General features: G+C 46.4%; 8 protein-coding genes across 14 annotated transcripts in view; 4 read left to right on the top strand and 4 right to left on the bottom strand.

Moving 5' to 3' along the window:
• Positions 1–5,317, bottom strand: part of rsph4a (radial spoke head component 4A) — a 16,149-nt gene extending 10,832 nt beyond the window's left edge. Inside the window, exon 1 of the mRNA XM_052044031.1 lies at positions 4,647–5,317. Coding sequence (XP_051899991.1) covers positions 4,647–4,846 — 200 coding nt within the window. The 5' untranslated portion in view covers positions 4,847–5,317. The remainder of the gene's footprint in view (positions 1–4,646) is intronic.
• A 3,383-nt stretch (positions 5,318–8,700) lies between these two features.
• Positions 8,701–53,620, bottom strand: sympk (symplekin). Its single transcript, XM_052044257.1, has 26 exons — positions 53,399–53,620; positions 50,652–50,717; positions 48,299–48,352; positions 47,011–47,084; positions 46,782–46,908; positions 44,883–45,132; positions 43,153–43,323; positions 40,701–40,940; positions 37,506–37,657; positions 36,240–36,390; positions 34,609–34,828; positions 31,835–31,985; positions 29,617–29,852; positions 27,239–27,320; positions 27,028–27,141; positions 25,533–25,680; positions 24,358–24,518; positions 22,422–22,530; positions 21,679–21,779; positions 21,010–21,100; positions 20,081–20,188; positions 17,472–17,659; positions 16,866–17,042; positions 14,203–14,292; positions 11,564–12,250; positions 8,701–9,897 (listed from the first exon to the last, which is right to left on the bottom strand). The coding sequence occupies exons 1-26, from the start codon at positions 53,576–53,578 to the stop codon at positions 9,598–9,600; spliced, it is 4,428 nt and encodes a 1,475-aa protein (XP_051900217.1). The 5' UTR covers positions 53,579–53,620; the 3' UTR covers positions 8,701–9,597.
• A 3,710-nt stretch (positions 53,621–57,330) lies between these two features.
• On the top strand, positions 57,331–59,619 carry gemin7 (gem (nuclear organelle) associated protein 7). The gene is made up of 2 exons (XM_052044297.1): positions 57,331–57,462; positions 58,963–59,619. Exon 2 carries the CDS (start codon positions 58,975–58,977, stop codon positions 59,353–59,355), a length of 381 nt encoding a protein of 126 aa, XP_051900257.1. The 5' UTR covers positions 57,331–57,462; positions 58,963–58,974; the 3' UTR covers positions 59,356–59,619.
• A 6,329-nt stretch (positions 59,620–65,948) lies between these two features.
• yif1b (Yip1 interacting factor homolog B (S. cerevisiae)) lies at positions 65,949–78,293 on the top strand. Of its 2 annotated transcripts, none has more exons than XM_052044282.1 (8): positions 65,949–66,090; positions 71,905–72,125; positions 72,862–72,966; positions 73,723–73,801; positions 75,342–75,399; positions 76,338–76,493; positions 76,680–76,773; positions 77,591–78,293. In XM_052044282.1, exons 1-8 carry the CDS (start codon positions 66,060–66,062, stop codon positions 77,744–77,746), a joined length of 900 nt encoding a protein of 299 aa, XP_051900242.1. In that variant the 5' UTR covers positions 65,949–66,059; the 3' UTR covers positions 77,747–78,293. The 2 variants fall into 2 exon arrangements, with proteins under 2 accessions (XP_051900242.1, XP_051900241.1); XM_052044281.1 differs by having other exon boundaries at positions 65,988–66,099.
• An 870-nt stretch (positions 78,294–79,163) lies between these two features.
• actmap (actin maturation protease) lies at positions 79,164–97,836 on the bottom strand. The gene is made up of 7 exons (XM_052044276.1): positions 97,789–97,836; positions 95,219–95,608; positions 90,059–90,127; positions 89,021–89,145; positions 86,046–86,175; positions 82,471–82,541; positions 79,164–80,016 (listed from the first exon to the last, which is right to left on the bottom strand). Exons 2-7 carry the CDS (start codon positions 95,470–95,472, stop codon positions 79,658–79,660), a joined length of 1,008 nt encoding a protein of 335 aa, XP_051900236.1. The 5' UTR covers positions 95,473–95,608; positions 97,789–97,836; the 3' UTR covers positions 79,164–79,657.
• snrpa (small nuclear ribonucleoprotein polypeptide A) lies at positions 97,372–107,054 on the top strand. 5 transcript variants are annotated; one of them, XM_052044283.1, is made up of 7 exons: positions 97,372–97,448; positions 100,807–100,893; positions 101,553–101,725; positions 102,279–102,446; positions 103,883–104,056; positions 105,587–105,675; positions 106,895–107,054. In XM_052044283.1, the coding sequence occupies exons 2-7, from the start codon at positions 100,821–100,823 to the stop codon at positions 107,052–107,054; spliced, it is 837 nt and encodes a 278-aa protein (XP_051900243.1). In that variant the 5' UTR covers positions 97,372–97,448; positions 100,807–100,820. The 5 variants fall into 5 exon arrangements, with proteins under 5 accessions (XP_051900243.1, XP_051900244.1, XP_051900247.1 ...); XM_052044284.1 differs by lacking the exon at positions 97,372–97,448 and adding an exon at positions 97,581–97,658; XM_052044287.1 differs by lacking the exon at positions 97,372–97,448 and adding an exon at positions 98,289–98,333.
• On the top strand, positions 106,932–117,440 carry LOC127586378 (melanoma-derived growth regulatory protein-like). 2 transcript variants are annotated; one of them, XM_052044296.1, is made up of 4 exons: positions 106,932–107,075; positions 115,262–115,395; positions 115,766–115,876; positions 117,274–117,440. In XM_052044296.1, exons 1-4 carry the CDS (start codon positions 107,051–107,053, stop codon positions 117,292–117,294), a joined length of 291 nt encoding a protein of 96 aa, XP_051900256.1. In that variant the 5' UTR covers positions 106,932–107,050; the 3' UTR covers positions 117,295–117,440. The 2 variants fall into 2 exon arrangements, with proteins under 2 accessions (XP_051900256.1, XP_051900255.1); XM_052044295.1 differs by lacking the exon at positions 106,932–107,075 and adding an exon at positions 110,167–113,874.
• A 3,722-nt stretch (positions 117,441–121,162) lies between these two features.
• Positions 121,163–136,783, bottom strand: cipcb (CLOCK-interacting pacemaker b). The gene is made up of 4 exons (XM_052044271.1): positions 136,621–136,783; positions 129,847–130,071; positions 127,003–127,160; positions 121,163–125,035 (listed from the first exon to the last, which is right to left on the bottom strand). Exons 2-4 carry the CDS (start codon positions 130,040–130,042, stop codon positions 124,076–124,078), a joined length of 1,314 nt encoding a protein of 437 aa, XP_051900231.1. The 5' UTR covers positions 130,043–130,071; positions 136,621–136,783; the 3' UTR covers positions 121,163–124,075.
• Positions 136,784–142,022: the final 5,239 nt, after the last annotated feature.

Raw genomic sequence — 142,022 nt, 5'->3', positions numbered from 1 at the left:
GTGTGGCCTAACCAGAGTTTTGTAAAGCTGCAATAGTTCAGAAAATCTGTTGGTCTGTCACCACCAAAGTCCCGAGCATGCTGGATTAAAGGAGTTTTAATCTATTTCTCTGTGCAAAACAGGGCATGCTATTTGTTATAGTAAAAAATAGCTTTGTAGATAAAAGACACATATCCCAAATGGCATGATAGCGAAAATCTGTAAATCAAACAGTTGTAAATCCAGAAATTACTATATGCAGACAGAGTTAGATAAGAGGACAAAAGGAGGCTCCTGAACCCTGGAGGGTCATTTCTTTGATGAAGTATTGGTATTGGTTTTTTATTGTCACTTGTACCGAGGTACAGTGAGTAACTTGTCTTACAAACCGATCATACAGGTCAATTCATTACACAGTGCAGTTACATTGAGTTAGTACAGAGTACATTGAATGTAGTACAGGTAAAAACGATAACAGTACAGAGTAAAGTGTCACAGCTACAGAGAAAGTGCAGTGCAATAAGGTGCAAGGTCACAACAAGGTAGATCGTGAGGTCATAGTCCATCTCATTGAAGGGAACCAGTCAACAGTCTTATCACAGTGGGGTAGACGCTGTCCTTAAGTCTGGTGATATGTGCCCTCAGGCTCCTGTATCTTCTACCCAATGGAAGAGGAGAGAAGACAGAAGTCCTCCTTTTACTCTACATAACCTGAAGTTATTGCTAGTAAAAAGCTACTGACAGAAAGCAAGGGATCTACTCAAACTGTGGGATGAACTTCATAAAATTGCAGCTAAGTTGCAGACAAGACGGAGAAAGCTGTGGAAAACTAATATTGACTTTTTAGTAATAGTGGTAATTTTCAAAAAAAAAATCAATGGGCATATTCATTTCTGGGGGGAAAGCACATAAACATTTTTTGTTACCTTGTGGCTGCTGTTGGGAACCAACTGTTCTTCCTCAGCTATCAGTCTACAGCAGTGAGTGGGGAGTGAGCATTCAGCCAGTCAGCCCTGAGTGGGCTACTTCACTCCCTCTCACAGGCCCCAACATGACTTGATCTGGCCCCAGCAGCAGATCCCTTTGGTCCACTCACTGCTCCCTCAAGTGGGATGACTCCCCAGAACCTCTGCAGATCCACCATGCCCACCATTTTTCCCATTCACTGATGGCAGCTGGCCCCGACACAGTTGTCTCTCTCTCCACGATCTCCCTCTGCACTGCTGCTGCTGTCTCAATGCAATCTCTCTCTCTAACAATCAGTGTGTTTCTGTGAGAGCAAGAAAGAGCAGGACATGAATGGGACATCACTTGGCACTCCCGCCTCAATACTATCATTAGGGAATCTGCAATTTCCACCAAATTGCAAATTAAGTAGGGCCTTGGTTCTGACTGTAAAGGAAATGGGGCCTCTCAGGAGCAGCAAGGTGGATAGGAGCTTCACAAGGTCAATAGACAATTGACCAAAAATATACCACCTGTGACAGATGAGAAGTACTGTTTGTGAAAGAATCTCTGTGCCAGAGGCCAGAAACATTGCAGATCAACATTCAATGGAAGGACTGAAGTTGGGAGCATCCCTGGCGATCTGAAGACTATGGCTGAAAAGGCAGTGGAGATTCAGCAAAGGAGTAATGAAAGTCAGAGGCAACCTAAGGCATAAAAACCAACTCAGTCTTTAGGATAATGAATGATTGTATCATCAGGACAGAACAGGTAAAATGGAAGAGTTGGAGGAATTATAAAAGGACTTTCAGAGAATGATAATGGAACAAAAGGAGGCCATTCCTTTTGTACCAGCCTGCTGCAAGAGCAATGGTTAGTTCCACATCCCCGCCAATTTTGTTTCCTTCAAAGCCACGTTTGACTCTTTCACTGCCACCCTGTTAAGCAACGCGTTTAGGGTACTAAGCACTTGCTGTACGTTTCTCCTCATGTCACCTTCAGTCCTTCCACTTATTATCTTAAACCAATACCACCCAGTTCTAACTCCCCACCAATGGGAGCAGTTTCCCTCTATCTACTTTTGTGACAAGGAACCCTCTTTTATTGAGCAAAGTCGTGCAAAGTGGCTTTAAATATGGAGTAAAAAATTATGATCAGGATGCTGATTGGCAGACATCTTACGGATCAAAAGATATACCAGAAAAAAGCACAGTATTGCAATGGAAACTTTTTCACATGGCTTGAATAGGGAGTAAACATGGCCATTTTAAAACACATTGGATCTGAAAACAAGAGCATTAGTTACACTGGGATAAATGGCAAAAGAAATTGTAAAATTATAGCATTCGGTTGAGTTATGAATCAGAATTCACCACCTGGGAAGATTTTGCTGGCCCAGTCACACCTCATCTGTGGCTGATGATGTTGAGCAGTGTTTGTTTTTGGAACAGTCGAGGCTTCGATGCAGGTGCTCCTGTTCCCTCCCATGTCTAAAAGACGGGCTGGTTGGTAGGTTAATTGGCTGCTGTAAATTACCCCTAGCACAGGTGGTGGGAGGAGAATCAAGAGGGTGTTAATGGGCGTGGGAGAAAAGTAGGCTAAAGGGAAATATGTGATATTTGTTAATGACTTAGATGGGGGGTGGAAGGGTGGGTTAGCAAGTTTGCAGATGACGCAAAGATTGGTGGTGTAGTGGATAGTGTGGAGGGCTGTCAAAGCTCACAGAGGGATATTGATAGGATGCAGAGCTGGGCTGACAAGTGGCAGATGGAGCTCAATCCAGAGAAGTGTGAGGTGGTACACTTTGGAAGGACAAACCCCAAGGCGGAGTACAAGGTTAATGGCAGGATTCTGGGCAGTGTGGTGGAGCAGAGGGATCTGGGGGTTCATATCCACAGATCACTGAAAGTTGCCTCACAGGTGGATAGAGTAGTTAAGAAAGCTTAAGGGATGTTAGCTTTCATAAATCGTGGAATCGAGTTTAAGAGCCGCGAAGTAATGATGCAGCTTTACAAAATTCTGGTTAGACCACACTTAGAGTACCACACTTAGAGTACTGTGTCCAGTTCTGGTCGCCTCATTATAGGAAGAATGTGGAGGCATTGGAAAGGGTGCAGAGGAGATTTACCAGGATGCTGCCTGGATTAGAGAGTATGAATTATGAGAAGAGACTAAAGGAGCTAGGGCTGTTCTCATTGGAGAGAAGGAGGATGAGGGGAGACATGATAGAGGTGTACAAAATATTAAGAGGAATAAATAGAGTGGACAGCCAGCGCCTCTTTCCCAGGGCACCAATGCTCAATACAAGAGGACATGGCTTTAAGGTAATGGGTGGGAAGTTCAAGGGAGATGTCAGAGGGAGGTTTTTCACCCAGAGAGTGGTTGGTGCGTGGAATGCGCTGCCTGGGGTGGTGGTAGAGGCTGATACGTTGGTCAAGTTTAAGAGATTGTTAGATAAGCATATGGAGGAATTTAAAACAGAGGGATATGTGGGAGGAAGGGGTTAGATAGTCTTAGGTGTGGTTTGAAGGTCGGCACAACATGGTGGTCTGAAGGCCTGTATTGTACTGTATTGTTCTATGGTTCTAAATGAAGGATGGGATGCTCTGAGAACTAGGATAGACTTGTTGGACTGAATGGCCTCTTTCTATTGCATAAGGAAATAACACACTTGGCTAGGTGGTCCAAAATCCAAAGAAGCAACAGCTCACAGCAAAAGGCCAAATTAAGACTGTGGCAGGGAAGTGGTGCAACTGACACCAAGGACATGCAGTAATAAACTGCTGGAGGTCCAACTGATATAGAAGAACAGCCGACATTTGAATTGCTCCTTTAACGTGGCAAAACATCCACAGGAGGATTCAAATAAGACTCAATATTGAGCCACAGAAGATGTTTGCTTAGGTAGCTTACAGCCTGGTCAAAGAGCTTTGTGTTAGGGAGTGTTATTTTTGGACTGATGACGCCAATGCCAACTGCAAGGATGGAGATCATTGAGTGGTCAGTCACCCAACTCTCTGGCTGCAAATGCCGATGTGAAAGGCATTTAATTCTTCTATCAGATGTGGCATAGCTATATACTGCTGCAAATTCTGGGAGGTCTCTCTTTCAAGTAAACCACGTAATGTACATGAATGGGCAGCACAATGACACCAGGTAGTGCTGCTGCCTCTCAGTTCTAGCTTGACCTTCGGTGTTGTCCGTGTGTTGAATTTGCTCGTTCTCCACACGACTGCGTGGACTTCCCCTGGGTGCTCTGGTTTCCTCCCACATCCCAAAGACATTTAGCCGCTGCAAATTGCAACTAGTGTGTGTAGGTGATGGGTAGAATCTGGGGGGGGGGGGGGGGGGGGGGTGGAATTGACAGGATTGTGGGGAGAATAAAATTGGATTAGTGTAGGTTCATTGTAAGTGAGTGGTTGATGGTCACACAGAGTTGGTGAACTGAAAGGCCTGTTTCCATGCTGTATGACGCTTGATTCTTTCATTATCTCTAAGCTCCACCATGGGGACAGGGCAGGGTGAGGGTACGGGAGTTTATTAATGGCAAGAAAAGTGTATGGTTTTGAGGGAAATGGTTGTGGGGAAGGGAGGCATGGAGGTAGTGTGAGAGGTAGTAAGGTTAAAGGAAGGAGTGATAGTGGGGTAGGTGGATAAATGGGATAGAGAAGTAACATCTGTTAATCCAATAATGTTTACAAACTTTATGTTTAAATACTCACAGGTTGAGATTAGATATGGTGCTTTTCTGTAGCAAATAAGCCTTTGCATTTCGGATCATAGTTTCACTTGCAAAATCCAGGTTCAGCTCAGGCTCCATCTGCACCAGCTCCTCCTCGCTGTTCACGGCGCTCGGAGCTTCACTCTGCGGTGCCGACTCTCTTTGCTTTGGGTTCACCTCTTTCTCTGGGGCCTCTGTCATTTTCGTCTCCTCTCTCTCTTGCCTGCACTTTCTTTTTGCCTCTTTTCTCTCTGGCACGCTCTGCCTCTCTATTTGTCGTTCCCTTCCTTCAGTTCAGTTCATTTTCCCCATCACCATCCTGTTTCTGTATAATTCTGCTTCACTTTCCCCACTTTAATGTGTGCCCCTTATTTTTTTTTAAATTCTCACTTTATCTTTTTATTCCAGTGTAACACACAGATTCTTTCCTCCTATCACCCTTCCACACTCTGTCTCTCCCAATAATCCTCCAATTCAGGTTCTATCACCAACACCCCTACAACCCTGTCACCTCAAAGACTGTTCACCTGTTACCCTCTCTCCCTTCTGTCACCAACATGCTCTCCCTTAAATAATTTATCTTCTAAACTGCTTTTCTCTCTCCTTTCACCCTATAACACACTCCCTCACTCCTCTCCCACTCCCAAGGCCCAGGCGGCCCGGGCCTCCCCGTCTCCAGGGCGACGGTTGCCAGGCGAAACCAAACAACGCCAACTGCGTCTCGCTTCGCGGCCGGAGGGAGCGTCCCAATACGTACGTCTTGCGTCATCGCGGCGTGCTGGGACCGACTGCTCGGCGTCAAGGTGAGCGTGCCCAGAAGGTACGTCATACGTCACCGCGGCCGGCAGCGAAGGACTCATCGCCGTCAAGGTGAGCGTTGTCGTAACGTACGGCCCGCGTCATCGCGGCTGACGGCGTCAAGGTGAGCGTTCCGCAACGTACGTCACCGCGGCTTACGTGGGAGGTGGCGGAGCCGGAACAGGAACTACTGGAGTGGGATAGAGGCGGGTGGCGTGGAACAGGCGGGGGCGGGAGGTCCATGGGGAGAGGGACATGGCAGGAGCTGGGGAGATATCATGGGGTAGGAGATAATGGAGAGTCATAGAGCAGCACAACATGGATACAGGCCTTTCGGTCCAACCAGTCCATGTAGACCACATTATCCACCCAGCTAGTCCCAATTTCCTGCATTGGGCCCCCATCCCTCCAAGCGCCACCCCTCCATGTACCTATCCAAGTGCCTCTTAGATGATACTGTTGTCCCTGCCTCAACCACTACCTCTGGCAGCTCGTTCCACATACCCACCACCCTCTGCATGAAAAAGTTACCCCTCAGGTCCCTTTTAAATCTTAGCCCTCACACCCTAAACCCATGCCCCCTAGTTTTAGGCATTCCTACCCTGGGGAAAAGACTTACCGTCCACCTTATCTACGCCTCTCATAATTTTAAACATTTCTATAAGGTCACCCCTCATTCTCCTACGTTCCAAGGAATAAAGACCTAGCCTGTCCAACCTCTCCCTATAATTCAGGCCCTCTAATCCTGGCAACATCCTCAATCTTTTCTGCACTCTTTCCAATTTAAATGGAAGGTATACATTCTAAAAGGAAGGTACATTTGGTACATTTTAAAAAGGTATACCTCAAAATTATGATTAGGGAGAAATGGACAGTGAAGGTTTAGAGGGATATGAGCCAAATGGGACTAACTCAGGTGGGCAGAGATATTCCCTTCATCCTTTCCATCTCTCCCCAACCCACAAGGCTGCGTCCTCGGCCCTCTACTCCCTATACACTCACGACTGCGTGGCCAGATTCTGCTCTAACTCCATCTACAAGTTTGCAGATGATACCACCGTTGTAGGCAGTATCTCAAACAGCGATGAGTTGGAGTACAGGAAGGAGATAGAGAGCTTAGTGGAATGGTGGCATGACAACAACCTTTCCCTCAATGTCAACAAAAGAGCTGGTCATTGACTTCAGGAAAGGGGGCAGTGTACATGCACCTGTCTACATCAATGGTGCTGAGGTCGAGAGGGTTGAGAACTTCAAGTTCCTGGGAGTGAACATCACCAACAGCCTGTCCTGTCAAATCACGTAGATGCCACAGCCAAGAAAGCTCACCAGCGCCTCTGCTTCCTCAGGAGGCTGAAGAAATTTGGTTTGTCCCTTGACTCTCACCAACTTTTACCGATGCACCATAGAAAGCATCCTATCTGGATGTATCACAGCTTGGTATGGCAACTGCTCTGCCCAGGACCGCAAGAAGCTACAGAGTTGTGGACACAGCCCAGCACAGCACGCATGGGACATTCTCTCTTATCTCCTCTTCCATCGGGTAGAAGATACAGGAGCCTGAGGGCACGTACCACCAGGCTCAAGGACAGCTTCTACCCCACTGTGATAAGACTATTGAACGGTTCCCTTATACAATGAGATGGACTATGACCTCACAATCTTGTTGTGACCTTGCACCTTATTGCACTGCATTTTCTCTGTAGCTGTGACACTTTACTCTGTACTGTTATCGTTTTTACCTGTACTACATCAATGTACTCTGTACTAACTCAATGTAACTGCACTGTGTAATGAATTGACCTGTACGATCAGTTTGTAAGACAAGCTTTTCACTGTACATCGGTACAAGTGACAATAATAAACCAATACCAACCCTCTCTGCAACTTAAAACTATTTCCCCAGTTCTGATGAAGGATCTTCCACCTGAAGCATCATTTCTCTTTTCAGCTGCTCGACCTGGTGAGAATTTCCAACATTTTCTATTTTAATTTTCAGCACAATAGTCCCAGTTTTTGCTGCAAAACTATCGAGTTGCTCTTCGGTTCACACAATCCAAGGCCTCAGCAACCACTTTTAGTCTTACGGCCTCAGTAACAGTGTCTAAAGTCCAAGTTGGTATATAGCTAAATATATAATACACACCAGGTCTTGAGATTCCCTCTATCAGTCTTTCAACTAATTATTCCATGAAAGTCCCAAGAAGTCTGAACTTGCACTGAAAATGTTTTAAATAAAGTTCAGTAAGAAACTTAAATAAAGTTCTGACTGCAGGCAACTGAGCAAAGTCCTATGACATAAAAACAGAAAATGCTGGAAACACTCTACAGTTCAGGCAGCATCTGTGGAGAGGGAAGCAGTTAACATTTCAGGTTGGAGACCTCTTGTCAATTTCCAACATTTCCTGATTTTATTTCAGACTTCCAGCATGTGCAGTTTTTGATTTTCAAGATCCAGGGAATACAGAGGTTCACAGATCAGGAACCTTGGCTGAGTCACTAAACCTTGCCCAGGGCCTTAAGCCAATCATGGATTCCTTAACTAAAAGAACACAAGGAGGAGAATTTTGAGGCTTACCTATTTACTCATTCTGGGCCATTATGGGACATGCATAAATCAGCTGAAAACACAAAATTCAAAACACTCTCAAACTATAGCATGTTTAAACTTAGAAAAAGTTAAGAGTGGTACTGTTGGTCCTTCCCTTAAATTTGAGGAAGTTTGGAGTCCATTTATTCAATATTTCCATATGATATAAGCTGACCTTTTTCAGATCCCTTTCAATAACCCTTGAATGCAGAGGAGCAGAGTTGATGACATAGAAATGTTTTTTTTAATTGAAGAAATATCAGTCCAGTGTTTTTTTTTGAAGTTTTTGGGTTTTTTTTCCAAAACACTCCACGTGCGCTGAAACGGCACACAAAACCAGATATACAGAGGCAGAGGTGAGAATATGGTGGATTAGTGCAGGTTTTTGGGGGGGGGGGGGGGTGTGGGGGGGGGGGTTGGGAAGTGGGGTAGAAGGATGAAGAGAACAGTAAAGGGGTTGTAACGTCAGCAAGGGGAGGGAGAACCAAGAGTGGGGCTGGAGGGGGAACTGACGATAAGGTGGGAGCGAGGAAGAACAAGTACAACCAGACTGGATCACGACCTGGAATGTAATACCTCGTCCTGACATTGACCCACACAGACCCAGAGGCTGCACTAGGTATCAACTTCCTTCTCAATCCATTTAAATACAGACAATGATTTCTACGTACACATTGCCAACTCTCCAAACGTTTATTCATTTCCCATTCTTACAGCCTCACATGTAAAACTCTCCAGCAGTCTGCCCACTGCAGATAACACACAGTCACTTTACACAAGGTCAAACAGCCATACTTCTCCAACACTTTAAAATAAAAACAAAACATTTTTAGTAGAATTTCAAAGGAAATATCAATAGGTGTTACCAAAGGACACGGCACAGAATTAAATTAGTTTACTACATTGGTATGATTGCTTGAGAAATATGTTCAAGTCTCCGAACACACAGTAGATGTGCTAAACTCTGGAAGGAATTCTTAAGCTGCTGGTATGCACGCTCATTCCAAATTCAACCCCGATTCTGAGGTGGGCCCAACTTTCCAAGATGCATAAATACATCCAGAATAGGCAGTCTCGCTTCTCTCCAGGTCTGCGGTGCTTCACATGAAGTGCCAGAAAATGGGATCAGTCGGACATTTCCGGTGCTCGGAATCTGGACAGATCAGGAGCTTGGGTTCACCAGCTAGTGGAGTCAAGCCTCTTTCCAGGCACAAGTCCTTAATCTGAACTGACGATACTGAGGGCTAGCACAGCTGCTGGGAACTCCGGCTACTGGTCGAAGAGGAGCAAGGTGCCCCAGCCATTGCTTCCCCCCTCAACCACAACTATCAAAACAGAGACCCGTTATTTAATTATAGCCCATCTGGACCTAACTACAACTTAAAAAAAATTAAATTAGACCCCTGGCACTAATCTAGGAACAGGAAACTGCAGAGACCAACCAGAGTTTCCACCTTCCTTTAAAATATGAGACTTTTATTTGTCCTTATTAGCCAGTATTTTGCTGCTATCAATCAGCGAGCAAGACATAGACAGGTAACCCCACATGAATCTCAGTCAATAGTTGTTAACTGCTTTTCCTCACAGCAGATTTGCGTTTGGTGACAGGCTGTGATTCTCCGTCTCCTGCTGCCTGGCTCTTCTCAGTGCCCTCGCCATTCCTCTCCTCGGGAACCACTCCCTCTGCGCCTTGCTCCAGTGCCTCTTCCGGGGGGTTGGCCGATTGCTCGCTGCCAGATGCTGGGTCCTCCACCGCCGGTGGGTCCTCGCGGACCAGGATCACCTGCTCCGTGGCGTCTGCCGCTACCAGGTGACCCACTTCGTGCAGCAGCGGCTGTTGAGCGGCTGGTTCACCAGCTGTTGAATCCTGCTCCGAAAGCAAAGTTGAAGAGCGGCGTCAGTTCAAAGGGCAGCCCCTTCCCCGAGTCCCTAACCACCAGACGCAGCTTCCAGTCGCTGAGCAAAGGTCAGCAGCAACGCTCAGTGCAGGTCAGGCACAGTCCCTGTTGGTACAGGACAGCCTAACATTCTACCACCTCCCTCACCACCAGCAGAGGGTTGTCAGCTCCACCCACACAATGGCCCAACACCCCTTTCCCCAGTGACTGCACAAAAGCAGCACCACTGATAGGTACATCTGGCCAACAGTGCAGGAGGCAGCTGGTCATAGAGCCATACAGCGTGGAAACAGGCCCTTTGGCCCAATGCCAACCAAATGCCCATCCAAGCCAGTCCTATTTGCCCATGTTTGGCCCATATCCTTCTCAACCTTTCCTATCCATGTACATGTCCAACTGTCTCTTACAAGTTATTTTACCTGCCTCAACCACTTCCTCTGGCAGCTCACTCCATATATGTACTACCCTGTGTAAAAAAAAAGTTACACCTCAAGTTCCTATTAAATCTTTCCTCTCTCACTTTAAACCTATGCCCTCTAGTTCTTGATTCCTCGAACTGGGGGAAAAAGAATGCATGCATTCACCCTAACTATGCCCCTCATGATTTTATACACCTCTAAGTTCCCTAAGCTCTAAGGAAAACAGCCCTAGCCTGTCCAACTTCTTCCTATAACTCAGTCCCTCAAGTCCTGGCAGCATCCTTGTAAATCTCTTCTGCACTCTTTCCAGTTTAATGACATCTTTCCTGCAGCAGATGGTGCAATGTAATCTCAGCTGTCCCTCTGACAACCTGCACTCTGCAACTCCAGCACCCAAGTTGTAGCTTGGGCGGCACGGTGGCGCGGGGGTGGAGCCGTTGCCTCACAGCTCGAGAGACCCCGGTTCGATCCTGACCTCGGGTGCTGTTTGTGTGGAGTTTGAACACTCTCCCTGTCACCGCAAGGATTTCCCAACAGGAAGTTGGGAAATCTTCCAGCTTCCCAACCGGGTGCTCTGGTTACCTCCCACATCCCAAAGATGTGCGGGGTCGGTGGGTTAATTTGCTGCTGTAAATTGCCCCTCGTGTGTAGGTGAGTGCTAGAGTATGGGGGAATTGATGGGAATTTGGGGAGAATAAAATGGGATTGGTGTAAATGGATGGTTGATGGTCAGCACAGACTAGGTGGGCTGAAGGGCCTGTTTCTGTCTTGGTGAAGCAGCCAGCATAATCAAAGACCCCACCCACCCGGGTCATTCTCTCTTCTTCCCTCTCCCATCCGGTAGAAGATACAGGAGCCTGAGGGCACATACCACCAGACTTAAGGACAGCTTGTACCCCACTGTGATAAGACTATTAAACGGTTCCCTTATACAATGAGATGGACTATGACCTCACAATCTACCTTCTTGTGACCTTGCACCTTATTGCACTGCACTTTCTCTGTAGCTGTGACACTTTACTCTGTACTGTTATTGTTTTTACTTGTACTATGTCAATGCACTCAGTACTAATTCAATGTAACTGCACTGTGTAATGAATTGACCTGTATGATCGGTATGCAAGACGAGTTTTTCACTGTGCCTCGGTACAAGTTACAACAATAAACCAATATCAATAGATCGTGTAGCTATAGGCTTGTAATTAAATTCTCTTACCTTAAGTACAATCTGTCCTTCACGTGCAGTCTCCATGACGACCACTCCCTGGGATGGTTCATCCAACGCCATTGGTCTCTCCTCCTCCTCCTTCACATTGATGATGATTGTCGGCTGTGAGGTGTCTCTGACACCTTCAGGCTCAGGGACACTACTGCCGACTTCCATTGGCTCGTCCTTTGGCGGCGCCATCGAGGATGCAGCCAGCAGACTTGGCGGAGGACGCACAGCCTGATCGAGGGGGCTTGGGGCCGCCTCTCCCAGGGGGCTGGCAGCAGCCTGGCTGGGAGGGGCTTGGACAGTCTCTACAGGTGGGCTGGCAGCAGGTTTACTGGAGGCATCGGGGGGAGCCTGAGCAGGGGCACTTGACACACTCTGGACAGGGGCATTTGACGTGGACAGGCTGGGGGCGGGGGCGTTTGACGGAGCCTGCGCAGCGGGGGTCAGAGGAGTCTGGGCAGGGGGCTTCAGGCTTGGGGAGGCGGAGACAGTTTGTCCAGGGGGCTTCAAGACTCCGAGGCTTGGTGGGGTGAGGACAGCATGGAGGGGGTGTAACTGGGCTGCCAACTGCTGCTGTTTGAACTTCTGCTCCTCCTCCAGTTTCCTCTTCAGGGCTTTCTCTTGAGCTAGGCGCATGGTGATCATATCCTTCTGTGCATGAGCGACGGTCAGGTGCTGCATCTCCTCCTGCAACACAATGGGGAACGGTCCAAGTCATTAATGACACACCCGGATCTGAGGCAGCCTTGGAGTGACTGAGTTATCTCCTCCTGGCGTCAGTCCCCAAATTAGCAGATTTATAGAACATGTAACCAGCAGAGACAGTTTTAGATCAATAACCCAGTGAGTCATCAGGGGGACTGCAATGTTTTTTGTTGCTTATTCTAACAAGCGTATGAACAATGCAGGTCAGATATCTGAATCTCTGAAGTAACAACAAAAAAAATGCTGGCAACACTCTGCAGGTCAGACAACATCTGGAGAGAGAGAAAAACAGATTTAGTCTTCTGTTTTTATTTCAGGTTTCCAGCATCTGCAGTTTTAAAAAAAAGAATTCATCTGAACATCTGAGTCTATCCACTAGAATAAAACAGGGGGTTAATGTAATATTAGTGTAAATGGGTGATTGATGGTCAGTGCAGACTGTTTCCATCTCTGACTCCTAGCACCCAACTCAAAACAAATACAAAATTACTAGTCTAAACAACACTAATTATTACAGTTTCTCACACGTGCCAACTATTACACCCTGCGGTGCTGGCTTGAGTTGTGTCTTGGTGTTGGTTTAATGCTTAGAAGGTTGTGGATTCTTCCCACTGCACAGAGTTGAGCACAGATTCTTGATTGACAATTTCAGTGCAGTCTCGAGGAGCGCAGAACTGCAAGAGGTGCTGCCTTAAAGCACGAGCCTCAACTCTCTCTGGCTGGCCAAAGGGAATTCAGAGCCAGTGATTTCCCAAACTAGTTTCAGCTAGACGCACTGGATAGGAATCTCTCAAACTGCTAACCCCCCCCCCCCCCCAGGATTGGCCATTGTTTTTTTCCCAAGTCTTTTGTGCTACTTTCTGTTCTATTTTTCCCACCCACCCCCCCCCCCCCCCCCACCTCTCCTGGAAGTCTAATTGGTGTGGTGTGGAGAGTATAGATATTGTATACCATGGGTCATCTTCGAAAGTAATTTTGTTGTTGCAAATCATTTAAGTGATGTCATGAGAAACCTGACCAAAGGTTCTCTCTAACTGCAAGTTCTTTCTCAATACCGAAGCAGGAAGTACAAAAGCTCCTCACAGGTCCAGAATGTGAACCAAAGTCCCTCACAGATAGGGCTTGAAACTCTTAGCCATTCTGAGCATGAAACCCTTCATACATTGAGTGGAACACTATCTTGCATGGAACAGAATCATTAGGTTGAAAATCACAAGAATTAAAAAGACAGTAGCTAAAAGAGCTGGATAGTCAGTAATTCAGCAGATCTAGTGAAAAACAGATAATAGTGCTCAAATGGATCACAGAACCAGCCGGTTGGGCAAACAGAACTTTGGTCTCCCAATAGTGCTAAAGCTCTGTGCTACGAAGATGTATCCATAATCATTCCTCAAAACCACCAAATTAGTATTTATTTGTCATAAAACATTGGCTGAATACAGGCATTAATATCAGAAAAATCAGGCATCATATTACATTCTTATGGCGTAAGAGGCAGCCACTCGTTCCATCAAGTCTATGCCAACTCTGAGCAATTTCATCTATCTCATTCCCCAACTTGGGGCAATTCACAGTGACCAATTAACCTACCAACCACTGTGTAATTAGGATGTGGGAGGAAACCGGAGGACCTGGGGGAAGCTCTTACAGTCACAGGGAAAACACACAAACTCCACACAGGCAGGTCAGGATCAAACCTGGGTAGCTGGAGCTGTGAGGCAGCAGCCCGAACTATTGCGCCTCTGTGCTGCCCAAATTATGTGGAACTGCATAACTGAATAAAATAGGGTTTAGTGTGACCATTAAACACAGAACTGTGCAGTTATTATGGGGCATGTAGATTTAGGAATCTGGTTTTGTGTAATGAAGTTCAGACCCAGCAAATAAAAATTCAATCTGCAGTCATATTCAGGGACACTTCCTGAGCCACTCACCTCATTTGTGGGTTTAGTTTCCATTGGTTCCACTTCTGACTTGGAGTTTGCCTCCAGCACAATCATTATGGATTTTGGAATGTGGTTTTGCTGCAATTAAAGTAAGATTAATGAACGATGATCCAGCAGCAGAATGTATAATCAGCAAATGTTGTTACCACTGTTGGCTTATGCCCAATGGTTGAACAATTCAAAGATCTGCGATACCTTTCAACCTGTGTTTTTATCTAATCTTTCCATCGTTCAGCAAGTTCTGAACACAATCTGGAAATGAACTGCTGGTCGTACTACTCACTGTTGCACATCCTGTTATCACTGAAAACTGTTGCACAGGCTAACAAATGCTGTTTCAATGGCAAATCTGTCGACTGAAAAGATTAGATGAACAGGTACAAGGAAACACATTGAAATTCCTCTCCAATTCAAACTTTATTCTTCGTCAATGCTACATCAAAATTCTGGAACTCCTTACCTATCAGGCAATGTTAAGTATCTTCATCAGGTCAACTGATTTAAGAACACAGAACAGGAGCATTTAGTCCCTCAAACCTGTTCCAGCATTGAACATGATCAAAGCTCATCTGTGACCCAAATCAATATACGTCTTTTCACTCAAAATGCATCAATCTCAGGTTTTAAATTAACGGTCAATTTAGCAGCAATTGCTGTTTGTGAATGTGCTCCAAATTTCTGGCACTGTGTAGAAGTGTCTCTTAACATCAGTCTTGAAAAGCCTGCCTCCATTTTTAGACCGTGCCTCCGAACCCTAAACAACCCAACTTTTCTCCATCTACCCTCTCAGTTCCTCTCAATAATTTGAACTTTTCAAATTTCAGGGAACACCATCATACCTTCTGTGTCTCTTTGTAAACTGAACCTTCAAGACCAGATATTATTCTTGGAGAGACGGAGGATGAGGGGGGACCTGATAGAAGTATGTAAGATGATGAGAGGCATTGATCGGGTAGATAGAGGCTTTTTCCTAGGGCTGAAATGGTGGCCACAAGAGGACATAAGTTTAAGGTGCTGGGGAGTAGGTATAGAGGAGATGTCAGGGGTAAGTTTTTTTTACTCAGAGTGGTGAGTGCGTGGACGGGGCTACCAGCAGCGGTGGTGGAGGCAGATACAATAAGGTCTTTTAAGAGACTTTTGGATAGGTACATGGAGCTGAGAAAAATAGAGGGCTATGGGTCTCTAAGATAGGGACATGTGGGTCAGCTGTGGGCCGAAGGGCCTGAATTGTGCTGTAGGTTTTCTATGTTTCTAGATATACAGTGTTCCTTCCAAGGTCTATTTTTCCTTCATCACCACCACAACAGCTCACAATAGTAAAGATGAGCCAAACCTGGCCTTATTATCCTCTTCCTTTTGCCTCATTGATTATTTTCTGTACGTGGCATTTTAAAGCTGCATCTGCTTCACTGTTGTCACTTTTCAGCAGTTAGAAAGTCTATTTAATCCTTTTTTATATCCACAGCGGATGACATCATACATACTTGCTTCCTTTTGCCATACTTTTAGCCATTTGTTCAGCATTTGTTTCTTTGTAGTTTATTTCTTGCTTCTACACTGCTCTATTGTGTCGTAGTACACACGAATATATGGTTTTCTGTCTTACTATACAAGTCATATACAAATCTCGTGAATAGTTTCCCTTCTGGGGTAAAACTCATTACATCCACTTGACTGTTGCAATCAAATTGTATGAGAGTTGAAGAGGAATTAAAGAAAGCAATAAAGTCAGAGAAATGGGAGTAGTGTTAACAGTAATTTGATAGGCCAAGTGTGTTACTTCAATTAACTTATCACAGTAAGCTATTGAAGGCGTTGGTAATGGCTCTCCCCACACCTCTCATCCTACACTCCAATGGCATTGCAGCGTGGTACTCTAATCCTGCTGGTGTTCTTCTGTATTGTGGAGGGTCGTGGCTGTCACGTGACAGCACTGCCCATCACCTGGTAGAAAGACACACCTCTGTCAATCAAGGTTTGGCTCCACCCCACCCATCAGTGCACACCTGACCATTGGCCCCTTTAAGCACCTTTGTACTTGGCCTCAGGCCATTGGCCTTTGTGATCGATTAGTTCCTGCTGGTGCCGGGCCATTGGCCTTTTTGAACTACCTGGGCTGGACCTCCCAGCTCTCCAGCACTATTAAGAGTGCCACATGTGCCTGGTTCGTTCTCTTTGATTGCTCCGAGGGATTCATCTCGCTTCATCCCAGGCCGTGGAAAGGTGCTGGAGAGATCGTTGGTAAGGTGTGCACTTCAACAGGGTTAGGAGTATTCTAAGTTAGTGTTCCCGGTAGCATAGAGCTGTGCCTGCACTGAGTCAAGGGGTGGCGGGTATCGTATTGCTTTTCCTTGATTGTCTGTACCCAGTTCATTGTGTGTGCGTGTGTGTATTTTACCCTTGTTGCGATTTTCCCACACTCACTATCACTGCTGCACATGTTGTTCCCGTTACCTTTTTCCCGCGTTTGTCTTTGTAAATAAATCATTTATCTCTAAGACTGTTCAGAGCCCTTGTCCTTCGAGACCTCGAATCTGTTTCACAACACCTTCATATACTGCCACTGAGCTAATCAGAGACAGCAGGGATTTTGTTTGATGCATTGTGGATTAAGGGGAAGCAACTTCTTTCAGCCCACAGTATCTACGTACCTGGTGCGGTGTGAAAGAACGCACGTGCGTCAGCAGTGGTTCTCGGAGTTCCGGGCACTTCTCAAAGACGTTGGCGAGTTGAGTGGGTGGAAGCTGCAACAGTACCTGGAAGGACTGAGGTTTTGTTCGTTGGCAGCACTTAATGAAGCCTTCCCACACCTTGGGATACTTCCAAACCTGTATTGGCACAGAGAAATTACAGCTCAACAACCACGTAACATCTCCAGTCAACAACAAAAGCTTGTGTTTATATGGCACAGTAAATATAACAAAATAATCCAAGGGCCTAGCTACAAACTAAAACTGACACAATCACAAGGAGGTACTGGGGCCGATGAATAAATGTTTGGTTAAAGAGAAGAACAAAGCAGAGGCTTCAGGAGGAAATTCAAGAGCTTAAGACTTGGCAGCTGAAGAAATAGCTGCCAACAGTGGATGATTAAATTTGGGGATGATCACGAAGCCAGAGTTTGAAAAACACCAACATCTTGGGAGATTAAAAAAGGTACAAGGCCTTGGAGGGAATGGGAAACAACCCAGTGACATACTCATTCCACTGCCAAAGAAAAGCCGACACCACCTACAACACGCCCCCTCCCCCATTACCTGTTTCATTATGAGCCGGGACAGGATGTTCATGACAAAACCCCCAAGTCGTGGATACATGGTGAGTGACTGAATGACTGTTCTCATCAGCAGCATCGGGAGTGGGCTCTGTTCCATCAGCTGTTGCATCACAACAGCAAGGACCTCTGACGTGTACACATTCCTCTCTGCGAAGCACAGGTTTGTAGCTGAAAAGAAAAATCATGAACAGTGATCAACTCCAAAGGGAAAACAACATGCATTTATACAAGGACCTTAGTTAGAAAAGCATCCCAAACCCTTCACAGAACAGAATTTGACTCCCAGTCACGAGTAATCATCTAGAGAGGGCAGCAAAAGAGCTAGGTTTTAGGGAGGTGAAGGGAATTCTGAAGAATTAAAGTCGCTAAAGCTACATCCAGCTTGCTTACCTACAGAATGTAATTCATTATGAGATAAAGTTTGAAATACTGCCATGAAATTAATTGGAAATGGGACTAATTAGATAGCTCTTTGAAAAGAATCCATGCAGGTATGATGGGTTAAATTGCCTACCTTCTCCACTGCATGATAAAATAATTCTATCCAGCCCCCTACCAAACACTTCCCAATCCCCGAAGCCAGGAAGCTGGCACATTTCTCCCGTCCACCCTCATTGTGGGCTGAAGGGCCTGTTCCTGCGCAGCAACATCCCATGTAAAACCCATAGTACTTCCCAGCATCAGCTTTATCAGGAGCACTCTCTTCACTTACCTTTGTCTGTATGAGAAGCAGCCAGGACAGGGACAGTATCTCAAATAACCTTACAGGCCACAGGGCCCGAACTAGCTCCTTAAAAGAACTTTGATATTACGGAGAGATCTGTGTCCACAAATGTTACGTGGTGACAGATCTGTGCACACCAGTGTGCTTTGTTGACACACCTGTGACCATTAGTATTGAATTTTTTTAATGCAGCAACAGATGGGTTCCCAACAGTGCCATCTCAATGTGATATGTTGAAGGATCTGTGCCCACCAGTGCTATACCCCTGTCACTGGGCAACAAGTACTGTGCTCCAACGTTATACAGCAAGAGATCCCTCCCCGCTGAACACAACCTCTGGCACAGGCTCAGTATTAGATGGGCTCCAAGTATCAGGACAGGCATTTGGCCTGGGTTCCAGGTCAGATATCAGGAGGGATCTCTGGCGATCATACTGTTAGCTGGATAGTCCACTCGGCAGCCTCCTGTGCTCAAAATCCCCACGCACTTCTAACTGTGGGATGATGTAACTGGTTATCCCCATTAGAGAGTCTGGCCTGGTGATCCCTGCTTCCACTCTCACAGTCTCTGTTGGCTACACAGCACAGTGGCTCAGCCAATAGAGCTGCTGCCTGATAACACCAGTGAACCAAGTTCCTCCAGTGCTGTCTGTGTGGAATTTGTAATGTCCTGTGAACAGTGGGTTTCCCCTGGGTGCTCCGGTTTACCCTCAGATCCCAAACAAGCAAAGGTTGGTAGGTCAATTAACTACCGTAAATTGTCCCAGTTGTGTAGATGAGTGGTAGAATCTATAGGGTTTGATGTGAACGTGGGGAGAATCAAATATGATTAGTATAGGATTAGTTTAAATGGATGCTTGATGGTCAGTGTGATGATCATTGGTTCTTGATGGTCATTGAGCTGAAGATGTATAATTCTGGTCGCCCCATTACAGGATGTGGAGGCTTTGGAGAGGGTGCAGAAGAGGTTCACCAGGATGCTGCCTGGATTAGAGGGTATGAGCTATAAGGAGAGGTTGGACAAACTTGAGGCATCGGAAGTTGAGGGGAGACCTGATACAAGTCTATGAGAGGCATAAATAGGGTAAGGCAGATCTTTATCCCAGGGTAGAAATGTCATATACCAGAGGATGTGCATTTAAGGTGAGGGGGGGAAGTTTAAAGGAGATGTACGGAGCGTTTTGTTTTACTACAGAGTGGTGGGTGCCTGGAACGGGCTGCCAGGGGGAGTAGAGGAAACAGATAAGGTAGTGGCATTTTAGAGGCTGTTAGACCCATGAATATGCAGGAAATGGAGGGATATGGATCATGTGCAGGCAGAAGAGATTTAGTTTCATTTGGCATCATGTTTAGCACAGATGTTGTGGGCTGAAGGGCCTGTTCCTGTGCTGTACTATGTTCAATAACACATTTCCTTTCTATATAACTCTACGAATGCTAGCATCCCACAGCAAAGCCAGACAGCACAGCTGATTTTCCTTTCAGATATAGGAACTCCAGCACCATGTGGGATTGCTGGTAACCCTCCTCTGAACATCCCTTGTGATTTCTCCCCTGGCTGCAAAAGTTCTTCCTCCTTCCTGGGCCAAATTCCAGACCTTCCCCATCACTTCCACACACTCAGTTTCTCCCCATAGAGTTCCCCCTTTACCTTGAGCCTCTCTTCCACCAATTCACAGGCTGTGAAAGGCAAGCATTCAACTCGAAATCAGCCTTCTCAGACCATGCCCATGTCTAACGTAGATGGCCTCAGTGCACCAGAGTCATCAGTAAGAGACTCTCGGGTTCCTTTGCTGGGGTTAAGCAATCAGTGGGGGGTGGGGAAGGTGGCCGAGGCAGGATGGAGATACGGTGGACGTTAGTTACCTTTGATTATTGACTTCATGTCGCATTTGGTAGAGTCGATGTTGTGCAGGGCAATGAGAAGGTCACCAGGGGTCAACGGTGAAATTGCTGCTGAGCCTCCCTCACCCACTGAAAGCAAAAAGAAACATCACAGTGCTCATCACAAGCCTTTAAAATACTGACGCAGGACTTAACCATTCATGTACACCCCAGCTTACGCTCAGTAACAGCACAGCACGTCCACTAGGTAAAATCCCATCGCAATACATTACCTCTCCCCTTACTCCCACCCAATGAAACACTGGCGAACTCCCATCGTAATTTTCACTCTAATATCAAGGAGAGATTTGGTTTGGTTTATTATTATGGTCACATGTGCTGAGATACAGTGAAAAGCTTTCGTTTTGCACGTCATCCAGACAGAGAATTCCATACACAAGTCCGAGGTAGTAAAAATAAAACAACGCAGAATATAGTGTTCCAGTTACAAAGAAAGTGCAGTGCAGGCAGACAAAAAGTGCAAGGGCTACAATGAGGTAGATTGGGAGATCAAGAGTTCATCTTTAGCTGATGGGAGGTCCATTCAAGAGTCTGAAAAGTGGGATAGAAGCTGTCCTTGAGTCTGGTGGTGTGTGCTCTCAGGCTTTTGCATCTTCTGCCCAACAGGAGAGGGGAGAAGAGAGAATGACCGGGGTGGGAGGGGTCATTGGTTATGTTGGCTGCTTTCCCAAGGCAGCGGGAAGTGTAGACAGAGCCAATGAAGTGTAGGCTGGTAAGAGGCAGTGTAAGATTCCAGGATGTTCCTACAGGAATATCCAATGGAGAGGGGAGAACATACTGCTTTCCCATCATTTGGATGCAAACCCCCTCCTATACAATTTCCACCACTGCACACAATTCCTCCTCCCTGCTAGCACCCTCCTCTCCCTGCAAATGTTGCCGTGACTCACTGTGTGTAGTTCCTAGCAGCCGGTTAAAGACCTCCTTTACCACGATGGGATTGAGTTTGATTAGTTTGGGCAGTGCCTGGATTACTTCTTTCTGTGGAAGAAAGTTGGTGCAAGGTTACTCATTATTCCAAAAGAAAAATACCGAGGAAGCACACTGAAGTACAAGTAAGGCACAAGAAAAAGTACACAGAAGAAGCTTTACACACTACACTTGCTGCTCCATCAGGGAATTTTGACTATTTCTCTGCTGTTGAGAGAAGTAAAGTAAGCTTCTAAAGAATATAGTGGTTGCACAATGTATTGCTGCATCATTTAGACCCAGACACTGGTTAGTCTCCTGAGCAAGCTGACATCTAGATAGCAACAACCCCTAGGGTAGAGTGACTAGTAACAACCTTAGATCCTCTTTTAAGGTGCCCCTTGCTCAAAATATATTCACAAAGGGAGGGTTCGGCACAGATAGATTCCATGGGTAAAGTACAGCAGAACAGTCAGTAAGGGAGCACCAAAATTGTAATGGGAACCTTCTTGCTCCTTCACATCCACCAGCATTGGAATCACTACCCTCCTCCTCCTTCCACCATTGCCCCTGCCCCCTCCGTTGTTACTCATTTCCCCATTAGGAGCAGATACTTTTGCCGTGACTTCAGTTTGAAAACATTACAGTACCTTCTCAAGGCCGTTAAGCACCGGGATCAGAAATCTGACGTCTGGGACCCTTTTGTGGTAGAGATCACGAACTCGCTTCACCAGCTCGGGTGACGGAGGCACTGAAATTACACCAGACTGTTACTGGACAACACTCAGGTCCATTCAAACACTATTTTATATTTTAGCCAATGGAGGAAAAGGACAAGCGTGTCATGATGGATAAATATTCCTTCCTCATCCGTGTCCCTCTTTGCTACATTTGTTACATTGGCTAAACAGATTCTGGACCAGTGGATGCAAAAGCTGAGCCTTCAAGGTCATCCCAAGCCAAGCTGTGAAAATGAATTCGATAGTTCTCAATATCTGACTCTAGCACAAAAAAATGACCAAGAAGTATCCAGAGACCAAAAGTGTCCTGCCCAACACCAAAAAGTGGCAGGGGTACTGAGGCCAACAAAACTCAAAGTACCTGATGACGTGAAACAACATACATCCTGCGATATATACCCTGCATTATCACGGAGCTTAGGTACAGCTCAGGAAATCTATACCGAGCTCTAAGCTCCAAAGTTCTAAGATATATTTATGTAATTCTCTTCATTGTCCAACTGGTTAACAGCCTTGGGACAGATGCTTATATCCCTGTAATTCATCCCTGTGCTCAAGCACAGGAGTGAATATTTCCCACATTAATTACACTTTGGATAAATACCGCAGTCCATAGACAAAGATGTAAAACTAGTACAGTTCCCGGTGGTTACCTTTGTCTGTTAAAATGTGTAGGCAGCGGGTCACAAGGGTTTCGGCGCCTTTTGGACAGTTCTCCACCAGCAGAAGCAGCTCAGGCGAATTCATTCCCATTCCTCGAATCTGAAACAACACCAACAACATCAAGGCTGAAATCTGATGGTCCAAGGTGCTCATCCCATCAACATCACCCCATCACTGAATGACCGTCTTGTCAAGTCTGCTGCACAAACCCAATTCTAAGAATGGTAGCACACCTGGACTAACCCTGGACCAATGACCCACAGACAAGTTCAAATCCCATCACGGCAGATGGAAAATTTCAACGAATATATGAAATTAGTGCTGCTATTAACAGGGAAACTAATAGTTTTTTTTTGTTAGAAAAGACATCTGTTGTACTAATGTTGTTTTGGAAAGGGAAAGTGCTGTCCTTATCTGGACTAACCAACACGCAATCCTGACCCACAGCTACGTGACTGACCGTTAACTGCTCTATGAATTGCTCTAGCAAGCAGACAAACCACTACATCAAAGCACAGTAAGAATAAAATCAACAACCAAGTCAAGCAGCAGCCCGACAAATGGCATTATATTAGCGATGAGATCGTTCACATTAGTGACATTGGCTCGGGGATAAATATTGGTCAGGAGACAGTGCAAAACAGCGCCACACTTCACTAAGAACATAAGAACTAGAAAAGGAATAGGCCAGTTAGCCCTTTTTGCCCATTCTGCGATTCACTAAGGTCATGGTTGATCTTTTGTACTAAATCCTCCTTACTCACAAGGTATAAGGGCACAGACTACCAGCAGGTATCAATTTGGGACCAGCAATGATACCGAGGCTTAAATGACAAGCAGCGGTCAATCCCTCCATGGATAATAATAACCTCTAGGCAAGTTTCAGCTTATCAAAACAAGCACTTGGGACCATGGCTTTGGCTGCACACTGCACCCATGCTCCTGACACCCCTGCCCCAGTGCTCCTGACCCCAGCCCTACCTACACACTGACTACTGATATTTCACCACTGAAGACATCAAGTGCAATCCCCATCACAGCAGATGGGTTCACCAGACCCCACAGGAGAGGGCTTTGGAGGAACGTGTTATATTATCAACGCTCCAACATCAAGCATATGCAGATAATGGGTTAGCAGATGGGCAGCACGGTGGTGCAGACAGTACTGCTGCCTCACAGCTCCTGCAATCCTGGTTCAGTCCTGACCTCGGGTGTCGCCTGTGTGGAGTCTGCACGCTCTATGACCAGGTGGGTTTCCGCCTCCCACATCCGAAAGTCATGTAGGTTGGTAGGTTAGTTCTCCCTATGTACGTCCTGCACCAACCCCATATCCCTTGATTCATTGCCATGAGATCCCTCACATTCACCCAAGGGCAGACCTGGCCCTGGTTTAAAGTCTCAACGAGGGACACCACCCACCCCTCCCGCAATCTGGCAGAAGCATCGGCATAATTATAGACCGATCTCAGCAATGGTTGAGGGAACTCGGCCTCTTCTCCTTGGAGCGACGGAGGATGAGAAGTGACCTGATAGAGGTGTATAAGATGATGAGAGGCATTGATCGTGTGGACAGTCAGAGGTTTTTTCCCAGGTCTGAAATGGTTGCCACAGGAGGACACAGGTTTAAGGTGCTGGGGAGTAGGTACAGAGGAGATGTCAGGGTAAGTTTTTTTTTACTCAGACAGTGGTGAGTGCATGGAATGGGCTGCTGGCAATGGTGGTGGAGGCGGATATGATAGGGACTTTTGGATAGGTACATGGAGCTTAGAAACAGAGGGCTATGGGTAAGCCTAGTAATTTTAAGGTCGATACATGTTCGGCACAACTTTGTGGGCCGAAGGGCCTGTATTGTGCTGTAGGTTTTCTACATTATTCTATGAGACAGGAGGCTAATTCAGGAGTGCTGCTTCCTGATCTTGGACTTACCGGTTGCTCAATGACACGCAGCACTGTGCGCTTAATGTCAGCGATAGCCTCTGTGTAGACAGCAGCAAGCTCGTGGATGAGTTTATGGTTCTGGGGAAGCAGAGCAAGGTACAAATACAGGCACTGTTTCACCGTCTCCTCCGTCCAAGGAGCTGCCACCTCTGCCGTGGTCAAAAGAAATTAAAAAGAAATTCAGCAGATATCTTATGGTCTTACAAAAAGAGCACTGCAAGCAGACAACAGATACTCACCCATCAACCATCACTGCAGCATCCAGACAGCTGAGCCTCACCCTCTCTAGAGAGATCCCATCCAGATATATAACACCCATTTACTGATGTACATCCAGCCCCACAGATCAGCAAAACCATAACCAGACTACAAGCACACCACACAGATGCCTAAACACTAGACACCATGGTCAAGAAAGCGCACCAGCGCCTCTACTTCCTCAGTAAGCTAAAGAAATTTGGCTTGTCCCCTTTGACCCTCACCAATTTTTAATCAATGCACCAGGTGGGATGCTTCCGATGGATGCACCACGGCTTGGTACAGCAACTGCTCCGCCTGTGACCTCAATAAACTGCAGAGAGTTGTGAACACATCACAGAAATGAGCCTCCTCTCCATAGACCCCGTCGACCCTTCTCGCTGCCTCGATAAAGCAGCCAACATAATCAAAGACCCCTCCCACCACAGTCATTCTCTCTTCTCCCCCTCTCCCATCAGGCAAAAAATACAAAAGCCTGAAAACATGTACCACCAGGCTCAAGGACAGCTTATCCCGCTGTTATAAGACTATTGAATGGTCTCCTAGTACAATAAGATGGAGTCTTGACCTCAGTCTACCTCGTTATGGCCTTGCACCTTATTATTTACCTGCAATGCCATTTCTCTGTAACTGTTAACACTTTATTCTGCATTCTGTTATTGTTTCCCTTTGTACTACCCCCAATGTACAGTTGTAATGAAATGATCTGTATGGATGGCATTTAAGACAAGTTTTCACTGTACCTTGGTACATGTGACAATAATAAACCGATTTACAGAGGTTCTCACCCATCTACCTTAACTCGCCCTGGAGTTACATTTAAGATCTACTCACTAAGGGCAAATTGTCTTCTTTATTTCAACCCCTAAGAGCCCAGAATCACAGGGTGTTGGCAGAGATCTCACCTGTATCTTTGTCAGCCCCAAAGAGAATGGAGGGTGGGTTGGGATGAACCAACAGCTGCAAGTAATTCAGGGCAAACTTCTCAATGTAATCACGCAGTTGCTCCTTCTCATACATTCGTTTAATGAACATCAGTGCCTGTGAACGGACCTAGAGGCAAAACCAAACATCACTAAGAGCATGACACCCAAGTACTCTTTCTGGATGCCTACAGCACTTCAAAGGGAAAATGGATCACCACTATAGCACCAAATCTTACAGGTCAGGAAAGCATCAGCTTCCTCCATGTTTGTGGATTTACCCAATGTCAGCTGCCAGACCTCCCTGGGTTAGCTAATGGCAGAGTAAATCTGCAGTTCTACAGCACCTTTCACCACCTCAGGCTGGGCAGGCACGGGGGTGTAGTGGTTAGCGTAACGCTATTACAGTACCAGCGACCCGGGTTCAATTCCAGCCACTGTCTGTAGGTGGGTTTCCTCTGGGTGCTCCAGTTTCCTCCCCCATTCCAGGTTAGGAAGTTGTGGGCGTGCTATGTTGGCGGAAGCGTGGCGACACTTGCGGGCTGCCCCCAGAACACTCCACGCAAAATAAGATGCATTTCACTGTGTGTTTCCATGTACATGTGACTAATAAAGATATCTTGTCTCAGGGCTTTCATTGCCAATGAAGTACTTCTGAAGTGCGGCCACTTTGCAATGTAAGAATCACAACAGCCAATGTGCTCACATCTCCCACAAAAAGCAAATTGATGACGACTAAGTAATCTGTCTTAAGTTACATTGGTTGAGGAGCAAACACTGGAGAAACTCCTTCTAGATCCAGGTACCAGCCTGGATTGAGTTTAGGATTTAGAGCTATAGAGTCATACTACAGAGGAGGGCTTTCAGCCCATCGATTCTATACCCACCATCTTGTACCCATTTATACTAATCCCACATATTCCAATCAACTTCCACCCTCCTCGATATTCTACCACTCACCTACACAATAGGGGTAATTTACCATGGCCAATTAATCTACCGGCCTGCGTGCCTTTCAGACTTGGGAGGAAACTGGAGCACAATGGGGAAACCCATGGGGTCACAGGGACAATGTGCAAACTCCACTCAGACAGCACCCAAGATCAGGATCGAACCCAGGTCCACTGGAGCCACGCCACTCAGATTATCTGGAATGGGACTTAAACCCACAGCCTTCCAAGAGGAGGTAATAATGTTACCCTCTGAACCATGGCTGACAGCAAGAGTCGAGGAGCTTCCTACTGGAAAGTTGGCTCTTGGATTTCTAGAAAGGGAGTCCCAACTCCTGCCCAACCCCAGCATGAATCCAGCCTTCAGGAAAGAGATCTGGAAGAAAATTGGGAATGAAAAGCCAGGAGATAAGCCAGGAGATAACTGCTAAGGGTGTGAAGTGGGAAACAGATCCCCATCCCATTCCTCCTGTACTCTACCAGAAACCCCACACAAAGCTGGAGATAGCTGTTTCTTGTGACTTCACCTTGTCCTTTTCGTGAGAGCTCAGATCAAGCAGCACATGAAGGTACTGCAGCTGCTTCGAGGGGCGTTTGAAGACCAGATCCCTCAGCGTCGACATTCCCAGGTAGATCCGAGTCTATGGGAAAGGTAGTGAGGAGACCAACATCAGATTTGCATTGGAACAGGTTAAAAAACGTGGTTAATCGGCAGCAGAACAGTAACCTGCAACCTACCTCATCCTCGCAATATCTCCGGATCACTTCTAATGCATTGTCAGTTATAGATGGAGCCTCGAGAACCAACTTTGTAAACAGCCTAACGGAAGGAGACATACAATTAGAAAAATACCATAAGAAATTTCAGAAAACATTCCAACCCACAGAAAGAGGGTCTACAGGTGAATTACAAGAACCTAAAGACTGCAAGTATAAACACCAACAACCTGCATTTGAAGTAGTGCCTTCTCTGTAATACAGATGGTTACAGGATGTTATGTCATACTTGAATCTAGAGAAGATTCGCTGTTCAATTCTTGAACCTAACCTAGACTTTCAAACCCTGTGGGGACCCTTTTTGAATTATTTTCAAAATCTCTGATTTGGGGACTAAAATGCAGATATTGGCTGACACTGTTACGTTTTTAAAACTTTTCCCTTGTTGTTTTTTCCATCTAACAGCTTCAGGTTTTGGTAGGGGGAGTAGTTTTTTTTATATATATAATATTTCAATTTTTTCTTCCTTTATTAACTAACTACTATATGTGATTATTAGAGTATTGGAATCTAAGTACGATTTAATACAACATATGCAGTCGTATTTTTATTCCCTTTCTTGATGCATGTACTCTATTTTTTTCATGGATTCAATAAAAATATTGTAAAGAGAGAGAGAGAGAGAACATCCCAAGGCCCTGATGAGAGATCATAGACCCGAAAGGTTAACTCTGTTTCTCTCTTCATAGACACTGCCTGGCCTGCAACATTTTCTGTTTTATTTCAGACTTACAGCATCTTCAGTATTTTGCTTTTGGATCCAAAGTGCTTTACAGGAGCATTCGCAAACAAAACACCACACTGACCCACATCAGAGGTGGACTTAACCAAAAGAACGGTCAAAAAGTTACACAGGGGAACATTTTAGAGCAGGAAAGAAATGTATTTACGTAGGACTCTTCACAACCTTCCTAAGTACTTTGCATCAATTAAATACTTCTTCATACAAGAGACACAACTGCCAATTTGACCTGACAAATTGCGACAATGAGCAGGTAGTCTGTTTTAATGGTGTTGATTAAGGGACAGATAGTGGCTTTTTATTTAGGATAACTCCCCTCCCCTTCTTCCACATGTGCCATAGCCATCTCCCGGAAGAGAGGAATAGGCCTCAATTCCTCGAAAGACAGCACCTCCAACAACGCAGAGCTCGCTCATCATTCCACTGACACTGGCAATCTACATGTTCTTGTGCTTAAGTCTCCACAGAAGCCAGAGTGCTACCAATTGAACCACAATTGCCTTCTTGTCAAGAGCTTAGGGTTGAGGCAGCTGAAGAGACCAAGACAAGTGGTGTAGTGATGAAAATCAGATACCAGCGAGTGACCGCAACTGGAGAAGCACTGAGATCCAAGAGGGTTTAGTGGGGAGGCAGAGGACAAAAGACCTCAGGTGGGTTTGAATGCAAGGATGAGAGATTTTAATTTGAGACCGTGGCTGGGAGCCAGTGTGATTCAGTGTCACAAGGGTGCATAGCACTTAGTGAGAACAAGGATACAGGCAAGCAGTATTTTAGATGAGCTCTACTTTAGAGGATGCAAGCCAGAATCGTGCTAACAAATCTTCCCAATCAAAACTGCACTCTCACAGCTGAAGGAGAATGACAAAAACTCCAATCCTTTCCATCAGGATCATCTGTTCTGAGTGAAGCAACACTGCTACTCCGGTTTGTATCTGGGCAATGGCCCGACTCCTAACAGTATCCAATATAAACAACATCTGGGCCCATCTGTGGTTTCCATCGGTCACCTGACGAGATGCGAGCTTGTGGCTACCACTTAATGCGTGGCCAAAATTGTGCAATGCAGTCAGAGATCAAACTGCCATGCAACAGAAATATTTCTTGCACTCACTCTAAGAAAGGGAACTACTTGAAGAAATTCTTCCTGATATCTATTATATCCCAGTCCTATTTAATCTTCCGTCCATAATTTAAGTATTTAATTCACAGAAAAGGGCCCTTTTTGTTCAAATATTATATGGTAGTGTTTATGCTTCACTATCTTCCTGCCTTTCTATAATTGATATCCCTTTATTCTTCTCTCCTTTATGTATCTAGCATCAATTTATCCTATTGCTCCCTGCATGACTTTAAACCATTTTTATTGATCCACAACCATTTAATAATTTGCCATCAACCACACAAAGATTCCCTCAACGTTCTATATAGTTTTTCCTTTAGCTGGGCACAAGTCACAGTGCTCGTAGTGGTGATCACAATGTTTGAATAAGTTCAAAAAGGCAGAGCTCTACCCCAGTGAGAGATGGGAGGAAAAAACCAAACAAGCAATACAAGCAGTAAGTAACCAAGCAAATTCCACATCCTCACTCTTACTGACCCGTCCTTCTGGTCTGGTTTCTCTTGCAGGCCTGACAACAGGCTGGTCAGACACTCGTCATAATTCTCAAGTGTGCCATTGGGCCATTGGCTGAGGTACAGGTTATACTCTTGGTACAGCCACGCAAACGCAAGGTCGACGCGGTTTCGAATATCCTCAAGGATGAAATCCAGCATCTCGCCTTTCATTTTCCCATCAAACTGCGTCACAAGACGTGCCAAGATCTTCACACGGATCTGGATAAAAATTAATGGTTAACAAACCTCACTACTCATCCAGTCATTGGAAAGAAAAACATTGCAAAACCAAGTGAAGGCCTTTGATGAAAAATTGCTTCTGCCCATTATATAGAAGTCTCCACAGAGACTCAGAGGTAAACTCACTCACCGCCTGCTCCAGTGTGTGGTTAGGCGTGCATGCCTTGTAAACTGCTGCTCAGCTCCCTTAACAGGATTGGACTGTTGTTGCAAGGTGACTGCATGCTCCTCAGCACCAATAATAACAATGGGTAAGACTTCAAGCACGCTTAGCCAGGGTTAGACAGTAGTCTGACCCATAGTCATAAAAACCCAGTATTATGCACAGATTGCAAACATGAAAAGACCATTTAACACCAAGGACCTCAAACTATCATTGTGCTAACATGTCTGTTACAATACTAGACTCAATATTTTAATCCCATGAATTTGTCTCCATTTCACTGTCAAATAGGAGAACAAGTGTGCTGTACTGTTCGATGTTTCTTATAGATGTTCTTCCAAATATTTATTATACTCAATGCGTTTAATCTTCCATCCATAATTTATTTACATCACAGATAAAAGTCATTTAGTCCAACTGCTCTGCGGCACTGTTTATGTTTTACACAATCCTCCTCACATTCTACTTCATTTTGCTCTATAATTGACGTCCTTCCTCCTCCGTGTAAGTATCTATAGTTACTTTATCCTATACATTGATTACTATACTTTGAACCATTTTCATTATCCATACCATTTAATAACATATGGTTAAATATACAGTCAAAGCTTCTCTAAACTTTCCTCAGTTAGTTTGGCACACGTCATGGTACTCTGAGTGGTGACCACAATCCCAGAGTAAGCTCTTCCCCAAGCTTCGTACAGTCCCAGCGGACATCTATGTTTCTGGTGTATCTAACAATACACCCAGGCACTTGGAACATTAAATTGATTTACTTAATACTTTAAAATAAAGAGATGAATTAAACAGTCACAGTACACATTGCAGAGATTTCAAGTAGGGCATAGACTCTGACTTTATTCCCTGGAACGCAAGAGATTGAGGGTTGACCTGATAGAGGGATACAGATCATGAGGGGCATAGACAGGGTGAAAAGCACATAGTATTCTTCCCAGGGAGCAGGAACTAAAAACAAGAGGGCATAGGTTTAAGATCAGAGGCGAGAGATTTAAAAGGGACATCGGGGCAGTTTCTTCATGCAAGGGGTGGTGCGTATTTGAGATCAGCTGCCAGAAGTAATAGTTGAGGTGGGCACATAAGCAACATTTAAAAGCCATCTAGATAAGTACACGGATAGGAGACTTCAAGTAGTGAACAAAAAAAAATAAGGAAGACAAATGGTATTATTTGGCTTTATTTTGGGGTTGGGGATGGGAATCGAATGTTTAAGAATAATAAAGTGTTGCAGCAATTATATTGAGCTTTGGTGAGACAGCACATGCTGCACCATTCACAGTTTTGATCTTACCCAAGGAGTTGCCTTAGAGGGAGAAGGTGCAAATAAAGGTTCACTAGATTTATGGACAAGAGGGCTGTCCTAGGAGCAGAGATCAAGTAGAATGAGCCTACATTCTCTGGATTTTTTGAGAGGTGATCACATTGAAATAGTCAACTTCACAGAGTAGAGACCACTTCACCTGGCTGAAGAGTCTAAAACTGGGGATTTATGGTCTCAAAAAAAGCCACTCACTTGGGAGCAGAAAACTCTTTGCCAAAGACTGTGAATTTTTGGAATTCTCTAACCAGGTGGGTCTGAGTGCCCAAGCCTTTGAATAAATTCAGAACAAAGATTGATTTTTGTAGGAATTAAGGAACATGAGGATATTACAGGAAAACACAGCTGGGGTGGAAGACGGGCCACGATTTTATTGACTGCTGCAGCAGGCTTGATTTCATACATGGGCCCAAAACAGAAACAGAGGCACCGTGGACACAGTCAGTTAAAAGTTACACGCACCGGACCGGCTCCGCCTCGTGCCACTGCTTTCTCCGAGTTGAGGATGCGCTGCAGAGCTCCAATCTTCAGCTTGTCTATCTTATCCGCAGGCAGCTGCTGCACCACATCACCCAGACGGAAAACCTTCTTCCGCCCACTCTGTCCCATCGGCCTGAAAGCGACACAGAAACCAATTGACTATTGGAAAGGGCCCAATCTGTCCTCACTTACAATAACAGAAATGGCTTTCAATTCAGATAAATGTAAAGTTTTGCATCCTGGGAGGTCAAACCAGGGTAGGACTTATACAGTGAATGATAGGGCCCTTGGGAATGTTATGGAACAGGAGGACCGAGGAGTGCAAGTGCACAGTTTGCTGATAGCAGTATCACAGGTAGAAAGGGTGGTGAAGGCGGCAATTGGCACATTGGCCTTCATCAGTCAGGTCATTGTGTAGACTAGGACTTTATTCCCTGGAACGTACGAGATTGAGGGTTGACCTGACAGAGGGATAGAAGATCATGAGGGGCATAGACAGGTGAAAGCACAGTCTTTTTCCCAGGGAGAGCGTGCTAAAAACAAGAGTTCATAGGTTTAAGATCAGAGGAGAGAGATTTAGAAAGGACATCAGGGGCAGTTTCTTCATGCAAAGGGTGGTGTGTATTTGGAATGAGCTGCCAGAAATGTAAGTTGAGGTGGGGACATCAGCAACATTAAAAAGCCATCTAGATAAGTCCATGGATAGGAGAGGTTTAGAGGGCTATGGGCCAAATGCAGGCAGATGGGACCAGCTCACTGGGCAACACAGTTGGCATGGATGAGTTGTGCCGAAGGGCCTGTTTCCATGCTGTATGACTACAACAGAAACTCGTACTTCTGTAGCACATTTGTTGTAACAAACATCCCAAGATTCCACATAGATGTGCTACGCAGAATTTGACACTGAACCACATAAGGCGACAACAAAATGCTTGGTCAAAGAGTTTGGCTTCAAGGAGCATCTTCAAAGTGGAGATACAGGTGGAGGGATATGGGGGGAAATTTCAGAGCTAATGTTCTGTGGCTGAGGGCCTCAATAACACAACAATTCTATTCCTAAATGATCCAAAAGGTTGGAATTGGAACAGTGAGGAGTAGAAGAGATTAAAAGATAAGGAAGGCTATGGAATGATTTGAAAACTGATTTGCTATTTAACCAGGAGCTGATGTTGGTCAGCCAACAGTGTCAATGGAGGAAGGAGGAATCTGCCTTTGAGAGTCAGGACTGAGGCAGCAGAACGTTAGTGCTTGTAAAATGTCAGGTCACGTGCCTTGAGACGACTAAGTGTTTCAGTTCCTAGCTCCAGTTAGGACTTTGCCTGTCAGAATAACTTTACAATTGATTTCTAACAGGAAGGTCCCAGGTTATTGAGTGTGCTGATCTCTGCTAGGGTGGCAAGTTAGTTTGATACAGGATGAGTAGCAGCTCCACTAGTGAGTGCCTTCCTCGGTTCTGTAACCTCCTGCTGCCGTATAATCCTCGGGAGATCGCTGAATCACTTTTGTTAATCATGGTTTCAGGAAGCAGGCCCAAGCTCTCAAATTCCCTCCATAAACCCACCTGTTACGTCACTCACTAAAATCTACCTTGACTAAGCCACTAGTCACCAGTCCTTACAGTTTTACGTGGCTCAGTGTCAAATTGTGTCTGATTACAAACCTGAGAAGCACCTTGAAATGTTCCAAGGACAGCATACAAGTAGTCAGCCTTGCACAGAACACAACCCAACAGTGTAACCATTGCATAGGAACTTGGAGGAACACATAGAACATTACAGCACAGTACAGGGCCTTCGGCACACAATGTTGTGCCAACATTTTATCCTGCTCTAAGATCTATCTAACCCTTCCCTCCCACACAGCCCTCCATTTTTCTATCATTCATGTGGCTCTCTCTTAAATATCCCCAATGTTTCTGCCTCCACCACCTCTGCCAGCAGTGCTTCCCACACACCCACCATTTTTGCCCTGGGGAAAGTCTCTGACAGTCCACTCGACCTATGCCTCTCATCATCTCGTACACCTCTATCAAGTCACCTCTCATCCTCCTCCTCTCCAAAGAGAAAAGCCCGAGCTCGCTCAACCTATCCCCACAAGACATGCTCTCCAATCCAGGCAGCATCCCAGTAAATCTCCTCTGTACCCCCTCTAAAGCTTCCACATCCCTCCTATAATGAGGCGACCAGAACTGAACACAATACTCCAAGTGTGATCCAACCAGAGTTGTGATGTAGGATATGGGTAGACAGTACAGCCACGCAGCTAGTAAAGCCTCACATCTTCAGTGACCCAGCTTCAAACCTGACCTTGGCTGTGTGAAGTTTGCACATTTTCCTTCAGGTGCTCCAGGTTCCTTCCACATCCCAAAGACATTTGTGTTGGTAGGTTAACTGGCCACCCTCAGCATCTCAGTGAGTATAGTGGTGAATTCAAGGGAATGTGGGGCAAATAAAATGGGATTCGAGTAAATTGGTGCTTGATGGTTGGCATGGAATCTGTGGGCTGAAAGGCCTGTTTCTATAATGTGTGCCTCTATAAACAAGGAAGGTAAGACAGTAATCAAGGGACACTTTGATCTACATATTAGTACCAACTATGTAAAGGATAAATTCCTGGAATGTATATGAGCTGGATTCTTTGATCAGAATATTAAGGAATCTAGTATATCACAATGGTGGGGCTATTTCAGAGGCAGGATCCTGTGCAATAAACCCAAATGAACAGTGATTACCCAAATAGGTGCACCAACCAATTACCTTGGCTGATTTGAAGGCATAATGGGTTCTGGTCGTCTCTTTGCTTGCATCTCCTCTTCCTTGGTGGGTTGTGAGAAGGGACCAGGTGCCCCAACAACAGAGATAGCTTGGCCCTGCCCCCGTATTGTGGAGTAACGTCGCTTGATCACCAGCCCGTCAGTTTTACCGTCCTTCCCCTGTTTCAATTCTTCGTCTGTCTGAAGTTTCATCTGGTCAACACCTAAGGGAAAAGCATTTGGCCAGTGAGAACAACCACCTTCTGCAGCGCGAAGGCTGCCATTCACTCTCCAACAAGGACAGCAGCATGGTCAATGCCAGGCAGCTTGTGCCCCCTTTAGGGACATGAGCACAAAGCCCAGGCTGATAATTCACTGTAATACCGAGGCAGCGATGTGGAGTCAGGCATCAGTTTTCACATGTTAAACTGAGGTTCCTTCAGGTGATTGCAAAAGATCCCCATGGCATTATTTTACAGCAGGGATTATTCCCTCTACCAACATCAATAAAACTGATTACCTAGTCATAATCCATTATCACATTGCTAGTTGCAGAAGCCTGCTGTACACAAACATATTTCCTATGTTACCTGAGTACACATCAGAAGGTGTTATTGTGCCTTTGGAGCTTGTATTAAGGCAAGCTCTTTCTTTTAATACACCAAATGACCTTATTCAGTACCAGGAAGTCAAATAAAACACAACTTGGTCAATTAAAAGGTTCTGGACAATACAAGTCCTCGATAACAACTTGATTAGTATGGAATCTTTCCAAAGAGCATTCAGGGCACCAAACATAAAGTTACTTTTTCTCATTGGCCCACACACAGCAGTGCTGCCTGAGAGGTTGGGCCAATGCATGAGGAACATCTAAAAACAGTCACTGATATATAAGTCTGCACCAGTGACCATCACCATCTGTTGTAAAGAAAATGGGTTTGACGTGATCTCTCAAATGATACTGAATCAGTAGAGGCCCCAGGACATACAAGTGACTACAGATGCTGGAAACTGAAGCCAAAAAAAATAACTGCTGGAGGAACTCAACAGGGTTAAGCAGCATCTGTGGAGATAAAGGAATGGTTGACGTTTTGGGTCAGGACCCTGAATCAGGTCCCCGCTAAGTTCCTCCAGTAGTTTGTTGCAACCAAGACCCCAGGTTATTGGGATTGTGCACTTGTTGGATCCAAGAAATTCCCAGTTACTTGAGATAGTTTTCACCTCCTACACACGTAATACTGATTCCTGAGTCAGGACAGAGATGAGAAGAAATATCTTCACCCAGAGCATAGTGAATCTTTATAATTACTTCCCAAGAAACAATGGAGACTCTGTCACTGAGTACTCAAGACTGATATTTATATATAAAGGGAATCAAGGGACTTGAGATCAGTAGAGGAATATGGCACAGAGGTAAAAGGTCCCTATGATCTCAATGAATTGCACAAGCACAAGGGACTTAATGACATGCTTCTATTTCTTACATTCTTAATTAAATGCACCAATTATAGCTGGTAGTATCATTGCCAACCTCACCCAAATAAAATGGGAGTACGAAGCAATGTGTGAAACAAAACGCAGTGCAGGCCTTGTGGTAACAAAATCCATCCAAAGCTCCCAGCATTTCCTCATTACCTGGTCCGAGACCTGCTGATGTCATCTGTGTGGCCATGAGTCGGGCTAAATGTTTAATCTGTGCGTCTGTCCCTGCCGACTCCACTGGCGTATAGGTAGCCTGGAAAGAGGCTGGCATCACATCTGGTAAATAGACCATGCTGATCAGAACCTGAAACAGAGCAGTGAGAGCTCACTATGGGTCCCACACACTTCAAAGGCAACTAAACACTTGGTATTCTAGCTGAAAATCAAACACCTTGCCACAGAAATTGACAGAATCATAGAACAGTACAACACAATACTGGCCCTTTGGCCCACCATGTTGTGCCGACCTTTAAACCTCGCTTAAGACTACCTAACCCCTTCCTCCCACATATCCCTCTATTTTAAATTCCTCCGTATGCTTATCTAGCAATCTCTTGAATTTGACCAATGTACCTGCCTCCACCACCGCCCCAGGCAGTGGGGGACCACTCTCTGGGTAGAAAACCTTCCTCTGACATCTCCCTTGAACTTCCCACCCATTACTTTAAAGCCATGCCCTCGAGTATTGGTGCCCTGGGAAAGAGATGCTGGCTGTCCACTATCTATTCCTCTTAATATTTTGTATACCTCTATCATGTCTCCTCTCATCCTCCTCCTCTCCAGAATAAAGCCCTAGCTCTAGCCTTAGTCTCTCCTCATACTGCATACTCTCTAAACCAGGCAGCATCCTGGTAAAGCTGGTAAACAGACATACAGCATTTACCTTAAACATTCCACACTGCTATTGTCTCCAAATGAAGCCTTGAAATACAATTACTCACCCCATTTCCCTCAGGATCCTGGTATTAATTGCTCCCTACATTGTCCTTTTCCTATAACATTTCTTATTCTTCCTTATGGTCATGAAATCTAGCTCCTTTCCAGTAGATCTCATTAGTAAACAAAGCTGGACACGTTGAAGGCACTAGTGTCTTTACACAGGACAAATCTACAGTGGGTTAAATTGGACTTCCCCTACCGCCCCCCCCCCCCCAATCCACATTCATCCTTCAACAACAGTCCACTCAAATCACAGCCCCGCCCCGCCACATTTTTTTTTAAACACATTAGGTTCAGGCCAAAGAAAACAAGTCACATAATGTGGCTCACATTACATGGCTTCTTCAGCAAGGATTTTCCCGAAGAGAACCAAAAAGCTTTCCCTTTGGCAGTGTGTTAACCAATGCAATACTCCACCGGATACAATGGGAATCAGCACCCAGTACATGTGGACCTTTGGTCACACTGTCCTGTACTCACCAAATTCGCCACATTCTCTGGCGAGAGCAGAGGCATGAGAAACTGTGCCGTGACGTCAATGGCAGACTGTGTGTTCTGGGATGACGATGGTTTAGCAGTGGAAGCTGATGCCTGTTCAAGATCTTTGTCTTCATCATCTTCTCCTAAAGGTTCTGTTGGAAAGACAATCACCACTCAACTTACAATGCACACAAGGTCTCGTGAGGCTGGGGCAAACGAAGGGCAGATATGCATCAACCTTGACTTGGTGAATCCCTCCCTTGCTGCCACATTATGGGATCCAGCAATATTCTCAATTGGGGTGCCTATACTTCAGGTTGGCAGGCAAGACTGTGGAACATAATGGCTGCTTCTACAGCTGTGCTCAGTACATGCTTGTGCACCACAAGGTACAGTGATATCAAATAGGAAACTCTGGAAAAAAAATCAGATTAGGGCAGCATCTGTGGAAACCAAACTCATTTGACAGTCTGAAGCATTAACCGTTTCTAATTTTGGACTTGAGTTTTTCTTACACTGCCCCTTGAAGAAATCCTGAGTCTCTCTTTCCACTTAAGTCATATAGAGATACAGCACAGAAACAGGTCCTTCAGCCCACCGAGCCCATGCCAACCACCAAGTGCCCACTTACACTAGTCCTACCCCAACCCATTTTATTCTCCATATATTCCCAACAGCTCCCCTCCCCAATGAAATTCTACAATCCACCTATATAAGGGTAATTTACATTGCCCAATTAACTCACCAACCAACATTTTCCTGTTTTTATTTCTGATTTCCAACATGTGCAGTTTTTTTTTCCAATTACGCTGACATCAAACAGTGTCTGATTCTTCAGAAAACAGTACAGCACAAAACAGGCCCTTCGGCCCACAATGTCATGCCGACATAGCTAATCCTTCCTACCCACAGAATACCCACATCCCTCCATTTTCCTCTCACTCATGTGCCCATCCAAGCCCCTCTTAAAAGTTCCCAATGAATTTGTCTCCACCACCTGCTTGACATTACTTGAGCTACATTCTGCAAAGGCCCACAAGAACACTGAAGCACATCTTAACCAGTGTGTTGAGGCCCATTTTGGCATTTAAGGGCTCCACCTGACCTGAGCCTCTTCCATGGAGTTCTAGGCATCCATCTTCCTCTAGGCAAGTGCTGCTGTTAACTTCATGACATTATCGATTACCTTTAGCCTTACTGTGATGGCCTCAGCAAGTCCCCAACCCCCCCCCTGATTATTTCCCTGCCAAAATCATTAGGAAATAGGGTCTGCGCATTGTCTTCTAATAATGCAGTTGCTGACCTGGATACCAAGCAATGAGTTCTCCAAGGTTTTAAAATTCATATCTGACTGAATTATAGTTACCAACTTTCTATTCAGGTTAAGGACACAAAACAAGTTATAATCAACTTCAACCCAAGTTAACGAAAAACAAACTGACAGATATACTTGGATGCTCAATTCTTGCTGAAAACTCAAGGGAACAAGCTTCTTATGCAAAACATGTTACCTGTACCTAATTAACCCATAGTACTGCTCAGATCTTTGTAAAGCTCAGCCCTTTTAACCTCATACAGTGTGTGTCACATTCAAGGAATCACAGTAAAGGTACAAAACAGAATGTGCCCGTTCTATGCCATTACCAGTGGAAAAAGACCGAGACTATTCCATCTTTCAACATTAGGTCCATAGTCCTGCACATCACTACTCTTCAAGTACATATCAATATGATGAGGATTCTGCCTCCATCACCGTTTCAGGTTGTGACTTCCAGACCCCAACACATTTTTTTTCCTCATCAACCCTCTAATTTTTTTTCTACCAATTACTTTAAATCTATGCCTCTTGGTTTTTGACCTCTCTTGTTAAGATACATTTATTTAGGCCCCTCAATTTTATACTTAGGATTCAGTCAGTCTCTTCCATCCTAAAGAAACCAAGCCTAGTTTATCCAATCCTTTGTCATACTATGATTCATCCTGGCAACATTCCTGTGAAGCTCCCCTACATCCTCTCCAGTATACTGATAGCCTTGCTGTAAAATGGCAGCCAGAACTGCAAGCAGTGCTCAAGCCATGGTCTAAATAGTGTTGTATCCATTCTAACTTCACAACCTGCTTTTATATTCTACACCTTGGCTAACAAGGGAATGCATTCTTGAAAGACCCTTGGACATGCATTCCCTTTGTTCCTGCAATATATTGCCTTCTCTTGTTGTACCTCTTCAGATGCACTACATCATACTTAAATTTGTCACTTAGTTACACATGGAACACTGATCATTTGTTTCTGGTTACTGTCCAACTACTAACATCCATTTGAATAATTGGTGCAATTCATTAAAGAAAATGGTGTCAGGAAAGAGATCGTAATTGGCTTCTGCCTTAACAGCTGCATGATTAAAAGACAAGGAACACCTAGATCAAACAGCTGACTTCACAAAGGGGTTATAAATATTTCAGTTTAAGATCATCTCCCTGGGATTTTCTGAAATGCAGACCTAAAGCAGTAGAGGTAGTGCAGTGAGGAAGTCACAAGATTACAGGTAGCCAGCCTCTGTTCTGGTATCAACTGTACTTGCTGCATCTGCTTTGTTTAATGCATTAATGATGCAACTGTGTTGCTAACTGAATGCACTGCCATCTGGCAAGCGGTACCGGAGCATCCAGGCCAGAACTACTAGACTGTATAACAGTTTTTTCCCCCCAGGTTGTCAGGCTCCTGAATACCTGGAGGCAGTCTCAGATAAATGCCGCATCAAAAATCCTGGTTTGCACAACAGCGCATAAAAACTTTGGCTGCTGCTAAACATTTATACACTTAGTGCAATACACTGAGTTCTATATTTTCTTTGCACTAACCTTGTACTAATTTTGTATCCTGTATATACCATTTTTTGCACTATTTGTGCTTGCACAATTTTTCCGTCTGCATTTATTGTATGTCCTCTGTTCTACGTATGTCCTCTGTTGTGAAGAGTCTGGGGCAAACGACATTTCGTTCCTCCATGTGTTTTACAGCATATGGATGAATGACAATAAAGTACAACATGAACTTGATTCTCTGCACTTTACCTACAATGTTCAGCAACACAAAACCTAACAGTGGTTTGCCACCCCAACCCCTTCCACAGGCTGGAATCACGACTGCAGACACTCAGCTCGTTCATGAATTTGGACAGACAGCCCTCTTACCTATTTTGATTTTCTTCAGGCCCTGGTCAGTGTCTTCTCGGTGGCGTTTCCGCACATCTTTCAGGTTGGGCATGTTGCGAGCGATTTCCTGCTGCTGCGTGCCGAGGTCCAGGAGGAGCGTGGTAATCTGGGCGTGGAATTCAAAGGAGGACGGGTGTTTCAGCACGCTCAGCAAGTGCAGCTTCAAGTTCTTTCGCACGCTGCTGACCTGTGACTTTGCCAGAGTGGGCGGCAGATTGGCTGAAAACAGGTGTGAAAGATGTAATACCTGCACAGCTCGATGAGAGTAACCATTTCCCCCCTCACACCAGAAGCAAGCAGCTCATCACACAAGCCCCACACATCTATGCTTGTAAACCTGAGAGATTGGGAAGGACCAGGTCTGAATCATAAGAAGTTGGGATTCACCAAGAGGGGCTATTCAACGGTAAGCAAATTAAGGGCAAATTCCCCTAAACACAAATTCAGCTACTACAGCAAATCCAGAGAAAGTTACTCAACACCACGAGCTTGAAGAGAGTCAGAGGCCTCTGCCCATCTTGTCCATACCGACCAAATTGTCTATCTGAGCTAGCTCCATTTGCCTGCGTTTGGCCCATAATCCCTTTACACCTTTTCCATCCACGTACCTGTCCAAATGTCTTTTAAACACTGTAATTGTAACCGCCTCCACCACTTCTTCTGCCTACTCATTCCACATACCCTCCACCCTCTGCATGAAATTTTTCCCCTCTCACCTTAAACTTCCGTCCTCTAGTTTTAGACTCCCCTCCCTGGGAAAAAGACTGTGACCATTCACCCTATCTATGCGCCTCATGATTTTATATACCTCTAATAAGGTCACCCCTCAGCCTTTTGCACTCCAGGGAAAACAGTCCCAACCTATCCAGTCTCTCCTTATAACTCAAGTCCTCCTGTACCAGTGACATCCCTGTGAATCCCTTCTGCACCCTTTTCAATGTAATGACATCCTATAGCTAGGTGACCAGAACTGCACACAATACTCAAGTGCGGTCTCACCAACATCTTGTACTGTTGTAACATAATGTCCTGAGAAATACAAACTTTGGTACACATGTTAACTTCCAAAAGAAAAGCCATTAAAATCTGGACCAATCACGAAATCTGGATCCTTGCTAAGTTTCCCAAATACATAAAAGTTGAGCATTACAGTGGTAAATCTTGTTAACTCTCTACCCACAAGGGTGCTCAGTCACCGAGTATATTCAAGTTAGAGATCGACTTATTTTTGGACTTTAAGAAATCAGAAACAAGAGTGGCACTGAGGTTTTAAAAAGAAATGAGCTGTTATCTTATTGAATGGTAGAGCAGGAGCTAGGAGCTGATGGCCCATGTTTTTCTAATTTTTTAATATTATCACGTGATTCAGTAACCCTTAAAGTGAGCAGAGTTATGGACACTCAAGACTTGGAGCTCGACAAATGGCAGCAGTAGCCTCAAGTACTGACTTGGTGCAGTTTTCCCTGTGATCAGGATGCTCCAGTTTCCTCCTCCATCCCAAAGGCAACTGATCACAATGTAAGACAGTGGTAGGAGAGTCGGGGGGAGTTGATAGGCATGTGAGAGAGAAAAGCTTACAGGGAGTTAAGTGGGGGAACAAGACTGATGGGATGGCTCTGACAGCCAGCATAGAATCACTGGGCCTTCCATGTTGTGGGAATTACGAGAAAAATATCTAGGCTGACGTTCTGGAAAGTTACTGAGGTTCTGCTTTTTGGATTGATGCTGAACTAGGTCCTGACAGCCCTTCCAGGTGAACTTAAAAGTTTCCACGGCACAACTTTGAACAGGAGTGCTCTCCTCAATGTTCTGGTCAACCAAAATTGACTAGAATTGTTAACTTTGTTCTTCTCTTCAGACACTGACTGATCTGCTGAGTATTTCCAGTGTTTTCTATTTTTTATTTCAGATATCCAGCATCTGCAGATCTTTTTGATCAGTTTAACTGGCCATTTTCATTTTGTTGTCCATTGGAACTTTCTATACAGGCCCTCCCCGGGTTACAAACACCCGACTTATGGATAGGCTGTACACACGAGTGAGTACTTGGGTGACGGGCAGGATGGATTTGCTGGCTACCACGGGCCACAGGCATCTTCTGCTGGGTGAGAACACCCACCCACACCCCTTGGTCGAGTCAAGCAGAGCCGGGAGCGCTGAGCATACTCATTCGCTCACCAAGTCCGGCTGACGGCCACTCCTCCTGCGCCTCCTCACTCTCCCATCACAGCTGTTTCTGTTCATCTCCAATTTATGAACAGTTCGGGTTACGAACAGTTCTCGGGAACAGAACCCTGTCATAACCCAAGGACTGCCTGTATGTAAGCTGACTTCTGCAAGGGACAACACATCAGCAGTATTACACTGTGTGCGAAGTGCCTTAGTACATTAAAGGTTGCGAAAGGAACAGTCTTTCTTTCCACGTCCTCACCATGAAGGGTCTCGTATGCCTGGATCACTTCAGACATGTACATGGGTCGTTGCCTAGCGATGGTTGCCAAGGAGCCCAGGGCAGCTGTAAGGTTGATACTGGAGATGGCAGGGTGAACCATGAATTTCAGGAGCTGATCCAGTGCCATTTTACCCTCTTCCTGAAGTGCACCTGGAAAAAGATACAGATAACAAGGAATCCATCAGACTGCCATCCTTAGCAGACTGCTCAAGAGCTGGAAATACCGTCATTAAACACTACTTTTTCCACAAACATGCAACAGTAAAAATATGAATATGCAATGCTTAAGTCCAGCAATAAAAGCACTAGGACAATTAATAATCTGCTTTCAACGTCTGTTCACACTAGATACTTCAGTCTCCTGTTCTTCCTTCCCTGCCCTCCAGAGAATTAATTTGCCAATCAGTCCATCTGCGTCCTTGGACACAAACACCAGCTGCCGGGCACCCCGCAGATGAGTTGATAGCAGAAGGCACAGATTTAAGGTAATTGACAAAAGGAGGAAAGGCTGAAGGTATTCTTAGATGGGATCGTTCTGAAAGCCAAAACAAACTCAATGAGCTAAATGGCTTCAGTCTATGTTGCTTATGAAAATAACACAGTGAGCCATATCCTCGAAAGTTAGTGGAAGCAGACATGCGAGAAACTTTATAAAGGAAACTCGAAAAATACACAAAAATACTTAAGTATGGAGTAGGGGAGAGAGTTCAATTGGATGGCACTTTTAGTAACAATAAGTCTCTCCTCATACATCATAATAAGGCCAATTACATTGCAGGAAGAACTTCAAATAATTTCAGCCAAGTTGTGGACAAGGCAACAAAATTGCAGAATAGTAGTACTGAATTTTCATTAAGTGCAGTAATTTGCAAAAGTCACTAAACATTTTTGTTTCTGTGAGGGGACAAAAACAGCTCAAGTAACACAAGCATAATTTGTACTTCTTAAAAACATTTTATACCTGCTGATAACGTTGTCATCCTGTGGTTCCTTTGAGAAACAGCTACTGTCTGCTATCAGATATCACCTTTCAGTGGGGACCAGGGAATGAACAGGCATGCACTTGGTACTGAAGGTTCAGTGATGCATCACTCTCGCTAACAACTCCTGGGGGAAGCACTGGCCCCAACACTCGTCCCAGCCCACTGTCTGCTCCTCATCAGCAGGCTGACTCTCCAAAACCTCTGCAGGTAGCACACTACATCCACTCATTTTACTGCTCTCTGAAAGTCACTGACCAGACAGATGCCACATATGCCAACCCCTCTGTACACTGCCTCCATGTGTTGCCATCACCCCTCTGCCTCTTCTTTACAGAGTAGGAATACAGAACAGAGTCAGGGTGAGAGTGAGAGTTAATGTGAAGCAACACTTGAAAACAGGTCAAAAAAATTGTAGAGTAGGACTAATGTGGGATCTCCAATTCCTACAAAATTCACAACTTACATAGGGCCTCGTATTCCATGATCACACCACTGGCTACGTTAATGCCCCAGGTACTAATGACTTTTTAGCCAGTTATCCTCCATCCAATGTACTGTTCAACTGAAGGGCTGTGAGGCAACTAAAACATTCTAACCTGACCTCATGTTCAATCTAGCAAATTGGCACAAAGCACACAGGCTTGACGAGGAAACAGTTCAGATCATAATCCAATTTTTTTCCTTATTACTCTACAACAGGTAGCAAATTATTCTTCAGATACCCACTGGCTTTGATGCAAGAGTGATCTTTCACAATGCGATCCAGACTGATGTCATTCTCCTGCCGTCGGGGAACATCAGAATCAGGGGTGCGAGGTGACAGGGTGATGATCAAACTCTCAATGAATTTGATGGCATGAGTCCGGATTCCATCATTATCAGAGTCCAGCATCAAGACAATGTCATCCTTCATGGCACTAACCATATCCCAGCACGCCTCCTCCATCTCATTGATCATTTTCGACTTCACCATCCACTGATTAAAAGAAAAACTGTGTTAAAATATTCTTGGCAAAGAAACCACAAGGCACTTATAACATAGAGACACATGCATGAACAATGCTCTGAATACAAATTACATCTTTAACATGGTAAAACTTCCCAAGGTAGTGCAGGTACAAAGTCGAATGGAATTTAACGCTCTGCCACAGAGAGAAAAGAACAGGTGACCAAAAAAATTGGGCAAAGAGGTAGATTTTAAGGTGCATTTTAAAAGAGGAGTAGGATAGAGGGGCAGGGAAGTTTAGGGAGAAAATTAGAAAGCTCACTACTTCAAGACCTTAAATCATCGCCACCCGTGGCGTGGTGAAAAATCAGTGATGCACAAAATGGCCACAGCAACGTACAAGCAATTTAACAAAAATAAATTTACCACTACTAACTGTGCTTCTGTTAGTATGACTGGTGGAGGGCAGCATGCGTGATGCTACTGTGGAACACAGATGCTAGACTTTTTTGCAAGCTTTATAACTTGTTTTGATTAAGAAATAATGTAAAGGGAAAGATTAATAAACCAGTTCAGTTCCAAGCCAACTGTGCTAACTATTCTTTGCCACATGTTCATCTCTTGACCTGCAGTTTTTATGTGAATTATTTTTCCCTTCCAATCCAGGGAGCAAAATGCCAAGATATAACCATGAACAAATACAACTCCGGCATGAACCAGGATAGCAATTCCATTTGGATTATAAAACTTCCCTACCTCCAGTTCAAACTCATCTCAGGCTCACCACTTCCTTCGCTATCATCCTCCAGAACACTCAAAGAATATAGCATTCTTCCAGCTCTAAACTCAAATCCCACATCTGTACTCTCAACCTCTCAGGAATTCCTTCCCCAAACATTCCAACAATCCACCAAAAACCTACCTCCATGACCCAAGCTTTGGTCACCTGACCTAATACTTCTTTCTTTGGTGTGGTGCTGACTTTTACTCAATTACGCTCCACAGAGTAAATGAACAAGACAAGACCATTTGTCCCACCCGCCTGTGTTGGCTCTTTGCTCCTGCTTTTTCTCCTGGCAGAGTATTGCAAATTTTGCCTTTTCCAATTTTCAGACAATGGCAAAAGCACAAACCAAACAGGAAGAAAGAGCAATTAAAGCAAAGAAAATTAGAAAATAAGACATCTTGGATAGAATTCAAAGGTGAAGAGTTTTCCGTGACCTGAAGAAAGAGTAAATAGCCTGATACGTGTCTGAGCCAGGATTTTCCAGGATAAGAGATGGCTCTTCAGCCCATTGCACTTTTGCTGGCTCTTCAAAAGAGCTATCCAATTAGCCCCACTCCTGTTTATCCCCTACAGCTCCACAAAGTTTCACCCATTCAAGCTTTTATGCAAGGTTGAGTTATTGTTGAACCTGCTTCCAGCTTTTCCTGACCATAACTAAAGCACCCTCTAAATCTAGTATCACATAAATTTGTACCCGTCAGCTGACTCGCCCGCCCATCAACAACATTAATTTCTAATTATTTACACTCCCAAGTAGACAAATTACTTGGTTTTTTTTGCTATGCACAAGAGACTATATAAAGGCACAATTTTGCTTCTAGTTTAACAGAGGAGCAACTACAGCTACTGAACTTCCAGGTGCTGAGACATGATGATCTCACGTATTGCTTACCTGCAGTGCCACCTTGTAGAGCTGCGTCATGGTTAAAATGACTTTCTTCACCACATTGACGTTCTCATCCTTTAGCAGCATGTTGAGGTTGGCGATTAGTTTTGGCAGCAGCTCATTGTCCCGCTTACTGGGGGAAGGAAGGAGTGGAGATGGAGTCAGGAATGAAAAAACTTGTGACTTGAGTTTTAGAAGTAGAAAGAAGTTCTAAAATACCACAGGATGTACTAACCATGCCTCCTCCATGAATCCAATCACAAACTTGCGAACATCAACCGACTTATCTGACTGAAATGCAATGATTTCCTACAAGGAATAAAATGGATTTGTTAGTTACCCTCATTACAGCAGCAACCATGCCTCAAATGTACCAGATTTACCGTAGTGTTTCGGCTCCTTCTCAGATCACAAATGACGTTGCGTCAAATACAATGTATTTATTTCAAAACCTTGATTAGAAGATGCTGTGAGTGGTTTTTGAAATATTCACAAGGCTTAGGTGTGGACTGTGGCCTACCATTTATCTTTCAGTCAGGTTCTGGGTTCAAGCTCTGTTCCAGAGACTGAAACGTGAAATCTGCGCTGACACTCCAGTGTACTAGAAGTGTTACCTTTCAAAGAGACATTAAACCAAGGCACCGGCTACTGACTGGATGAAGATGAAAGATTTCATAGCACTATTGGAACAAGAGCAAGCTAGCTATGGATATAACTGTGATCCCATCCAACATCGTAGCTGTTCATGAGATATTACTGCACTAGGTAGTCAACTTCTTTTTTAATATATTCAAAGGAGGGATGTGGGCTTCAAAGGCTGAGTCAGCAGTTAATTGTTCATCCCTAATTGCCCTTGAGAAGGTGGTGGTGAGTTGCTTTCTTAAACCGCTGCAGTCCTTGAGGTGTGGGTGTACACTGCAGCCACTCACCAAGACTCTTCAGACAGGGAGTTTCAAGATTTTGACCCAGTGGTGGCGAAGGATGATTTTCAAGTCAGGATGGTGTGTGGCTCAGAGGGCAACTTCCATTGTGGTGGTGGTCCCCATGCTTTCGCTGCCCTCATCCTTCTAGCTGGTAGAGGTGGTGGGTTTGGAAGGTGCTGTCTAAGGACTCTTGGCGAGTTACTGCAGTGCATCCTGCAGATGGTACAAATAGGTACCTTCTGTGCATTACAGCACATCACCCCTCTTATATGGCAAGGGTGTAAAAAGGCACCTTGTTAATGTAAGTTCATTCAGTAAGGAAATTATTTACAGGCTCCACTGTATTGTGAATGATGGCAATGAACAACTTGGGCTAAATGGTCCGTTTCTGTACTGAATAATCCCAGTAATTTTATGTAATTCTCCAGCAGTCCATGAAGATCTTCATTACTCAGGTCTGAATTCAACACCAGGCCTAAATATTCATAATGGAAATGCAAACCCCATTCCTATTCCTCTCCTCAGTCATGAGAGAACACTACCTGCTCAAGCAGCAGCAATGGAAAATGTACTGCTTTCTGGGAACCGTGAGTTACTCACATCGAGAAAGTTGTCAAGGAGTGTGGGATCCTTGTTCACAATCAGCTCCTGAACCTGGAGAAGGGAGAAACAAAGATTGGAATAAAATGTACCGTTCTCTGAAATGTTGCCTGCAATTACTAGAGGACTAATTGCTCAATAAGGAAAATCAAAAAAGCTGCAGATGCTGGAAATCTAAAATAAAAACTGAAAATGCTAGAAATATTCAGCATGTCAGACCAAGAAGAGAAACAGAGTTAATGTTTCAGGTCGAAGACCCTTCATGTCTTCCAGCATTTCACAATTCCTACATTCTTTGTCTATGTTCTCACTCTCTAACTGCTTCCATTCACTCGTTGACCCGATAAACTTGTTTACAGTTTATCCCCATGATAATTCTGGTTTTACCCCATCAGCAACAACCACCTCCCCATTGCTTAACAAGCTTCTTTGGTTTCCTTTCCAGTTCTTCACCTTTAACTCAGTTCTTTAACTCTGTTTCTCTTCCCACAGATGTGGCCTGACCTGCTGAGTATTTCCAGCATTTTCTGGGGGATATCTACCTGCTGCTTCATGTAACTGAGCTGGTGAGTTTCTTAGACATCAATAATTGAGACAGTTCTATTACTTATAACATAAAAAGCATAGAGGTTCTGGTGAAGGTCTTTTTAAAAAAAAAAGGCACAAAGATAATTTCAGAATTGAGAGGCTACACCATCAGGAACTATTGAACATGCTGGGGCCCTTTCTATTAAAGAGACAAGGCCAAGGTGATCTAATAATGGATCTTTAACATTATGCAAGCTTTTGATTGACCCTAATCACTACAGTTTAGCAACACTATGACGACCTTGCACTAAAATGGACTTTGTTTTTGTTTGTTCTAATTGTGTTTTCTTGTAAAAATTGTGTATAATTTATGTTTAATTTATATTTTTCTTGTGAATGCTGCTTATCTGATGCTATGTGCCTGTGATGCTGCTGCAAGTAAGTTTTTCATTGCACCTGTGCACACATGGACTTGTGCACAGGACAATAAACCCGACTTTGACAGCACCAAAGTTTCTCTATCTGTCCTATGTGTGGAGGAGACCAAAATGATTGTTATAAATACAAGAGAGTTACCAACAATTAACAAAAACAAACTGAGGAAAAACTTAACCCAGAGGTTATAATGTAGAATTTATTTCTGTATGGAGTAATTGGAATAAACAACATTGTTACATTAAAGGGGAAGCTAGATAAACCTGATGGGAGAAGAATAAAAAGAAATGTTGACAGAGTCAGACAGAGTGCTGGGAAGAGTCTTCCAGATAAGGGCCAGCAGTCCATAATTAGTTCTGCACTAGGGCATGGCACTTCAATGACCTGTGTGTAGAAATTCACAAGTACTCTGTTCTATCCTTTGAGTACAAGACAGGTGACCTCACATCTGTTTAAATGAAATGCACTTGCAACAATTTTGTCTACTTGCTCAGTCTATTAATATTTCTTTGAAATGCTTCATCATCACTGTTTATATTGCAACCTACCACACATCCAAGTATTTTGATATCTATCTGATTAATTAAATCTTTTATAAATGGAGTGAAGAGTTTGGCTCCAAAACAAAGCAGCATAGAATCCCAAAAGGCACAGCCAGTCAATGAGTAGCTGACTGTTATCCCCCATCACTTACTACTCAACCAATCAGTACCAGATCAATAAACTAAATCCAGTTCCATGAGCTCCAATTTCCTTCAAAGTCAAATCATGCTCATTGGTCAACTGTGCTTGGTTAAGCAATGCCTGGGTTTTAAAATTCTCAGCCCTGCTTTCAAATCCCACCACGGACTCTCCCTTCTCCATCGCTTTAATCCTTAGGATTATTGCAGTTCTGAATCAGGATTCCAGATCATCTCAATTTAAAATTCCCTCTTTAATCTCAGCTCATATTTCTTCAAGACACTAAAACCTATTTCAATGACCAATATTTTGGACAACTATCCTAACCTCACTTTGTGTGTGGCAATGTTAAATTACCCTGATTGCATTTTTGACAATTGGAGTGCAACATTTTACTACATTTAAAGGTACCATGTATCTAAAGGTGCAATAACTGTGTACTGTATGCCATGTGACAGAAAAACACTACTCACCTAGACAGAACCAGTCACTTTGCATTTAATCTGACAAAGATACACTTGCAATCAACATTGTACGTGTAAATAAAGTGGCCTTAAAGACACAGGCCAAATTAAAGCCTAACAGACCACCCAAGTTAAATAATGCATAGTGTCACAACTGCTTTAGAAAGCAGTATATTATTGAACTGCCAAGCAGTGCCAAGGGTTAAAATAAAAATCTGCTTTGCAGTCTCTCCGTGTTTACTGACCTGTTTGAGAACAGTGATTTTGTTGTCAGTGACAATGAGTGCAGCCTGATTCAACAGATCCACAACCTGCAAAAAAAAAGTCTTGATTATTCCCCAGTTTTACCAACAAATAACAGAAACATTGCTTGCAGTCTATTATAACTGTAATAAGTAGTGTCAGACTGAGGCCAGGTTACAAACACTTGGCCAATGTTCCCTTTGACCAGGAATATAGAACAGTACAGTATAGCCCTTTGGCCCACGATGTTGTGCTGAACTAATTAAACTAGTAACTAAATATCTAACTAAACTAATCCCTTCTGCCTACACATTGTCCATATCCCTCCGTTCTCCGCACGTTCATGTGCCTAAGAGCCTCTTAAATGCCTCTATTGTATGCCTCCATCACCACCCTGGCAACAGATTCCAGGCACCTACCACTCTCTGTGTACAAAACTTGCCCTGCACACCTCCTTTGAACTTACCCCCTCTCACCTTAAATGTATGCCCTCATATTAGGCATTTCGACACTGGGAGAAAGATACTGGCTATCTACTCTATCTATACCCCTTATAATCTTATAAACTTCTATCAGGTATCCCCCTCAGCCTCTGCCTCTGCCGAGAAAACAACCCAAGTTTGTCTAACCACTTCTTATAGCACATGCCCTTTAATCCAAGCAGCATCCTGGTGAACCTCCTGCATCCACTCCAAAGCCTCCACATCCTTCCTATAATGGGGTGACCAGAATTGAACGCAATACTCCAGATGTGGCCTAACTAGAGTTTTATAAAGCTGAAACATAACTTCCCGACTCTTGAACACAATGCTTTGAATAATAAAGGCAAGCATGCCATATGGCCTTCTTTACCATCCTATCAACCTGTGCAGCCATTTCAGGGATCTGTGGACTTGGACCCCAAGATCCTTCCGGACATCAACACTGTTAAGGGTCTTGCCATTAACAGTGTACTGTCCATCGACATTTGCTCTCCCAGAGTGCAAACCTCAAATTTGGGCAGATTAAATCCCATCTGCCATTTCTCTGCCTATATCTGCAACTGATCTATATCCTACTGTATCCTCTGCCAGTCTTCTACACTATCACAACACCACCAACCTTCATATCATCTGTGAACTTACTAACCCACCCATCCACATTTTCATCCGAGTCATTTATATATATCACAAACAGCAGAAAAGATGAAGGATGATCTATTAAGATGTCTAAAATGGTTCTGTTTTCTCCACTCTTTAATCAGGGTCTTCTTCTGAATTAATTGCCTTTGCTGGCTGTGCTGTTTGCTAGTTCAGTCATGGGACCTCTCTCATCTCAAACTCGTTGGCTGATAAAATCGACACTAGACCAATACAACTAGACACTTGATCAATAGACACTCTGTATTTAGCTTCAAACTACTGTAGAACTACAATTTTTTTGTAGATGTATAAATAAGTGCAGAAAATGAAGGGATATGGACTATGTGCAGGCAGAAGGGATTAGTTTAATTAGGCATTATTACCTTAATTTGCTCAGCACAACATTGTGGGCTGAAGGGCCTGTTCCTGTGCTGCAGTGTTCTATGACTGCACCATCCCACTGAGAACTTGGGGAAGGGGGATAAGGAGACGGATCTGGGATTGGTGTAAGGGGCGAAATCTTACAGAACTTGAGAGTGAAATCCTACCACTTACTTCCAGGCCACATAACACCTTCGCCACCCTTCTCTACCCATTTCTCTCACTCACCACACCACTAACCCCATCCCCCTTCATCCTCGTCCCGCTACCCACTTTCCCACCGGATGAATCCATTTCACCCCAACTTTCTTCCTTCCACCCTCAACCCTACCTCCCTTCCCAGGGTCTCCTACTCAATCGACCCCTCTCCTTCTATCACACCATCCCCTGGATCTAGCCCCGGTTCCGTCCCCTGGCTCCGCCCCCACCCCCCACGCTCCAAACCCCACACCCCAACCCCGGCTCCACCGACACCACCCCCTCCCCCCCGCCAACCCTGGCTCCACCAACCTCCCCCACCTGCCCCAACCCTGGCTCCACCAACCCGCCCCGCCCCCAACCCCGGCTCCACCAACCCCCCCCCCCAAACCCCGGCTCCACCAACCCCCCCCCCCCAAACCCCGGCTCCACCAACCCCCCCCCCAAACCCCGGCTCCACCAACCCCCCCCCCAAACCCCGGCTCCACCAACCCCCCCCCCCAAACCCCGGCTCCACCAACAACCCCCCCCAAACCCCGGCTCCACCAACAACCCCCCCCAAACCCCGGCTCCAGCAACCCCCCCCTCCCCTCCCCCAACCCCGGCTCCAGCAACCCCCCCCTCCCCTCCCCCAACCCCGGCTCCAGCAACCCCCCCTCCCCTCCCCTCCCCAACCCCGGCTCCAGCAAACCCCCCCCTCCCCTCCCCTCCCCCAACCCCGGCTCCAGCAACCCCCCCCCCCCCCTCCCCTCCCCCAACCCCGGCTCCAGCAACCCCCCCTCCCCCCCCCCAACCCCCCCTCCCCCCCCCCAACCCCGGCTCCAGCAACCCCCCCCCTCCCCCAACCCCGGCTCCAGCAACCCCCCCTCCCCTCCCCCAACCCCCCCTCCCCTCCCCCAACCCCGGCTCCAGCAACCCCCCCTCCCCCCCCCAACCCCGGCTCCAGCAACCCCCCCCCCCAACCCCGGCTCCAGCAACCCCCCCTCCCCCCCCCCCAACCCCGGCTCCAGCAACCCCCCCGCCAAGGCTCCAACCCTCTGCCACCTCACCCTCTCGCTGGTTGTCAGACTCTCGATGGCGTTATTCTCCTCTTCGTTGAAGTACTGGGTGGCGAGACAGCGACGGGAGGAGCCGCTATCGGCGGCCGGCCCAGCCGCCGCCATGTCCGGGCCCGGAGCACAACCCCGACCCGCTCTCACGGCAGACTCGGCCTCAGCAGCACCACGCATGCGCCGCAGGAGCACAGCATCACAATGCGCATGTGCCAAACGGAAGCCGCCTTGTACTGCGCATGCCCTGTAGGAAAAGTCTCCTCCCTTAAACTACATTACCCGAAAACACTTGCGGCGGTTACAATTAAATCAACTTTATTGATTCCGATACATGGACATATACTTGTAGGGTCTGTGGTCCACAGATGCTGCCTGAGCCGCTGAGTTCCTCCAGCATCGTGTGAGTTGCTACAGATTTCAGCATCTTGTTGTCAGTAACAAGGAGTGCAGCCTGATCCAACAGATCCACAACCTGAACTTATTCCCCACTTCTACCAACGAATAACAGAAACATTGCTCCTAAGTCTACAATGTGTCTATTCACAAATGCTGCCTCAGTTCTTGAGTACTTCCAGCATTTTCTCTTTATTTTATTGACACCAGCATTGGATGAAATGTAATGTTTGGCAGAAGGTATGAGATGTAAAGTTGCTTGAGTATAAGAGGATCCCCTTGGGCTGCGGTAGCCTGGTCGAGCTGGTTCCAACACTGGCCTCAGCTACTATCTCCAGCAGTGGAAATCCTACTACATGAATCAAAAAGAAAGAAGTGAAAACAAAAAAATGGGTCACAAAACACACTTGGTGATCGAGAGATCAGGCTAATCGCAAAAGAGGTCCCGTCAACTATACCCAGAATACTCCAGTGGAGTGAAGTTTGGTTAAATAAACCTGAATCACATCTCCTCCAGCACATTGCAAGCCAGAGCTAAGCAAAGCCTGCACCACAGAAAGTGTCCTATCTGGATGCATCATGGCTTGGTACGGCAACTGCTCTGTCTGAGACCACAAGAAACTGCAGGGAGTTGTGGACAGAGCCCAGTCCATCACAGAAACCAGCCTCCCCTCCATGGACTCTTGTCTACACTTCTCACTGCCTCAGTAAAGCAGCCAGCATAATCAAAGACCCCACCCACCCTGGACATTCTTTCTTCTCCCCCTCCCATCAGGCAGAAGATGCAAAAGCCTGAAAGCACGTACCACCAGGCTCAAGGACAGCTTCTATCTTGCTGTTATAAGACTATTGAATGGTTCCCTAGTATGATAAGATGGAGTCTTGACCTCACAATCTACCTCGTTATGACCTTGCACCTTATTGTCTGCCTGCACTGCACTTTCTCTGTAACTATAACACTTTACTCTGCATTCTGCATTGTTTTACCCTGTACTACCTCAGTGCACTGTGTAATGAGTTGATCTGTATAAATGGTAAGCAAGACAGGTTTTTCACTGTACCTTGGTACAAGTGACAATAATAATAAACCAATTCCAACAAATTCTTGTTACAGTTCATTGTATCACCAAAGAACTCGTTATGGTGCTCCCAGACACACAGCCGCAATACCACATTCTCTCATCTTTTTAACTACATGAGAAGACCAACAACCATGCAGGATCTGCAAGAAGGGAAGTATAAGAAGGGCGGCACAGTAGTGTAGTGGTTAGCGTGATGCTATTATAGTGCCAGCGACCCAGGTTTAATTCCCCCCGCTGTCTGTAAGGAGCTTGTACGTTCTCCCCGTGTCTGCGTGGGTTTCCTCCGGGTGCTCCGGTTTCCTCCCACATTCCAAAGATGTATGGGTTAGGAAGTTGTGGGCATGCTATGTTGGCGCCAGAAGTGTGGTGACATTTGCGGGCTGCCCCCAGAACATTCTACGCAAAAGATGCATTTCACTGTGTTTCAATGTACATTGGACTAATAAAGATATCTTAAACAAATTTGCACATCATACTATAGATCACAATAACATACACGTTATGGAGACACAAGAGATTGCAGATGCAAGAAATCTGGAGCAAAACACAAAGGAGTTGGAAGAACTCAGCGGGTCAGGCAGCATCATAAGTCTTGATGTAGGGTCTCAACTCGAAACGTCGACTGTCCATTTCCTTGCATAGATGCTGCCTGGCCCGCTGAGTTCCTCCAGTGCTTTGTGTGTTGCAACATACACACTATGATGTGCATTTTAATGATCACACTGAAATTTTAAACTTAATGAAAGTCCTGTCAGGGCCATGTTTTTAGATGACTTAGTCTCAAGCCCTAGAATTCCCTGCCAAACCTCTCTGTCTCACTCTTTCCTTTGCTTAAAACCTGATCATCTGTCCTGACAGCTCCTTCAATAGCTCAATATCAAAATGCTTATTGGTGATGGTCTTATTAAGTGACTTGATACCTCTTGCTACATTGAAGATGTCGCATAGATTTCAACTGTTGTAATCTACCCACTCTAAGATACATCTTGCAATGCATACAATCCACATAGATATGGCAATATGCACAATGTAATAGACATGTAATTTTGTGAGTGGTCTTTAAAGATATGGGATCCCTAATGTTGTGGATGTTTAATTTTTGTTAAGAGGTCCCTACTTGTTTACAGTGCTCATAATCTTGTGAGAACCCTGGTGCCTTAGGGTCCTTATTGTAAATTTTGATGTTCCTCCATTTATAAAGTGAGGGCTCATTAATGTTATGGGGCATGGTTTCTTAACCATCTTTATTTTTGAGGGGTCTTGAATGTTGCAGAGGTGATTCTTAAATATCACGGGTTTTTAATGGACAAAGACTGTCACTCACACTTCATTTCTGGAATTCAGCTTTTTTATCCAGGACTGGAGAGGAGTAAATTGGTGGAACCTAAACTAAACATTGTCTCCATGGGCTATGTTCTACACGGGCCTCCTTCTACAGTTTTCATCAAACCATATAACTATTTTCTGTCTCCCTCGTGTACTAAATTATGTCCCAAGTGCATCAATGCAATTTTTGTCAAGCACTTATTGCATTTCATGTGTTAACTATTCTCCAGGTAAAGAGGTTCTTCTGAATTTCTATTTATCTAGAATGTTTTGGATTCTACACAAGTGGAAATTCCTTGTCTATTTCTATCTTATCAAACTGTTTCACACTCTAAAAGACTTTTGTCAGATCACCCCCTCAGTCTTATAAAGAGAAATGTCCTGTCTGCTTTCTTCACTGTCAGGCATGATCACTTTCATTTCTGGTATCCTCACTGCATATCCCTCGTGCAACGTTTCCAGTCCCTGAGGACCAGAAATATGCACAGTACTGTATGTTAATAGTGCGTTATGATTCACAACTAAATCTGGAAGAGGATAGGTTCAGCAAACAATAAGCAAGCTGCTGGAGGAACTCAGTGGGTCAGGCAACATCTGTGGAGGCAGAGGGATTGTCGACGTTTTGGGCTGAGACCCTGACTCAGGACTAGCTGCCTGATCCACTGAGTTCCTCAAGCAATTTGTTTCTTGCTCCAGAATCCAGCACCTGCAATCTCTTGTGTCTCCACAGGTTCAGAGTAATTTTATGTTAGACTCTTGTTTTGGGGTGGGCTTTTTGAGGGTGCGAGTATGGGAGATTGCCTGAGTAAAATGAATTGTCACCAGCTCCTCGATTTTTTTTAAGCACTAGGATACTTCTACTACTGAACATATGAAGGGGCCGAGTCGGGTGGGGATGCCCCTCAGACAGTGAAAGGGTGCATCACCCCTCACCCTATGAGTGGCAATGGTGCAATGGGTTAAAAAGTATTAACATTACTGAATGTATTGACCAAATTCATTAAGAATGTAAAAAAAGGTTTTGCACTGCGTTTTTCTTTTTGTATATATATTTTATTTTCAATAAAGTTTGTGAAATATAAAACAAATCATTGCCCAGAGCGGGAGAAGGCGGGGTGTTGCAGTGACTGGAGACTGGCGTTCCGGGGAGCGGGTTTAGTGTGGGACCGGACGTAAGCGGAGCTCTTTGATGTGGCGCCGGGTCTGCCTTGGTCCCAAGTGTGGCGAAGGGTGAAGAAGGAGGTCGGGGAGTGACTGCAGGCATGGACTTGATCATAGGACTGTCTCTGGTTATGAGGGGAGGGGACGGTGGGGCAGAGGGGGCAGGGCAGCCATTGTGTGTCCCTCACTCTTCTCTCCCCAGACCTCAGCCCTGGGGAGCCTCTCCCTCCCTCCCCCCTTCCCCCTCCCCTCCCTCCCTCCCCCCTTCCCCCTCCCCTCCCTCCCTCCCCCCTTCCCCCTCCCCTCCCTCCCTCCCCCCTTCCCCCTCCCCTCCCTCCCTCCTTCCCCCTCCCCTCCCTCCCTCCCCCCTTCCCCCTCCCCTCCCTCCCTCCCCCCTTCCCCCTCCCCTCCCTCCCTCCCCCCTTCCCCCTCCCCTCCCTCCCTCCCCCCTTCCCCCTCCCCTCCCTCCCTCCCCCCTTCCCCCTCCCCTCCCTCCCTCCCCCCTTCCCCCTCCCCTCCCTCCCTCCCCCCTTCCCCCTCCCCTCCCTCCCTCCCCCTTCCCCCTCCCCTCCCTCCCTCCCCCTTCCCCCTCGCCTCCCTCCCCTCCCTCGCCTCCCTCCCTCCCCTCCCTCGCCTCCCTCCCCCTTCCCCCTCCCCTCCCTCGCCTCCCTCTTCCCCCTCCCCTCCCTCGCCTCCCTCTTCCCCCTCCCTCCCCCCTCCCCCTCCCTCCCCCCTCCCCCTTCCCCTCCCTCCCCCCTCCCCCTTCCCCCCCCCTCCCCCTCCCCCCTCCCCCTTCCCCCTCCCCCTTCCCCCTCCCCCCTCCCCCTTCCCCCTCCCACCCCCCTCCCCTGCACTCTGCGGGGCTTTAAACCCCCAATCTTGGTCTTGCCTCGTTTATTTTTCTATGCATTCACTGCTGACGGTCGTTTCCTAGTCTCTGCGCCAGCTCTCCTGCCACCCTCCCAGATACCATTCCATTCCCCTTGGTTGTGCATGTGGCCTTGAGTGGCAGAATGGTCTTTTACCGCTTCCCTGCAGCTTTCTCTTGCATGTGATCCCAGTTCAAGCAACTTTGTGAGAGATGTGTGTTTGGATAACGGAGGAAGGGAACGATTAGGTGGATGTACCAGTTGGGTTGGACTGAATGTGTCAATCAGGAGGCTGGGCTGGTGTTGGACCATGCAAAGTGAAAAGAAAGCAAACTGCTAGAGGAACTCAGCGGGTCAGGCAGCATCTGTGGAGGCAAAGGGATAGTCGAGACCCTTCATCAAGACACAGATGCTGCCTGACCCGCTGAGTTCCTCCAGCTGTTTGTTTGTTGCTCCAGATTCCAGCATCTGCAGTCTCTTGTGTCTCCATTTGACCGTGCAGAATTGCATTCCTTTGATATATACAGAAAAACAATGAGCATCAGTGAGGAGGGGAGGGTGCAATTGAATGTTTGTGCTGGAGGAAAGAACCAATGATGTGAAAGCATGCAAATTAAAATTTCAGGTCTTAATAGGAGCTTACTTTTATTTCTGTATGAATGATTTTTATTAGCAACGATGCAAATCAGAGTTAGTTGTCTAATTTGGATATTTGGTTTTGCTTCTAAAGAGCCTCTCCTGAATGGCTTCTCCTGTGATGGTTGTGCGTCTCCCTCGGGGCCCTGATGGACAGAGCAGAGGTTTTGATCCAACGTCTGAACGCTACCATGCCTTAGCACCTTCCTCCATTCAAGCTTCAAACAATTGTTCCAGTTCCTGCCTGAAGGAGGAGCAGCGATCACGTTCTGTGCTCCGGGAACGCTTTTTGCGAAGTCTGATTACAATGACGGGGAAGCGAGTGACCTTTACGATGTATGAGCAGGTCACTGTCACTGCAACGTTCACTGCCTCTGACATTGACATCCTGAACTTCCAAGTTTCAGACTTGCAAACACCATTAGGTGTTCAGAAGGAAGCGTTACTGCGCTGTACTGACATTATTGCTTGTACATTTAACCTTTAACGCACGCATACTATTCATTAGAATGGCTGTTGAACCCTTCAGCTGCCTGGGTGAAATCCGAGTCATAACACTTGGGGTGAGATCTTATTCCTCTCTATGTTGAGGATTTCGACATCATTAAAATACATTTGTTCTCTGTAGGGGAATTGCTCGTTGTCTGAGATGAGAGGTATAAAACACAGTGTTATTAACATTTCTAAATTTTGTTTGTTCAGTAAAAAGCAGAATAAAGGTTTTTTTTAGTTTTAGAGTATGACTCCAAAGTGCTCCATTCTTTCCTGATATAGCTGTGTTGAAATTAGGACCCCTTGCAGCACTTCCCTCACTAACTTATTCTTTCACTGGTCAATGATACAGCAACATTTCTTGGTGCTTGCCTATTTTTAAAATCTATGGTTTTAAGCCTAAACTGGGTGTCATGTGAGTTACTTTGCCTTTTTCTTGTACCTGTATTTGAAAGCCATAAAACTACTGGGATACTACCGGATACTGAAAGGGCTGGATAGAGCAGACATGGCGAGGATGTTTCCGTTAATAGGAGGTTTAGAGGGGTATGGGCCAAACGCAGGCAAATGGGACTAGCTTAGATGGGAATCTTGGTCGGCATGGACTAGTTTGGCCGAAGGGCCTGTTTCCGTGCTGTATGACTCCGTGAGAGTCTAGGAACCGAGGGCACAGCCTCAGAATAAAACAGATGTGGAGGAATTTCTTCAGCTAGAGAGCGGTGAATCTTTGGAATTTGTTGCCACAGAGGGTTGTAGAGGCCAAGTCACTGGGTGTATTTAAGGCAGAGATTGGTAGGTTCTTGATCGGTGAGGGGGTTGAGGATTACAGGGAGAAGGCGGGAGAATCAGATTGGAAAAAAATCAGCCATGATTGAATGGTGGAGCAGACACGATGGGCCGAATGGCCTAATTCTGCTCCTATATTTTATGGTCTCTGGGATGAGAGTGGAGACTAACTGAACAGATCTTGAGGCCAGCCAGCACAGGCATCGTGACTGAGTGGCATCATGGTGAACTGTACTAGTCTGTGATATGTGCCCCTTCCAACTCTTGCTGTGTGTTAGGAGTCCAAATGTGTTTGGTATCCCAACTTGTTTTCCTTCAGCATTTTAGCCAGTGGACAACAGTGGAAAAGGTGGGTGAGGTGTAAGGGTTTTGGTGGGTGGGTTGGGGGGGGGGAGGTAGCTGAACCCATGTCCGAGGGTGATCAAAAAATGACAGAGGACACTGACAGAATAATAATAAGCAGCCTTGAGCAAAAAGTAGATGTTATTGTGGAAATGGGGAATACTTTTAATATGCCCAATGTGGTCTTGACAGCTGAGTTTAGAGAAAATTTATTCACATCACAGGATACTTCAGCTGAAAAGAAATTTAACATGATTAAGTTGGTCTGTTTCAAGTATCAAGATGAGTAACCAGTATCTGTAGGTTATAATAGAATGTTTTTTTTCCAAGAGGGGCTAAAGTAACAGGTCTCAGAAGTGGTAAATGGTTTGAGAGAAAAACACTAGGCTGGAATAACTTACATATTAAAAAAAAATCCTGTCTCTTTTCTGCTGATTTCCCCCACAGAGGTCATGTCTGGCCTCTAGTGCTTCACTGTCTGAAAAGAAAGAAATCTGGGAGCTTCACCTTTACACTGATTGAATCAGGCCTCTGCTTTGGAAAGAAAGTTGACAGTAAGTCAATGAATATTAGCAATAGAGTCGTGGAGTTCTACAGCACAGACCAGGCCCTTTGGCCCACCATGTACATGCTGACCTTTCTGCTCATATGCTATTCCCATTTGCCTGTATGAGATCCGTATTCTTAAGTGAAAATTAACAAAAAAAATTGATGCTGGAAACACTCAGAAGGTCAGGCTGCGTCGGAGGGAAGAGAAACAGAGTTAATATTTCAAGTTGAAACCCCTTTGTCAGAACTGGGAAGGAGACAAAAGTTCATTAAGCTGCAGGGAGGGTGGGGAGATGGTGATATCTCTGACAGGGTAAAACCAGGGTGACTGGTTTTACCATGTCAGAGATATCAAGCTGTAAACAAGGTTATCTGGTCACTGAGTGGATGGAAGCAGTTAGAGAGTGTATTGTGGAGGACCAGGGCTGTCACGTGACAGCACTGCCCAGTACCTGGTCGAAAGACACACCACTGTCAATCACAAGCCTGGCTCCACCCTACCTATCAGTGCACACCTGACCATTGGCCCTTTTGAACTACCTGGGCTGGACCCCCCAGCCCTCCAGCACTATAAAGAGTACCACATGTGCTGGGTCCGCTCTCTTTGTTTGCTCCGAGGAATCGTGAAATGACAGAGAGACCGCTGGTAAGGTTGCACTTTGACCAGGTTAGAAGCGTCCTAAGTTAGTATTCCCAGTAGCGTGGAGCCATGCCTGCACTGAGACAAGGGGTGGCGGGTATCGTATTGCATTTCCCTGATTGTCTGTACCCAGTTCGTTGTGTGTACATGTGTGTATTTTACCCTTGTTGCGATTTTCCCACGCTCACTATCACTGGTGTGCATGTGTGTGTTGCCCTGTTACCTTTTCCCCACGTTTGTCTTTGTAAATAAATCATTTAGCTCTAAGACTGTGTTCAGAGTCCCTGTTCTTCGAGACCTCAAACTTGTTTCACAACAGAAAGTGAGAATGTAGACAAGTAAATGAAGGAGTTGTGAAGTACAGAGCAGAAGGACAAGCCCAGCAGTTCAGGCTGGGCACATCCTCCGCTCCTAGAGGGGAAAATGATGTTGAATTGTACCATTTCAGACAACTTGATTTCTCTGTCTGTATCTGTGGTCCTTCTGTGATATTGGCTCAGCTTGTTTGTGTTTTATTTCCCTTTGGGAGATGCATAGACTCGGTGGGCTGAATGGCCTTCTCTGCCGTAAGGAAGCATGGGAAGTAATATGAGAAATAAGGAACGTTGCCTTCCAGGTAGTCAGGTTTATAACATTAATAGGAATTACCAATCAAGCCAGATAATCTCTAATCAATCGGTCTTCAGATAATCTCTAATCAATCCTAGTTCAGACAACTGAAGGCACAGCTTAGATAAGGTCTTTTTATCCTCTGCTTTCTTAGCACCAAGATCGCTACTGTGGCAGCCAGAGTGATAACAAGTAGATAAGATATCTTTATTAGTTAGATGAACATCGAAACACACAGTGAAATGAATCTTTTTTTGCACAGTGTGTTCTGGGGGGCAGCCCGCAAGTGTTGCCACGCTTCCGGCGCCAACATAACATGCCCATAACTTCCTAACCCATATGTCTTTGGAATGTGGGAGGAAACCGGAGCACCCGGAGGAAACCTATGCAGACACGGGGAGAACGTACAAACTCCTTACAGACAGTGGCCAGAATTGAACCCGGGTCACTGACGCTGTAAAGCGTTACGCTAACCGCTACGCTACTGTGCCTATCCTATCCCATCAGGATAATACCCTGCTGCCTAGGAAGAGTTGTTGGTAACCACAGAACAAAGAGGCACAGTGAAGGAAGTTCATGTAACTGACACCCGATCAGTGTCGATTGAGAACGTAGCTAATACAGGTTTCCAGGCCTGTGGACTGTCCCATCATAAACATCCCACTGTGAGCTATCCGGAAGATGGGACAAGCAGCCAGGGGTAATTGGGACCTGACATCTTGTGGAAAACGACATAATGTTTGGTGGGGGGAGTGTATTGTGAAGGGTCATGGCTGTCACGTGACAGCACTGTTCATTACCTGGTCGGAAGACACACCTCTGTCAATCAGGGTTTGGCTCCACCCCACCCATCAGTGCACACCTGACCTTTAAGCACCTTTGTACCTGGCCTCGGCCCATTGTCCTTTTTGAACTACCTGGGCCGGACCCCCAAGCCCTCCACCACTATAAAGAGTGCCACGTTCATGGTTCTCTCTCTCTTGATTGCTCCAGGGAATCATGAAACAATGCTGAAGAGACCATTGGTAAGAGTGTGCACTTCCACAGGGTTAAGAACGTTCTAAGTTAATATTCCCGGTAGCGTAGAGCCATGTCTGCACTGAGTCAAGGGGTGGCAGGCATCGTATTGTTTCTTCCTTGATCGTTTGTACCCAGTTCATTGTGTGTGTGCATCTTACCCTTGTTGCGATTCCCCCCACATTCGTGATCACCAGTGCGCATTTGTGTATGTGTGTGTTGCCCCCATTATCTTTTTCCGTGTTTGTCTTTATAAATAAATCATTTAACTCCAAGACTGTGTTCAGAGTCCTTGTCCTTCGAGACCCTTCGAATCTGTTTCACAACAGGGAGGGGGGAGGTTATGTGAAGAAATGTATAAAAAGGTGCCTTACAAAGTGGCCAGCAGCAGTGACCCTGGAGACCATCCACTGAAGAAGACCCTGAGAAGAACTCACCAAGATCCAACCCCGGCCTGGTTAATCAAGAGCGGGTAGTATCTGAAAACAAGCAGTGAGTTTTGGAAGTTGTGAAAGTAAACTAAAGAGTTGTGGAAGTAACTAAAAGAGTTGTGAAACTAAAGAGTTAAGTGATTGTTTGAAACTACGTGGTAGATCTTTGAGTTGTTTGAATCAATCGTGACTAATAAAGAAATTAGTTTTTAGGCAAAGTCATTGTCTGATGTGTTTTTATCACGTACTGTATTTAATTGGCAATAGTACCCACCTCTGTTTTCACTTTCTTCCTGTTCTCCAAGACCAGGCGATCCTGATCGTCCTTCTGATGCTGGTTGAACTTCTCCAGCTCTTGACACAGTGTGGCCGCATGCTTGCCGGCTTCCTTCAGCTGATGGCCGTACTTCTTCACCTGGTTTTGAAACTGTGTTTCATTTGGTGTTTTATTTACCCCACATAGTACCTCATCTATGTTTTTTTTTGTGTATTTAACCAAAGAAGGCAGTCCATCTTTTGGACTTCTGTGTAACATGTATTCTGCACTCAGGAAGGTGACAGACATTAATTGGAGACACAAGAGACTCCTGTACGTCTCCTTGTCGCCATCTGAGCTTCTGCCAACAACAGTGGTGTCATTGGCGAATTTATAGATGGCATTTGAGCTGTGCTTACCACACAGTCATGAGTGTAGACAAAGTAGAGCAGTGGGCTAAGCACACATCCTTGGGGTGCGTCTGTGTCGATTGTCAGCGAGGAGGAGCCCTAGAGTGGAATCGTGTGACGGTCAGTCCACTCTGTGCAATGTGACGTCCTTTCTTCACCATGAAAATATCCACTCCATCCCAGTGGATTGTTGGTGGGTGGGGGCACATCCAGGCCAGAGAAGCAACTCCACCAGCAAAGTAATATGTATTTCAAAGACATTTGGACAGGTTCATTGGATGGGAAAGGTTTAGAAGGATATGGGCCAAATGCAGCAAGTGGGACTAGTTCAGGAAGGCACCTTGGAGTGCATTGAACAAGTTGAGCTGAAAGGCCTGTTTCTGTGCTGTATAACATTAACTGTCTTTGGGAGTCTGGCGTGATAATAGAGTTACAGCGTTGTGGTAGGACCATCCCATTGTGAATAAGTAGCCAATCCATACTCTTGATTCATGGGGCAAGAGCCAGAGACATGTCCTTGGCAACATCAGCGAGCAGCCCTCAGCACACTTTAGTCTGGAGTTACACTTTCTGGTCCAATGAATGTGCTTTGTTTGGATATAAGTAGCATGAATATCTGAAGTTCATCAGCCTTAGTGGACATCACTTTGATAGCAGGTTCAAGTATCAAGGTTTGAGCGGACGATGTCGGCTGAGACTGGGTGTTCTGCATTGTCAGAGATGCCGTCCTGCTGTGTGAAAAAAATTTAAGTAACGTGGAGCCTGCCTCACAGGGGGTGTGCAAGATCCCTTATCACTACTTCAAAGAAAGCAGAGAATTTTTTTCTTGTGGTGCCTGCCCAATATTTCTCCCTCAATGAATGTTCTTGAAACCAAAGAGCTGAGATTATCTTGTTGCTGTTTGGGGGCTCTAGCTTCATACCAGCTTCTGAAATGACCTTATTGATCTGATCACAATTTAAAAGTACTTCGGCTGTAAAGCACTTTAGGACGCCCTGCTAAGGTGAAGGTACCACCATATATGCACAAGCTCTTTCTATCAACATATTTTGTCCAAGGTTTGCTGGATCCTCAGATCCACCCTCAGGGAAAGATCACAGTGATTCTTACATACTATTAATGCAACCCGGTGTTCTTTGGTCTGAGTATCTGTTCAAAACCCGACTTCATCTGGAATGGCAGTACCTTTTATCCAGCATCAGTCACCTGCCAGTTGCCAGCTCCTCCAGACCTGCAGAAGTAACTATAATTGGTGTAATGGAGATTGAAGACTGCTGGCTTGGTGCACCTAACAACCACCACAAAGTTGCCTGTGAACTGTATGCCTGTACCTCCCAGCTGTCCCGTCACTTACTTTTTAAAGGAGCCTGTCCTCTGACCAGCTACCAATCAGTTTACGGACCATTCACCCAAACATGGACTTTAATTGCCTCTAAATTGGGTCGGCAGTTAAAAAAAAGGCACGTGTCACTGTATCCGCCCAATCACTGGAGTGAAATGTGAGGCGGGGATTCGGGTCGTCATTGATGTCACTGCACGGTCACTCGTGTTTTCTGATTGGCTGAGCTGAGTGTCGATCACCGCGTCCTGGGGCCGCACTGCGCAGGCGTCGCCCTTTCCCCGGCGGTTGGGGTGGGAGGACGGAGCTCGGTGGCCGCCATGGATCGCAGCCCCCCCGGCTTCAGGCACCGTAAGTTGCGTACGTGGCCCGCTTCTTCATTGTTGGCCACAAGACGGCAGCAACGGCGGCGGGATGTTTCCCGTGCGCAGATACCCGCCGGAATGGGAAGCGGCGGCGGCTACTTCCCCAGGGTCCCCGCCTGTTGTCCCCGCGGGACGGACCGGGCCCGGGAGACCCACCCACCGAGACCCCCCCCAACCCCAGGGTTGGAATGGTCTGCACCCCCACCCCCCCGCCACATCTAGGAGAGTGGTTCATCCCGACACCCACCCTCGGGGTCGGGGGGCGGGTGGGGTGGGTGGATGTTGTCGGGTGTGGAGGAGAGGGGGTGGACGATCAGGCGGGGGGGGGTGGGCGGGGCAGAGGGGGTGGACGGTCGGGCGGGGGAGAGGGGGTCGGGGGTGGTTGGGTGGGAGAGGGGGTTGGGGGGGCCGGGGAGAGGGGGTCGGGTGGGTGGGGGAGAGGGGGTCGGGCGGGGGGGTGGACGGTGGGGGCGTGGGTGGGGTCGGAGGGTTTGTGGAGAGGGGGTCGGGGGTTTGGAGGGGAGTGGGGTGTGTGAACAGGGTCAGGGGTGAGTATGTGGTCGGGGGCGTGGAGAGAGTGGGGTGGGTAGGTGGATTATTCAGGGGAGCTAGAGGAGGGGATTGGGTGGTCGAGAGGTGGAGGAGAGGGGGTTAGGTAGGTGGACATGAGGTGGAGGAGAGGGGATGGGGTTGGGGTGGAGGAGAGGGTGTTTGGGGGGGTGGGGGCTTGGAGGAGAGTGGGGTGGGTGGATGGACAGGGTTCTGGGGTGGGTGGACAGGGTTGGGGTGGAGGAGAGAGGGTTTGAGGGGTGGGGGCTTGGAGGAGATGGGGTGGGTGTGTGGACGGGGGTGGGGGATTGAGGAGAGAGCAGTTGAGTGTGTGGGTGGGGTTGGGGGTGGAGGAGAGGGGGTGGGTGGACAGGGTTGAGGGGTGGAGGAGAGGGGCATGGGTGGATGGGGTCGAGGGAGGGATTTGGATGTGGATGCGGGAGGAATGAACACGGCTTTGGGGAAATGCCAGACATTGACTTTTCTCTGAAATCTGTGGGAAGGGGAGGGCTGCACCCTGACCCCACAAACATGAGGGGAGAAACTTGTAATTGCAAAGACCTTGCAGTTTGAGGGGAAAGTGATAAGTTTGGGTGATAATGGAGATTTGTCCCTGGAATAACTGTTCCTCAATTTTTCAGGAACTAATGGCCCTAATTCCTTTCCCCTTGCAATGCTTGTCTTGGAATTTGGGTTGGTAGGTTCAATTCCCACCCCAGAGACTAGGCTGACACTCAGAACCATCTGTTGGATCAGGTTTGTGCATAGAGTTCCACACCTCCTGGGAGCTGGCTTACTGTCCCAGAGTCCTGACTATTTTATCAGCAACACCCTCTTGTCATACACAGCGTTGTAGAGGTTTACTGGGCAAATTGTTTTCTTTTTATTTTGTATTACTGCATGATCTGTGTTTAAAAAAGAAACGATTGGCTGTACAATGCAGTAAAACTGTGATAATCTGTTATGCCATTGATGGGAAATCCAAATAGTTCCAGCATCTGTCTTACCAGGTGGTATTTCCAGTGCTCCCTTTAAACTAACTGGGTCCCTGTGTCCTGTCCTCTTTCTAAACTCACTGGGTTCACTGGAAAGTTTATTCTACCACAGTGTAAAATCTAAAAGGAATGAATTAAAATTTTTGGGGAACTTGATCAAATTATTTATTTAAATTTATTCTTTAAAAAATTATTTTATAAATTTATTATGTTTTTTATTTTGTAGATGCACACAAATTATAAAAACAAAAATCAAATAATTAAAAAAGATTTAAAATCAAAAGGAATGATGTGCAATAGTCTGGAAAATCCGCTGCAGCACCAAAGTCTCAAGGGTGCTGGATTATTGGAGTTTTGCTGTCCTTGGGGCATTTGGTTAGAGAAGGAACAGTACAAATGTACATCTTTCTCTTGATTAAAAGAAAACTCATAGAAATTGTAATTTCCCAACTGCAGTTTGAGTTTGTAACAGCACAGCTGGTAGAGCCACTGCCTTATAATTCCTGTGACTTGGGTTCAATACCAACCTCCAATGTAGTCTGTGTGTAGTTTGCCTGTTCTCCCTTTGACTGTGGGTTTCCTCTGGATGTTCCAGATTCCTCGCATTCCAAAGGCATATTCAAAGGCATAGGTTGGTAGGTTAATTAGCTGCTGCAAATTGCCTCCTAGTGTGCATGTGAGTGGTTGAATCTGGAGGGAGTTGATGAGAATGGGGGGGGAATAAAGTGAGATCAGAGTAGGGTTTAGAGTAAGTGGGTGCTTGATGGCTGCTGTGTACTCAGTGAGCTGAAGCACCTGCATGAAGGTGCTCCATGACTCTGTGACTTGTATCTTGTGTACATTCAGTCAGGAAAGAAGGTTTCTGTAAAATTCAGTGGCCAGAGTGTCAAACTCATTCTGTGTCTGGTTTTGCTCAAAGTTGCATCCCATGTTTGCCTTACTGAATTTTTGCACGTTTTACGTCATCTTCATGATTTCTTGGATTGGTGTTTTTTCCGCTTCCAGACCGACAGAGGGAGTATCATCTACAAATGGAGTTGCTTTAACCCAAGTAAACTCAAGATATGAAATCTTGCTGTTGGCATGAAGGCATCAAAGGCTCCCATTGATACTACATACCCTCTCTGAGGCACAGCCCAATGATAAAACTGTTCTTTTCATCCTAAATGCAGCCATAAGGAACATTGTAAGCAATATTATGTAACTTGCAATAACATTAGGGCCTTGGCTAGTAGGGTTAAGAAAAATCCCAAGGCCTTTTTCAAGTACGTGAAGGGTAGGAGGATGGCTAGGGTAAAGGTAGGTCCGATTAAAGACAAAGGTGGGAGAATGTGCCTGGAGGTGGCGGAAGTGGGAGAAGTTCTCAATGAGTACTTCTCTTCGGTATTCACTGAGGAGAGGGGTCTTGATGACGCGGAAGGGAGTGCTGGTAGGGGTAATGTTCTCGAGGTTGTAGATATCAAGAGAGAGTATGTGTTGAAGTTAAATAATATTAAGACAGATAAGTCTCCGGGGCCTGATGGGATTTTCCCCAGGCTGCTTCGAGAGGCTAGGGAGGAGATTGTTGAACCGCTGGTAAGGATCTTTGAGTCCTCGTTGTCCACTGGGATGGTGCCAGAGGATTGGAGGGTTGCAAATGTCCCCTTGTTCAAAAAAGGTAATAGGGATAGTCCAGGGAATTATAGACTGGTGAGTCTCACGTCTGTGGTGGGTAAGCTGTTAGAAAGGATTCTAAGGGATAGGATTTATGAACACCTAGAGAATCATGGACTGATTAGGGACAGCCAGCATGAATTTGTGAAGGGAAGATCTTGCCTCACAAGCCTGATAGAGTTCTTTGAGGAGGTGACTAGGAAGATTGATGAGGCTCTTGTGGTGGATGTGGTCTACATGGATTTTAGTAAGGCGTTTGATAAGGTTCTTCATGGTAGGCTTCTTCAGAAGGTCAGAGGCCAAGGGATCCAGGGAAGCTCGGCTGTGTGGATTAGGAATTGGCTTGCATGTAGAAAGCAGAGGGTTGTGGTGGAAGGAGTGCCCTCGGATTGGAGGGCAGTGACTAGTGGTGTCCCGCAGGGATCGGTTCTGGGACCTCTACTTTTTGTGGTATTTATAGATGACTTAGATGAGGGGGCGGAAGGCTGGGTTAGTAAGTTTGCGGACGACACTAAGATCGGCGGTGTTGTGGATAGTGTGGAGGGCTGTCGGAGCTTACAGAGGGACATTGATAGGATGCAGAGCTGGGCTGACAAGTGGCAGATGGAGTTCAATCCGGAGAAGTGTGAGGTGTTACACTTTGGAAGGACAAACTCCAGGGCAGAGTACAGGGTAAACGGCAAGGTACTTGGCAGTGTGGAGGAGCAGAGGAATCTGGGGGTTCATATTCACAGTTCATTGAAAGTTGCCTCACAGGTGGAAAGAGCAGTTAAGAAGGCCAATGGGATGTTGGCTTTCATAAGTCGCGGGATTGAGTTTAAGAGCCGAGAAGTGATGATGCAGCTTTACAAAACTCTAGTTAGGCCACACTTGGAGTACTGTGTTCAGTTCTGGTCGCCTCATTATAGGAAGGATGTGGAGGCGTTGGAGAGGGTACGGAGGAGATTTACCAGGATGCTGCCTGGATTGGAGAGTATTGAATATGAGGAAAGGCTTAAGGTGCTAGGGCTTTATTCACTGGAAAGGAGGAGGATGAGAGGAGACATGATAGAGGTATATAAAATATTGAGAGGAATAGATAGAGTAGACAGTCAGCGCCTCCTTCCCAGGGCACCAATGCTCAAGACGAGAGGGCATGGCTTTAAGGTTATGGGTGGGAGGTTCAGGGGAGATGTCGGGGAGATTTTTCACCCAGAGAGTGGTTGGTGCATGGAACGCACTGCCTGGGGTGGTGGTGGAGGCAGATACATTGGACAGGTTCAAGAGCTTGTTGGATAGGCATATGGAGGAATGTGAGATAGAGGGATATGCGGGAGGAAAGGGTTAGGTAGTGTGAGGGTGGTTTGATGGATGGCACAACATGGTGGGCCGAAGGTCCTGTTTTGTGCTGTATGGTTCTATGGTTCATTGTTTCTATGAGGCCGGTTCCTTTTCACGCTCCCACACACTGGTTTAGGACCTGTTTGTGTTGATCAGCTACCCTAGCTTTGTTAGTGTAGCCCTGGAAGTACGGTGTCAAATCCTTTACAGAAGTTAGTAGTGGAGAAGGAATGTGGGCCAGACAATTTTGTCTTTGCATGTTTCAGCTTGATAAGGTGTTGGGGATGGTGTCCCTTAGACCCTTGAGTTTGGCTGACTGTCCTTCAAAAATGCAGCACCGCTTAGAACAGAGATAACACTAGGTGCATTCAGAGGATGTGCTGTGGGATAGATTCCCAGGCTAAGAGAAGTCTGTCTGGCTACCTTCCATTTCATAATAGGGTGGATAGGTTCAGTTTTCAATTAAATCGGTGTTTGGTTTGGGACTGTTCCCTGTCGCTAAGATCACTCACAAGTTCGGGTAGCCTGGAACAGAATTGGGGAGAATGCAACGAGCAATTTGAAGCTTTCCAAGATGAATTCCATATGTGCCTTGGCTTGACTTGGCTTAAAGCCTTGAGCAGCTTGAAAAGATGAACAAGAACAATGCAGGACGGTGACCTGCCAAGACTGAGCTGCCCTGCTGTTCGTTCCATCTGTTACTGATTACACATCAGTTTAATGTAATCGTGTTTTGACCCAATAAATCATTATTTTGCCGTCCTGCCTGGGTGATCTGAATCAAGATAGTTCAAATCTTACAACATCGAGGAAAGTGAATCTGTTTATCCCAACTCTGAGTACTTACAACATGCTTTCCCTCGTTTGGATCATCATGTTGCAACAAGTACACGATGTGTTTTTTCTCAAGTGTCCTCGGGGGTTGTCTGCACTTTCCTCAATGGGTTCACACCCATTTCTAGTCGGTCATCGCTCTTATCTTTCAGTGGGAACCAGTTTTTCATGAACCCAGACAGTAACAGTGCCAGACCCAATTCTGACCATGCCCAAGAAATCCAACATGTATACTTCCTTCATGTGCAATCTCTCGCCTTGCTGACTTGTGTACCCTTGGTCAAATATGTTCTTTTGTTGCTTGTTTTGCCATGAAATCAGTTGGTGGAGGGGTAGGGGTAGTGACAACTTCTGAGTGTTTTCTGTATCAGGGCTCATCCAAGGAGCTGGGTTGGATCTCCAGCCTGTTTGCAACCCATGCCAGCTCATTCTGTTGCTCTTTCCTCCAGCTACCAAGGTGAGGACGAGGATCTCAGGGCATCCCAGTCACCTCTTTGAAGATACCAGTGGAAATGTGGATGTTCCGACGTTTGAACCAGGATACGAGGGACCCTCCTCAGGCTTTGGCCTCGCAAGACCAGGCATCCTCAGTGACCCCATGATGTCTAACCTGGCAATGGCTTATGGGAGCAGTTTGGCAAGTCAGGGGAAGGACATTGTGGATAAAAATGTAAGGGTCTTTGTGATGGTGAGCCCATTCTTCACATAACACACAGTATCTTCTTTACCATATCATTCCTGAGCCATGAGTGTTCAGCACACGGGAACAGCTGATGATCTGCGCTGGCTGTCGGTATATCTCCACTCCAATAACTGTGGTGGTTTGCAAAGGGTCACTCAGGGTACAGTGTACCAGTAGGCAGGTTCACCCCTCTGACTGAGGAATATACAGCCACAACCATGGCAAACCCCTGTGTGTGAGCGGTCAGTTTCAAGCCCTGCTCCCACCGCACCCTGCTAATCCTCATTTAGTAAGGGGTGGGAGTTCTGTTGGCCAATAGAACACACGAAAATAGGAGTAGATCACTTGAACCTTCAAACCTGCCTCACCATTCAATGTGATCATGGCTGATTTACCCCAGGATTCAACTCTTCCTTTTTGCCAGTTCCCCATAACCCTGAATCCTTGGATCTTTTGAAAATTTACCTACCTCAACTTCTGATAATCCAGCCTCCACAACACTGGGGCAGAGAACTGCAGAGATTCACCGCTCTCTGCCAGAAGATAAGGTGTGTGCCTGACCCAGAAATTGTCAGGTTCAGGATCTTAGTCAAGCAGTATTTTTTTTCGCTTTGTACTTGGTCATTGTTCAGCAGCGGCATCATCCTCTTAAATCGAAATATCTTGAAACCTACTGTTAATGATGCATAGTGCCTCTTGACCCACTGTTCCTTGCTGTCTGCAGATTGATCGATTTATTCCAGTGAGCAGATTGAAGTATTACTTTGCTGTGGACACTGTTTACGTTGGAAAGAAGCTGGGTCTCCTCGTCTTTCCGTACATGCACCAGGTACAGAATGCAAACTTTCACTGGCCTTAACGATGCAGAATATTCCTGTGGTTATAAGTGTATCCTGATGTAATATTAAAACTCAAATCTTCGGGAATCGAGTTCCTTTGGGATGTGACAAAGCAGCCTTTGTGTCTCAAATGTCATCTGGTTTAGAATCATCCCTGTGCCCCAGTACTTTGCTCCTGTTAACATGGGGTGTGAAATTGTTTCTGAAGTCTTGTACTACTTCATGTGAATCCTAACACTGTCTCTGTACGTACTGCTGGTAAACAGGAACATAATTGAAATGTGGACAGGCGCAGAGAGGTCAGCCTTGTAGCTGCATGTAAATGTTCTATGGTTCTCCAGAGACAACGCTGTGATACTTTGAATACTCCCAGACCCAATTCTCTTGTGTGATCGGGAACTTTATTTGGTATTTGTTCATTTCACTGGCAAGGTGATGCTGGTAATCTTGAGGGTGTTTAAAAGCCAACCTTAATGTGGGACTGGAGTAACATCAGGTGCACACTGAAGCAAGGGTGGCTTCTATTCACTGAAAGGCGGTAGGAAGGATGATGAAGAGTTGGAGTGGAGGAGGGTTGAGATGGTGTGAAGCAGCAAGTGGTGATGAGAAGGAAAGCCTGTGGTAGAGGCGACTGTTCCACAATGACGTGGAGATGGATAGTTACAGGAGGAGAGTAAGGGTCAATTTTAGAAAAATAATGATCCAAGAGCAAAGTTACGGCAGCTTTTCACCCTTTTTGTTAACAGAACTGGGAGGTGCAATACCAACAAGACACCCCTGTGGCCCCCCGGGTTGAAGTAAATGCTCCTGATTTGTATATTCCAGGTGAGTGACTACGCTCTTTGATCACCAGTGCTTATAGTTATAACCAGGTGTATGAATTGTTCCAGGGTATTGACACTATTGTCAACATTAGGCAAGGTTCAATACAGACCTGATGGTGATGGACACTCTTGTGCTGCAGGGTGAATACATTCACACTCTTCAGTGAGTGAATCTGCTTATAGAGAAGATGCATATTGGTCTCTCCCCACAAGCACCTGCTTGGATAGTTGGAGTTTACGTGTGTGTGGCGTCAGAGCCAAGCCTGATCATCCAATTTCCAATAGGCTGTACGGATCATAATCGAGCAGAAATGCAAGGTGCTCTTTCCCTTTTGAATTGCAACATCTTTAATGCCATCCCAGCTGAGATCTATTGATGCCACAAACCATGAATGGAAAGTGGGTTCATACTCTGTACAGCTCCACTGAACTATTGGCAGGGAACAGGATCAGTTGCATGTCAGGTGTTTGACTGTGTGACTGCACCTTTCTGTTGATGGGTTAGGGTTAGTACATTTACTGATGATTACTGCACTCTGAAATAGGATCATAACAGATTCTCCATGGCCTCTAAATTGTCAGATTACTTGGCAACGTACAATACAAGTTGAGGAAAAATTTCCTTTGACGTATAACAAATGCCAAAGCTGCTGACTTTAATGGTTGTCACAAACCATTCCCCAGCTACCAGCTCTATTCTTCTCCCTAGCATCAGTTTGTAACTGAATCAGACCTTATCTGAGTCCAGCTGCTGCCTGAGCTATCCCACTACTCTCACTCCTCATGTTTTCTTATGACCTAGGGAGGCCATTCAGCCCATTGAGTCTGTGCCTGCTGTCAGAGTAATGCCGTCCCCCACATGTTTATGTAAGCTATTTCATTTTTCAAGTCTATCAACTACCACCCCCCCTCCCCCACTTTATACTGCTCAAAGACACACTAGGGGTAATTTACAGCATCTACTTATCCGAAAGATGTGCGGGTTGGTAGGTTGTGTGAGGAAACCCACGCAGTCACAGGGAGAACGTGCAAACTCCACACAGACAGCAGCAAAGGTTAGGTTTGAACCCAGGTTGTTGGAGCTATGGGGCAGCAGCACTACGTGCCGCACCACTATCACCCACTTCTGGCTGGTCTTCCCCCAACTGAGAAGTGCCTCTGTTTCCTCACCCTTTTAAATCCTTTCACAGTTTTGGCACTCCTATGTAACGTCCTCCACCCCTACACCTTTTGGATATCTCCTTCCTCCAATTCAGAACTCTAGGTTATCCCCAGACTTGTATTGCTGCACCTTTGACAGCTCTGCAGAGCTCTGGGACTTTGTCCATAACTTCCTTCTCGCTCGCTCTCTGACATTTCTTAAAACCATTGTCCTTGACTTTCCCTGCTGTGTGCCTGTGTCAAATTTTGTTGCATAGAACTACTGTGAAGCAGTGGGATAGTTTGCTACAGTTTGTCTCTGGTGAACTTGTTGAAACATTATTGTAGGTTACTGTGAATTGACTCAATTTGTTGTTGTGTCTCTCTCTCTCTCTCTCCAGCAATGGCATTCATCACATACTTACTGGTGGCTGGGTTTGCTCTTGGCACTCAGAGCAGGTAAGGACCCTTTTGTCACTGTCATTCGTGTCCCTCCATTCACCAATCCAACCAGCTGTATAGTTGAGCATAGTTAACTGAGGCGTCAGGAGTCGGCATAATGTATCTTTGTCAGTTTTCTGCTTAAGAAAGAATATTAGCACCAAGAAATGACAGACTTTCATTTGTGTGTTACCTTGCCAGCTGCTGAGATAGTTTTGTAATGCAGTAAATGTAATCCTATTTAGTACCATCTCAGAGTAGTGTAATAATATTCAGATACTGTTCTTTAATAATGTCAGTCAAGGAATAAATGTTGGCCAGGACACTGGGTGCTATGTTTGTCTTCAGGATAATGCCTTTGGATCTTCTATGTGCCCTGAGAGAGAAGAGAGAGCTTTGGCTTAATGACTAATCCAAAAGATGGCAATGCAGTGCTGCTTTATACTGCACTGGTACATGAGTCTGAGGCAAGACAGCATCGTTATTACAGCACAGAAACAGGCCCTTCGGCGCAATTCGTCCTTGCCAACCAAGATATCTACCTGAGCTAGCCCCATTTTCCTGCGTTTGGCCCATATCCCTCTAGGTCTTTTCTATCCACGTACAAATGAACCTACAAACATTTTCCTTTTTTTTTTTCAGATATCAAGCGCACTCTACACTTGTAGTTATTATTATCCTCATTTGTGTCTTGTCCTTTCCAGCTCCAAACAGCCCACGATGAATTTGCTCCAGATTAATCCTGCTTTCCAGCTGGTTGCTGGGAAGATGAGGGTGAATTCTGGGATGATTTTCTTTTCCTGTTGGGAGGTGACCCCTTGCGCCGTGGATGGGATGACTACAGGTTATAGCTCGGCATTGTGTCACTGCAAGATATGACAGACCACATCCAATTATCCAGCCACATTGTTGCTCTCACTCAGCAGTGGTAAAGCTCACTCTCCCTCTTCCCACAGGTTCTCCCCAGAGGTGCTGGGGATGCTGGCCAGCACTGCATTAATCTGGCTGGTCATTGAAGTGCTTGCCATCTTGCTCAGTCTCTACCTCGTCACCGTGAACACAGATCTAACCACAATCGACCTCGTTGCCTTTGCAGGATACAAATATGTCGGGTAGGTGTGTGAGCATTGGGGTTGGGCAGGCAGGATGGGTGGGTTTTTAAGTGTATCCTGATGCTAAGTGGGTCTAAGGGTATTGGGCCAAACAAGGTTAGGGACACAAGGTGGGAGTATGGGCATTGATACCTTGGCAGTAAAGCAGCCATGTCATCTCAACACTGTCCGATTTCTTCCCCACAGGATGATAGCTGGAGTTGTAGCTGGACTGATTTTTGGAAGAACGGGATACTACATTGCTTTGGGCTGGTGCTGCATCTCGGTTGTGGTGTTCATGGTGGGTTTAGTTATTCAACTTGTTTATTCTTTCACAATCCACTAATATTTATCCATTAAGGGAATTAAAATCTTTTCTCTCCACCTCTCCTTGCGATTCCACATCCTGACTGCTCCCTGGGAGACAAGTTGTAGGGTTGCTGTCTCTGGAGCACAATTCCAGGGACATCAACTCTCCTGCGATACAATATCTGGCTCCTCCCTGCAGTACAATACTGGGGACACTGACTCTCCCTTGGGTACATTCCAGCATCACAGGCTGTAGACAGTCACACAGCACTAACAGGCCTTTCAGCCCAACAAGTCTCTGCTGACTACCAAGTACCCATTTATTCTGATACCAAGGAATTGAAGTAGGATTCCACCAGATTCCACAACTCACCTACACTGGTGGTGACAATTTATAGCAGTTGGTTAACCTACCAACGAGCATGTCTTTGGGATGTGGGAGGGAACCGGAACACCCGGGGGAAACCCACACAGTCACAGGGAGAACGTGCAAACTCCACATTGACAGCACCCGAGGTCAGCATTGAAGCTGGATCACTAGCTGTGCCATGTGCTGTTCTCTCGCTCTCTTCCCCCCCCCAGTGTGCCTGCTATTGGCCTTGCAGACTATGTGACCGTGAGGTTGCACCCATCCTTGCCTTGTCTGCCTTCCACATGTTCACCAGCCACCCTGGGCTGAGTTCTTGCCCCTCTCTTAGTGGGTTCTGAGTTCCATTAAACAGCAATAAGCCGGCTGACCAGTATCTCCCAGACTGCGTTTACTTTGTCCTCACAATCCCTTAATTCTCCAGTTTTCAAATATTTTTCAGATCCGAACTTTGAGACTGAAGATTCTGTCGGAAGCTGCAGCCGAGGGAGTTCTCGTCCGGGGCACTAGGAATCAGCTGCGGGTGTACCTGACCATGGCCATCGCTGCAGTGCAGCCATTCTTCATGTACTGGCTCACCTATCACTTGGTTAGATAGGATATCCAGAAAACCACCTGCATTCCCTTGGGGTGGGGGGGGGGGTGGGGTCATTGATCTCCCATTGATGTTGGGGGACAATGGGGGTTGGAGAATGTAGGGGAGCCTGTCACCCCGGGTGGGTGGAGCAAGGGGTGGGACATCACACTGGATGAGAGGGGGGGATAAAGCCATCTGTGTGTGTGCCCGTCCTCTGAGGGTCACAGGATAGCTTAATCTCCCCAAGGAGGGTGTGACTAACCCATTTCCAATGAAGCAAGGGAATTGGGGGAGGGAGACAAGGAGCACTGACTTGGTCTTCCCAAAGGAATAGTTTTGGAAAGTGGATTTCATCTGTCCTCTGCAATAGCTGAGCTTTTTCTGCTGGACTGCCCATATCATACACGCACATTAACTGAGAGTTGCAGCCTCAACCCCAGATTTCTAATCTGCAGGGAAACACAAGCTGATGGACAAATCTGTGGTGAATCTGCTGACCACTGTGGGGAATATTTTTAATACCTATTTATAAACACAAGTTGAGGAAATAAAAAAAATAATGTATCAATCACTGCTGAATTTTGCAATTATTTCAGCAGGATTACAATGTGTTCTGCTTCCCCTTCAAGTACAAGCCCATTTTCTTTCCAAATTAAAGAATAGTTATTCTGGTGTCTTCCTGTTGATTCTGTGTACCACGTGTTAGAGGCAGAGGGGATAGAACTTGGTACAAGTTGTGGAACAAATGATTTTGGGTTTTGGTTGTCAACTAAAGAGACAGTGGAGATGTCTTTATGCAGCCATTTATTATCTGGGACACACTGCTGGAAATGGAGGCAGAAGCAGATTGAGAGGTAATATTCAAGAGGAACAAGCAAAGGTGCAGGGCTCTGGGTACAAGATAGTTAATTTAAATTGATTCAATGGCTTTCATAGTCTGCCCCCAAATGTTAGTTTCTGTGCCCTGGAGAATGCTGGCGTTCTGTTCCACCCTCAATACCTGCTGTGGACTTGGCTCCACTCCAGCTTGTTCGAAGAGCGATGAACCGTACTCTACCTTTGAAACCTTGTTTGACTGTGGGTTTCTGAATGTCCTATTACTGCTTCCAGACCACTTACATCAGGCAAACTGGTCTATAATTTCCTGCTTCCTGGCCTGTATAAACCACTACATCACTCGGGGAGCAGTTACCTCTCTGATAGAAGTGGAATATTTTCAATCCTGGGTCAAGACACCAGAAATGCTGTGACTCTGGGTAACTGCTTCCCGTCAATAAGAGAATACAGATATTATGTTAACACTAGTGCCAAGCTGTAGGCCTGAAAGAAGCAACTGCTAAATATTTGATCCAAAGGATCATAAATCTGCCATTGTAGTAAATCTCAGGAATGTGTGTTCATGTGGAGCTGGTGCATTGTAGACAGAGTAAACCAGGAGAAAACTGCCAATGTTTTACTGGGGCAGGGACTCTGAGGGAGATCCAGGACGCATGTACAGTGTTCATGTCAGTGATGTGCATTACAGTCCACATTATATCAGGAGCAGTTTAACACTAACAATTTGCACAGTCTCCAACCACAACCCTTTCCTCCACATAACCTGCAAACATTGAAGTAGATAGAGGTTTCTCAGCATAATTCTGATTTCAGTGCAGCATTATGGGAGTGCTGTACATCGGAGGAATTGAACTTTGAATGAAACGTTGAAGAGAATCTGCCCTTTCAAATAAACAGAGGACTCTGCAGCACTGTTTTGAAGAGTCATGGGATTCTTCCCCCTTGTCCTAGTCCAATCATCATCACCACAAACAAATCAGCTTGGTGCTGAGAGTGGGAGCTTGCTAGTTTCATACATTAAAACAGTGACTACACCTAGAGTGCTTTGAAAGCTGGGTAGACCTGAGATACTGAAGATTTTATAGAAGTTATTTTTCAGTTATTAGTAATGGAAGCAGTTAACTTTGTTGCTGTAAACAATGGTTGGAGAAGAATCACAACCCCACACAATCCTAGCTTCACACCACCTTCGGGTATGACGTAGGATGTTCCATCATTGTCTCGCTTTGGACTAAACTCTATCAGCTGCATGTTGCTCCTATGCACCAGCTTGTACTCCCACAGCTGGTACTTCAAACTCTTCCCTTGCTTGGCCAGCAGGTAAGACTCAACGACACAGCCTTCAGCGTATGTGGGTCCAGTCGCACCTCTGTTCAGGTAAAAGAGGCCAGGGATATCAGGATCCTTCTCGTAGATGTCGTTCAGCAGTTCGCACCTCAGTCCCAGCAGTGCTCCTGTACAACCATAAGAAACAATCAAAGCTGTTGAATGGTCAGCAAGTACAGGCAATCAAATTATTCACCTATCCGTCCATTCATAAACATTTGTGAATGCATCCATTATATGCAAGTGTTAAAATTACATTTTTTCTGAGCTGTTTTCAGACTTTAAGAAGCACCATGATTAACCTCAGAGCCTGCTTAACTATAGCTAATCTTAAAGCAACAGGTAGGTGTGCAGTGAAGCATTGTAACAGGATCCAGTGATGTCACTTGAATTATTAAACTAGGATTATTAGTCAAGTTCAAATCCCACCACAACAGTTTGAGAATTTATTTAAAATGTGTATTAAAATTGGTATGAAGAATGGCACAAAAGATTCATTAATTTCCTGTAGGAAAGAAACCTGCGTCCTTGCCCACTCTGACCTGCATCACCACTCCGAGAACAGGAACAATCACTTGGCCCTTTCAGAACAGCTAGAGTTGTGCGACAAATACTGACCTTACCAGCAATGATCACACCAAGAATTTTTCTTTAATTGTCATATTCTGTGGGATTTGTTGAACATTGTAAGAAACCCCACAACTGAATAACAAGCTTTCTTCAGTTGTGCCCCTGTTCAAATCCAATTCCAGTGTCATGGTGATGTGGAAAAGACTGATTTGGATAGTGCTGCACAAGCTTCTCTCCCAGAATCACCACCCATTGGGCTCACATACCTACCCCTCGCTGGGCTGGACACAGATGGCCAACGTCACTGGCCTTCTGCATCCTGGAGTCAGGGTAGTGAGGGCAGGAGGGTTGAGGCTTCAAGTAGAAAAATGCAGAGACCTCCATCCATGAAACATGTTAAAGACAAAGGTGTCGAGAATATTAAATTTTTACATCTGATATTCAGACACTTAAAAATTTAGAATTGAAGTTGGTAGGTTAGTTGGCTACATATTGCCCCATGTGTAAGGGAGTGCGGGGAGTTGATGGAAATGTGGGCAGAATACAATAGGGTTAGTGTAAACGGGTGTTGGTCAGTGCAGACTCGTCGGACTGAGGGGCCTGTTTCTGCATTGAAATGACTCCATGAAGTAAATGTTCAATAATTATAAAATGTAATCTGCGAAGGTCAAATTCACAAAACTTGATAATAGTTAAGGATATGAAACTTAAATGATTTGACCTAATCCGAAAGCCAAGAATCCCAGTTGAAATCCTATCCCTGTTCTGAACTGTGCGTGGGGCAATATCCAGCAATCAGTAAATCTCTGACTTGTGTATTTGCCCAAGTCTGAGACATGAAGTCTAAATGGCTGAACATCAGCAGTTCCAAATTGGAACCACAGTCCTGTTAAATTAAAGCTCCATCTGTCCTCACAGTTGGGTCTTAAAGGTCCCAAGATACAACTGGAGGAAGAGCAGGGGACATCCTGGTCAATATTTACTTCTCAACCAACAGCACACAACTGGTCATTTATCTCAATGCTGTTTTTAGGAACATGCAGGGTGCATTTTGGCTTCTGTGGTTTTACCAACTTACAGGTCCCCCTCATGTTAAGACAGGGTTCAGTTCCTGACAACTGTTCATAACCTGAATAGTTCACAAGTTGGAGATGCAGCTGCCAGGCGATAAAAACCTAGGCCATCCAAGGGCAACGTGTAGTTAAACCAGGGTGTTTAAGTCAGCCATTCAGACGTTGTCACAAACTAAGTTCCCAGGCAGCAAGACGCCTGTAATCCTGCAGTACCCGGAAACCAGATGGTCTCCCAAACACTCGTCTGTGCGGGCTGTATAAATCAGGCGTTTGTAACCTGGGGAAGTCCCCTACCATGATTACATTTGAAGTCCTTTTGAATACTGTGAACAAGTGAAAATGTTCTGTATATTGCAAGCTCTTTAATTAGCAACGTTATGTAGCAGCATTAATGCAGACAAAATACTTCAATGAGGTTCTCTGAGGCACAATCATAAAATATCTGCTGAGACACGAGGTGATTGAAAGTTCAGCCAATCAGTATTGAGGATCTGTAGAAGGATAGGGAAGCAAAAGGGTTCAGGGAGAGAATTCCAGACTTTTGGATCTGTGAAGATGAAGACACGATCACCAGTGGTGGGGCAAAGGTAGGGATGGGATGTCAAAAGGTCTAAAGCAGAGAGTTTGGCATGTGGCCTGTTAGATTGTAGAGGTAGTGCCGGGATGTCTTGGGATACTGAAAGGAACCGAGTTATTTCTATTGGTTCCTACAGAAGACCTACCTCAAAAAGGCCTGAAGTAATGAGAAACTGCCCATGAAAGGGGTGCCACACACTCCTGATCCGAACAACACATACCGACCTGTCACATTGGTGGTCTAATGAGAGACTCCTGACTCAGCAGCTTGGACCATAACACACCTAATTATATATTCCAGCTGCAACAGAGGGGAAGCAAGATACCGACACTGGTACAGCTCCGTATGGTGTTGAAACCCACCTGACACCACTGCCCAGTGTGCTCTGTGTCCTTTCCTTAGGCAGGGCTCGTGGTTGAAATCTTCATCATAGCTTCTAATAGTTATGGAATGATACCAATTTGCGGTGAACCAGGTTGTTAGTCGCGTGCTCCCTCTCGTCCAGGACTACTGATTCCATAAGAACAAACTAACACAAAGTAGATTAGCGGTTTAACCTTGGGCATTGCCCGTTTAACTGCACGTCACGTCTTGCACTATCATGGACTTGTGTCCAATTGTGGGTTCTTTTGCACCAATGTCCTGTTTTGACAGTGTTTTCCTTCACCATCTTGTATGATTTATGTACAATTTATTTTCTGTGTGTGCTGTCTGTACCTACATGCCTGTTATGCTGCTGCAAGTTTTTCACTGTACCTGTACCTCACCATACTTGTGCACATGACAATAAACTCAACTTGACTTGAACCCTTGTGTGGAGCTGCCTTTCTCATTAAACTCTCAGGGGAGCTACAAGGGTATTCAACTGATCCTCGATTTGGTGCCTTGTTCCACATACAAGAGCCCTGTTCTAACAAGCGCTGTAGGAATTGCTATAGCTGCCCTGGGTTGTGGAGGGGATGTGTGGGAGAGGGGAGGGGAGGGAACGAATCCACCTGGTTTCCTGCTCCAGATTCTAGCCTGAGGCATGGGAGAAATCAGACAAAGTTCTTGCTCTTAACCCAGTGACCTCTAGGTTGGAGGAAAGGGAAATCAGCCAGCTCCTGACCACCACCTAGTGACACTTGGATCGGGTTGGGAAGAGAGCTGTTCTTCCCCCTCTTCATCCCCACCCAGTAATCACAGAACATAGAACAGTACAGCACAGCAACAGGCCCTTCGGCCCACAATGTCTGTGCTGAACACCATGCCAAATTAAACTAAATCTCTTCTGCCTGCACATAATCCACATCCCTCCACTCCCTGCATATTCAGGTGTCCATCTAACAGCCTCTGAAACACCACTATCGTATCTGCTTCCACCACCACCCCTGGCAGCCTGTTCCAGGTATCCACAGCGCTCTGTGTAAAAAATCTTGCCTCACACATCTCCTTTAAACTTTCCCCCTCTCACCTTAAATGTATGTCCTCCGGTATTTGACATTTCTATCCTGGGAAAATGACTCTGACTGTCTACCCTATCTGTGCCCCTCATAATTCTATAAACCTCTATCAGGTCTCCCCTCAGCCTCCACCTCTCCAGAGAAAACAACACAAATTTGTCCAGCCTCTCCTCATAGCTTATACCCTCTAATCCAGGCAGCATCCTGGCAAACCTCTTTTCTACCCTTTCCAAAGCCTCCACATCCTTCCTGTAATGGGGCGACCAGAACTGTACACAATACTCTAAATCGCCTAACCAAAGTTTTATATAGCTGCAACATAACTTCCTGACTCTTATACTCCATGCCCTAACCAATGAAGGTAAGCATGCCGTACGTCTTCTGGATTTGAAAGATGGGTATTCAGCCATAGTTTTAGCTTTCAAAATTGATAATCAATATTTCAAAGCCAAAATATAAAATAATTATTTGCATTTCAAGTTATCACTGCACTGTCCTCTACATATAGAGCTCCCTCCTGCAATTTTCTTTTGCATTTCATGTCCAGTTACCCCTGGATCAGAGGGGTGGAAATCGGCATGAGGTTCGCCTACTGCTCAACCATCATGTTCCCTGATTAGGCAGAGGAGACACCAGGCAGCTTTCCTTTCCTGATCACTGCAGTGAGCCTTGGATGTAGCACTGAGATTCAATGTCCATTGGTTCCTGTTCCTAATCACCAATCAGTGACTCCCCAGATTAGACCCAGTGTAAATCAGTCAGGATTCCAGCTCCTGATCAATGCACAGGGACCCATGGATCAGAGAGGAGGAATCTCATTCATGGTTCCTGCTTCCAGTTACTGGGTTAGAGAGAGGGGAAGCAAGTCAGTGTCCCTGCCTCTGTTAGCACCCTAGTAACCGGTAGCTGGAGGTTCAATTGTCCTTAGGAACAGATGAGAACTGATACTCAGTTAACAGCATGCTCATGATGAATGGAGATGGGTAACACTCACTATTACAGCTGCTGCCCATGGAACCATCCAATTACTTAGAAGCCACTACAGTGAAATTCTGATAATCCAGATTGTCTGGCATTTTGGTGGTGCAGAACTGGCAGATTTGCTGTACTACTGGGTGTCATTTTTAAAAAAGGATCCCCAAAACATTTTAGTTAGATTTTTCATGATGACAAGGAATACTATAATAAATTCTCCATTGAACTTGGAAAGTTTCAGAGGATCACAGGAACTGGAGCCCTGGTGTGTCATGGGGGGAGTGTGGGTCCGGTATGTCTCAGGGGGATGTGGGGTCCCGGTGTATCTCAGGGGGAGTGAGGGGTCCTGGTGTGTCATGGGGGGAGTGTGGGACTGGTGTTTCTCGGGGAGTGTGGGACTGGTGTGTCTCGGGGGATGTGGGGTTCTGGTGTGTCTTAGGGGGAGTGAGGGACCGGTGTGCCTCAGGGGGAGTGTGGGACCCTGGTGTGTCTCGGGGGAGTGTGGGACCGGTGTGCCTCAGGGGGATGTGGGGTTCTGGTGTGTCATGGGGGGAGTGTGGGACTGGTGTGCCTCAGGGGGATGTGGGGTTCTGGTGTGTCATGGGGGGAGTGTGGGACCGGTGTGTCTCAAGGGGATGTGGGGTCTTGGTGTGTCTCGGGGGAGTGTGGGGTCCTGGTGTGTCTCGGGGGAGTGTGGGGTCCTGGTGTGTCATGGGGGGAGTGTGGGACTGGTGTGTCTCAGGGGGAGTGAGGGACCGGTGTGTCTCAGGGGGATGTGGGGTTCTGGTGTGTCTCGGGGGAGTGTGGGACCGGTGTGCCTCAGGGGGATGTGGGGTTCTGGTGTGTCTCAGGGGGATGTGGGGTTCTGGTGTGTCTCGGGGGAGTGTGGGGTTCTGGTGTGCCTCGGGGGAGTGTGGGGTTCTGGTGTGTCTCAGGGGAGTGTGGGGTCCTGGTGTGTCTCGGGGAAGTGTGGGGTTCTGGTGTGTCTCGGGGGAGTGTGGGGTCCTGGTGTGCCTCAGGGGGATGTGGGAAAAGGTGAGGGAAAAAAATGGGGTAGAAAAAAGAGAGATTGGCTGGGAAAGGGAAGAAGAGGCATGATTGGGGGAGGGGAGCTGGGGGGGGGGAAGGGGTGTGGGGATTACTTAAAGTGGGAGAATTCAATGTTGATGCCACTACCTATCACCACCTTGTGCCCACCCCGCCTCCCCTCTTCTGTCCACCTATCACTGCTCTGCTTTTCCCTCCTATATATTGGGCTTCCCCTTTTCCTATCTTCAGTCCTGAAGAAGGGTCCTGGCCCGAAACGTTGACCGCCTGCTTTTCTCCACGGATGCTGCCTGGCCTGCTGAGTTCCTCCAGCATCACAGTGTTTTTCAGCAGATTATCGGAGTTTTATTGCATCATTAAACAGGTTTGGCAATTCGAGATGCTCACACAGGTCTACGTCTGACCAATCATCACTGGCTTGCAGCCCAAATCTGTGGATGCCTCGAAGATTCGAATTTTTTTTGCAAGGATACGGTATTAACACAGGATAACCCGCCTTCAGATGACACATTATTCTGGATTTGTTACTGCCCATTAAACCATCAGAGAGCAGTTCACCGTGACATGCAAAAACTTCTTTTGCCAGCTTTACCATATTATCACCTGCAATCAGAAAATAAATAACTTGCATTAATTTAGCTTCCATTCACAACCTTAGGATGTCACGGTTTAGCTACTGTTAAAATATAGGAAATGCGGCAGTTCGTTTCTGCCTATCAGTCTCCCCCAATCTGCAAAGACTTAAGGACCAGATAATATTTATCAGTCAAGACACAAGAGACTGTAGATGCTGGAATCCGGAGCAAGAAGCAAAGTGCTGGAGCAACTCTGCAGCCCTTTGATGCCTCCACCAATCACCTCCCAGCCTCTGTCGCCATTCCCACTCTTCCCTCCCCCCCACGTGCCTATCACCCCTCCCCTCATCTGGATCCACCTATCACCTGCCAGTCTTGCCCCACCACTTCCCCTCACCTCTTTATACTGGCTCGCTCCCCTCTATCTTCCAGTCCAGATGAAGGGTGTTGACCTGAAATGTTGACTCTGCGTTTCCCTCCACAGAAGCTGCCCGACCCACTGAGTTCCTCCAGAAGTTTGTTTTTTTAATATTTATTAGTGATATTGGTTCACAGGTAAACATTGTGGCACTGCTGTTTCTCTTCAGATAATGGTGTCAGACCTTTTATGTACACCTTGTAAAGCTATTGGGTCTCAGTTAAACCTCTCATCAAAACGATGGCTGTTTAACAGTGCGGCGTTCCTGCCAGTTTACCAAGCTGTCAGCCTGGAATTTGTGCTCAGGTCTCTGGAGTGAAAGAATATGAGGAAGAGCTAAAAGTGCTGGACAGGTTGAGTTGTCGAGTTCAAAAAGGCAGTGTGAGGTAAGGCAAAGTGATTTTTCCTACTGGCAAGCCTAGTATTGAGGTCGAGGAACAGCATATAAAATGGAGGCAGGTGGCAATTTTGAGAAGGGCTGTTTTGAGGTCAAAGTGCAGAGGCTTTTTACCAGGGATGCTTGGGCCAGGAGGCTGGGTGGTGACAAGGTGAGTCAAGGGAAGGTCTTTCCTTCTCTTTCTTTCTTTTAAGCCAGTAGGTACATGAGGGATAGAACTGGGTGGAGTGGTGTGCTCCCGTGAGATGTGGGGGATCAGGGAGAGGTCAAGCGTCCCTAACGACTATATCTGCAGGAAGTGAGTCCGGCTGCACCACCCCCCCCCCCACCCCACCAACCCCCCACCCCCCCACCCCCACCTCTCAGACCGCGTGGATCGGGGGGGGGGGGGAGCAGCAGTTGGATTCACTGAGGAACATACAGGAGGCAGAGAGCGTTATGGACAGGCCCAATCACTACAGTTTAGCAACACTATGACCACTTTGCACCAAAATGGACTTTGTTTTTTTTTGGTTGTTCTAATTGTGTTCTTTCTTGTAAAAATTGTGTATAATTTATGTTTTTCTTGTGAATCCTGCTTCTCTGATGCTACGTGCCTGTGATGCTGCTGCAAGTAAGTTTTTCATTGCACCTGTACACACATGGACTTGTGCGTAAGACAGTAAACTCGACTTGACTTGACTTTCAGGGAGGTGGCCACACAGCAGGTTCAGACAGATAGACGGGTCACCACCAGGAGGGGAAGGCAGGTAGTGCAGGAGTGTCCTGTGGCTATTCCCCTCTCTGACTGTTACACTGTTTTGGATACTGTTGGCAGTCTGGCCTCTCAGGGGAAAGCGACAGCAGCTGTCAGAACAGCAGCACCATGACTGGCTCTGTTATACAGCAGGGAAGGTCGGTCTAGGTGACTGGTCGTGATAGGGGACTCTACAGTCAGGGGCACAGACAGGTGTCTCTGAGGCTACGAGTGAGACTCCAGGATGGTGTGTTGCCTCCCTGATATCAGGGTCAAGGATGTCTCTGAGCAGGCACAGGATATTCTGAAAGGGGAGGGTGAGCAGCCAGAGGTTGTGGTCCATGTTGGTACTAACTTGTGCAGAGAAATGGCAGATGGAGTTTAATTGTGAAATGCTGCACTTCAGGAGGTTAAATGCAAAAACGAAGTATATGTTGCAAATGGCAGGACCCTTGGGAGTATTGATATACAGAGGGACCTTGGGGTGAAAGTCCATCGCTCCCTGAAAGCGTCAACACAAGTGGATAGGGTGGTAAAGAAGGCATACGGCACGCTTGCCTTCATCGGGTGGGGCAATCAGTATAAAAGTTGGTAAAGTCATGTTGCAGCTTTATAAAACTTTGGTTAAGCCACATTAGAGAATGGTGTGCAATTCTGGTCACCACACCATAGAAAGGATGTGGAGGCTTTGGAGAGAGTGCAGAAGAGGTTCACCAGGATGCTGCCTGGATTGGAGAGTATTAGCTATAGGGAGAGGTTGGACAAACTTGGATTATTTTCTCCGGAGCATCGGCGGCTGAGAGGAGACCTGAGAGAAGTGTATACAATTACGAGAGGCACAGAAAGGGTAGACAGACAGAGTCTTTTATCCAGAGTGGAAATATCAAATACTAGAGGGCATAGCGTCAAGGTGAGAGGGGGACAGTTTAAGGGAGATTTACACAGAGGGTGGTAAGTCCCTGGCAGGGAAGGTGGTGGAAGCAGATACAGTAGCAATGTTTAAGAGTTATTTAGACAGACACATGAACAGGCAGGGACTAGAGGGATATGGATCATATGCAGGCAGATGGGATTAGTTTAACTTAGCATCATGGTCGGCACAGACATGGTGGACCGAAGGGCCTGTTCCCGTGCTGGTAAATAGTATTAGGCTAGATGGGTACCTGATGGTCAGTACAGATGTGATGGGCTGAAGGGCCTGATTCTATGTTCTATGACACTGAGCCAGGCTAATCCATAAAGTAGAAAGGACGGGAGCCAATAATGGAAAGGCTGAGGCACAGAAGAAGCAGAGTTATCTGACGCTGCGTGTCGGACGATACCTGAGAACATCTCCCCCTGAGCTGTGTACTTCCTCTCTACGGCACAGCTCACAATCTTCTGCAGACTCACTGGCTCTGACGCATTCAGCAAATGTCCGGCCATCCAGAGAGCAACCAGGCCACACCTGGAGTAGAATAAAACATCTGAAGCAGCAGGAGCTGAAAAATGCAGGGGATCACCCCCGGACCATTGACAAGGGGAAGGATGGAGCTCAGACAGGGTGAAGCCCAGGCTGGGAATTTATCCTTCATTCTACAGTCCAAGTTCTTTGTTTTGGAATTTCATCCAAACAGGAATGAAGGAAGACAGTGAATGTTGTGAATATTTGGATTAAATTTGGAAATGGTTCATAGTGGCACAGTTAGTATAATCTCAGAACTGCAGTGACCTGGGTTCGATCCTGTGTGGAGTGTGCATGTTCTCCCTGTGACTGTGTGAGTTTCCTCCGGGTGCTCCAGTTTCCTCCCGTATCCCAACGAGGTTCAGGTTGTTAGATTAATTGGCTGCTGTAAATTGCCCCTCGTGTGTGGGCGAGGGGTAGAATCTGGGGGGAGTTGATGGGAATGTGGGGAGAGTAAAAAATATGGTCAATGTAGGATTGGTGTAAGTGGGTGTTAGGTGGTCAGTGTGGACTCGGTGGGTCTAAGGGCCCGTTTCTGTGCTGTATAACTCAAAGTGCCATTGCAATTAATTACTTTACAGGGCAGTATGTTGATAAACACATGGGAGACTTTACACAAAACAAACTATGAGACAGAGGGCCAGTCACTGTGGTTTTGACGGATCGGTTGAGGTATGAATGATCTGGGAAATGGGAAAACTCACTACTTTTTCAAGTAGTCCACTGACCAGATAGGGCATGGTGAAGCCCCTCAACACTGTAAGAACTCCCTTGAGGTTTTATTGCAGTACAGCTAAAGAACGTATATATGTCACGAGAATGGGGCTTGAACCCACAATGTACCAATTTCAAGATGCTAATGATTTACACAAACTAATGGTTTACACTGATGTTAAACAAGGTGATGGATACTTACTGTGGACCATCCTGGATCAACGAGGGTACAGGTGTGTTAATGAGCAGCCAGTTCAACTCTTTACTAAAACTGTGAAAGGATAAAAAGAAACTGATAAAATCTATTGCTGGAAGAACATCTGTCACTTTATAGCAGGTTACCTATAATACTGCACAGGGTCTATGACATTAAATAGCGCACAGGGTCTATAATGTTAAATAGCATGCAGGGTTCAAGGTTAATCTGTAAAAGAAAACCTCCAATAGGGTATAATGCTAACTCCCAATAGTGGACAGGGTGTATGCCAGCCTGTAATAGCAGACAGCACACATTATTAATCTGTAATATCATGTAACATGGGTGGTTAACCTGTGTTAGCACAGGTGTGTGGTTAACCTACAGCAGCTCACAGGGTGAGGCACCAACTTGCGTTAACACACAGGGTATAATGCTAACCTGTAATACGAACATTCAGAGTATAAAACAGGAGATGGCCACTGTTCTGTCATTTAATGCGAACACGGCTGATCTGGCAGCAATTCTGCCCGACCCCTGGTCACCTTTCACCCACTTGCTTATCATGAATCTATCTACCTGTGTATAGAAAGACTCTGCCTCCACCACCCTTCAAGGAAGAAGGTTCCAAACATGCACAACGGTCCAAGAAAAAGATATTCCCCATCTCTTTCTTAAATAGATGACCCATTTACTTTTAAGCAGTGACTCCCTGGTTCTAGTTTGTCCACAAGAGAAAACATTCTCACCACATCTACCCTTTCAAATCCCCTCATGGTCTTGTATGTTTCAATCAAGTCCCCCCTCACTCTTCTGAACATCAGTAGATACAAGCCTGACCTGTCCAAACGTTTCCTGTAAGACAACTCACCCGTTCCAGGTAACAATGCACTAACATCCTTCCTAACACAAGGAGATCAGATGTGGTCTCACCAATGTCCTATAGAACTTAGCATCACCTCTTTACTTTTGTACTAATTTGCCTTGCAATTATAATATCGTTAGCTTTCCTAATCACTTGCTGACTCTGTATACTAGTCTGATACAAATCACATAACCTAGAGCTCTGCAACCCTTCTCCACATGGGTAACATGCTTCAGTTTTCTTTCCACAATTTCATATTAACTCCCAATAGTGAACAGGGTGTATGCCAGCCTGTAATAGCAGAGCACACATTATTAATCTGTAATATCATGTAACACTGTGGTTAATCTGTGATAGCACAGATGTGTTGTTAACATTATTTCACATTATCCCACATTATACTCCATTTGCCAGTTCTTTACCCGGTCCTTAACCAATTCTTGTGTAAACCACCCCCCTCCCCCCCCCCCCCCCCCCGCCATATCCTCTTCACAACTTGCAATCCTACCTATCTTTGTGTCACCAACAAATTTTGCAACTGTTCCTTCAATGGCTTTATCCAAGACATTTATATAAACTGTAAAAATTCAAGGAACCAGCGCTATTCCCTAATGCATCCACTCATTACAAAGTGCCAACCAGAACAAAATTCATTTATGTCTACTCTCTGTATCCTGTGAACCAGACAGTCTCCTACCCACACAGGTATCTTCCCTCTTATGTAATGAGTTCTTATTTTCATCAATGCATTTCCTTGCAGCACCTTATCAAACGGTGGCTGGAAGTCCAGGTGTTGTACAGGTACCTCTCCATCCTTATCCTGTTGCTTCTTCAAAGAACTCTAAGAATATGATTTCCCTTTCACTAAACCGTTGACTTTGCCTGATTACTAAATCAATTTTCTAAATGCCCTGTTATAATGTTTTGAATTATACCTTCTAACGATTTCCCAGTGATAGATGTTAAAGCTGACAGGCCTGTAGTTCCAGTGCACCGACAACTCACCGATACTGCTTCCTGAACTAATACAGGACTTGAAAATGACATCAATTTCGCTGCCAATTTCCACCCTGCCCTCACCTCCACATGGTCCATCTCTGACCCCTCCCTTCCTTTTCTGGATCTGTCTCCATCTCAGGGGATAAGCTAGCCACCAACATCCACTAGAAGCCCACATACTCATTCAGCCACCTTGATTATACTTCCTTCCATCCCTGTCTCCTGCAAGGACTCCACTCCATTCTTCCTGCTCATCTGTCTCCATTGCATTTGGTCCAATGATGAGACTTTCCACACATCTGCCTCTGAAATATCTTCCATCTTCCTGAACCGTGGTTTCCCCTCTTCCATCGTTGAGAGGTATCTCATCCATTCCCTGCACCAACTCCTCACCTCTTGGACAGAGCAAGAACAAAGTTCCATGGTCCCTACCTTCCATCCCAACAGCCTCCACATACAACAGGGCATCCTTGGCAATTTTGTCCAGCTTCAACGAGATTTTACCACCAGACACACATTTCCTTCCCCTACCCTTTCAGCATTTTTAAGGAACTGTTCATTTTGCAACTCCCTGGTCTGCTCTTTACTCCCTATCTTACAGCAACCTCTGAGAATCAACCCTTGTCCCCTCCCCTTCTCTCCTTCCCACCTCCCAGAGACCCAAGAGTCCTTCCAGGTGAAGCAGCAATTCACCTGCACTTCTTGCAATCTAGTCCACTGCATCCGGTGTTCACGCTGTGGTCCCCTCTACATCGGAGAAAACAAACACAGACAGGGTGCATGCTTTGCGGAGTATCTCTGTTCAGACTACAGGGGTGACCCCAAGCTTCCTGCTGCTTGTCACTTTAATTCACCATCCCAATCCGACCCATGGCCTCTGCACTGTTACAACAAAGGCCCAATGCAAGCTTGGGGAACAATGGCTCATCTTCCATCCGGGCACGTTGCAGCCTGCAGGATTCAACGTCTCCATTTCTCCAGGTAGCTCACTCTCTCTGTCTGTGTTGGAACCGGGTCTTTCTGCTGTAAGTTCCCCACCGGTGACACTGGCTCAGTTTCTCTCTCTCCGATAGTACAGCCTGACCTGCCAAGTATGTCCCACAGGCAGCTGTTAACAGTACATTATGCTTCTCTATCTGTTATCATCCTCTAACTGACCCCTTTAACCTTTTTGACCAGGCGACCCCTACAAATCATCCCCACGGAAACTCTCGTTTCATCCATCACAGATAATCCTTTGTCCTGTCCGTCCCTGTTTCCACCTTATTCACAGAAACAGGCCCTTTGGCCCAACTCCTCCATGCTGACAAAGATGCCCATCTAAGCTAGTCCCAAGGGCAGGCAAGGTAGTGTAGCGGTTAGCATAACGCTTTACAGTGCCGGCGACCTGGGTTCAATTCCGACCACTGTCTGTAAGGAGTTTGTACGCTCTCCTCATGTCTGCGTGGGTTTCCTCTGGGTGCTCTGGTTTCCTCCGGGTGCTCTGGTTTCCTCCCACATTCCAAAGACGCACGGGTTAGGAAGTTGTGGGCATGCTATGTTGGCACCGGAAGCGTGGCGACACTTGCGGGCTGCCCCCAGAACACTCTACGCAAAAGATGCATTTCACTGTGTTTTTCGATGTACAACATGTGAGTAATAAAGATATCTTGTCTTATCATTTGGCCCGTATCCCTCTGAACCTTTCCTACCCATGTACCTGTCCAAATGTCTTTTAAATGTTGTTATTGTACCTGCCTCAACCACTCCCTCTGGCAGCTCGTTCCATATACACTTTCTCTGCAACTCTACTTTTTTTCCTCTTTCCCAGTTCAGAAGGTCTTCGACCTGAAGCAGTAACTTTGTTTTATTCTCCCACCACCCCATGCCAACCAAGATTCCCATCTAAGCTAGTCCCACTTACCTGCATTTGGCCCATATCCCTCTAAACCTTTCCTATCCATGTATCTTTTAAACATTGTTAATGTACCTGCCTCAACCACTTCCTCTGGCAGCTCGTTCCATATACTGACCACCCTCTGGCTGAAAAAGTTGCCCCTCAAGTTCCTGTTAAATCTCTCCCCTCCCCCTTTAAATCTATGCCCTCTGGTTCTTGATTCCCCAATCCTGGGGAAAAGATTGCACATTCACTCTATCTATGCCCCTCATAATTTTACACACCTCTATAAGATCACATCTCATTCTCCTACGCTCCAATGAAAAAGTCTCAACCTGCTATTATTATTTTTTCCCCCAGACTCTAGGACCAACGTTTACTTTGTTAACACTTTTCTGCATCAATGGAAACTCTTACCATTTGTTCTTTACATTCCTGTCCAGCTTTATCTCGTACTCTAATTCTTTCTCCTTTATTATTTTTGTAGTCATACTCTTGCTTCTTTTTAATATATTCTGTCTAAATTTTCACAGAGGGTGACTTGTTAACCTGTAGTAGCACACAGGGTGAGAAACTGGGAGATTATGTTGCAGTTGTACAAGTCGTTGGTGAGGCTGCACTTGGGAGTGCTGTGTGCAGTTTTGGTCGCCCTGTTTTAGGACATATGTGGTTAACTGGAAAGAGCGCAGAAAAAATTTACGAGGATGTTGCCAGGACTCGAGGGTTGGCCAGGCTGGGTCTTTATTCCTTGGAATGTAGGAGAATGAGGGGCAACCTTATAGAAGTATTTAAAATTATGAGAAGCAGAGATAAGGTGGATGGTAACAGTCTTTTCCCCAGGGTAGGGGAGTCCAAAACTAGGGGGCATGGGTTTAGGGCGAGAGGGGAAAGACTTAAGAGGGACCTGAGGGGCAACTTCTTCACGCAGAGGGTGGTGAGTGTATGGAACGAGCTGCCAGAGGAAGTGGGTGAGGCAGGTACAATAGTGTCATTTAAGAAGCACTTGGATAGAGACATGGAGGGGCAGGGCCTGGAGGGATACGGGCTGGACACAGGAAATAGGAACTAGCTGGGTGGGCACAGTGCTCGGAATGGGCCGAAGGGTCTGTATCTGTGCTATACTGCTCTATGACTCTAAACTAACCTGGAAGAACAGACAGTTGCATTGTTAACATATAAGATATACAAAGTGTGCTGTTAACCTTTAATAGCACACACAGAGTGACTCGTTAGCCTGTTGTAACATACGAGTTCAATATTATCCAGCACTAGTATGCTCCAGTATTATACCATAAGGTTTACACTGCTCTTTTGCACCTTATTCTGTTCAGTATCAGGCATTATTGATATGAGAAGCCTGCCAGAGAAAAGTAATGAACAAAGAGGGCAACCGTTAAGCAGGCTGACATTTTTCATGTCACTGTACCTGTTGGATCGGTTCTGGAACAGCATCTTCAGTTCTTCTCGGTCACTTCTTGGCTGCAATTGGCCTTCGGCAAGAACTTGGTACAACTTTTTTGCAGGCAATGATGGTGGGGTGGAAAACGGAGGGGGAGGGGGAGGAGGGGGAGGTGGGGGTGGGGGAAGCTGCGACCTTTCTGAATCAGAAGGCATCACAGTGTCATCCTCCCAGGAACTTGCGCCCCATTGTTGCGATATTTGTGTTTCAGGACGTTGCATTCACTGGAATCAGTTAATTTGTGTTTCAGTTTTTAAATTAGACAGGCTACGTATCCCCTGAATGAGGGTCTTTTCTTGTGTCAACTTTCCTTAGCGACCAGGGCAGCAGGAGTCCAGAACCGACAAGGTATAATACCTCCACAAGGTGGAAAAAAAGTGTAAATCAGTCTTGGTTATAATTCAGACACTTTGTACATTATTCACAGACTGGGATGTACGGTTGTTGTGATTACAGGTGGTGAAGATGTTATTAGGGGAAGGGCTGGAGCGGGGGACAGAGTATGGGATGTTACTGGCAAGGGGCAGGAAGGCTGTAGTTAGGAACTGGCGTTTGGAGGAGGAAATGGAATGAAGGTGGGAGGTGGTGTTGGGAGGCAGAGTGGAGTGGAAGTGCGGGGTGGTGTTGAAGAAAGGGGCATAGAAGAAGGACAGTGCTTGAGAGGTGGAGGAATCATAGACCACAGACTGGGCTATTTCAGCCCACCATATCCATGCCACTGTGATGCCTATCTACATTAATCCTATTTGCACACATTAGGCCCGCACCCTCTACTCCTTTCCTATACAAGTACCTGTCCAAACTCTTTTAAACTGAGGTACAGTGAAAAACATGTTTTGCATACTTTCATACAGATCAATACATTCCACAGTGCATTAAGGTACTACAAGGTAAAACAATACAGAATGCAGAGTAAAGTGTCACAGCTACAGAGAAAGTGCAGTGCAGGTAGACAAAAAGGTGCAAGGTCATAATGAGGTAGATTGTGAGGTCAAAGGTCCATCTTATCGTACTGTTCAATAGTCTTATAACAGCAGGATAGATGCTATCCTTGAGCCTGGTGGTACATGATTTCAGACTTTTGTATCTTCTGCCTGAAGGGAGAGGGGAGAAGAGAGAATATCCCGGGTGGGTGGTGCCTTTGATTATGCTGGCTGCTTTACCGAGGCAGTGAGAAGTATAGACAGAGTCCATGGAGGGGAGGCTGGTTTCCGTGATGTGTTGACCTGTGTCCACAATTCTCTGCAGTTTCTTGTGGTCCCGGGCAGAGCAGTTGCCATACCAAGCCATGATGCATCCAGATAGGATGCTTTCCATGTTGCATTGATAAGCCATGGGAGATATGCCAAATTTCTTTGACCTCCTGAGGAAGTGGAGGCACTGGTGAGCTTTCTTGGCCGTGGTGTCTACATAGTTGGACCAAGACAGGCTGTTGGTGATTTGACAACAATAAACCAATCCAATTCCAATTATTGGATTCTCACCCTGTACGTACCTCCACCAACCCCTCTGGCAGCTCATTCCAGATATTCACCACTGTGTGTGTGTGTGTGTGTGTGTGTGTGTGTGTGGGGGGGGGGGGGGGGGTTGGAAACAAACCTACCCCTCAGATCTCCTTTAAATTTTTCCCCTCTCACTCTAAACCTGAGCCCTCCAGTTCTAGACTCCCCTGCCCTGGGAAAAGATCCTATCTATCCTATCTCTGCCCCCTCATAATTTTATAAACCTCCAAAACATCACCCCTCAGCCTCCTACCTTCCAGTGAGAATAAACCCTGCCTACCCAGGCTCTCATAACGACAGCCTCCATTCCAGGCAAGATCCTGGGGTGGAGACAGAGAGGTGGGATGGGGGGGGGAAGTATATTAAGGCAACACACTGGGTGAAGGCAGGCGTGCACGGGGGAAGATATTTGCGCTGGGATCTGCAAAGGACGTTGGTAGTCATGGGGCCGGGTCTCTGCGCTGGAAATTGGACCAATCAGATTTCAGTGCCTGTGTGATTGGTTTGAAAGGAACACCACGCATGATTGACATCTAAGCACACCAATCACCACGGCCCGTAGGCTTCCCCTCATCCAATCAGTTTTTGAACCTGCCCTTATTAGGAGACAGAGGTTAGAAAAGGGAGAACGGGCAAGCGAAGGTGTTGTTAGCTCAGAGGATCGTTCAACCGGCGGCGAAACGTGAATAAACCCGGTAATAAACCGTGGATTTGGTCGCGTGCTCGTAGTTTTTTTAACGTCAGCTCTCAATTTGGCGGGTTTTTTTGTGATGTTGATTGATAATGTGAGGAGCCAATCACAGCGCGGCTTGTCGGCAGAGCCGGCCAATCGGGGGAGGGCGTGGGCGGGACGTCGGGCGGCCGGGCTGTCGGTTGGGGAGACGCCGGACAATCGCCGTCCATCCGTGAGTGCCGGGCGGCGGCGGCGGGGCGCAACCGGCGGGGGCGCGGCGGCCCGACCCTTCCCCCCCCCCCCCCCGCCGGGGGGCCGCCCGGATCGCGCAGGCAGCGGCGGCCGCAGAGCCGCGATCTTACCGGGCTGTGTGAGGGGCCTCCGGCTCGGTCCGGGGTGGGAGGTCCCGGCCGGGCGGGGCTTCCGGTTTGCGTCTGCCCGGGGAGGGCGCCCGGGGCCTCGCTGGCCGGGGCCCGGGGAGGAAGGGGGGAGGCGGCCAGGGCGCCGGGGCCCGGGGAGGAAGGGGGGAGGCGGCCAGGGCGCCGGGGCCCGGGGAGGAAGGGGGGAGGCGGCCAGGGCGTCGGGGCCCGGGGAGGAAGTGGGGGGGGGGGGGTGCCCGGGGCCTCGCTGGCCGGGGCCTGGGGAGGAAGGGGGGGATGCCCGGGGCCCGGGGAGGAGGGGTGGGTGGGTGCCTGGGGCGTTGCTGGCCGGGGCCCGGGGAGGAAGTGGGGGGCGCCCGTGGCCTCGCTGGCCGGGGAGGGAGGAGGGCGCTCGGGGCCGGGGTGGGGGAGGAGAGGTGCCTGGGGTGTCGGTGGGGGCCCGGGGGGGAGGGAGGCGCCTGGGACCTCGCTGGCCGGGGCCCGGAGTGGAAGAGCCCGCTGACCGGCACTGGGAAAGTTGTGAAGTGGTGAGGGGGACAGTCGGTGTGGGTGTGTTGGGGGGAGACGGCGTCTAATGCCTTCGGTAGGCGGTGGGCAGGGACAAGAGCAATTGGTATCGGCTTATTCATTGTCACATGTACCCAGTTACGGTGGAGAACTTTTGTCTGCCTGTCATCCAGACAGATCATTCCATGCACAAGTGCGTCAAGGTAGTAGAAAAGGAAAGCAGAATGTAGAATATAGTGTTACAGAGAAAGTGCGGAGTGGTACTGTTGATCCTTCGCTTAAATTTGAAGACATTTGGAGTCCATTTATTCAATACTTTCATATGATCATAGATCCCTTTTCAATAACTTTTCAATTTAGAGGAACGGAGTTGACGACATAATATTGCTCTGTTTTAAATTGAGAATTTTCAGTACAGTCTTTTTTTGAAATTTTCTTTTTAGTTTGGTTTGATTATTTACAATTTTTTTTAGTTGGGTATTTTTTTCCTTTTTATATACACAATAAATCTTTTTCTTTCCTTTTATATTACATTCATCTACTAACAGATAGTGAGATCTAAAGATTTTTTTATATTATTATTCTTTATGATTATCTATGCTGTGATTGTTCTCTTGATCTCTTCGTATTACATGTACAATCGTCGATGATATATATTAACCTGTATTAATTTGGAAACTCTTAAAAAGATTAGGAAAGAGTGCAGAGCAGGTAGACAAAGTGCAAGGAGGGCATTTGACCTTGTGTAACTGCATTTCAAGTGAGATTGAATGCCTCAGCCCGGCTGATCAGGATCGCAAAGGTTCTGGGTCCAACATTTGGCTCAGTGGCGACTAGTAGATGGGTGGTTTAGTCGCTGCAATGTTGCAAGAGACACGAGACTGCAGGTGCTGGAATCTGTAGCAGCATGCAATCTGCTGGAGGAACTCAGTGGGTTGAACAGCATCTGTGAGTGGGGTAGGAATTTTCAGGTTGACAGGTTGAGTCTGTATTCTATGGAGTTCAGAAGAATGAGGGGGTGACCTTATTCGTAATTGGTTTATTGTTGCCACATGTACTGAGATCCAGTGAAAAGCTTTTGTTTCCATGCCATCCAGACAAATTATTCCATGCATAAGTATATCAAGGTAGTACGGTTGGGGGGGGGGGGGGGGAGACAGAAACAATGCAGAATATAGTGTAGTAGTTACAGAGAGTGCAGGTTGACAAAGTGCAAGGGTCATAACTAGGTAGATTGAGAGATCAAGCATTCATCTTGAGCATACAAAAGGTCCATTCAAGAGTCTTATGACAGTGGAATAGAATCTGTTTCAAGACTCTTGAATGGACCCCTTGTACATAAGATTCTAAGGGGACTTGACAGGGTTAAGTCCAGATGAAGGATCTAGACTGGAAATGTTGACTGTCCATTTCCCTCCACAGATGCTGCCTGAACTGCTGAGTTCCTCTGGCATTTTGTTTTTTTTTGCTCCAGATTCCAGCATCTGGAGTCTTTGTCCACATTTGACAGAGTAGATGTTGAGATGTTTCCACCAGTGGGAAAGTCAAAAAGGGAATGTAGCTACAGAATAAGGAGCTGGTCTTTTGAACCTGAGGTGCATAATCATTTCTTCTCTGAGGGTGGTGAATCTTGAATTCTCTGTCCCAAGGGTCAGACATTGCTAGATATATTTAAGGTGGAGATAGATAAATATTTGAAAGCTTAAAGAATTGGGAGCTATGGGGAACTGGCACAGAAGAGGTGTTGAGGCTAGCACAGGTCAGCCATGATCATATTGAATGGCAGGACAGGCTTGAGGGACCCAGTGCCTTGCTTCTGCTCCTATTTTCTTGTGTTCTCTTGTTTGCCATCCCTATGTTCATTATCTGCCACTTCTCCACACTGGTGTTTGCTACTTTTGTTCACTCAACCAATACATTGATGGTATCTTGCAGTCTACAATTTTTTTTCTATTAATTGTGCTGTTGGTTTTGGTATAATTAGCAAACTCTTCAGCCTATCAGTTGCTTTTACCCAAGAAAAAGTGGGGCTGTGGAATTTGCTGACTGAAACGAATTGAAGGCAGAAATCCTCATATCTTTTTAAAAACACGTACCCTGGATGAGCACATGCATTGTTGTACTCTGCAGAATAACAGTCTGAAAAGTGGGGATTGCAATGTGGCACGAAGAGTTTCATTTAGTGCCTGTTTGTGGTCTTCATTGTCAGCACCAGACCCACGTGTTGTTCACTGACATAAACGAAAAGGGTCCAAGTAAGGGTTTTGTGTGACCTTTGGTCATTGTTTTGTGAACAAAGCCAAAATCCTTTTGGATTTATTAAATTTCACAAGTTGCTATGGTTGGCTTTAAATTTGTGATTTCTGGGTCAACTTTTGCTCTCCTACAGTGATCTGTGTTTGTTGATTTTCTGTAGCAGTGAAGAAGTTTGTTTTGCAGTGATTGCCATCAGGCCATGACTGATCTTTTTTTCTCGTTTTGAATTTCATTTAGTTCAGTGAAGAGCCATGTCTGTCCAGGACACCCGTCCAAACCACACCATCTACATCAATAATTTGAACGAGAAGATTAAAAAAGATGGTAACTATTTGGAGAGCATCTGAAGCAACAGCACCTTGAGTTAATGGGTTGCACATCAGTGAATTTGACAACAGGGTTACAGAGGATGGCATGGAAACTTGGTTCAAAAGCAGGCCATTTGACCCAATTGGTTCATATCTGGTTACTGTTTTCCATTCTCCCATGTATTTATCAACCTCGTTTATCAAGGAGTACTGAACTGTTACCCGTTATAGCAAATCCCAACTTGTACTGTTTGGGGTAAACAAATTTCCCTTGAACCCCTTAAAGGGACTTGTTAGGGTTGACTGTTAGACTTGTGATATATATTTGGAGCTACCAACAGTCCAAAGAACTTCTCCATCTGTCGCTCTTTAAACTCCTTCATAATTTTAAATTCCTCCCTTGGCTCACCACTTGTTTAAGGGAGAATAGCCCCATCAATTCCATCCTTCCGTGTAAGTTAATACTCTAGTAGTGTGATTCATGCATCCCTAATACCTCAGTTCTTGTATTATGGAGACCAGCACCATGCCCTGTGTGACTTCATGTGTAAGCAAGCGTTTGTCATCATCCTGTACACCAGTGAACGAAACCACAGCAGTGATTAAGGTCTGTTGACACTTGTTATTCTGTGCTGAGTTGAAACAAAAGCTGATTGATGTTCTGTGTGTCTCCAGAGCTGAAGAAGTCGCTCTATGCCATCTTCTCCCAGTTTGGCCAAATTCTGGACATCCTTGTCTCCAGGAACCTGAAGATGCGGGGGCAGGCCTTTGTCATTTTCAAGGAAGTCAGCAGTGCTACCAATGCCCTAAGGTCTATGCAAGGGTTTCCGTTCTATGACAAGCCGATGGTGAGTTCCTCATGGATGTACTCTATTCTTGGGCACACTAAAGTGTGATGCTTGGCCTTTTGCTTTTATTTCAATCTTCTACTAATGTGATTGGGTTGCAGTTGACCCAAATGCAAAGAAATTAAGTCACAAATGAGACATACGACCCACCTAGTCTGAGCCGGTGTGTTTGGTCCACACAAACCTACTGCCCAATTAACCTGATCAGTATAACCTGTTACATTATCCTTCCTGTGCTTATCTGGTTTACCTTGGATGCCCTTCAACTGCTCCAGGATGTAGCAAGTTCCAATTGAACCAAAACTTTAAGGTCTTGTCTCTTGTCAGCAAGCCTTATCCCCACTTGTTAGCTTGAGAGGTTTGCAGCTGGTACTCCTTCCTTTTCTTCTGCGCTACTATAACTTGTGTTCTCTATAGAGGATTTTTTTACTGCAGATCAAATGGAAGTGTTGCTCCTGCACCAGGGGTTTTAACGACAAGGCCCAAATTACCCTCGTGGCATTTCAGTAGTTTGATGCAACATTTTTCCCCCCCCCCCCCCCCCCATCAACAGCGGATCCAGTATGCAAAAACGGATTCTGATATTATAGCCAAGATGAAGGGCACCTACGTGGAACGTGACAGGAAGAAGGAGAAGAGGAAGGTGAAAGCTCCTGAACCTTCTGTCAACAAGAAAGCAAATGCCCCACCAACAGCCAATGCTGTGCCCCCTCCCGTCTCGGTAAGTGTGACCACCTGTGACACCATCTGAATGGGAATGAGTAACTTGTTGGGAATCAAATTACCTGCCTACTCATTGGCTGGATGGGCTGTGTAAGCCTGTTACTGAGGTGACAAAGTCAGTCCAATTTATTGCCATATGCACAAGTCCATGTGTGCACAGGTGCAATGGAAAACTTACTAACAGCAGCGTCACAGGCACACAGCATCAGATGCACAACATTCACAAGAAAAACATACAAAGAACACAATTGGAACAAAAAAAATCAGTCGATTGCATTGCAAAGTGGTCATAGTGTTGACCTACTGAGGTAGTGATTAGGGTTATGCAGGTTTGTTCAAGAGCCACAGAAAAGGCTGTATGATGATGGGGCAGTCTGGGTCCAGCACTGGTCCTGCTGATGAACTCTGAACCATCCCCTGTCCACATTGCCAAGCCATAGGTGAACCCTGATTGCTATTGGTGTTGATCAGTTAACTCTGAAAGGGCGTTTCCAGTCAGCTGGACATTTAGTGTCTTTTCCTAGTTAATCTAAACACTTATGTTTATCACTTGATTTTTAAAATTGGTCTTTTTATGTTAAAAGTTGTTTCTCAAGGTCGAGTTATTGTCATATGCACAGGTGCAGTGGAAAAACTCGCAGCAGCATCACAGGCACATAGCATCAGATAAGCAGCATTCACAAGAAAAGCATAAATTGGACATAAATTATACACATTTTATACAAAGAAAACAATTAGAACAAAAAAGTCCATTTTAGTGCAAAGTGGTCAGGGGCTGAAGGGCCTGTACTATGCTGTGATGTTCTACAGTGTTGCTAAACTGTAGGTGATTAGGGTTTTGTTCTTAATGGTCACAGTTGGATGGTGTTAACTTTGTCTTGCTGCTTGAATTGTTGCATTTAAAACTAGTTTACCTGCCGTGCTGCTGGATAATGTCCAGTTCGACTTGGAAGTGAATTTTTACTGAACTTGAGCAATTGGCTAGGCCTGAACTGTTGAAACCTGAGCAAAGCCAGTGGAATCGTCAGTCTCTCTCCTCCTGCTCTCAGTTCCCTCACTGTCTACTGATCTCAATGGAGGCTTCTGGGATAAATCGTATCAACTCACTTTGCATTCTTGGGAACTAAGCTTCAGCTGTGGGTTACCTCCACGTTGACTCTGGTCTTTGATCTTTAGTGCCTTTTAGGTTTCACCATCTCAGGCACTACTTCCCAAAGTGTCTTCCATGTTTATACAGTCATGGCAATGTTTAAGTGGCCATCACTGAACATCTGGGGTTTGCTGCAGCAGAAACTGGGTCTGTGGTGGGGGCAAAACAGCTGTCAGCAAAGGGGGGGGGGGGGTGCGGGGTGTCATGTTAACACAACATTTGTTGCTCTAGATTTTACTGCTTGGTGAACCAGTCTCTGTTCTTCATTGCTGTGTTTGTCCCAGGGCATGCCTATGATGAGCCAAGCCCCACGGATGATGCCAATGTCGGGGCAGCCTCCCTACATGCCACCACCTGGGATGATGCCTCCACCTGGGATGGCACCTGGCCAGATGCCACCAGGTTCCATTCCTCCTGGCCAAATGATGCCTGGCCAGATGCCACCACCTGCTCAGACGGTAAGTGTCCAGTTGGTGTTTGAGGAATGTAGAACAGTGTAGCACAGTACAGGCCCTCCAGCCCACAATGTTGTGCTGACCTATATACACCTTATCCACATTCAATCTATCCCCCTCTCTACTTCACCTCCCATAACCCTCTATTTTTCTTTCATCCATGTACCTATCTAAGAATCTCTTAAATGACCCTATCATATCAGCCCTACCACCACCCCCCAGCAATGCGTTCCAGGCACCCAGCACACTTTTTTTAAGAAACTCTCTCAGACATCTGCCCTTAACTTTCCTCCATGCACCTCAAACAGATGACCTCTGGTATTGGCCGTTACTGCCCTGGGAAAAGATGCTGGCTGTCCACTCTGTCTATGCCTCTAATCTTGTACACCTCTGTCAAGTCACTTCTCATCCTCTCTCACTCCAAAGAGAAAAGCTGACTGGCTCAAACTCTCCTCATTCTCCAATCCAGGCAGCATCCTTGTAAATCTCCTCTACCCTCTCCAAAGTTTCCACATCCTTCCTATAATGTGACCAGAACAGCATACAATATTCCAAATGTGGTCTAACCAGAGTCTTAGAGCTGCAACATTACCTCTCAGCTCTCGAACACAATCCCCTGGCTAATGAAGACCAGCACAACATACGTCACCATAACCACCCTATCAACTTGTGCAGCAACTTTGAGGGACCTATGTACTTGGACACCAAAGATCTGTTCCTCCACACTGCTGAAAATCCTGCCATTAACCTTGTACTCTGCCTTCAAGTTTGATCTTCCAAAGTGTATCACTTCACACTTCTCAGGATTGAACTCCATCTGCCACTTCTCTGCTGGGCTCTGCATCCTGTCTATATCCCATTGCAACCTATGACAACCTTCTGCACTATCTACTACACCACCAACCTTCGTGTCATCTGCAAACTTACCAACACACCCTTCCACTTCATCCAAGTCATTTATAAAATTCACATGGAGATGAAAGTACAAATACCCTCCGAATTGTAGACAAACTCTTACCTTGGCAATTGGAAAAAATTCCTGGAGGAAGGCCCTCATTATGTGATGAGTTCTCTTAGTGGCTTCACCACTGAGTGTTTAAATCTGTGCTTTGTTCTTGGGCATCCCTGCATAAGTTGCAAGGAAATGCTCTGCCCTGTTAAGATTGCTTTACAGAATTGTTTCTAAATATTTACTTTGTTGCTCACTGATTTAGAATTAACTGACCTAAATTAAAATCCTATGTCATCTTTTTCATTAAACTTGGGGTCCACTGCCATTGTTTATTTTTGCTAACCACTCGAAGCATCCCATGATGTGGCAGGGCTCAGTGCCTGAGCTGGACTACCAAGCTTTAAGATTTAGCCTTTGGAGTGAAGCAGTCAGTCAGGGTCTTGTGGCACTGAGAAAGCAGAGAGATAGCATAGGGTGTGTGGGTGGGGCAGTTTCTTGAGCAGAGCCACGGTGCCGTGTGTCCTGTGGTGAGAACGACTTGCATGGAACTTAACTGCCATTTCTTTTTTTCTGTTCTCCAGGTGTCTGAAAATCCACCCAATCACATCCTCTTCCTGACCAACCTGCCTGAGGAGACCAATGAGTTGATGTTGTCCATGCTTTTCAATCAGTAAGTATCAGAAGGGGCAAAAATGACTAGACCTGCAACTGAGATGCTGAGCTGGGGAGATGAGTGCTGAATAAATGTGTGGGTATTGCTGGAGGGTGTGGGGTTGGTGGGTGCAAGGATGGGGAGGTTTACTTTTGTATCTGAGGTTCCCAGAGTGAAGGAAGGTGCCATTTCCCCTCGTCCCTTCTGACCTTCCAGCTTGTGGGAGAGGATGAAAATCAAACAAAACTGCAGATGTTGGAAATCTGAAATAAAAACAGAAAATGCTCAGTAGGTCAGGCAGCATCTGTGGAGAGAGAAATGGTTAATGTTTCAGGTCAAAGACCCTTTGTCTGAAAGTGAGAAGGTGGACACTTTCTGGAACTTCACCTTGGTTTCCTTACTTTCCCACTTCTGAGGGTGGGTCTTTGATGTTAAACTCTGTTCTTCTTTCCACACACGCAGTGCCTGACCTGAGTGTTTCCAGCATTTTGTTTTATTGTTGGAGCAGTTGTCCCTCATCAACGTTTGTTTTAGTCTCATTCTAACCAGGAACTCGTCAAACTTGGTTGAAGGGCTGTGGGTTAAAACAAAGTTCTTTTGGGGTGGAGGGGCTGAAAATGCTCAGTGGGTCGGGCAGCATCTATGGAGAGAGGAATGGTTAATGTTTCTGAAAACCCAGGGAGCCTTTATATGGGAAGAGGCTTCTTACTGGGCTGAGATATTTGTCCTGCCATTATGTACTTTTGTTTATCATGGTATAGCAAAGATCTTTGCTGTCAGTGTGCCAGCCATTGCTCAGCAGTAGCCTTCTGCTCCGTGTCGAAGGATGGTTTGAATTCAAGTCCGCCCCCCGCCTGTCGAGCAGCAGTGCAAGATCCAGGCTGACTGAGGGAGTGTTGTGCAGCTGCTCATGGTATCAGATGTGTTGAGCTCCAGTCCACACATATCAAATAAATCCCAAACCACATTTTGAAGATTGGGACATTCTCCCTGGTGTCCTAAACAATATTGATCCCACAATCGGCATCACTGAAAACATTTCATCTGTTGTTTTCATATTATCAATAGCAAGCTCCCACAAAGTAATTTGTCTACCTGGCTTCTATGTTGCAACAGTGACTATACTTCAAGAGTACTTTAGATGTACAAGCACTTTGGAGCCACCCTGACAGGTGGATGGTGCTGGGTTTTGATGGTTGCCTTGTGCTCCACTGAGCTTCTGCCTCCTCATCTCCAGGTTCCCTGGGTTTAAGGAAGTACGCCTGGTCCCTGGTCGCCATGACATCGCCTTTGTGGAGTTTGACAATGAGGTCCAAGCTGGCGCAGCACGTGATGCCTTGCAGGGGTTCAAGATCACTCAGTCGAATGCAATGAAGATCTCCTTTGCAAAGAAATGAGGGTTCGAGAGAATCGAACTGGTTAATTTTGGCTTTGCTTTCAAAGCCCTTTCATGTTTTTATATAAATAGTGCAGTAATTGGTTTGTGTATTAGACTCGAAAGTTCAGGTGCCTCAGGTAAGTGAGGGTGAAGAGCCCCTTGGGTTCACCTTGCTCCTTGGGAGATCCATCCTACCCCAGTGGACTCTCCACAAGAGTTCCAACATCACATAGACCCCGTGTGAATGTGGCTGCCTACTCCTGGAGTGCAGCTGAGTGTACAGTCAGGACTGTTCAGATTGTGTTGTGGGTGTTGCATCCTCTCCTTGGCCACTTGCATCAACCTGAATCACCCCATTTCCTTTTCAAATGATATCCAGAAACTGGTAATGGCCTTAACCGTGACTGAAGGTACTGGATGGAGCTGCTTCTCCCCTCTATTTCTTTGCATTTGTGTGCCCTGTTGTGGCTGTAGCTTTGAGTGAATGAATGTCTGCGTTTGACTGACTGAGGCAAGTTTGTTTAATCGCACCAAGAAAGCTGTTCACCCAGAGTCTCAGTGACATTGCACCTGGAGCTTTCCAGTAGAAGAATTAAAATTGTTTTTTTATAACCTGCTGTGTGTGTTTGTTTACCTTCTGAGCTCTGGTTTGTAGTATTACAGAGTTGGGCAGTCAGCCTGTTTGGTCCCCTTGCACAACTTCGTCTGTTCAGCCCCACAGGTTTTGGCTTCACCTGAGATTCCTCCCACCATCGATTTAACAGTGTCTGTTAGCCCTTTATTCCTCCTCCAAGCCCCTCTATGCTCAGCTGCATTCCTCCTATTTATCATGTCAATTCAACATGGCAGCAAGTTCCACATTGTAAAAACATTTCTTCCAAATTTATTTGAATTGTGATGGTCTTGTATTTATTGCCTCTTACTCATCTTTACAGATCCTTTCTGTGGTCTTGTTGTCTCCAGTCTATTCCTCTTCTACCCACAGTAGGATTTCTGATGGCCTCTAACACTTGGTATTTCTTGGGTCGAATGGTCATCTCAAGTTACAAGGGAATCCAGCCTCTCTCCTGTGTTGTCCATATCCTCAAACTCTCCCCACCACCAGATTTACCCATGCCCTGTAAAATGACTTGCTTTGACTGTCTTTTCCACAACCAAGGTTTCCCCTGCACTCTGGCAGGACTTGTGACTGTGTGCATCCAATTTCCCACCTCCTTTCACCTGCTTCCCCACCCACACAGCCACAATACCCTTTCCTTGTCCTTGGCTTCTTGACTTCCTTGGGGAGTCGAAGATGATTTGTTTCCACTTCCTGGGGGTTTGGAGTTCACTGAGTGATGTGGGATCTGCAGACTTCAAAGGTGGGGCATTGGAACTTGATGGGGTGGGTGGATGGATGGATGTTCCCTCTAGCGCCTGGTTTTCTCAGTGATTTGAGTGCTCATTATTTTAGCAGATGCTCCTCTGCCAGATTGAGCAGCCCTACCCCAGGGGTTCCAATGTGTTGGAGCAGGTGTTGTTTTACAATGAGGCTTTGAGGGCTGCCTTGAAGTTGCTTTCTGTATCAGCTTGGAGCTGAGCACTGGTTTCACGAGGTGGCAGATGTGGCTGATGCAGACCCTCGTTAACTGGGGCCAATAGCCTGTCCTGCTGATGGAGAGAGGAAAATTTTACAAATTGACCCACAGCAGAAGTGGCCCATGGATATCCAGGTATCATTTCAGGACTGGACATTATTGGGCTTAAATCCAGATTCAGACCAGAGGCAGTGTACTAGTTGGTACAGGGCACAGTACTGATGGGTTACCAATAAAACATCTGATGCTGGAAATCTGAAACAAAATATAATGGCAAATACTGGGGATTGTAAGGAAGGAAGTGCCTGTGGAGACAGAAACAGTTAATGTTTTAGGTCAATGACCCTCCATCAGAACCAGAACAGTGAGAAAACAGGTGTCATTTATGTTGCTGAAAGGGGAAAGGGTGGACAGAACAGGGAATGTGTGATGGGGGAGACCAAGGTTGATACAATGCTTTTGGAACCATCCGGCGAGGACAAAGCAAGGGTAGGTGCAGAAACAGAAGAACATGCTGGAACTGAGGTTGTACACAGTAGTTGCTGGAAATCTGAAACAATCTGGAGAGGAAAAGTTCGGGGTTCAGTTGGATGGAGAATTGGTGACAGGCAACGGGAAGCTCAGGGTCACTAAACAAAGGTGTTCTGCAAACCTGTTACCCAATCTGCATTTGGTGTACGATGTGCTGTGGCAACTATTCTTCAAATGTATCCTATCGTGTTCTGGGATGTCACGAGGGATGCTATGGAAATGGAAGTTTTATGGTGGCAGTTGTTACTGGGGTAGTTCCTGGGAATTTTATCTGCTTGAGGGTGTTGTGGCACGGGGGCAGTGAAGCAGCAAGCTTCTGGATTGTGGGCTGCTTGAGCAGGAAGCACCAGTGAGCCTGTGTTCCTGTTTCGTCAACACTGTTCCAGGGTAGGAGATCTGAGACTGCAGATGCTGGAATCTGGAGCAGTTCAGTGGGTTGAGCAGCATCTGTGGGAGGTAAAGGAATTGTCGACATTTCAAGCTGAAATCCTGCATTGGCATCAAATCACAAGACAAAGGAGCAGAAGTAGGCCTTTTGGCCCATCGAGTCTGCTCCATGAGCTAAACTAAAACTATTCCTATCTAGCCCTAATTCCTGGCCTTTTCCCCCATATCCCTTGATACCTTGACTAATTAGATACCTATCCATCTCCTCCTTAAACACCCCCCCCCCCCCCCCCCCCCAATGATCGGGCCTCCATAGCTGTATGTGGCAATGAAATCCACGACCCTCTGGCTAAAGAAATTTCTCCTCTGTTCTAAATGGGTACCCTCTAATTCTAAGACTGTGCCCTCTAGTCCTGGGCTCACCCACCAAGGGAAACAGCTTAGCCACATCTACTCTGTGCAGTCCTTTCAACATTCAAAATGTTTCTCTGAGATCTCTCATTCTTCTGTACTCCAGTGAGTACAGTCCAAGAGGCGACAAATGCAGGGTTCTGATCCGAAATGTTGGCAATTCTTTCACCTTCCCACTCCAAACACACGCACATGCTGCTTGTCCTGCTGAGTTCCTCTGTAAGGTTTTCTTTGGCAAGGTTTTGGAGTGTTGCTGTATGCAGAGTGGGGCTTGATTGTGTTTAAGTCTCCAGATGGCCTGAGGCGCCCCTGGAGTCCAGTGTGTCAGCTGCACTGACTGCAATCCCAAGCTTCCGGTGATCGAGTTAACTGCAGGAATATTTCCGACTTCTTCCCTCCCTGCTTCTGCTATCTGCAGATTTAACATTCCCAGCTGGCAAAGAATAGATCTGTCCAACAGCTGTTCAAGCAGTGGTAGAAACTGACCATTTGGCCAGTCACGGCTGTTGGAATTTTGGTCTGTTAGGGAGAGTGTAGAGGGAGCTTTATTCTGCATCTGACCTTTGTTTTGGGGTTTTCTTTGCCCTTTATCTCCAAGCCCCCATTCTTTTTCCTGTTTTGTTTTAAAATTTATTTACAGTTAAAATGTGATACTTACTGTCTGGGATGCAGAGTTAAGCTCCCTCTACACTGTCCTATCCAGCCCCTGCAGTTCCCACTAGTCCCAGAGAGCCTCCAGTGAGTCAGGGGACACCATGTGCTCCCTCTCCAGAGACACCCAAGTATGAACATGACCCCAGAGGAGAGGTGGGCAGTCAATTTGGACAGTTCCCCTGATCAGCCTGCCACCTGGACCTGTGAGTGGTTACTTGGCCCAGCCCAGGAGCAGATCAACAAGGAAGTCCCCTGACTAGCACCACCACCCCTTTCTCCACACGTGCCATCTCTTCCCTTGTGTATGTAATGTGACAGTGCAGACAGAGCTTCAAACTTTAATGATTGATGAAGTTGTGACAGTGGATGTTGTATACATGGACTTGACAAGGTCCCTCATAGTAGGCTGATCCAGAAGACATGGTAGATTGCATTCAAAGACACAAGAAATTCTGCAGATGCTGGAATCTGCAGCAATACACAAGAAGTGCTGGAGGAACTCAGCAGGTCAGGCAGCATCTATGGAGCTTTCTGCTGGGACCTCTGTGATGCATAAATGATTTGGGCTGATTAATAAGCTGGCAGGTGACACAAAAATTGGCGAAGCTGTGGATAGTGAGGTAGATTGTCAAAGGATTCAGTGGGATCTAGACCAGTTGGAATTATAAGCAGAGAAATGGCAGATGAGTTTAATCTGGACAAGTGTGAGGTGTTACACTTTGGTAGGTCAAATGTATGCAATAAATGGCAGGACCCATAGGAGCATTGATGTACCAAGGAATCTTAGAGTGCAAGTCCATAGCTCCCTAAAAGTGGCAACGCAAGTAGATAGGATGGTAAAGAAGGCATACTTGCCAAGGCATTGAGTAAAAAAGTTGGCAAGTCATGTTGCAGCTGTGTTAGACTTTGGTTTGGCCACATTTGGAGTATGGTGTGGAGTTCTGGTTGCTGCATTACAGAAAGGATGTGGAGGCTTTGGAGAAGGTGCATAAGAGGCTTACCAGAATATTGGCTGGATTGGAGAGTATTAGCTATAAGTAGAGGTTGGGCAAACTTGGATTGTTTTCTCTGGGGCATCGGAGGCTGAGGGGAGACCTGATAGAAATGTATACAATTATGAGAGGCACAGAAAGGGTCGACAGAATCTTTTATTCAGAGTGGAAATGTTGAATATTAGAGGGCATTGCTTTACAAAGAGAGGGGGAAAGTTTAAAGGAGATTTATGAGGCCAGTTTTTTTTTACACTGAAGGGATTTTTTTAGCAGAAGGGATTGTTCCTGTGTTGTGCTGTTCTATGTTCAATGTATAATCCTGTGTATTCCTTGCCCTGTTTTTAGAATAATGAAGAGGGAGCTGGACTGTACACCTGACCTATTCTGTCGCTCCTGATAGTGTAGAGGGAGCTTTACCCTGAATCTAACCCATTTTTTATTTGCTAAGTTGGAGCTTTACTATAAATTTGCTTCTCCCACATTATCACAGCTGAATATTATTCAATGTGCCATGGAGTTCCTTTCCACACTGCACGAGCTTTCAGTCCTGCCCCATTCAAAACTCAGTTCAACTTGATGAAGCCAATATCATTGACAAACAGTCTGAGGTACTTGTTTGGACCATGATGATCTGCCCACACTTGTGATGAATGAGACCAATTCTGTTGCAGGTGAGACCAGTTCTGTTGCTGGTGACCACCTCTGGGAGCAACAGAAGATCACCTGTTTTTATTAAAACTTTGACAAAAGTGAAAATGCTATAACGTTAATAAATACGAGGTTATGTGCTTTGGTAGCAGAAACAGGAAAGCAGATTTTTATCTGAATGATCAGAATAGGAAGGAGGGAGGTGCAGCGAGACCTGGGGGTCCTTTGTGCACCAGTTGATGAAAACATGCAGATGCGATAAGCAGTTAAAAAGGCAATTGGTATGTTGTCCTTCATAGCAAAAGAAATGGCGTGACACCATGAGTACTATCTGCTGTTTTGGTCACTTTATCCGAGGATGTTCTTGCTCCAGAGAGAGTGCAGTGAAGGTTCCTGAGATGGCCGGACTGATGTATGAAGAGAGATTGGAAAGAAGGGGCTTATATGTGTTGGTGTTTAGCAGAGTGAGAGGGGACTGGACAGACAAGGTGCAGGAAGATGGTGGGGATGCCCAGAAGCAGGGCTCAGAGTCTAAGGATGCAGGAAAGGCCATTTGGACAGAGATTAAGAGATTTTTTCACCCAGAGTGGTGAATCTGTGGAATTCTCTCCCACAGAAGGCAGATGAGGCCAAACCATTAAATATGTTCAAGAAAGGGTGAGATCAAGAGATCAAGGGGCAGGTGGAGAAAGCAGGGACCGGGGACTGAACTTGGATGATCAGCCATGATCTTAATCGAAGGGCTGAATGGTCTCTTGTTTCCATGCTGTCCTAGTTCTCCAGAATGCCTCTGCCTTGCCCACCAATCCTGCAGGATCTCCAGTGAGCTAATGAACACCTGGACATAAACGTAACCTCAGAAGAGGGGCAGACAGGCAGGTTCGATGAGCCACCCATCGTCTCGACCTGAATGGCCAGCCCAGACCCTGAAGCAGGTTGCCCGACTGACCCATGTCCCCCTCCCTCCACCCCTTGCGTGTGCTGTCCCTGCCTGGGGGTGTTTAACAGGACGGAGTACGTGAACTCCCTCCTACCTCTGCAATCACTTAATGCACCATTTCTTGTCTCGTTAAGTGCAAGGGACGATGATCTGTTCAAAGGATATTATCAGTCTGGTTCTTTCTAATGCATCTTGCATGGGTGAAATATTTTAAAAACAAGCCACTCAAGAATATTCCAAAGCAAAGCACTTCACTCTTTCAATCCAACTCAAACAGCCGATTTTGAAAAAATATTTTTAATTCAGTGTCGCAGCAAGTGTAAACATTTCTAACTATTGCTTAAGAGTTTATAAGAAGGGAATTATTCTTCAGACTTTTGCCTTGAGCCAGCTCCTGCTGGGAATGACATTCCACACGGTTTTTCGTTTGCTAAACCAATCCTTTTAAGCTCAGCAAACATTGGCCTGGCCTCCTGGGAGGCCACAGGTTCGGTATTTTACCCATAGCTGCCTTGACTCTTCCAGAGCACCAAGGGTTCAGGATGTTTCCTGCAAGGAATAAAACGCAGTCTGGGACATCCCTGACAGTACTCCTCCTTTGTGTGATTGTTTTTTGCACCACTGATGTCCTGTCCAGGAGGGGGGAAGCGGTGCATAAACTGGCGGACAGGAAGCTGTGCGCTGATGAAGAATGCAGCCGTAAGTAATTCTAAGAAAGGAGCTGATCTCAATGTTTTTCTGTGCTGCTGCAAGAGGGGGTTTGAAATGAAATGCAGCACCTCCAGGGAAAGCATTGTTAAGCAAACGTTTAGCTGAAAGATCTAAACCACAGTTGAAAACTGCCTACAAAAGGAGGCTGTTCAGCCCATCGCTATGAACTATCCATTTAGTCCCACCCTCCTGCTTTTTCCTCACAGCCCCTCCAAATTTTTCTATTGCAAGTATTTACCCAAGTACTTGTTCAATCTGCTAATGAATCTGCCTCCACTGCCCTTCCAAGACACTGGGTTTCAGATGATGATAGTGCAGCATAGAGAGACTGCTTCCTGATTGCCCTTTGATCCTTTCCCTAAGCTGTGTGCCCTCACTCAGCTAATAGAAACACTCTCCCCTTATTTATTCTATCCCTGTGTTCACCGGCCCAGATGCTGCTGGCTAAATGTTGCCTTGATTTAAAAATCCTTACCCCTGTTTTCATATCCCTCCATGGCTCCTCCTGATGTCTCTCCTCCAGTATCACAACCCTCTCTGCTCCACTAATTCTGGCTTCTTGATCACCCCTGATTTTGTCTGCTGCTCTGTAATGAGTAGCTATACCTTCAGTTGCCCTGATCCCTGGGATCCCCACCCTCAACATCTTTGCCTCTCCATCTCTTTCTCCATTTAAGGCATCTCTTTAAACTGCCTCATTGATCAAGGACATGCAACCCAGTGTCAAATGAGACTCCTTGGGACATTTAGCTACATTAAACATACTATATAAAGACATACTATTGTTTTCTAATGAACGTCTTACATAACTGAATGTAAAGAGAAACACCTTCTGCCAGTGGAAGAAATGAACAGAATTACAAAAGTAATTACCCGGCTGGTTTCCCTGAGGTACTGTGGCAATCCTTGGAGAGATTAGGCCTGGTAATTGTGTGTTTAGGCCCATGGGTTGGGAATGGGGACTTGGCCAAGGTTAGATCTTCAGTCCATGGACTGACAAGTCCCTCTGGTTTCTCTTTGACGATACTTTCAGTGCTCCTATGTAGAAAGCAGGCAGCCTTCTCTTAGCTACTTCGTTGGGCACGTCAGTCCATCAGTTAAACATTAGTATTGGATCTAACTTTGGTTACTCCTCATTCCCAACTTGTGGACCTGGGAGCACCATTACCTGGCTAATCTCTCAAAGGAGTGTCACACCGCCATCCAACATTCAGCTCTGGATCTTTGGAGAGATCAGGAGCAGGGACTGTGGCTAATTTTCCCTCAGACTTCTGATAAATAATGGCTGGGTTATTCTGAATTTCACTCTCAACTGCAGGTGCTGGTCAGGTCACTGTGTACACTATTTAAGCATTACCTTCTGTTTATCCTGTAGATCCAATTTCAATGGCTCAAGCACTGGCTGATTACACCGGTCCGGACTGCAGATTCATCAACATCCATCAAGGGCAGATTGTTTATGTGTATGGAAAACTCAAAGGCAGAGGACGCGAGTTCTGGCAAGGCATTGTGAGTCAGACAGAGTCTCAACAGTCTGGATGTCTGATGCTGTGACAGTCTGCTGACCTTCACTGGCATTTATTCCAGGACTGACCTGGTATTTCTGGTGCCTGTTGCCAATATGTGGGCTGTGGGTCTCTCTGGTGTCTGTCTGAGCTGAGTGTGGTGTTCGTTTTTGAGGCTGTAGGTCTGTCTGCTGTTGGTGTCTTAATGGTGACTGGACTGTAAGGTCTGTCTGTTTCTGGGCTGTAGATATGTCTGGTGACTGTCTGGGTTGTAGATCCATCTGCTGTCTGTTTCTGGGCTGTGGAAGACTGTGAGGGATAGACCAATGTCATTGTGACTGACCAGTAACTGATTGACCAGTGTCTACATTTAGGCCCAAGGTGATTATTTTGGGGAGCAGTCAACTGTTCTTGGACTTTTCCCAAAGTCAGTGGTGAGGGAGATCCAACAACTGGTGACGGATGTGATGGAGCTGCCAACAGTGGTGAGTGCTGTTTGACCCCCCCTCCTTATTTGTTTCCCATTCTGGGGTTTGCCAATAGCGGGAAGCAGCTAGCACAGTGGCGTAATAGCTGACACATGCATGCAATAGCTGGCACTGGAGGCAATAGCCACTGGGTATTAGGTGGCACTGGGTGGTAAAGCAGGCTTAGTGGCCAGAAGCTGATGGTCTGGGGAAATAGCAGCCCCACCGGGACACCTGATGGTTTAATGTTTTCACTGTATAAAGGCAAATTTCCCCTCAGTTCCATTTCATACAGTCAGGCATAAGCAGAGAACCTGCTGGGAATCTGACAACAGATGATGGAAACAGTCTTCAGGTTCACTGACAATCGGCAGAGACACTCGGTAATGACTCTGGGTTAAAGGACTGAAGCACTGCCAGAGAATGGCGAATCTTTGCCCGTTGCTCTCTGCAGATCTATTCATTACTTCTATTATAATCATTCTACTTCTTAAGATCTAAATTCTAAGCCCTTGTACTACTTTGATGTACTGATGTGGTGAAATGATCTGTATGGATGGCATGCAAAGCAAAGTTTTTCACTGTACCTCGGTACATGTGACAATAATAATCACAAAGTTGCCCTCAGCTGCTGTGTGCTGCCAATTTGTTCTACTTGTGCCCAACTCTGTGTGGGGTGGAGTAATGGTGATCAAGATCTCCTCCCAGTTACTCCAACCTCTGTAAGAGGCAAATAACTGGTCCAAGAGGACAGAATGGCAGCTGGCTAACATGGTGATAGTGTCTCAGGAGGGGAAATCAGACTGGTTTCCTACTTCTAGACACTGCCCAGTGACCCATAGGTTTGAGAAAATGGAAATTAATTGGCATTCCTACTGTCCTCTCTTCTGGTAAGTGTAATTGTGTGTATTTTATCAGGCACGGTGGTGTAGTGGCTAGTGTAATGCTTTACAGCGCCAGCAACTTGGGTTCAATTCCTGCCGCTGTCTGTAAGGAGTTTGTACGTTCTCCCCATATCTGCATGGGTTTCCTCCAGGTGTTCCGGGTTCCTCCCACATTCCAAAAGACGTACAGGTTAGGAAGTTGTGGGCATGCTATGTTGGCACCAGAAGCGTGGCGACACTTGTGGGCTGCCCCCAGAACACCCTACACAAAAGATGCATTTCACTGTGTGTTTCGATGTACATGTGACTAACAAAGATATCTTATCTTTTGGGCTTGATTGCAATGGTCTCTACCATTGAATAGTCCTCAACTGCCCTTGGACTAGGTTCACACATGAAGGATGATAGAGCAAAGAACTAGATGGAAGCTGATTCCATGGAACCCCTGACATCAAGCCTTGAAGAGGGTGGTGGGTTAACTGTAAAGGTGTTATCCAACAGCTCTGTAACCATGTCTTCTTGTGATTGTAGGATTGGGATTTCCATTGTTAAGAGGGGAGGAGCGAGAGAGAGAGAGAGACCATCCTTCCTACAACATAAGACCAAACAATCCTGTATTGAGTCATTATGTAGAATTAGAAGATCTGAATACTGTGTAAACTGTAGCAATAATGACAAATAAACAGGAATATAGCTGCTGGGCTGCTCATTATTTCCCTATCTTATATTCCAAGTGAATGAAAGTTGGGGGCATTTCTACAACTCATCCAGGTTCACAAGAATCTCACTGCAGTGGCTGCTAGGTCCCATTATCCATGGACTTTGTATCTACCGTCTACTCTCACACCCACCAGGAATGTTCAGGAGCAAGTGGGAGTTCTCGTTTCATGACCCCAACCAGCATTCTCTGTGGAAGCATTGCGCTTGAGAGCCCTTGAGGAGTAATGCTCCCTGACTCCCTCCCTACTCATGTCAAACACCAGAGGACGTGCTTTTAAGGTTAGAGGGGGGAATTTTTTTTGCGCAGAGTGGTAGGTGCGTGGAGTGGGTTACCAGGGGTAGTAGTGGAAGCGGGCAGTTTGGTGGCGTTTAAGAGGCTTTTAGATAGACACATGACTATGAAGGGAAGTGGATGATACACAGGAAGAGAACAAACTGGCAGCAAGGTTAGCACAACATCATGGGCCGAATGGCCTGTCCCGTGCTGTACTGTTCTATGTTCTTTGACCCTGTTGGGGATTGGTTATACTGCAGCCTGAATAAAAGTATCAAATACACAGTGAAATGAGGTCCAGTCACACATACCACAGATCAGAAATCTGTCAGTGCTAGAAATAGTCAACAAATCAGGCAGCAACTTTTGAGAAACTATTAATGAAATGTTAATAATTAGATACAAATGGGACGTGACTGGAGTAAAAATTTGGTATCTGGCACTCATAATTGCCATGCTCTGGGAGCGGTCAAACTGACATTGCTTTAACTGTCATCTGACAAGGCTGGCCCCTGCCTGCTCACAGAGCTTTTACTGTATTGTAGAAATGTGGCTTCAGTAAGGGCACAACTGGATGATCAATGTTCCTAGTTCCTAGCAGCACAGTAGCATCAGCAGTTAGCGTAACACTATTACAGCGCCAGCGACGTAGGTTCAATTCCCGCTGCTGCCTTTAAGGAGTTTGTACATTCTCCCTGTGTCTGTGTGGGTTTCCTCCGGGTGCTCCGGTTTCCTCCCACATTCCAAAGATGTACAGGTTAGGAGCTGTGGGCATGCTATGTTGGCGCCAGAAGAGTGGCGACACTTGCGGGCTGCCCCCAGCCCATTCTTAGCAACACAAAAAGACGTATTTCACTGTGTATCGATGTACATGTGACTAATAAATAAATATCATATCTACTGGGTTTTCAACTGTGATAGGAAAGAAAAACAGTAGAGATGGTGATAGTGGCTAAAGAAACAATCACTGTTGCGAAAGTTATGATACATGAGAAAGATCATCAAATGAGCCCTTAGGAACATAGAACAGTACAGCACAGCACAGAACAGGACAAGCACTTCAGCCCACAATGTTGTGCTGACATGGCATCATGGAGTTGAAATAGAGGGGTGTGAGTGTACTGTAGATAAACTAGCGAACAGCCCGAGGGAGATAGAAGAAATATGAACACAATTTTCCTGATGACCAGTAAACACTAAAGGACAGTAGCAGTGGGAGTTTTCAATTACCGTTAGCTGGGGTACAGTCAGTGTAAAACCTACAGAATCAGATTTAGTATCACTTAGATGACGTGAAATGTGTTGTTTTGCGGCAGCAGTGCAGTGTAAAGACATTAATTTACTATAAATTACAAAAATAAGTAAATAGTGCCAAAAAGTGTTCATGGACCATTCAGAAATCTGATGGCAGAGAAGAAGCAGCTGTTTCTGAATGATTGAGTGTGGGTCTTCAGGCTCCTGTACGTCTTTCCCGATTGTAGTAACAAGATGGCATGTCCCAGATGGTGAGGGTCCTTAGTGATGGATGCTGCCTTCTTGAGGCACCGCCTCTTGAAGATGTCCTCGATGGTGGGAAGGGTTGTGCCCGTGATGGAGCTGAGTTTACAACCCACTGCAGCCTCTTGTGATCTATGCATTGAGCCTCCATGTCAGGCTATGAATGCAACCAGTCAGAATGCTTTACATGCATCTATTCCTAAACTGCATTCAGGAGAACTTTTTTGGCCAGTATTTAGCAACCTGAATCATTGTCACTTTATGTTTCTCAACATGAACAAAAAGATCTCTCTACCCTGGGCTGTCTTATCGCAGACCGCTTATGCTACTGTGCTGCTAGGAACTAGGAGCATTGATCATCCAGTTGTGCCCTTATTGAAGCCACGTTTCTACAATACAGTAAAAGCTCTGTGAACAGATAGGATTGATGGAATCTGTCCCTCACCAGTTGTATTTGGATTGTGGTACCTTTTTCTGGGTGGGGGGTGGGGGGGGAAAGAGGATGTCTCTGTTTGACGTAATTCTTACTGCCTACCAGGTGATGGCACTTGTGAGCTGTTGACAGGATCAGGGGCTCTTTCGACATTGAAAATAAATCATTTTTTTTCCTATTTTTCAGTTTCAGAATTGAGATATTGGATAGGCTTAGGTTATTCTCACTCAGACGCAGAAGGCTTATAGAGATTTACAAAATTATGAGGGACATAGATAGGATTGACGGAATTTTTTTTCCCCAGGGCAAGGGAGTCCAGGATTAAAGTGTGAGGGGAGGAAACTGAGATCTGAGGCTGGTGAATATTTGGAAATAAGATGCCAGGAGTGGTGGTGGAGGCAGATACAATTACAATATTTAAAAGGCATTTGAACAGATATTTGGATAGGGAAGGAAAGATACAGGCAGGTAGGATTAGCATAGATCAGCATAGATCAGCATCATGGTCGAACTGGACGAGGTGGGCCACGAGGGCCTGTTTCTGTGCTGCACATTTCTGAGATTCCATACTACATTACAGCTTCAGTACCATTGGAGGTCAAGTGAGAGATAGCCATCTGCTTCCTCCAGCTGGTAGAAAACATTGATCCACTTTGATTTACCCAACTGAAGGGAACTCAAAGGTTAGAAACCCTTAACCTGATGGCAGTATGGAATTTCATCAGCCAAGGATCTTGCTGCTTATCACTGCAGGAGCACCTAATGGAGTCACAGCCCAGAAATGAGGTCTTTGGCCCAATGAATTCGCAGTGACCATTTTATTCTCCCCAGACTCCCATCAACTCTTTCCCACCCCCATCCTACACCCTAAGGGGAACTTACAACAGCCAATTAACCTACCAACACACACATCTTCGGGATGTGGGAAGAAACCAGAGCATGCAGAGGAAACCCACACAGTCACAGGGAGAACATGCAAACTCCACACATACAGCACCCAAGGTCAGGATTGAACCCAGCTCTCTGGAGCTGTGAGGCAGCATCTCTTCTAGCTGAGCCACTATGCCGCCCTTATTTATTAGGTCAACAGCCTGCTGACGTCATATATACACTCCCCTCTCCTTATGCAACAGTTTTGGAGTTGGCTCCAGCCCATATACACTGCTTTGTCCAACCCCTGCCACTGGCTCCAATCGTTCAGTTACTGCCACCTCTGCCTGCAGCACTGATCACAGCTCGATTCAGAAGGGAGAGCAGAAAAGATGAACTGGACCTCAAGCATGCAATCCACGGGATAAATAAGTCAGTGAGCACGTGCAATGTTCACTTTCCCATCTCTTCACCATGTGAAATACTTACCCAACTAGCCTCAGATCACAGGCAACCATGTCCTATAATCTGCAATGTATTAAAATCTTAATGAGCAAGCAAATCCCAAGAATGTTTTCCTAATTAAAAGTTCCACTGCAGATTAAAATGAATTCACGTCTCCAGAGTCAGGTTAAAAACTTTATTTGCATTAACACAATATAAAATGTTGTGACTGTTAACCCTTTAACACCTGGCTCTCCCTCTGGCTACAGTAACCACTCTCACATCCCCAAGTTAACCCCAAACACTGTGGTCCAAACCACGGCTTGCAGCCCCTGTACAAGTTCAGAGAATCTCGTGGCTGGTTCCCAGAGGAAGAGGTGGGGGGTAAAACGACATTACATTTCAAAAAGTTTGTTCCAGCCTTGCTCCTTGGCTTAATCTGACAATCTGCTAATAGGTCTGTGCCAGTGCCAGGACTCAAAACACATTGGACATCAAACAAAAACTTGCACTTTATCATATCAGGAAGTGCATAAGAGTGAATTATTTAAAAGAGACGGGCATTTTCAACAGCAATGAAGTGAATTAACTGCTTGACCTGAGGCACGGGAAACTGCAGATGTTTGAATCTGAAACAAAAAGCTGCTGGAGGAACGCAGTGGGATGAGCAATCCTGAGGAAGGGTCTCTTGATAATTCCTTCCCCCCAACAGATGCTGCTCGACCCACTGCATTCCTTCAGCAGTTTTGTTTTGCGCTTGATCTGAGGTGTGATACCTCTCAAGGGAACAGCAGGTCCCATCAGATTGTCACCGTGCACCTGATCAGGCAGGTCGCAGCCGAGGATCATTCCTTCAATGCTCGTACTGTGTAAGTTCTACAGCCCAGTCTACAGAGGAGAGAATTACATTGCAGCACCAGGGAGCTTCAAGCCTAAAATCACACCAGGCACAACTTCACAGAGGAACTCTACTGCTCCCTCTCACTGTTCCAGTTGCCAATACTTGTTCTCATCTTTTGCAATACCTCAGTGGTCTTGCTGGCTTTCTCAGTAGTACAGCAGTCCTCTCCACTAACCCCCTCTTCCCCCACCCCCCAATCATGTCCTGGAACTCTCCATTCTTACAATTCTTCTGCACCGTCCCCTCTTTCAACTCACCCAATGACAACCTGCAGCTTTGAGCTCCCAGGCCGCGCACCCACGCCAACCCCCCCCCCCCCCCACCCCACACTGGGGTTTCCTCCCCTCTGCGAAAGCCAGTCCTTTGATAGTGTTTCTACCCACTTTCCTGGAATCTCTTCCCCTGCTTGCATGCTCGTTGGGAAGCTTGCCAGTGCACCAGTCTCACCAATGTTACAGACTTTGAAACATGCTTAATCATAGTCTTCATCTTCTGAAGGGAAGTGGATGCAAAGTACAATCACAACAGGGTCTTGATACTCCCAACACTCTCTTCCTCGAGCAGCCAATGCTATGGCACTCTACCTGCTCCAGATAAGGTCAATCATTATGATAACTACACTCCCAACCCCCAAATGTGCATTTTCACCCACTCCTGTCCATGATGGCTCTCCCAACCCATGGTCCAATGCAGCAGCGAGCTATCCCTGCAAGAGCATCACAGCCTGCCCTGCTACCTTGGATCTGCAGTGGTGAATGGAGGTGGAGGAGGGGGAAGGTCTACAACCCTGGCTGCAGGTCTGACATTAAATTTTTTTTGCCCCCCTGACCAGGGGCTGCTCTATGAGCTGAGTTAATTTTCCATTTGTACTTCAGCTTTGTATTAGTGGTTTAACCCGTCATGGCTTTCATTGGGGACAGCCTGCTCTCGGTCAATCTGTAATTCAGTCTGCCAGAATCAGGGAAAGCAAATCCCTTTTCTTCTTGGGCAGTCCCTTAGGGTGGAGGATGATTTGCTTACACTTCAATTGTCTGAGTTCTGACACTGGAAGTTGGGAATGGTGCAGAAAATGTTGCTTTAGGTCGAACAACAGTGGAGAGGAAGGGTGTAGTGTTAGGTTTCCGATTCCCTTCTCTGGCAGATGGATGCAGCCTGACCCACAGAGTTTTCAGTGATTGTCAGTTTCTTGTTAACCCAAAATTCACAGATGTCCCTGCACAGAAATGGACCGACCCCATGAGCTGCAGGGGAACTCTGTGATGGCAACTTCCCACAATCTGCAGATATCACTACTCACCAGATGAATAGGACAGGACGACCCAACAGATGAATTTGCTGTTGATGACCAACGCAGAGGTGGAGGCATCATCTGAAGTTCTGCGTCAATCCCAGTGGTTCATCAGCTTGGTTGGAAAATGTCTCATTCAGATGAAATTTTGTTAAGTATTATAACCATGCCATGTCCAAAGTTCCACAAACAGCAGCAAGACAAATTGGGAGTCAACCCATTGGTGGGAAGAGGAGAAAAGGTGTCCACAACACTGGCAGGATGTTCCTGCTCTTCAGATGGTGCTGACACCTTTACCATCTGAGAGCACTAAATAACGCTTTAAACAGTGCAACATTCCCTCAGTCCTGGACCGGGAGCAGACGATATATTCAAACCCACTGAGCCAGTTTACAGATCGGGTGTGTATTTGTTAACACAGGGTCTACAGCTCTGAACTACAGTGAGTCGAAAGAGGTCCTTCACCAGAAGTTCCACAGAACTCCCTCAGAACTGCTCAAGCAAAGAGATGAAACAACAGGAATGTAGATGGAGACTGGCCTCAGTTGATGACATTAAATAAAAGGCTTACCTTTCTATAGCACCTTCACATTCCCCCCACCCACCCCCAAGAGCTTCAAAACCAATGAAGGACTTTTAAAATACAGTCAGCTTTACACAGCAAGAAATCCAGAGAGTGGTGGAAAGCTAACCTATAGACCCTGACGTACCCTTGACACAGGAAGCAGGTACTGGTCCCAACTCTCCACGGAGCAGGGGTTACCTTGGCACCTCCCCACTGCACCCAAGCATGCCCTGCCATTCAATAAGAACCTGGCTGAACTTCTACCTCAACTCTGCTCTTCCGCCCTGTTCCACAGAGCATTCTTCACCAATGATGACCCTGCTTCACCAGGCAGACTTGGATTATGGTAGTGGTGCTTGGTCAGAGGTTCCTTGACTTGTCGCAGAACTGGGACTGGAAGTGGAGGAAGGAGAAGAGGAAGTGGAGGAGGAGGATATTTTGGCTGCTGGTTCATATGCCCCCGAACATTTCATGGCCTCCTGCAGCCTGAGTATGTCCAGGGGGTCCCTGCTCCTCACAGCACTGCAGAAGAGCTGGGCGTGCTCCTTCAGCTCGTTGATCTGCCGCTGAGTGGTGCCATTCTGGCGGATCAGCTCCTTGGTCCTCAGCGTGATCTCCAGCAGCCCAGAGCGGTTCAGGATCTCCACCGTGTTGCGGAAGCGCCGCTGCTTGGCGAGGCTGGGGGTGGATCTTGGCTCACCGCCAGACAACCGTGCACTGGGAGCACAGGATAACACGGAGGAGGAGCAGGACGAGGAGGAAGATTCCGAGCATTCAGACTGAGAGGTGAGATCTGGAGACAGTACCGGTGATGGGGAGACTGAGACGTCAAAATGACTTAAAGCGTTTGTCGCCCCAAACCACAGCTGCTGTTTAGAGTTCTCAACTTGCCAGTGACCCTGCCAATTTGCCAGCGGCACTGTGGGTGTAGTTTGACCATTCTGGGGTGACGAAGGTTCCAGCCGGTGGGCTCCCATCTCGTCTACACACAACCGTTTGCTCTTGTGATCTGTAGCCTTGTCCTGGGCCACATGCTGATCCGCCTGCTCCTGGTTCTCTTTACGGTGTCGGTCTTTGTTTGGGTGCGGGGCGATCCTAGGGTAGGAGTTTAAGATCGGGAGATAGGTGTCCTTCCCTGCTCCAGTCTTTACTTCTGCCTTCTGAACTTTCAAGGAAGGTGCCAAAGGCTGTCGGATGAAGACCACTCGGGTCTGGCCTGGTGGGGAACCAAGAGAATGCTGGTTTTCCCAGGTCTGCAGCCGGGTGTGAACAAGCTGGCTCCCTGTAGGAACGGGCAAAGGCTGTTCAAAACATGAGAGACATAAATTAGGGTGAAATGTGTGCAACAGATGACACAGAGACCAAGCTGCTGTGCAACAGGATCACATAACATTCAATGCAACTGAGTAACATGATCATATGCATCCATAGGAACATGTTCCTCCACTTAGTGTCAATGGGCAATAATAGTTGCTGCATTATTGGATTAGTTTATCAACATTCCCATAGCAACTACTACACAATTAGCTTTCACCGTGAACACAGAGAACTTACTGGGAATATATTCATATTATATTGACGTATACATTATATCATATTATATTAACCTACATAGAGAGAGAAAAACAGGTCTCATATGTCAGGTTGATGACATTTAACCAGTTAGGAAGAGCTTGAAGTCAAACTTGTTAAGTGTAGAGAAGGGTAGGTTGGAGAGAGTGCCTGTAGAGACAAAGAAAGAAATGACACAAAGGCTGGTGCTGGCAGCTGAGAGAGGGTCGTGAAGGCTTGTAAATCACAGCTGATCTGTCTTGGAAAGGTGTAAATAGGAAATGGACAAGGACCACGCAGAGAGAAAAAAAAATTGAAGAACGTTACGCTGGAACTGTGACATGTAAAGTACACTGCAGTTGTTGGAAATAGGAAATAAAAGAGAATGCTGGAAATATCCAGCAGGTCAAGCGGCGTTTGTGGTGAGAGAAGAACCGAGTTAATCTAATGGCTGTGGTGGGAGATGGAACAAATCATTCTCTCTTCTCTCCTCTTCCATTGGGCAGAAGATACAGGAGCCTGAGGGCACGTACCACAGGACAGCTTCTACCCCACTATGATAAGACTATTGAACGGTTCCCTTACACGATGAGATGGACTCTGACCTCACGATCTACCTTGTTGTGACCACGCACCTTATTGCACTGCACTTTCTCTGTAGCTGTAACACTTTACTCTGTACTGTTATTGTTTTTACCTGCGCTACCTCAAGGCATTCTGTACTGACTCAATGTAACTGCACTGTGTAATGAATTGACCTGTACGATCGGTATGCAAGACAAGTTTTTCACTGTACCTCAGTACAAGTGACAATAATAAATCAATTCAGCCCTTAAGGCTTATCAATGAAATCAACAATGAAAACAGAAAATGCTAGAAATATTCATCAGGTCAGGCAGCGTCTGTGGGAAAAGAAACAGAGTTGATGTTTCAGGTCAAAGACCTTTCATCAGACTATTTCCCTAATTTTATTTTAGATTTGCAGCATCTGCAGTTTTGTGATTTTCACAATGAATATAACAACTTCAGATAACCAGCCTTTCCAGTTTGTGTCAGAACTGCCTGGTTCTGATGAAAGATCATCAACCTGTACTTCACGTTTTTCCCTCCACAGATGCTGCCTGACCTGCTGGTTATTTACAGCATCCTCTTTTATGTCAGATTTCCAGCAAATGCAATTGTTTTTTTCACCTCTCAATACCATTTAAAATAAACAAAGGAAATGCCGAAGCACTTAGCAGGTCAGGCAGTATCTGTAGAAGGAGAAATAGAGTTAACATTTCAGGTTGAAGACCTACAGAACTAGAAGAGAGAGAGAAACAAAAAACAGCTTGGTTTTATGTTGGTTTCATCAATCAGTTATCACCAAGGCAACCCTGGTCTCACCCTATCAGAGATATTCCTATCATCCTACCATTCCGCCACCACCCACCCCTCCCCACCCTCTGGAACATAAAACTAACTTGCTTTTTCTTTCCTAGTTCTAGCAAAGTGTCCCCGACCTGAGACAGAACTCAGTGGGTTAACTGACCTAGTGAGTTCTTCCAGCAGTTTGTTTTTTGCAATAGAGTCCAAAAAACCTGCACACACCTCAAACAGGTACATTAGTCAAAATTGCAAGTCTACTAATGTACTTAACAAGCTGATCACAACTGCATAAGGTGCTCCATTATAAGCAGAAATTCAGTGCATAGGATTTTAGAAAACAGATCTGTACCTCTTTGACAATGACATTTTTCACAAAGTACACAGGAGTCAGGCTTGAGAGTGAGCTTTGTGCTGTAGTCGATTTCCCTGCAGGATTCAATGCTGCCGGTGCTGACCGATCCTCCGACTCACTCTGTTCCACTGTACTCAGGTATTCTGAGCTGGTGTCTGAGAACAAGGTACAGAAAGAGTGGCACAATCAAAAGGATGCGGAGACAATGCAAATTGTCTGCTGACTTCCAACCCACTGGAGATCAGTAAAGAAACTTTTGCCTACTGACCACTGAATCCCAAATCACAAAGAAGCCATTTAACCCACTGGCTCTACGAAAAGAGCCATCTAATGTTACCACTCTTCCCATCTTCCCCATAGAAAAGTTACTATTAAATCTACTTCGACCATCCCTTCAGCCAGGTCATAACTCTGTGCGCAAGATTTTTTCCTCATCTTCCCTCTATTATTTTGGCCACTTAAATCTATGTCATCCTCATACCTACTTTTCTGCCAGTGGAAACCACTTTTCCTCATTTAATCCATCTAAACTCTTCATAACTTCATTCAATTTCCCCTTGCTCTTTTTTGCTCTAAGCAGTAAAACCCCAGCTTTTCTAAAACTCTGCAGTCTGCACATATAATGAGGAAATGATGGAAATACACAGCAAGTTGGACAGCATCACTGAAGAGTGAGAGAGTCAATTTTTGTCTCAACCTCAAAGTTGAACCACGCACAACAGATGCATCACAATTGCTTGATCTTCTGATGAAAGGCATCGCCCTGAAACTTTGATTCTACTTCTTATGCTGCCTGACCAATTGAGCATCTCTAGCAATTTTTTTTGCTCCGACTTCTCTGTTCCCTCGACACAACTAAAGCTCTCATTCCCAATACCATTTTAGTAAACTTGCATTGCATCCTCTGCAATGCTGTGACATTTGGAACCCAGAAACAGTTTCTCCAGTTGAAGCTAAATTAATGTTTTATTAAGGGTTTCACATAATTTCTTTGATTTTGTGCTTTATTCACCAAGCCAAAAATTAAAACAAAAACAAAACAAAACACTATTACTAATCTGTTGAGACACCTTCAAAGATTTGTGTAGGTGAATTTCCAGGTTTGTTCCTGTGTTACGTTAATCTTCTGTCATTTGGTTTTACACTGATGTATGCTTCCCTATACATTAACATCCCTGACTTTGGATATGGAAATACAAGTGGAGGAAAGCTCTTGAATCCTTCACCACATTAGTCCTGGCACCAGATCCCATGGGCATCATCTATGGGCATCATAGGGTGCGAGGGAGAAAATGGGAAGACAAGTTGGTTTTGGAATTATTTTCATTTTGTTTAATGTTTTAATTAAGTATTGCTTTAATGAAGTATTCATTTGTTGATTTTTTACTGCACTGTAATGTTTCTGAACCCTCAAAGCCTTGACAGCTGGTAAAGCTGGCAAAGTGCTTTGCTGACAGTCAGTTGGCTGCAGATTTTTTTTTCGCAGGGGTAGTGGGGTGGGGGGCAGAGAGCATTACGGTTTCTTCAGTGCACTTTGAGGACCAACCATCACTTAGGACACATTAAGAGCTGGCACAGGCACAATGGGTTAGTGATGTCCCTGTGCTGTTACCAGGTTATGACCAGACATCTCAATTTTGCTAACAAATCTAAAAGAACAGATTTTTTGCATTGCCTCTGCAATCAAATTATGAAATGCTTTCTGAAATCAATCAAGTAACAGAAGAGAATGTCAGTTATAAGCAACCCCGAACAGAACCAGATACAGTTAAAGTTCTGACTTTCCCTTTTAGACTTGATGCAAGCACACCCTGGTCAGCTCGAAGGCACAAGATACAATAACCGCCCTAATCTTAAACACAAACCTCATATGTGCATAGAATGCACTGAACCACAGGGATTGGGAGGAATCAAGTATAAGAATCAACATTTCTCAGAAGTCGGGCAAGCAGCTGTAATAGTTCTATATTGGTCATCACATCTGCGCCTTTGAGTGGAGAGCCGTCCAATGGCGGAGGGGTGGTCCAAAAGCTGGAATTAATTCTCATTTCATCTCAGCCCTGCAGGGATGGGTGTACTTGGGAAAGGAAAGTAGCCAAACCCTGTGAATGTTGAGAGGCTGAAGAGGAGAAAACAATGGAAAGCCTCAATATGTCAACAAGCATCTGTGGATAGGGCAAGCAAGTGGAGTGGAATCTTCTACCCATGAATTTTGAGGGACAATTCACAAATTAAACATTAGTTCATGTCCTCCATAAAGACTGGCTGAGGTAGCCGGCAGCTACAGCAGTTTTAGCTGCCAGTTATCTCATTCAAAAGCAAAAACCTTTTGGGAGGGTGACAAGATGGATGCCATGAGGCTGATTCCCCCAGATAGAGGCTATGATTGAAAGGAATTGGCCCATTTATGACTGCAGAGGAAACATTTCTTCACCTGGAGGTTGTGAATTTTTAGATTGTTTTAACCAGTGGGAACGCTTAGTTCCTTCTTGATGCTCAATCAAGAGGGAACTAAGAAAGCAAAGAGATATGGGGAAGGGGCAAGAAAGCTTTTATAAAGAAGACCAGACGCCATCACAATGAATGAGTTAGAAGGCTCAAGTATGATCGACAGCTACTTCTTCCCATCTGTCTTCCCCATTGTGATGTGTGCAAGCTGCTTTCTGTACTGCTACCTGTTGTGACTGACCGATATTACGCCACGTATACTGTTCAAATTCAGATGTACAAACAATGAAACAAAACTCCCATCAACCTTATGATCCCAGTTATTGTAAAATCCCTTAAAAGGTAGTGTTCAGCATTCCAAATCTTCAATAAAGCCATAATGCTTTCCATTACCTGAAAATCCAGAATCTTTTTCTGACTCTCCAGGTATTGACTTCTGTTTCTTCTCAGCAACTGCAGAGGGATTCTTCTCTGATTGCCCATATCGAGCATCTGGTGGATTCTCCAATTTAACGGACACCCCACTTATCCTCTCCTTCATGCTTTTGCGTGATGGTCTGCAGTTTTCAGCCATGGGCACTTTAGTCATGGATGCTACCTCACAGTCCGAAAAATATTCTGAAGGAAAAGAGTGCTATTCATTGATTCTGGAATGTAAACTACTTCATTTTTAATAAATGCATTACACTGACATGATGTAGCTTAAACCTGCTCATCCAGCTCTGTCACATATACAGAGAGATGCCACAAAGCTATTATTTACCTTTCTAACTTTTTTTTGATACAAAGAGTAAGAGAAGGTGCAAGAAAAGGTTCACAAAGAACTATCTATAACACCAAGTCAGGAAATGCTGAATATGTTATAATGTTTTTCTCTAGAAAACAGAAAGCTGAGCCTCATATGGCAATTAAAATCATAAAGATAGATGTTAAAAGGCTACTTCAAAGTGTACAAAACACAGGAGCCTAAGTGCAAAATTATCTCTACTAAATCCTGATAATAGTTCATGGTAAACATCTTTATCCAGACAGCACTTAAGCTGTGAAACTCGACACAAATAGATGTTGAGATGAATAAACCTTCAAGGGGAAGTTATCCATGTGCTCAAGTACAACATGGGTTATAGAGATACAGATGAAAGCTCACGTGGAGCAGAATGACCAACAAACTATTGGGTATAACAGCCTATTATTTAAACAAATTATTCGTACTTTTTGGATATGGGCATTGCTGGCAGAGCCAGTGTTTAATGCACATCACTAAATGCCCGAGGAGGTGGTAGACCATTTTCTCAAACCACTGCATTTCTTTTGGTAAATGTATCCCCACAGTGCTGTTAGGTAGAGAGTTCTAGGATTTCGATCTTGCCATGATGAAGGACTGTTGGTGCATACATTTTCAAGTCAGGATAGTGTGATACTTGGAGAACCCGCAAGAGGTTGTGTTCCCACGCACCTGCTCACCTTCCTTGCTGGTAGGGGTTGCAAATTTGGGAGGTGCTGTCAGAATAACAGCAGTCCACTTTGCCGATGGTGCACACTACAGCCAGTGTGTGACAGTAGTGGAGGGAAGGAATACTTAGGATGGTAGTTGGGTTACCAAGAAGTGCATTCCTTTGTCCTGTATGACGTCAAGTTTCTAAAGAGTGTTTGTTGGAATTGCACTCATACAGATAAGAAGAGTATTCCACCATGACCCTGACTTGTGCCTGATAGATGGTGGACAGACTTAGGAAAGTCACTCCTTGCAGAAAATCCACCCTTTAACCTGCTCTTGTAGCTATGGTGGCTGGTCCGCTTAAGTTTCTAGTCAGTGGGGAAGATCCCCAAAATGTTGCTGCTACAGTCTCAGCGATGGTAATACCATTGAACGTCAAAGTGCAGGTGGTTAGACTTTCTTGCTGGAGATAGTCATTGCCTGGCACTTTAGTGACATGCATATTACTTTCCACATATCACCCTGTGCCTGAATGTTGTTCCAAGTCTTGCTATATGCAGGTATGGACTGGTTCATTTGCAGAGGAGTTGTGAATGGAATGAGATGTCGCACAATTATCAAAGAACGTCTCTATTTTTGATTTAATGATGGAAGGAAGATGAAGCAGCAGAAGGTAGTTGGGCCTGGGACACTACCCCAAAGAAGGGTTTTGTATGATTGACCTCCAACAACCTCAGCCATCTTTCTTGCTGCAAGTCCAACCACTAGAGTGTCTTCCCATTGACTTCAGTTTTACTGCCACACTGTCAAATGCTGACTTGATGTCAAGGGTGGTCATTCAACTCGGCTCTGGAATTCAGATTTTTGGTCCACATTTAGACTAGGGCTGTGAGGAGGTCTGGAGCCATGTAGTTATGGTAAAACCTGAACTGGACATTAGCAAGTACGTAACCAGAGGGAAAGCACTGTCGACAGCACATTCCATCACTTTGTTGATGACTGAGAGTAGATGGACTGGGCAGTAGGTTAGCAAGGTTGGATTTGCCCTGCTTTTTGTGAACAGGACATACCCGGACAATTTTACACCATGTCAGATAGATGCCAGTGTTGTATCTGTACTGGAACAGCTTTGCTAGAGGAGCAGCTAGTTCTGGCACACAGGTCTTCTGTACTAACAGCTGGGATGCAGTCTTGCCCCATGACCTTCACCGCTCGGCCATTTCTCAAGGATGCCTACATGAATTGAATTGGTTGGAGACTAGCCTCTGTGGTGGTGGTGAGCTTGACTGACGTGAATCATCTATTTGATATTTCTGCCTGAAGATGGATGTTTCAGCCTTTCCTTTAGCACTCACATGCTGGGTCCCACCATCACTCTGGATGGGGCCATTCTTGGTGCCTCATCCTCTCAGTTACTGCTTAACTGTCCATCGTTCACGTAGAATCAAAAAACTGTGAACGATGGAAATCTGAGATAAAAACAGAAAATGTCAGAAACACTCAGATGGTCAGGTAGCATCCGTGGAAAGGGAAAGAGTTAAAGTTTCAGGTCAAAGGCCCTTCGTCAGAACTCTTCATTCTAAAGAAGGATCTTTGAATTAAATGTTAACTACATTTCTCTCCACAGACGCTGCCTGACCTGCTGAGCTTTTCCAGCATTTTCTGTTTTTATATCAGATTTCCAGCATCTATAGTTTTTTAATTTACTGTTGAATTTGCATCCCTTCCAGGAAGGCCATCTTTGAAGAGGTTCTGCACCAGTCATGATTATGTGTGATAGAAATAGAACTTCTGATCCCATGGTAGAGTGAGAGATAAATCAGGCCATGAAGTTACAGACAGTGGTGGTGAATATTTCTGATGCTCCACACTGCATCACAGATGCCCAGTTTTGAGCTGCCAGATTTGTCCCAAGTCTACGCTATTCAGCATATGCTGCCACAAAACACAACACGTGCTCTGTAAATTCTCTGATTATTTGCTTTACTGAGCAAGAGACTAGGTTGAATGCCAGCAAGGTTCTGCTAGAAAATTACATGGTGACTGAACATGAGCCAGCTTATCATAGAAGCATAACACAAGATTGAGAATTCCAACTGCGGTAAGCAAATTCAAGCAAACTTATCAGGAATTTTTCTTACATTAAAAAAACCCTAAATAAGACAGCCAAATCCATAAAAAGAGATAGGCAGCAGATATTGGGGAACTGTGTTACATCCAAGTGCACTCTCGAGCTGCACCAAAGACATAAGAATTAGGAATAGGAAGAGGCCATCTGGTTCTTTGACCTGACTCCTCCATTTATCAAGATCACAGTTTATCTTGTACTTCTGTTCCATTTTCCTACACTATCCCCACACTATCCTGAAATCTATCAATCGGTTTTGAATGAACTCAAGCGACCGAGCCTCAGAGGTCTCTGGGGTACAAAATACCAAAGGTTCACCACTTTGAGTGAAGAAATCTCTCCTCATTTCAATCCTAACTGGTATCCCCTTTATTCTAACACCCTAGCCCCTGGTTCTAGGCTTATCAGCCAGAGGAAGCATCCTCAGTTCATCTCCTCTGTTGAGCCCTGTAAGAATCTTGCATATTTCAATACAATCACCTCTAATTCTTCTGAACTCTAGAGAACACAGGCCTAGCCTACTCAATCTCTTCTCACATGGCAAAGCCAACAGCCAATCAACCAGACTGACGCCAATTATGTCTTTTTCTTAAGGAGACCAAAATTGTATGAAGCACTCCATTTGAAATTTCAACAAGGCCTATATGACTGCATTAAGGCATCTTTACTTCTGTAGTCAAATTGCTGGTATAAATGGGCAACAAACCATTTGCCTTCCTCACTGCTTGCAGCACCTGTACGTCAGTTTTCAAAGATTAGTGTACAAGATTACATAGGTCTGCTTGAAAATGAACATACCCCAATGCGTCACCTTTTTGAAAAATAGTCGGCATTTTTTGTTTTGTGTAACAAAGTGCACAACTTCACATTTTTCTACATTACATTCCATATGCCATGTCCTTGCCAATCTTTGCATCTTCTTCCCTGCTCACAATTCTCGATTTATATTGTCAGCAAACTTGAAAATATGAGACTTGGTCCATCAGATTTGGATACAAGGTTGTTCCTTCATCAAAAAGCATGGAACCGCCTCCTCAATGTCATTCTGGGAATACCTTCATCGCATGGAGTGCTGAAGTTCATGAAGGTCGCTCACTTCAACCTTCTCAAGGGCAATTAATAATCGGCAATAAACAATGGCCTCACCAGTGATCTCAATAACCCACAAACGAATTAAAAACATAGATCATTATAATTTCCACAATGCACCCTAAGTCTGTCATACTTCAGGAAATCAGAATCATAGAACTGTTGTGCCACTGAAACCATTCAGCCACTTGAGTCCATGACAGCTGGATCCCTGGTAGAGCAATTCCCCCACCCACCAGCCCTGTCCAACCCCACACATCCCACTACCCCCTACGCATGCCCTGCTCCTCCCCACCTGAATGCACTTCATCTGCCCTTCCACTTACACATTCCCCTATTCCTCCCTCCCCCTCTAATTTCCCTCATTCCCCCATCCTCATTCCTGTCTGCTGCACCCATTTCAGTGCATCCCTCCCTCCAAGGCCAGTGTCACACTCTCCTCTCCTCTCCCCCCCATCCCTCCCACATACCCTCCCCCCTTTATTCCCTCCCCCCTCCCTCACTCCCTCCCCTCCAGTCCAGTCCCTCCCCTCTCATCCCCTCCCCCTCCCATTCCCTCCCCCCTCATCCCTCCCATTCCCTCCCCCATCCCCATCATCCCCTTCCCCCCTCCCATCCCATCCCCTCATCCCCCTCCCCTCCCCCCTTCCCTCCCCCTCATTCTCTCCCCCTCATCCCCCTCATTTCCTCCCCTCCCCCCTCATTCCTTCCCTCCCCTCCCCCCTTCCCTCCCCTCCCCCCTCATTCTCTCCCTCCCCTCCCCTTCCCTCCCCTCCCCCCTCATTCTCTCCCCCTCCCCTCCTTCCCTCCCCCCTCATTCTCTCCCCCTCCCCTCCCCCCTCATTCTCTCCCCCTCCCCTCCCCCCATTCCTCCCTCCCCTCATTCCCTCCCCCTCCCTCTCCTCCTCCTCTCTCTCTCCCTCCCATCCCCCCTCTCCCCTCCCCCCTCTCCCCCCCCTCCCCTCCCCCCTCTCCCCCCCTCCCCTCCCCCCTCTCCCCCCCTCCCCTCCCCCCTCTCCCCCCCCTCCCCTCCCCCCTCTCCCCCCCCCCTCTCCCCCCCCCTCCCCTCCCCTCCCCCCCCTCCCCTCCCCTCCCCCCCCCCCTCCCCTCCCCCCCTCTCCCCTCCCCCCCTCCCCCTCCCCCCTCTCCCCTCCCCCCCTCCCCCCCCCCCCCCTCCCCTCCCCTCCCCCCCTCCCCCCCCCCCCCCCCCCCCCCCCCCCCCCCCCCCCCCCGCCCCACCCCCCACCAGCCGACCCTCTCGCCGACCCCCATCCGCCCCCCCCCCCCCCCCCCCTCCCCCCCCCTCTCCCCACCTCCCCCCCCCCCCCCCCCCCCCCCCCCCTCCCCCCCCTCCCCTCCCCCCCCCCTCCCCTCCCCCTCCCCCCCCCCCCCCCCCCCCCCCCCTCTCCCCCTCCCCCCCTCCCCCCTCCCTCCCCTCTTCCCCCCCCCCCTCCCCCCCCCACCCCCCCCCCCCCCCCCCCCCCCCCCTCCCCCCCCCCCCCCCCCCCCCCCCCCCTCTCTCACCCCCCCCCCCCCTCCTCTCTCTCCCCCCCTCCCCCCCTCCTCTCTCTCCCCCTCTCCCCCCCCTCCTCTCTCTCCCCCCCTCTCTCCCTCCCCCCTCTCCCTCCCCCTCTCCCCCCCCCCCTCCCTCCCCTCCCCCCCCCTCCCTCCCCTCCCCCCCCCCTCCCCCTCCCCTCTCCCCCCCTCCCCCCCTCCCCCCCTCCCCCCCTCCCCTCCCCCCTCTCCCCTCCCCCCCTCCCCCTCCCCCCTCTCCCCCCCTCCCCTCCCCTCATCCCCCCCCTCTCCCTCCCCCCCTCCCTCCCCCCCTCTCCCTCCCCTCCCCCCTCCCCCCTCCCTCCCCCCTCTCCCCCTCCCTCCCCTCTCCCCCCTCCCCTCCCCCTCTCCCCCCTCCCCTCCCCCCTCCATCCCCCCCTCCCTCCCCCCTCTCCCCCCCCCCCCTCCCCCCTCTCCCCCCTCCCTCCCCCCTCTCCCCCCTCCCCTCCCCCTCTCCCCCCCCCCCTCTCCCCCCCCTCTCCCCCCCCTCCCTCCCCCTCTCCCCCCCTCCCCTCCCCCCTCTCCCCCCCTCCCCTCCCCCCTCTCCCCCCCCTCCCCTCCCCCCTCTCCCCCCCTCCCCTCCCCCCTCTCCCCCCCCCCCTCTCTCCCCTCATCCCCTCCCCCTCCCCCTCATTCCCTCCCCCCTCCTCTCCCTCATTCCCTCCCCCTCCTCTCCCTCATTCCCTCCCCCCTCCTCTCCCCTCATTCCCTCCTCCCCCTCCTCTCCCTCATTCCCTCCCCCCTCCTCTCCCCCCTCCTCTCCCCCCTCCTCTCCCCTCATTCCCTCCCCCCTCCTCTCCCCTCATTCCCTCCCCCCTCCTCTCCCCTCATTCCCTCCCCCCTCCTCTCCCCCCCTCTCCCCTCATTCCCTCCCCCCTCCTCTCCCTCATTCCCTCTCCCCTCATTCCCTCTCCCCTCCTCTCATTCCCTCCCCCCTCGGCCATCGGTGTTTCCGTACCGGATCCTGGCCCGGTCCGGCCCTACTCCCGGTACTTCGGCCGGATCAACGGCTGGAGCTCTCCCAGTCCGGGACAGAGGTCCAACCGCCTCCCACCGCCGGCCCCTCCGCCGCTGCCGTCCTCCCGAAGCTTCAGCGCGGCGCCAACTCTCAACCAAACCTGCTGCCGCGGTCCCCCGCCTCCCGCCCATGAACGACACCACCACCAACCAATGGGAAGCTGCTCTTCGGGGAATTGGACCAATCAGAAGGGCTTCGTTGCTTCAGCGAGTTCGTCCGGCAAGCCTTGGCTCCCGTGCGCTGCCTCGTGAGGGCGGCGCGATTGACTGACAGTTGCCGTGGCGACCGGGCACACGCGGCGCTCCTCGGGCCAGCAGCCCAGAGCGCCAGGTGACGGGCGTGCGGTGCAACGTGAGCCGGCTGCAGGGGTGTTGCAGCAGGAGCTGCACCTCACACCTCGGGAACGGTGTCAGCATCGCAACCGAGCGGGGCTGGGTTATGTGCAAACGGTGTCAGTCGAAGCCCTTGGGGGTAGTGCACATTCGGCTGGTGTTGCAAAATTAGTGCACATCCGGAACACAAAATTATTTAAATCCGGATAGGAACAAAAAGGAAGATAATTGAAACTTAAAATTGGTGCAAGCTGATTGTGTAATTCGACATCAAGAAGAATACAAAATTGACATTTTGTGTACAGGTTGTGCAATAATAGTCATGACCACAAGTATGGTCTCACCAAGATCCTATATAATTACTAGAGGGCATCTTATGTATGTAAATCTCCTTGCAATAGATGTCAACACACCATTTGTCTTCTAAACTTACTGGTGTACCTGGCATGAAAGCTTCTGGTTTCTTCAGGGGATCCAGGTCCCTACATACATCAGCATTTCCCCAGCATCACCTGCTTTTGGTTGTTGATCAAGGGACTTCCCTGCTCTGTTTTGCATTTATGCGCTGGGGTCTTTTTCCGAGAGTGCAGACAGAGTTTAGCAATCGGTCTGAAAGATGGCACCTCTGACAGTGCAGCATTCCCTTAGCCCTGCGTTGGGAGTACAGCCTAAAATTTACTACTGGGGCCTCCAGATATGGCATTGAACGTATAACCTTCTGGCTCAGCTGCCCATGAACCACATAATTTTCTAAAGGGACTGAAGCTTCCTACTTTCCCTGGTATTACACCTGCCAGGGGAGGTGGTAGAAGCAGATACAATGGCAATGATTAAGAGGCACTTAGATGCATGAACAGGCAGGGAATGGAGGGATACGGACCATGTGCAGGCAGATGGGATTAGTTAGATCAGCATCATGGTTGGTACAGACACAGTGGGCTGAAGGGCCTGTTCCTGTGCTGTACTGTGACATGTTCTGTCAGTTACACAGCACAGCAGACACATGCATGGCTGAGTACCACCAAGTTCAACAGCGTCTATCAAAATGCACCTCTTCTTGGATGGCGGCAAGTTGCTGGCAGACCCACAGGAGGATGTCACTGTTACTTGCAACCACGGCTACCTGTTGTGAGGCAGAATCCCAGTTTCATGGAGCGTTCCTTGATCTGCCCCTACTGGAGGCAGCAGGAAGACGACACAAGAAATCAGGAGCAGAAATAGGCCACTCGGCCCCTCAAGACTGCCCGGCGAGTCAATAATGATTATGGTTGATGGATACTGTCTCAACTCCTCTTCAGTGCCAGTTCCCCATAACCCTCGTCTTTCAAATATTACATGGATTGGAAAGGTTTAGAAGGTTATGGGCCAAATGCTGGCAAATGGGACTAGCTTGGATGGGGCATCTTGGTCGGTATGGGCTGAAGGACCTGTTTCTGTCCTGTGTAACTCCATGAACTCTATTTATCTCTTTCCACTTTAAATATTTCTAATGATCTGGCTTCCACAACCCCCTGGGGCTGAGAGTTCCAAAGATTCACCAGCCTTTGAGAGAAGAAATTTTTACGTTCCTCAGTTTAAAAGGACCAACCTCTTATCTTGTAACCACATCATTTTGTTAAATGACTCTCCCACTGGTGAAAACATCTCAACATCTGCCCTGTGAAGCTGCCACGGTATTTTATATGTTTGAATAAGATCATCCATCATTTTTCCAAACTCCACTGAATACAGACCCAAACTGTCCAGCCTCTCTTGATAGGAAGGAGAGGGCAACTGCTTGCCCCTCTTCCATGACTACATCCACACCCAGGAGATTGTACTCATTTGGCGGACCTAAGAACATCCTTGACCCTGGGAGAAATGTTTGACCCCGGGAGAAATGTTTGAACTTACGTTCTTGTTTTTAGCCAAGTAATATTATGTCTAACATATTCTTCTATTAAAAGCACATAACAAATAGTTAGCTCTAGAGGAAACAGCAGATACAGTATTCAAAGAAAAACAAATAAAACACAAATTTTAATTATCCAGGGTAATAAACAGTTGGTACATTTTAACCTCCAATTTCTTTTCCATTTTAAACAATAATTCACAACGTTCTAAAATAAGCTTTGTGTTATCACTGACCTCTTTAACTGAAGTCATTAATTTGTGTCTGGGTAGAGGATTGGGGGCCCTGTTTCCCACAGACACAGTATCTTGTGTGTGTAAACTCTCCTCAGCCAGTTCAGCAGGATTCTGGATGAATCCAGGCAGTGAGTACTAAATGGTCAATCAACTGAATAATACAGCCATACCACATCCTGTTCCTTGCACAAGACTTAAGATCAGGTGCCCAGTGAGTAAGTTCATCAGAGGACAGCCAATACCTCTGGAACCATAGCCCTGTTAGAAGAGAGGACTGAGGTCGACCACAGGTGATGTTAGTCCGCTCGGGAGAATGTTTCCATTATTAATGAGATGCCTTAATCCCAACCAACCAAACATGACTGTCAGAATAAATTAAATGTCAACTTTGTGTGTGAACATGGCCTATCATCACTAGGACTGAAATAGAAACTGAACAATGCTGGAAACACTCAACAAGTCAAGCAGCATTTGTGGAGAGAGAAACGGAATTAACATTTCAGGTCGATTTCTGATTTTACTTCAGATTTCCGGCATGTGCAGATTTCTGATTTGCATTCGCCTACACAGGGGCGAAGTCTCTTGTGTGAGATGTGTGTGGTGGGTTTAAAGGGTTAAAACAGAAATCCAGAGGTGCACATCTGGTGCTTTTCCTAGCACCTTGTCTTTTTGCCGAAACAGGATAAGAGACTGAACATCACACAACAGAGACACAAGAGACTGCAGATGCTGGAATCTGGAGCTACAAACAATCTGCTGGAGGAACTCAGCAGGTCGAGCAGCATCTGCGGGGGAGGAGAGGAATTGTCGACGATTCGGGTCGAAAGTTTCAACCTGAAACGTCGACAATTCCCCTCCCTCCACAGATGCTGCTCGACCTGCTGAGTTCCTCCAGCAGATTGTTTGCAGCTCAACGTCAAAAAACAGAGGGTGTGACCCCTGATTTCCAATCATCAGCGCCACTCAGATACCACAACTTGCATTGGTTCAGCTCTTATTTCTCACATTTTCATATTTCCTTATAACCTAGGAGGCCATTTGGTCCATCGAGTCAATGACAGCTGTCACAGCAAACCCCTCAATCTCATTCCCCCTCTTATTTCCCTGTCTCTCTCACATGCTGTTTAACTCACTGCTGATACCCCCACCATCCACCTACACTACAGGTAATTTACAGTAACCAATTAACTGACCAACCTGCACACCTTTGGCATGTGTGAGGAAACCAGAGAACCTGTGGGGAAACCCACACATTCACCGGGACAATGTGCAAACCCCACACAGACAACCCCAGAGGCCATTAACTGATCCGCGGCTGTGCAGTCCCTATGGTCAAAAGCTCTAAATCGTCCCGAGGTTGCTTCTAATGAGGTTTGATACTGAGCCAGATTAGGAGATTGGTTCAAGAAGATTTAACGATGGGGGAGAGGCAGAGAAGTTTGGTCAGGGAGTTCCAGATCTCGGCCTCTGAACACCAGAAGGCAGGGCTACCACGGATGGGGTGAAGTAAATCGGGTTCACAAGAAAACTCCTCAATGGACTACTGTTTCTGCAATGTAAACAAAGGGACAACAAACACACATTGTCCTTTTGCTCAGTCTCTTAACATGCACACAACATTTCCCCCTCTGCAAAGGTGCCCAGGTGATCAGGTGGTCAAGTGACTGGTCAGACATTGAAAAGGATCTGTCTACTTCTCCCTAAAAATGCACCCATTTTATCAAGCACATAGTGCTTATTGGTCCTCTAACTGGGGCTCTCAATATCTCCACTGCCTCCTCACCAGTGAGCTCCAATGTCCTTGGAATTTGCAGATTTCCCCAGAAAATGAACCCACAGCTCAGCCAGAAAGTCAAGAAGCCTGAAAAGTCAAAGCCCAAGTTCAAAACTCCTGCATCACAAACAAATGCTCTGCCCACCTCCCCCCCTTTCAATATCACCTTCCCCACTGTCTCTCCCCAAGGTCCCAAAGGCTTATGGCACTTGTATTTGCAGGAGTGTGTTGGATTGGCCATTGGCCATATTTGCTGACGGCTTTCTCCCTGCAAATAGAACATAGCTAAAGGACAATGTTCCCGTTGATCACCCAAACAAGATCTGCAACTGAAGACAAACTCTTGCTTTGCTTGAATTCATTTGCATTCTTCCTCTTCCTCCCCTTCGTATCTTCAGCAACTACCTTCCTTTTATCTCATTCCTATATTGCCTCGATATGTTTCTACTTGATACGTTTCTACTTAACTCCATATCAATTGCTTTCCTGAATTTCATATCGAAAAGCTACATGGATGCAGAATAACACCTCCTGTATTGAACCCCAAGGCTGTGCCTCACCCCATGCTCAGAAGATCACAGTTTGCTGCACTGATGTCATTATGTGTTCACCACGCTCAAGTGACTGGGATGCATTTAGGGGATGGAGACGCATATGACATCCTCCTGCAAAACAGCATCAGTGTCCGCACATATACCAGGTAGACCCCTTCACAACCTCACTCGACTCCTGCACCATCTGTCATACTGCTTTCCAACAAGCGGTACCGAATGAGCAGATATTTCCTCCCTGTTAACTACAGGGCAGTGTGAGGCCATTATCTGTGATCAGCAGAAACTCTGTTCTCTGGTCCCCGTCTCCATTGCTCATCGTAGGGATTGTGTGAACCTAACCAAACTGGTTGCAACACTGGTGTCCCATCTGACACAGGGATGGGCTTCAGAATGAGGATCCACTCCATTGTCAAGGTCACCGATTTCTGTTGTGTTACTCTACTGCACCCACGCATCAGCTCATCTGTTGCTGAAGCCCTCATCCATGCCTTTGTAACTGGGAGACTTCATTATTGCAACACACTTCTAGACCACAGTCCCTCACGCTTCCTTGCG

The sequence above is a fragment of the Pristis pectinata genome, chromosome 35 (assembly GCF_009764475.1).
Source record: "Pristis pectinata isolate sPriPec2 chromosome 35, sPriPec2.1.pri, whole genome shotgun sequence".
Lineage (NCBI taxonomy): Eukaryota > Metazoa > Chordata > Chondrichthyes > Rhinopristiformes > Pristidae > Pristis > Pristis pectinata.
The sequence above is the reverse complement of the archived record's forward strand: the minus strand, read 5'-3'. Positions and strand labels throughout refer to the sequence as shown.

Bases quoted from the DNA above. Each gene is read 5' to 3' on its own strand.
- sympk (XM_052044257.1), bottom strand. From the start codon at position 53,578: ATGCGTGGTGCTGCTGAGGCCGAGTCTGCCGTGAGAGCGGGTCGGGGT. The intron at 50,718-53,398 runs GTGAGGTGGCAG...TTTTTTTTGCAG, and splicing joins GTCTGACAACCAGCGAGAGG to GTTGTGGATCTGTTGAATCA. The intron at 14,293-16,865 runs GTACGTAGATAC...CTTTAATTGCAG, and splicing joins GTTCTTTCACACCGCACCAG to CAAAACCACATTCCAAAATC.
- gemin7 (XM_052044297.1), top strand. From the start codon at position 58,975: ATGGCTTCTCCTGTGATGGTTGTGCGTCTCCCTCGGGGCCCTGATGGA.
- yif1b (XM_052044281.1), top strand. From the start codon at position 66,060: ATGGATCGCAGCCCCCCCGGCTTCAGGCACCGTAAGTTGC. The intron at 66,100-71,904 runs GTACGTGGCCCG...TCTTTCCTCCAG, and splicing joins CTTCAGGCACCGTAAGTTGC to CTACCAAGGTGAGGACGAGG. The intron at 76,494-76,679 runs GTAGGTGTGTGA...TCTTCCCCACAG, and splicing joins GCAGGATACAAATATGTCGG to GATGATAGCTGGAGTTGTAG.
- actmap (XM_052044276.1), bottom strand. From the start codon at position 95,472: ATGCAACGTCCTGAAACACAAATATCGCAACAATGGGGCGCAAGTTCC. The intron at 86,176-89,020 runs GTATCGTCCGAC...TTCTGATTGCAG, and splicing joins TCAGGGGGAGATGTTCTCAG to GTGATAATATGGTAAAGCTG. The intron at 82,542-86,045 runs GTATCCTTGCAA...AACTATTAGAAG, and splicing joins GGTTATCCTGTGTTAATACC to CTATGATGAAGATTTCAACC.
- snrpa (XM_052044283.1), top strand. From the start codon at position 100,821: ATGTCTGTCCAGGACACCCGTCCAAACCACACCATCTACATCAATAAT. The intron at 102,447-103,882 runs GTAAGTGTGACC...TGTTTGTCCCAG, and splicing joins CTGTGCCCCCTCCCGTCTCG to GGCATGCCTATGATGAGCCA. The intron at 105,676-106,894 runs GTAAGTATCAGA...CCTCATCTCCAG, and splicing joins TTGTCCATGCTTTTCAATCA to GTTCCCTGGGTTTAAGGAAG.
- LOC127586378 (XM_052044295.1), top strand. From the start codon at position 113,718: ATGTTTCCTGCAAGGAATAAAACGCAGTCTGGGACATCCCTGACAGTA. The intron at 113,875-115,261 runs GTAAGTAATTCT...TTTATCCTGTAG, and splicing joins CGCTGATGAAGAATGCAGCC to ATCCAATTTCAATGGCTCAA. The intron at 115,877-117,273 runs GTGAGTGCTGTT...TTGTGATTGTAG, and splicing joins TGATGGAGCTGCCAACAGTG to GATTGGGATTTCCATTGTTA.
- cipcb (XM_052044271.1), bottom strand. From the start codon at position 130,042: ATGACTAAAGTGCCCATGGCTGAAAACTGCAGACCATCACGCAAAAGC. The intron at 127,161-129,846 runs GTAATGGAAAGC...CCTTGTTCTCAG, and splicing joins AAAAGATTCTGGATTTTCAG to ACACCAGCTCAGAATACCTG. The intron at 125,036-127,002 runs GTACAGATCTGT...TGTTTTGAACAG, and splicing joins AAAATGTCATTGTCAAAGAG to CCTTTGCCCGTTCCTACAGG.